Source organism: Tachypleus tridentatus, chromosome 12 (genome assembly GCF_004210375.1).
Source record: "Tachypleus tridentatus isolate NWPU-2018 chromosome 12, ASM421037v1, whole genome shotgun sequence".
NCBI classification, from domain to species: Eukaryota; Metazoa; Arthropoda; class Merostomata; order Xiphosura; family Limulidae; genus Tachypleus; species Tachypleus tridentatus.
In genome coordinates, this window is record NC_134836.1 from 47,236,592 (window position 1) to 47,380,770 (window position 144,179).

The window sequence follows — 144,179 nt, forward strand, 5'->3', positions numbered from 1 at the left end:
TTTAAAGCCGAACATATGATTGTCCACAAATACATAAGATTCAGTCTTCAATATAAATAGGCAGTTTTTTACTAAAATAACATTACAGCATTTAGACATTTGATTGCTTTGCGGAAAACAATTTAGAACTTTGCAAATAACATTGTCCTCCAATGAGGCTGGGGTAAGTTTGTAAATATTCAGGGCTCGACTTTCTGTAGTGGACAGAACGAAGATAGTCTGACGTGTAACATTGCTCTAAGCTGTAAAACAAATTATATGCTAATCTTGTCATTCACTTTAAGATTTAAACTGACGGTAGAGGAAGGAAAACATTATGAAAATGTAAAATACCATGTTCTGTTGAAGTAGTGGAACAAAAACAAATTCATTAATTGGGGGGGGGGGATGAAGTTCTTTCCAATCACCAATAAAGTATTCTAAAATAATTTAGATATTTCACTAAAACACTGTTTTACGTTACATACTGGACCGAGTATTTGATCTTTTATGTAAATTAAGAGAAGATGTGGGTGCAGAAGCCCCTAGTGTCTCGCATCTATATCACCCTTCACTGCCTGCATACACTTGTGGGAAGGTGACTGCTCTCCCAAGTTAAAATAAAGAAATCAACATGAGATAAAATAATAAATAAATAATTTCTATAACTTTATAATCCCACGTTGTAACTTGTCCACTAGGATCATTTTTTAAAAATATGTAAAGTATTTTATTTCATATTTAATGTGTTTTTGTTTATGGGCTACATTTTATGGTTATAATATAACTAATCAAAGGTTGGAATTTACTGTTTTCAACGCAATCTTTTCTCATGATTATGTTTATTTAGTTAACTTCATTTAGATATTAGTTAATTACTTTGTGTGTGTGTTTAGAAAAATCTGTAACACGTATGTAATAATTAATAATAACATTAATTATTTTAACTACTAAACGCGAAGGTTTCTGAATGATTTTTACTGATTTTGAAATAAACAGGAATTTACATTAACTATTTAAACGTATAATATATTTTTGCACACGAAACATGTGAATGCTATGGTTTTTGTTAATATGCCATCCAATATATCTTCCTGTTAGTTTTGACTACTTTTTTAGTAAGTGGCATGAAAGCGAAATGTCATGGGGAAGGGAAATATTACTGAAAGTAAATTAACATATAAATATTCGTAATAAAGAAGTCATTTTGGAAGGTATGAAACCATTTTGAAACTGTGGTCCTTCTTCAAACAGGTTTTTTCTTTGTTTTTCACAGCAATTCTATAAATATTATTTTTAAGCTTGATATTTATAACCACAAGATTGACTAAATACACGTTCATGTGTCCTTATCTATGGTCTATTAGGCTATTGTTTTTTATTCACTTTCTTTGATTTTATAAATTTCAAAATGAACACAAATGTTTTTAATATATCATTGACTTTATTTCTGTGTAACATGAATACAAGTTACCTGATAAGTAACACAAAATGTCTTTTGTATTATAACATGAAATCTATCATTTTAATTTAAGGAGACTCTATTGGTAAGCCTAGAACAAACAGAACATGCAGTGTCATATTTAAAACCTATTTATTTGAATTTACCGTCAGAAGCTAGCGAAACATTAGAAAGTACTGTACATAAAATATGTGACAAAACTCGCGTCAGCTACATGTTCGCTCAGTTTGTTCATTGCTGATTAAAAACCAGAAAATTGGGACAAAAATACATTTTATGTCTATCATTTACCTTCGACGATCACTATCCAAGAAGATTGCCTTTCGATCAAGAACTTGTAAAATAACTTTTTCTCTCTAAACTTGGAAATAATCACATAACAATAAGAGTTTGTGTTCACAAGGAAACTTCCATTAGCTTTCAATCAAAGAAGCCCTGACTGTCACGACATTGCGACATCTTTACTGAGACAGAATAACAAATCACAAAGACTATCTATAATGAAAACAATCTGATCATTAAATCTTCTTATTTTATTTTACTAAACAGGACATAATTTTATGTAAAGTCTCTTATCGTCTCAAAAATCTAACTTAACTATGATCAATGCTAGTTCCTCTTGGTTTCCAAAAAAGCGCTTTCGAGACCAATGTTGCTTTGACAGATATTTCCGATTTATTTTAATACTTTTCACCTTAATTTAAATAGGAAATAAAAACCGTTTCAATTAAGGTGAAAAGTAGGACAAAATTTTGTTCGTAGAAGATATAATAGAGGACTTTCATTTGATTATCTTACTTTCCTGAAGTAATCTTAATTTATCTCAGTTCAAAATATGGTAGATACTTGTAAAACTTAGAATATGTTTTCCTCTAGCAATTGTGTAATAAAAATAGTTGTTGCACGAATATTTTGTTGGACTTTAAAAATGTGGCGCCATTATGATTATTTCTTCTACTTTCGTCTCGCTTTGACATACTTTCGACCTATTCTTGACAACGTTTACAGTTAATATTGAATACAGTAACCGGCTAGCATTGGATGAAACTACAGCATTCATTCTATGGATAAAACAAGTTTTGCTTGTAACCACCCTTTATGTTTTTCAATTTTCATAACATTTCCAGAAACCACGATATTACGTAAACTTGCAATTTTCTTACGGACATCATCATATCTGAATACCACACACTGTTTCAGTTAAAGTGTTGATTTAAAAATCAATTTTACCTCACTACAGTCCCCCAGTAACATAGCGGTAAGTCTTCGGATTTACAACGCCAAACTCAGAGGTTTGATTGCTCTCAATGGATAGATAGACCAATGTGGCTTTGCAATAAGAAACATAAACACACACATCCTCTCTACATTATCGAAATGTAAACTCAGTTTAATGTTTCGAAATATCGGTAATTACTAAAACATTATATTCACAGGATTTAAAATCGCTCACCCTTTCATTTGGATGGTAGTTATAATATATCAATCAATCCCACTGTTTGTTGGTAAAATAATAGCCCAGAGAGTTGTAAATGGGTATTGTCAACTACAATTCTTCCGTTTGGTCCATCACTTCGAAATCAAGGACAACCAGCGCAGAGAACCTTGAAGTAATCTTGCACGAAACTCAAAAGATATAAACCAACCGTCAATCTATCAATTTCAATTTAGGGTCAACCAGCGCAGAAAGCCCTCAAGCAGCTCTGTTCGAAACAGACTAAAGCATGAATATTATTTGAAAAGGAGTCTGGTGTAGCCGAAAGATTTCTTGCTCAGACTATGTATTTAAGTAATTTTTTTTTGGTGGTCCGTTGACGTTTTGTTTTTGAGCACAAAGATTTACAGATCAATGTCTGTGTTTCACTCATCACAAGTAAAAAAACTCGAGGGGAGCACCTGCTGATGCAAGGTAACGCGATCTTCATTTTAGGACTTTGGGTGCGCTATAACAATATTTAGTGAAATCAAATTTTGAAAGTTTTTGTTATTAATTAATTAACTGCAGATATCTCTTATATAACCTTGTGAAGAAGTTTAAAATTAATTAAGCATATAAACAACTTAAAATGAATCACAAATGATTAGGTTTTGTAAAATTTTATGTAGCATTATATACAACGAAACAACTGCAAGTCTTTATTTGATAAAGATGAAATTTTTGAAGAAGTTAACTTTCATTCTCTGTATTATTTTCATCTTTAAGGTGTTATCAATGGTGATAGCATCTAATTTTATACCATACAGCTTCAGCATATACCATTAATTGTAACGCATACTTGTAGGACATAAAGATAATTATAAACGACTTCTTAAAAATTACGTTTTCAGAGAACCTCATTACTGGTTTAAAACATGTGAGATTCTATAATGTGTAAAGTAGTTCAAGTATAAAATCAGCACAACATAATCTTCTCGATCAATGCACTTTGCTCAGAGTAATTGACCATTATGTCCCTTCTACAACATGTATTTCGTACATCTAACTGTTCTTGAACTCGATAAAACCGGATTTAAATACCAATTGAAAGTGTCTGTAGACTAGACCGGATTAAGGCGGGGAGTGGTGGAGCTGCAGTTCTAAGCCTACTGTACTAAAAAAAACCCACAAAAAACAGGAAAGTAAATAATAATTACAAAATATAGCCATTCCTGCACCAACAATAGGTTCAGCTTTTAAAAAAACACGCATGAAAACACGCGCGGCTCTAGTCGGTTAAGATAGCCTAGATTTATTACAAAGGAAACGTTACACAATACGAAGCAATCCTTTAAACATAATATGATAGAGCGACTACATTTTCACGTGACATAAAAATGTCGAAATCTGTCTTGCACAAGATAGTTACGTTACCTCTTTGAACATATGCCTGTGAATGTAGAGGTAAGTTTCCGGGGCTTAGAACATCTCTTTCAGTGCAAAAATCCCACAATATGCAACATAATTTTCATAGTTTATGAAGTGTCTAAAATCTGAGAAAATAACCATTATTAAAGTTTAACAACACTTTGCTGTACAAATTTCAATGCGCCATTTTTCCTTTTGCTCGGAAATGATACAATGAAGTAAAGTAATATGTCCTGATATAGATACTGCAAAACTAGAATCCCCATTTTCTTGGGTGTCAGGAAAATGATTCGCCTTCATCATGCGCTCTTACTTGGATGACCACATTTTTAAATTGACGATTTGGTTTGAATTTCGCGCAAAGCTACACGAGGGCTATCTGCGCTAGCCGTCCCTAATTTAGTAGTGTAAGACTAGAGGGAAGGCAACTACTTGGGCTACTCTTTTACAACGAATAGTGGGATTGACCATCAAATTATTACGCTCCCACGGCTGAAAGGTTTGGTGTGATGGGGATTCGGATCCGCGACCCTCGGATTACGAGTCGAATGCCTGAACTACCTGACCATGCCGGGACTTTTGATTGGAGCGACTAAGGTGGTACTGCTTATTTTCGAAATCAGACGTTAAAAACTTTACATAATTTATTATAGCAACTTTTCATCAAAGCAACGTTTTAGAATATTTTTGAAAAATAAACACTAATACCCTGTATTATCACCTTTAAGGCCTGGCATGGCCAAGCGTGTTAAAGCGTGCGACCTCGTAACCTGAGGGTCGCGGGTTCGTATCCCGGTCACGCCAAACATGTTCGCCCTTTCAGCCGTGGGGAAGTTATAATATGACGGTCAATCCCACTATTCGTTGGTGAAAGAGTAGCCCAAGAGTTGGCGGTGGGTGGTGATGACAAGCTGCCTTTCCTCAAGTCTTACACTGCTAAATTAGGAACGGCTAGCACAGATAGCTCTCGAGTAGCTTTCTGCAAAATTAAAAAAAACAAACAATTATCACTTTATACGTTTGTGAATCTGTTTCCTTTCAAACTCTTCCGAAAACTTTGGAGATAGCAGAACCAACCTTGGCAGGTGGATTTGATGTGATTTAGTGTGGTGTCAATGTGTTTCATATCCTTATTTATTTGGAGTATCTTTGGGACTAAGACATACCCAGAATGTCATTTAGAAATGATGTATTACTTGAATTACTTTTATCGTCAGCATAGCCGTATGTGACACTTTGTGAAATGAAATATACTTATAGTACAACAAATATGGCATTTTATGCAAAATATTTTCATACAAAAATTCATTTCTTAAAATTGTTTATGCACTTGTGTTGATGCGTAATTTGTGTATGATAAATATCCAAATACCCATAAACATAGCCTCAAAATTATCCCTATGCATACATCAATTTGCCTTAACATATAATAATTATGTTACTTCGAAGATTTATCAGTATATAATATCTTAATTCACCAAGCACTGCCCTAAAAAAAATTGAAGAATTTATAGGATAATAAATTGAATTTCAAAACAATTATGTTATGAATACCATGTTTTCAATTTTGACTATCGATCGAAAAAGAGAGTTTCCTCTGAAGCGCTCCTGGATTCATTTTAGATAATTAAATCACAAATATATTATTGTTCTTATAAGCGGTAACCAGATGGATCAGCGTTAAATCTACTGATTTACAACACTAATATTAGGAGTTTGTTTCCCCTCGGTGAACACAGCAAAAAACCTGATGTAGCCTTGCTGTAAGGAAACCACACACTTTTGTATGCGTGCTGAATATCGGCCTTCAAAATAAATTCTGTATTAGCGATTGACTATGATGAAAACTTGAAATTTAATTGTCTAATTTCTCTTTTGTAAAACAATTATCAGTTTAGTTTTCGATAATAACAAAACACAGAACTCGAAATTATTTTCTAAAATATAACATAACTCGTAAATGAATACTGCTTTATTTGATTGAATCGTGTTGATTTTACTAGTGAAAATGATTTATGTGTGTTTGTGTTTTCTTAGAGCAAAGCCCCATCGGGCTGTTTGCTAAACCTACCAAGGGGACTCGAACTCCTGATTTTAGTGTTGTAAATCCGGAGACATACCGCTGTACTAGCGGGGGACAGGAAGTTATTTATATTGTTATATTTCATCTCAGGCTACCTATTTTATGAAGGCATAATATTTTTAATATTCAATTATTTTTTTTTAAATCCTGAGTTAGTAGAAATCAGAGAGATGGAATCTAAGATTGAGTTTGTTTATACCAAAATCGAGATCAATATATCTTTTACGTGACCAACTAACTGTTCTGAATTTAAAACTAGAACGACATTAATAAAAAATGTTATCTTTATTATAAGGTTAGTCCCGTAGTAATGTATTGATTTCGATTTTAATCTTTGGTAGAAAAATAGAAATATATCTGCTTCATCGAGCTACATAATCATTTTGAAATAGGTGTATATCATGAGTGGTTTATTTCATTATCTAGTTGGACATGTGAATCGATGAGAAAATTTTATGAACACTGTTCAATAGTCAAATGTCCATTTTATGACCCATCTTCCTGTCCAAGTGGTGAAGTTATTACATATTGGAGAGGTTGCTGTCAAATCTGTAAGGTATGTTTTAAGTTTTTAGTCAAAATAACATACTTTATATTATATGTATATATATATACAGCTAAATAAAATTAATAAATACATTAAGTATAACACATTAATAATTGTAGTTGTGGAATTAATTAGATTTTACTGGCTTTTCTTAATCACCATCCAGATACACATTGTTACATATTATAATTTATCTCGGTCTAACCACCTATTCATTATGTTACGTATTCCAATTTCAAGTGGCATGAAACTGAGTTAAATTTTATTGTTAATATACCACATAAATAAATGTCAAGATGTTTTAAATTTATGATATTTGCCAACAAGACTGATCAACATATTTTTCTGTCTTAATACTAATGTATCTTAACATATAAAAGTGCGACTTTTATAACGTTATTACAAAAATGAATTATATATAAAAACTTTTATAAACTTATAAACAATATTGAGTCGTCTACCTGATAAGGAACTGAATATTTTACCGACAATGCAAAATGCGCAAATTACGTCTGAGTTGATATAGATACACTTTATATAACGGGAAGCTAGCTAGCTCTTTCCTGATCACACGTGAGTTTTTCACAGCTGAAGTTATACAATGCCTTCGAAGAGTACTAATGTTCGAAGTGAATCCGCTTGAGATAAACGGTATGTAATGTTCGAAACCTATAAAAGTTTCCTAATTAATAAATGTTAATCACAGTTATAGCTTTCGAGGTTTATAGTATACCAGCTGTAGCAAACCAATAATATAAACTGTTTTTTCGCGTTGCGTTGGTTACTTTTATAAGCTGGACAGGAGAGTTTCTCGAAATTACAGCTAAGGAAGCTGTACTGGTAATCCATAGTATTTGCATACACACATAATACATTATTGATTATTACACTCGAGAATCTTCTCCAAATATAGTAAATAGGTTAGAATTTCACAATACTCACTTAAGAGTGTAAGCTATGTCCATTTTTTAAATATATATGTTTAACTGAAATAAATACCGATATCAAAATAAATCTATAATAGTAAAACCGACACAATGGTGTTTGGTCCATGGTCTATCTTCTTTAATATGTTAAGGTCAAATTAAAAGATGCCAACACATCAAATAATTGTGAGTATTTTTGTATTTGTTCGGATATATAATACTTAATAAATAAATTAGTAGGTATTTTTAAGTTAAAAAAGAGTGTTAACCATTATATTATTGTAAATTATATATGCCAAGTTGACCATTTTTATGGTTTGTATGCATAATCGCATTTAGTAGTGCTTAAGGATAATATTATTTTCTGTCTGAATTATTAATTTACTTAATATGCAGGAACTGTCAAATTTACTATCGGATACCACATCAGACAGTAAACGACAATTTTACATTAAAACATAACCAACACTTACTGCGGTAAAAGTGACACGTTTCTAGTACAATTAAATAATAAAATATTCAATTTTAAGAAACAGTCTTTCTAGTCAGTTTTTAAGATTATGCTAATTCTATAGAGAATATTATTTTGGCGACGTGTTTAACATAGTTTAATCTTTTATTACAGGAAGACGACGACAAAAGTTACTGAAGTTTTACGAAGAAAACTAATTGATATTACAGAAGTAGAAAGTTAAATTACCTAAAATCTAAGAGGTTACTTAAAGTAAAATTAAACTTGTTTTTCAATACAATGAGTGGAGTTACTGCGGTAAAAGTGACACGTTTCTAGTACAATTAAATTTTAATTTAAGATGGATTTCGAATCTATTATTAGGAATGTGTTTTTATTTGTTTTAGCACGATGGTAAACACTGAATGATTTTTTTAGTCCACCTGAGAGAATCAATCTTCGGACTATGGTATTCTTAGCGCGTAAACGTTTTCTCACTATCAAAAGTCTAGATGACTACCTCAACTACACTAATTAATTTAATAATGTTCAATTAGATTTATAAGTTGTTCACATTATTGCAGTAAATTATAATGATAACTTTTAGATAACCAGCTAAAGTCGGTTGTAAGTACTTTATCAACAACCCAATATTTTGATGTTTTTAAATGATTTAGTAATTAATTCATACACCAGAATATCGTTAACTTCTTTCACCGTTATAAATAAGCACGTAAAAATACAAATATTATAATATGATTAGAATTTTTTTTTTTTTTAAATATCGTACATTGTATTAATATTTTTATCCAATGGACGTTTCTTTTGGTTTGTTTACAACACTTTAACTGTTCACACATACACTAACACACGCGTTAAAATATATCAGTTTCGGTATAAATACTTTTGAATACCAAATACTATCTTTCTTACCTTGTTTTTCCTCATTAGAATGCATAGACGATGTAAACGACAAAATCAATCAAGGAAGGTTAATTCAATCCAAATAAGTACATAGTGGTTCGTTTACTTAGTTTTGACCAAATTCAAATTCTTGATATCCTGTAGATACATGTTCATCCCTCAAATGCGCATATACGTCAAATACTGTGTCAATAATTCTTGCACTCTCATTTATATATAATGTTCTAAATAAATTTTAAAATAAATATAAGTTATTTAATCTACCTCACATAAAAATAGTTTGTGTTCTTCAAACTGTATATGTAAATAGCGTTTCGACCATTGCTTTGTCTTTCTTATTTCAACTGTGCTCATGAGACGTGGTATTGGGTGAAAGATTTTGTGACTGATATATTACCGCATATTCCTAGTTTGCTTTATACGTGTTTTCGGTCCAGTGTGACCAGGTGGTTTGGGCATTCGACTCATAATCTCAGAGTCGCGGGTTCGAATTCTAGTCACACCCGACATGCTTGATCTTTCAACCGTGGGGTCGTTATAATGGTTTTTTTTAATCCCACTATTCGTTGTTGAGCAGCACAAAAGATGGCGAGAGGTGGTGATGACTAGCTGCTTTTCTTCTAGTTTTACGCTGTTAAATTAGGACGGCTTACGCAGATAGTCCTCCTCTAGCACGAAATAAAAAAAAGCAACAAAAAATAAGAAATTTGTTATTTGTTTTCAGAATTATCTTTCTGTTTTTAAGTTTTGTGTTGTCAAGAGATACCGTGTTCTTATTTATGGTAAAACTTTGTTTATCAGTGTCACTGTCTTTGCTTGATTCAGTCAAGTAATATTCGTACTTATTCCTATGTTTTTTTGTATAACTAATTGACAGCGCAGTTATTAGACTTAATAGTTGATAATCAGTATTCTTGGAAAATGTCATAAGCTAAAGGGAATAACATTAAAATTCTTTGTAAACACAATATATGGATTTCTTATAATTAGCTTTAAGTAATTCTTTTAGAAGATGCCTGTTACAACTTTGTTTTACAGTATTTTTGTTGAATTAGTGTTAGAAATATAATAAGTTACTTAACCAAGTTCAATTTAAGGATAAAAAAGCGTTAGTTGAACAGTGTGGAGAGAGGGTAAAGAGGTTGTCTTATAAAATGTAGTAATTTGCAAACACAAAATACTTGTGATTGGTTCTTAAAATAAATACAATCTCAATCAGCTCCTCCTAAACAAGGAAGTTATTTTTGCCATACAAGACACTTGTTTCATTGATATTGTTATATTAACCACAACATTCTATCTAGCATCATGGTGGACAGACTTTAAAGCAGAACTTATTGTTGGAGACAATGGACCATTGCAAAACATAACTTGGTCATACTTGCATATTATAAAAATGATTATCTATAGCGTATGTGATTAGTGAAATATTGTAGAAACTCATCACTTGTATGCTCTAAGAATTTCCTTTTGTTCTATTCCCGAGTAAGTTGGAAATATTAGTGTTTGCATGTACATTATTTTTACCAACACGATAACAATCGAAAAGATAAACGTGACCTCATTTATCTTAGGACGGCTGATTTGGGTATTAACACTTTTACTAATAATGCAGTGAACAACGTTTCGTAAAAGTGTTAATACTACCCTTACCAGCCGTTCTGAGATATATTTTTACTTCGAGTGGGTTTTTTGTCATCACGAAATGTGATCTCAAATACTATGCTGGAATAAAAGATTGACTGTTATTTATCGTTGCCATGTGCATCCTCACTTTTATCGGGAGATGGAAGTAAAATTACCAGTTCCAGCTATTTATTAATGAAGACATTTTCAGACGTGTCAGAAGACTAAAGTATAGCTTACAGAAAAGGACCTAACAGTTTGTGAGATGAATCATATAAATGATAGATGGCAGCACGGTAAAGGAGTATAGGCAAAATATCGCGTAACTCCAAATATAAGTCAAACTACATGTAGCTAATTGGTGATCCTGTGACAGGTTTCTTTCACAATTTGTTTTCGATATAAAAATCATCTATATGTCATCTGTAACTGTTTGTGGTAAATACAATTTTCTACGGATCTATTTCCTGACAAAGAATGAATTTTCTTCATGTAGCGTAACAGCATATTTACTGTCGTGTTTAAACATTTCAAATTTAATCTGCCAGTCTCTGTTATACATATTCTCTGTATTCTAACCATTCTATCTATAATTTGTGGAAGCCAGTATAACAAACATGCTCTCTTTCCATTCTGAAAATTACTTGCTGTAGTAAAGCACAATATCTTGTTTATTCTATAGCCAGTTTCCAAACTATGTATACACGTTAAAAGAAAAATTAAAGTAGAAAAAAATAAACATTTGATACTGATAAACAATATCAATCAACTTAAGAGACTAAACTTCGTAAACTAGCATAACAATAGGAAAATAAATGAAATATAATAATTTTTTTTAATTTTAGTTTCTATTTTAGTCTGTAGATGATAGCACACTAAAATTTTCTCAGATTATTTATTTTTGTTAAAGAAATAGCTCCATATATTGAGAATAAATTTTATAAATATGTTAAAAGTGTTTATATTTCTCAGAGTTAAGATTGTATTTTTAGCTTCGCTCTTGTCTATCTACGAAAATCGATTATTTGTAAGTCTTGTAAGTTTTAGTCTGTTGAAGTTAATATATATGTAAAAACGGCTCATTTAGGTTGAGAACATTTTTTTTTGACGATGACCGAAGAAGGTCGAAACGTTGTTCACTCCTCTACGTAAAAAACTTTCTCAACCCAAACGAGCCGTTTTTACATATGTATTTCTCTACAAGTGGGTTTTCTCGACATCACTGATTGTTGAAGTTAATGTTTGACGTTTCAAACGAAGAGATCAAAAGCTTGAATGAATGAGGATGAATAATATTTATTTATTTTTGTATAAACTAAGATCTGGATTAAAGCATGTGACACAAAATGGCGTGGTTAGCAGAAATATGCTTTGGTTCCACTGGAGCACTATAAGAGTGATTGTCAAATTTCACTATTCGTTCCCAGGAAAATAGTTAATAATTAACAATGGGTGTCAGTAATAGATGCCGTCCTCCATTCTTAGAGCTCAAAAGCAAAAAAAAAAAAAAAATGTGAAATTGAAAACAAAACCTAATAAAACAACAATAAAACAAAACAAACTCGGTGATGAACCAAAAATAAAAAAGTCCGGGTTTTATCAAGTTAATTAAATGCGTTAAAGTACAACTTTATCTGTATTTTTCCTTTGGATTCCTAAATTAAATTATTAAAGTTATAGCTGTTAATTTCTGTTCATATACACTTCAAGTTTGGTTTAGAGTAATTTATTTTAGCTAGATGTATTTTATCATAAATCTTTTCACACGTCTTATAGAAAAATAGGTGACTACTTGGAGAAAAAAAAAAGTCAAAATGAAAAGTGGTATTATTTGTTATATTATTTAAACTAGGCATGGTGTTCAAAACTTATTACAGGATATTCTATATGATATACGTTATCTGATTTCTCGTGTAGGATTGGGACACTGAGGTTTTAAAACCATCTCAGCCATTGTGAAAGCAGTTGTTAAAGAATGTATAGATAAATAAGTGCTTTAAGACAATATTTCAGTCGATTGAGGCATATTCAAAAAATTCTGCTAATGTTAACTAGATGTACAGCTTCTTTTTATATGATTAATTAACAATTTATTTGAAAACAAAATGTTCCTGAACAAATATAAGTAATAATAACTATTAGTCCAAGTAAATGATGTATATATGATTTTCAAAACATGTTTTAATTTTCTTTTATCGTTTATCACAAAAAGTAATTTTTACTACATCTAAAATAATAAAACTGTTTAACAAATAATACATATATATTACGCATAATAATATGATATATTTTGCAAAATTACGCACTCAGTTTTACAAGATTACTGCATTAGAATTTTGGGTTTTATTCTCAAGTCTAGATAGATCGTACCCCACTAGTACAGCGGTATGTCTCCGGATTTACAACGCTAAAATGAGGGGTTCGATTCCCCTCGGTGGGCTGATTTCAGGAATACGATCTGTGTTGTCTGCATAATATTTTAAGAAAGGTAACCGTAAACTGATATACTAATACTGGTTTCAATACTATAAAGAAAATGTCATCTTCAAAATAGAAATATAAAATTTATACTTTCAGATAAAACTTCGATTTCCTCAAACTTTCATTCGTTATTGCATGTCTTATTAATACAGATTTTGAAAATGTTGTACATGGAAAATAACAGAAAAAGAAAGCCACCAGTTCATGCTAGTAACTATAAAATAATATCTAAAAGAACTTGCCACAACCTTCAAATTTCATCTTATTCACTTTTAAAGAAACAAACAGAGAAATATTTTATGTATTATGGACCTTATTGTTTGATTTAATGCCTTATTTTGATTTGTTATTCAATAAACTGTCACACATACAGTTATTTCGAAATATTAAATGCAAATAGAAATCATATTATGTTTTAGAATATTTTACTTTTTCTGTATTAGACTATTGTGGTAGTAAAATTTTATTAAAAATGTAAATCTAATTCAAAAATTTCCCTTATATTCAGAGATACATTTTAAAAATATTTTTACTAAATTGTTTTAATTAACACGATTACATTTCAATCACCTATACTTTATCGATGAAATCTCATGAAGCTTCTTGATTCAGAAACAAGACAAACAACGTTTTTAAACATCTTAATTGTTGGTTCCCACACACTTTAAGAAATAATAGATTATTTGTGGTACAGGAAAAATCATTGTTATTCCAAAGCTTTTAACGTTTACATGTAAAAACATTCATTTGTGAAAAGACAGTGTTGTACACTTCCCATGATCAATTGATATACGAAACATAAAGACTATACACAGTGTACAAGGTGTAGAAATGTAAATAAACCACACTATCTATTTACAGTTCTTATGACACATCTATAACAAAATGAGCAGCGAAGATTTGTAAAATTAATTGAAATAAGCCACATCATTTGTGGTTTCATGGGCATTTAAATCGAGAAAAGAGTAATAAATGTTGAATATCTTTGATTACTATAATCACTTCAGTGATTTAAGAAATAAAAATTCAGTTTATGATTCAGCTTGATCTCTATACATATTATTTATTTGCACATACATTTCTAAAATATTATTAACTTGAACTAATGAACGAATTCATACTAATAACAAACGCCCAAACAGTGACTAATTGAAACAAACAATTTTCCACTTTTATAGACCCTCAAAATACCAACAAAATACTATGTTGAAAACTATTGTTATGATAACAAAGCTATAAATTACATAATTGGAAATTAAATTTTTATAGCATTAATTGAGATACTGTTTAAGTAGAATATTCATGAATGCTAACTGTCGGTTGTAAAAAGCACCATTGCCACCACAGCCAACAAAACAATATAAGTGTAGAGGAAGATGTTTCAAAAGTCTTCCGTCCTTCGTTTTCAGCTTCAAAGATGCATTTGTTTGTTTGTTTGTTTTAATTTCGCGCAAAGCTACTCGAGGGCTATCTGCACTACCCGTCCTTAATTTAGCAGTGTAAGACTAGAGGAAAGGCAGCTAGTCATCACCACCCTCCGCCAACTCTTGGGCTACTCTTTTATCAACGAATAGTGGGATTGGTCGTCACATTATAACGCCCCCACGACTGAAAGGGCGAGCATGTTTGATGCGACCGGGATTCGAACCCGCAACCCTCAGATTACGAGTCGAACGCCTTAACCCACTGGCCATGCCGGGCATTTGAAGATGGAAGACTTTTGAAAAATTTACCTCTACGATTGTGGTTTGTTATGATCTCAGACGCTCACCGATTCTTCCAGTTTATTGTCATGAATTGTTATAGAATTTGTTTAACGTTGAATATTTGTTATCCATAGCAATTATTTTCAACCGTGTACGAGCACAGAAAATGATTCAGTCAACAATAGATGATTTAAAGTAAATATATACGCATCTAGTTATCTAGATAAATGTTGCATGTTTCTTATATTACTTTCTTTAAAGCAGTAATTTTTATAATAATTCTACACGGCTTGGTGAATATATTATTTCCTAGATTGTATTACTTCTCTCATTAAAATTGTTCGTTTGATAAAAAAGGAAAATCATAACCATACATAGTAGTGGGTTAAATTGATTCCGTGTGATTTAACCTTCCGGTTAGATTAGCGACAAGGAAAGACCTACATCTAGTCTCGTAGTTGTGAGCTGTAACTCAAGTAAATGTCGTATTTTTTTTAATCGATTAATCGGGCAGAGCATAACTCAATGGTTAGTGTTTTGGATAGTTGGTCTGATGTTCTACAGTTCGCACCATGTTACTGCCAAACGGAAAAATGAGGCTTTGCACTTTTGAACTGTGGATGTGTTATAAGAATGACGCTCAGTTTCCAACACTTGCTCTGATAAGTGTACCTGAGTTGAACGTAGATAGTATTCATAAGCTGCCTTTTCTCTGGTCGTTCACCAAAACTGGAGACAACTAACGCAGATAACCCTCTAGTATACTTTTGCGGAAGATTTTATGGACAAACTAGTAAAAACAAACAAACAGATAACAGTAAAAATTCTTATTCTTTATACGATGAAAACAAAAGTATGCTATAATCGTTTCTCAAACTAAGATAAACACTCAGATAGAAATACACAAGAAACAGGATTTTTCAAAACTACAGAATGTACTATCTGACACCCCGCTAGAACAGCAATAAGTCTACCATTTCACAACACTAAAACCAAGTGTTCGATTCCCCTCGGTGTGCTCAACAGATAGTCCGATGTAGCTTTGCTATAAAAAACACACACGTGTACTATCTGTGCTCCGTCCACCGTGAACAATCGAATTTGAAATTTTATCATTTTAAGTTCGTAATTTTATCACGTGCCTACCGGAGAAAAACAAAAGTTATACTTTATCGTCATTTCTCATCATAAGCTCAAAAATATACAGTATTTAGTCTGTTCAACTGCAACTAAATACGAAAATATCTCCCACCCCAGTGATTAATGACAAACAACAACAACGAATATGAAGCAGAGGAACCACAAAAGCCTTAAAATAAACTTAAATAATCAATATGTGATTCGCTTACTATCTATTATCGACGATAAATATAAAAACAAGGAAATATTTCAAATTAAACACGGGTTCAACTTACAGTTGGCCCGGCATGGACAGATGGTTAAAGCTCTCGATTTCTAATCCGAGGGTCGCGGGTTTGAATCCCCCGTCACACCAAACATGCATGCCCTTTCAACCGTGGGAGCGATATAATGTTACGGCCAATCCACTATTCGTTTGTAAAAGAGTAACCCAAGAGTTGGCGGTGGGTGGTGATGACTAGCTGCCTTCTCTCCAGTTTTACACTGCTAAATTAGGAACGGTTAGCGCAGATAGTTCTCGTGTAGCTTTTCGCGAAAATCAAACCAAACCAACTTACAGTTTTTAAATAAATTATTCTTAATATTTCTAAATACCACAAGTATGTTATCAACATAGTTAATTACCTTAATAAAGGGTAACAACGTCTAACTGATTTCAAGAAACTATCGCCTTAATTTATTTATCTTAAAATTTTAAATCTTCCAGAGGAAGTTTATATTCATTTCTGCTGTTCTGTACAAACTATATTAATTGAATACAGTCTTCAAGGAATACGAGTTACATACAGTTTCTTTACTTATTTTGAGAAACACGTAAATGTCAGAGCCCTTTTTTAGGAGTGTAATTTAAAACTTCACATTTATTGCTAATATATGTGCAGTGTATATCATTTTCCCAAAAAAATATTAATTTCCGTAAGTATACTGAATTACTTATGTTCATAAAATAATAACTAAAGCGTTAAATTAAAGTTTACACATGGGGAACGTTACGACTGTCTGAAGCGAAGATGGACAGTGACAAAATAGAAAAATATCATTACTAGTTCCCAAGAGTTAAACGTTAACATAAAGGATAGTAACTGGGAATTATACAGAGATCCATAAAGTAAAGCCCTGCATGGCCAGGTGGTTAAGGCATCCGACTCGTTCTCTGAAGGTCGCAGGTTCGATTCCCCGTCCCACCAGGCATATTCGCCCTTTCAACCGTGGGGGCGTTATAACGGTACGGTCAATCCCACTATTCGTTGGTAAAAGAGTAGCCCAAGTGTTGGCGGTGGATGGCGATGACTAGCTGCCTTCCTTTTAGCAGATATCCCTCGTGTAACTTTATGAGAAATTTAAAAACAAAGAAACAAAACCAAAATACAAAAAAAAAAAATTACACTTTCAGATAAAACTTCGATTTTCTGAAACTCACATTCGTTGTTGGAAACAAAAATTCAAGAAAATTCAAACCAAATAACGAGCTGAATCCTTTAACCTAGAAATACTCTATAATAATTCCTTAATGCGTTTTACAAAAACATTCACCAAGTATTTGTGCCCTTCATTATCTTTGGGGAAAGTGTGTAGACTTAGAACGTTAATAAGGGGGATTTGATACCCGCGAAGGTCACATGGGCATTGATAGCATTGCCCATGATTTCGACTTAACAACAAACAAACAAAAACGAGTATTTGTATATATACAATATCTTATATGAATATTTTGTTATAATATACAACTTAAAAGAAAGATGATATATTCTAAGGTTTGAATTTTGCGCAAAGCTAAACAAGGGTTATCTACGCTAGCCATCCCTAATTTTGCAGTGTAAAACTAGAGGAAAGGCAGCTAGTCATCACCACCTACCGCCAACTCTTGAGCTGCTCTTTTACCAACCAATAGTGGGATTGACCGTAATATTATAATGCCTCCACGGCTGAAAGCGCGAGCATGTTTGGTGCGACGAAGATTCGCATCGGCAAACTTCAGATTACGAGTCGAACGCCTTAACTCACCTGGCCATACCGGGCTCGTAGTGTAAGAATGAAAGATCTTTATTGTCTAAGACAACTGAGAAAAATACTTTTTTACAATTTCCTTGAAACAAAAAATAAGCTTTGTCCAACAGTTGTAAAGAAAAGTAAACGTGAAATACATACGCAAAGGAAACAAATCTGAATAAAACTATTGAAATTACATTTAGAAATATCTTATAATGATTAAAACTCTCACTACAAGTCACAAATATTTGGACACAGAAGTAACTATTATAGAGGAATTTTAAAGTAAACACTAATTGGCAGTGAAGGTAAGAGTTGTTTCGTGGGCTATCATGAGGTGCTAAAGCAGTTAATTAACTACTGTTGTCTGATTACAAGGCCTGGAGGTTAGAATGCTCGACTTGAAATATGAATATCATGGGCTCGAATTCGCGTCACCGAACATGCTCACTCTTACAGTCGTGAGGCATTATGACGTGATGGTCAATCCCAAATAGTAGGCTTAGTGTTAGCGGTAGGTGATGTTGACTTACTGGATCTTTTCTAGTCACTGCTAAATTAGAGACAGGTAGCGCAGATAACCTTTGTGGTGCTTTACTTCAAATGAAACAAAGAAACTAAAACAAAATATAATTATATCAGTTATTTCATGATATATATATATATATACAAGTCTATATGCGTTATTTACGTGTAAATGATATTTTATCAGTCTTGCTGTCTAAAGTAACGATGTGATTTAAACAAACATGATTAAATATCATCTAATCCTAACAGGTATCATTCACAAAAATCAATATTTATTTAATTTCATCAGTCAGTCATACAACAATAATATGTTATATTCACTTTCTCACAAAAACTTTATCCTTAATAATCAAATGTGTTTTTTATTTGGTAGACTAGTTGGAGACACTTATTCAACACGGTCAATCCCCAATTCCTAGGCTACTCTAATCGAATAGTAGAATCAACTGTCATTCATATATGTAATTAATATTACCAATATAGCATATAATATGATCATAGTACTTTAGTGGAATTAGTTTCTATGATTACTTTCTTTGTCATAATAACGTCTCTCACATTTTATTCTCAGAACACTTTCTTCCTTTAGAGGCTTAATCCTGTTTCCTTTCCGGATTTCACAGAAGACTTAATATTGTTTACTACTTCCTGTAATCAGCTCGGTATTGTCTTTTTGTGGAGGGATTATTAAAGTAAGGTTGACGGGAAAAAATTATTATACACACTAAGCATTATGTTGGTGGTTTTATCCTTATTACATTCAACATTGTTATATTATTGTGACCATAGCATACACTTCTTTTTTATTTATTATTAAATTTTGTTTGTACTATGGGATAATTGTTGCCACTAACTTTGTACGTTTTAAGATTCGAAGAATACTTTAAAATATCACAAATGTGATTCTGAGTTATACAGAAGTGGCTTATGACTTTCTTATGGTCAAACAACGTTTGGGAGAAATGAAAAACAAGGTTATTGTTACTTATTTCTATACCGATGGCCAGGCATAGCCAGGTGGTTAAAGCACTCGACTCTTATATGAGAATCGTGAGTTCGAATCCCTGTCACACCAAACATGCTCGCCTCGCCCTTTCAACCGTGGGTGCGTTATAATATGACGGTCAATCGCACTATTCATTGGTAAAAGAGTAGCCCAAGAGTTGGTGGTGGGTGGTGATGACTAGCTGCCTTTCCTCTAGTTTTACACTGCAAAATTAGGGACGGCTAACGCAGATAGTCCTCGTGTAGCTTTGCGCGAAATTTGTTTGTTGTTTTGAATTTCGCGCAATGCTACACCAGGACTATATGCACTAGCCGTCTCTAATTTAGCAGTGTTAGAACAGAGAGAAAGCAGATAGACATCACCACCCACCGCCAACTCTTGGAATACTCTTCAATAATTAATAGTAGGATTGACCTTTACATTATAACACCCATACGACTGATAATATGAGCATGTTTGGTGTGATGAAGAATCAAACCTTCGACCTTCGAATTACTTGTTGAGCACCCTAACCACTTGATCATGCCGGGCATATCTTCGCTAGCTATACCTAATTTAGCTGTGGAAAAATAGAAGGAAACTGGCTAGTCATTACCACCCACAGCTAGCTTTTGGACTGATCTTTTATTTACTAATAATGGGATTGTCCATAACATAATTCAGCCCGGCTCTAAGAAAGAGTGTGTTTGTTGGGATGGGGTCTCGACTCAGCACCCATCATGTTGCGTGTCTAGCGCCCTAATCACCACGCAATGACCAACCTAAGATAAGAATCAGAGTAGGACTTCTTTCTTTAAGAGACAGTAATACCAGTTAATCATTCACATATAAATCAAAGTGTCACACACACAAAGGAAACAACAACTGTAACTCAAAGGGTTAAGCTCGATCACCAAATTATTAATAACTCCTGATTAACTGAACAATTACGCGATCATGAAATGATTAATAACAAAAATATCGACCACCTAGAAGATATTAACATAACATTTGCTTGTTTGAGCGCTGGCCGTTCATCAAGTGGTTAATTACACCAAGATCCATCACCTAGATGTTAACACAGCAACTTGTCTGATTGCTCTAACAATTAATCCCCAAGAAGTTTTCTTAATAAGATAGTCACAGACCTACTTCTTAATATGACCAAACCAGAAGATAAAATCTAACAAAACGTCATTTTATGTATCGAGAAATTTAATTATATTAATACTTTACGTGTATTAAACGTATACAGAGTTGGTGTTTAACTACGGTTTCCAATGCATAAATAAATTACCAATTATAAGTAAGTGAAGATATGTAATTTAAAATGCGACACCAGCGCATTCCTATTGATATTAATATTAGCTTTAAAATACATTTTAAAATAAATAAACACATACTTTTACTGGTTATTGTTTCTTGAAAGATGGATAGTGAGTAACGTTATTATTCTGTTACCTCAAAATATAATTATCCAAAAGGGTTTCGATAACAGGTAATATTATACTTCAATTAAAATACAGCTGAATTTCAGTTATTATAACTTTTAAATATTTATCTGTTTAATAAGTTCAAGCATATAATTTTTGCTTTAGTTTCAGACTATTAGTGGTAAATAAAATATTGGAGTACAACTTCAACGTATTCCAAGTTCAGACAATAATCTAGAAAGAAAACGCCATAATTCATTAGATTAGCCTTTGCGTGTGTAAGGTAATTTTCAAAAAGATGTATGAAGTACTCTAAAGAATTTATCACATGAATTTTGCGAGTTTTGTTTACAAATTATGTTAAGAACTTAGATGTATATTACTACCCATTGTCTTCATGTGAGAAACAATAACTGTTTATGTTCTCATTTTATTTTGCCTAATAGTAAATAACAGCTTTCTTTGTCAGTGTGTCTCGAATGAAATTTGCATTACAGAAACCAAATTTTTATTACTAACAAAAATTCCTGATTTCCTTCAACTTGCGAATTAAATCACATAAAATCTCATTTTACGCTTAAAGCGAAACGTTGGCGGATAATTAATTTATATTTTTGCTCTTAAACTGTAAATGCATATTTTCCAATACTTTACAAATCCTGTTGTCAAGCTCGCGTTGGAACACAATTGTTCATATTTTCGACTGGAGTTTAATCGACAGCTCCATACGCTTCCAGTTAAATATTTCAAATTACCTTACATGGTTCTTTATTGTTTTCAGTTTATGTACCTTATCTTACACAAAACACTAAAATGTGAAAATATATAAGAATGTTGACAGCAAGCCTGAAACAGGCCTACGTAAAAAAACTAAGAATCGTGCGCTTCTACAAGTGCTACAATAATATTTAACATTAAATATATTCTTCATGAGGTATTACTTAATGAGACATTATTATTAAGTTTTTATATTCTTATCACTACATTATTTATTCAGCTCTTTGATTCCTAGTAACTCATTTATAAACCTACGAACTTATAATGCGAGAAATCGAGTTTCGATACCCGTGGTGAGAAAAGTTGAGATATCTTGTGTATGTAGCATTTTATTTAACTACAAAAAAAAAAAAAATTCAGTTCATCCGGATCTTTGACTCTTAAAAGGAAAATTATTTTCAGAATGTACTAGAACATCATATCTAATTATCCCCGTTACAAATCTTATGGCCCGACATGGCCAGGTGAGCTAAGATGTTCGGCTCGTAATCTGAGGTTCGCGAGTTTAAATCGCCGTCGTACCCAACATGTTTATCCTTTCAGTCGTGGGGGCGGTATAACGTGGCTTCAATCCCACTATTCGTTGGTAAAAGAGTAGGTCAAGAGTTGGGGGTGAGTGGTGCTGACAAGCTTCCTTCCTTCTAGTCTTACACTTTTAAATTAGGGACGGCTAGCGCAGATAGCTTTTGTGTAGCTTTGCGCGAAATTCGAAAACAAACAAATAAACAATACAAAAGTTCTAATTTCATGTTTATGTATAAACATCAGTGGGGTAATATAAAAACCCACCATACACTTGATATCCTGCATTTGTTAGAAAAGCATCACTGAATAAATAATATAGTGTTAAATATATAAGCCTAATACTAATATATTTCGATAGAAATATAATTGTAATCATGCTATGCCAGCTTTCAAAAGGCCCTCACATCATAACAATAAATTTTAAAGTTAGAAATAACACAATATTTACATTTGAAAATATTGTTGAAAATTAAATTTTCGCGAGTACTTAACCATAGATTGTACATATATCTCAATCCTTTGGAAATAAGCATACTTTGTTCTGTATTTTAATTTTATTACAAGAATAAATATTAAGTCATAAATTCTAAGCGAAAAACTATCCTTCTAGTTGAACTGTACATGTGTGAAATGTATCTTTTCTTTACTTTTGTGTTAGGGATTTAGATCTTAACGTCGTAGTTGCTGTGTAGTTAGTTAAACTCTAATTAGACTAATGGCTAGTATGTTGTCGTGCTCTTGTTGCGAGACATAATTCCTTTTATCAGCCGGCATACTGGAGAAAAGAAAAAAAATCACAAGAACCTGAAGTTTCCCGGTTTTGTCTCTAAGTATAAATATATAACTGGCACTGAAATATTTATTTTCTGTTAATCTGAGTGTAAGTAAGCGTATTAACTTTTTAAAGAATCTCTAAGTTAAGTAACCCTAATCATCATGTATAAAATTCTTCTTTTTCACGAAATTATATTTGCAATGAGAAGTTTTTACTTTTCAGTCAAATGAAAATACCGCAAGTGAATTAGTAAGCATTTACATATCTTATGTATTTTAACTTGTATTTCAAACATACCAGCATAATGTTTTTATATATATAACACAATCACTTTTACTACCTACACACTCTTATGTCATTAATTTAGAAGATGTTAATCATATAGGCCGTATTCATACGTAATTGTAACGTAATTAGTGTTGTGAAAAGTTTGAAACGCTACAAAATAAAAAAAAATTAGATAAAAGGATAATTTTACTTGCGATAATATTTTATTTTGAGCGTTATTATCTTATACATTATGTTAACTTATAGAATGTTTCTTATACCGGAGGTGAAAATAAAGTCTTCATACTGCTAAGTTACCCAAAATATATAAGTTATTCCTGTTAAAGGAGAAAATACGTTTATTTCGCGTTATTAAAAATAACCTTTGCTGTAGCATTCAAGTAATTATGGAAACATAATAAAAGACACACAAAGTTTTATAATTTAATCATTAAAAATACTAGTAGTTTCACATTCATTAAATTTGTCTAATGTATATAAGATTCTAATATATTTCGGTTGCTCCTAAACCTAAAGTTCTATCACATGGTCAACTCGTGCTAGATTTGTGTTGACATTCATAGTTTAAGAATTAGAATATTATTCATTATAATAGCTCCAGCTGCATTCTTCAAAATTATAAGTAGAATACAACATTCCGACAAATAGCTTCATTATTTGAAATTAATATTTTGATGTTCAACTCGAACTTTTTTTGTATTTATAAGAGTTGATCAACCATAAGCAATATTCTTTAATCTTAAAATAAAGATAAAACAATTCCAGAATGTTACATTTACAATAGAATTTGCAATAAATAACACGTACTCACCAGTAGCACAGCGGTGTGTCTGCGAGTTTATACTGTTAGAATCTGGGTTTCGATACCCGTGGGGTACAAAGCACAGAAAACTGCTTGTGGAGCTTTGTGTTTAATTACAAGCAATTGGTTTTCGTTCGTAGTGTAAAAGCGAATTGGTTTTAACCTAAGAATGCCTTTTATTCTAATCAACATCATGCAGTTTTACAAATTTCTTGTAACTTCCACGATATTTAAGTTTCAATAGACAAATATTCTTTTATAATTTAGTTTATATATAAATGTATGTTTTTCGAAAGTCAAGTTGGCCAGCGAACGTCACATCATTAGTTGATTATTTCTACAACTTATATAAACATTTAGTATACATATCGCACTGTCGTATAAAGCCTTTATATTGTATAAATAACATATATCAGCATAACAGGGCTGGAATCACATGTTTAGTCATTCAATAAACGTTTTTTTATTATTTTTTTGTCCCATTTAGACCTTTCACCAATTCAAAATGGCTGCAACAGTAGTTTCAGTGTGTGATATCATTGGTTGGAATACCCAACTATTTCTACATGATAATAATAAATAAAGCATTATTTTTTCTGGTTGCTATGATGATGCTAAAATGGAAAATGGAAATATAAATGTCCTGTTTTATGTTGTTGCGTTTTTTGTTTATCCAATTGCTTTCTGGTCAGACAATGCCAGAGATAATGTTTAGAAAAGACTATTTAGAGTTTCTAAGCTTTAATATTTCTGGAACATTTGTATTGTAAGTCAAGTAACGACCTTTTTTGGTTATTTAAAGGATTCACAAACACCCGCGTTTCCTGATTTACGTCTTTTAAAGACATCTATACTTTTAGTAACTTGGAATTTTCCAAATTGAATTTTGTTTGTGATAGACAGTTTCTCGAAAGCGGATCGTCATGGTTAGAGGGTTAAGGTACTCGACTCGCAGTATGAGACTCTAGGGTTCGAATCCCCGTCACATCAAATGTGCTTTCCCTATTAGCCGTGGGGGCGTTATAATATAACGGGCAATCCTACTATTCTTTGGTAAAAGAGTACCCCAGTAGTTGGAGGTGGGTAGTAATGATTAACCGCCATCCCTCTAGTCGTACGCTGCTAAATTAGTGATGGCTAGCGCAGATAGCCCTCGTGTAGCTTTGCGCGAAATTCGAAACAAACCAAACAAAATTTTCGAAAGCTTTAGATTTTAAATGGAAATAAAACTTTGGAAAGAGTATGTGAAGTTCTATATTACAAATTTGTTGTTAAAAGTTATATAAGAAAAGGCTTAGGTAATTTAGTCGAAATCTTGTGTATATAAAAGAACATACTATAATAACGTGGTACTAGTCCATATAAATTACTTAGTGCAAAAATTGTATTATTTTTATTATTCTAAAAGAGAATTGAAAAACACAGTATTTATATGTTGTATGATATTAAACCCAAAAAGAAATGTTCTTCAATACGTACAGAAATTTAATTACGTTATTCAAAACATTTTTTTTCAGAGAATTAATTTGAACGTTAACCATCAGTTTCTGCACTAGACAAGTAATTGAAACTAATTAAGTATACTTGTCAAAAGACATTAGTTTTAGATCTATAAAAGTTTCAGCACTACGTCTTTTATTCAGTTTCTTTCGATTCTATTTTGTTTTGAATTTTTGAAAGCGCATAATAGAATTTCAATCACAATGAATCAACCATATCCATTTCTGATGAAACTTACGTTCGACACAGAGTCCATAATACGAGAGAATACAGCAAACAATGTAGTGAAAAGAGCACCATTTATAGAAGTCATTTTTTTCATCAACAACTGGTATACTGTATATATCTGTCTTTAGTTATAAATATGCTGAGAATGTCTGTGATATTCACTACATCTTGAAGGTTATTTGATTTTCCGCTAAGCTTTTATCAAAGACGTTCAACAGAAGAAAGTAGCTTATAACTATGCTGGATTACTTAAGTGTTTAATTTTTCATATTAATCGTAACTGAACCTAATGAAATTTAATCCCTGCGTCAAGTATTTCCATATTTTTAAGTAAATGAACATGGAATCGAACAATTAAAATGTTGTTTATTCGTAATACGAAAAATGTGTATTCAGACATCTAATTATCCTGTATCTATATGTGTGTAAATATACATAATAAATTATTATTACTTAATATAATTACATGCCGGTAACTGGCATTTCATCTCATTATTTTATATATAGTTTTTTGCTTTACACATTTCAATGCGAGAGATTGTTAGGACAATACAGATGAATGGTTGAAAAGTCACACAAGGAAATATTTTAATTCGTAAAGGAAATAATTTTATAAAATTAATTTACGATGGATTTTCTGCTGCTAAATCCTGGTGAATTCTTCACATCAAACGTGTATTAACTCTCATTTTAATATATAAACTGGCAACATGACTTTTTCTAATCCCCGAAGCTAAACATTTACTATGAATAAAATTTGTATATTGTATTTAATTTATATTTGTATATTGTATTTAATTTATATTTATATTTGTATTTACTTTGTATATATTAATATATATGAAAGTAAATAATTAAATTTTAATACGTTCCATACATACAAATTGCAACAGTACTGCATCCAGCATCAGAGCAGAAAATTATATAAATAATAGTTTTAACAACTTACCGCTACGTTTATTAACTGAAGAAATAATGTAAAAACCAAAAAGTTCAAACTTCTTAAAATACTTTATAATAAAGAATATATGAAATTTATGCACATATGAAATTAACATTTATATATATATATATGTGTGTGTGTGTATCAAATAAATGAAAAAAATTAAGCCTAAGTTTTATTCTTGTTAGTTTGTATCTCTATTATATTAATAAATATAATATAATATTATAATAAATGATAAAATTAAGCATAACTAATTTTTATTCTTGTAATTAGTTTGTATCTCTATTATATTAATAAATATAATATAATATTATAATAAATGATAAAATTAAGCATAACTAAGTTTTATTTTTGTAATTAGTTTGTATCTCTATTATATTAATAAATATAATATAATAATATAATAAATGATAAAATTAAGCATAACTAAGTTCTATTTTTGTAATTAGTTTGTATCTCTATTATATTAAATTTCAAATTAAGAGCATCTCATATTTCATATTCTAAAGTTTTACATTCTTACATTTGAATCTCTAAAACTTGTAACTGCAATTTTAAATGGTTTTAACTGTTAGAGAATCACGTGAATAAGTTTACAAAGGAAGAATACGGGTTTGAATCTCCGTCACACCAAACATACTCGCCCTTTCAACCATGGGGGAGTTATAGTGTGAGTTATAGAATACTTCAAGTGGATTTCTCATCATCCCGAATATCTGAAATGTCAGTCAAAATGTAAACATATCACTTAGACAATGATCAAAAGAGAACTAATTTTGGGGAGACTGTAAAAAAAAGCTGGATAGGTACAATGCATATTTCAAACGTCTGAACAGTGATCTATGTAAGGTATTCTTGAAAGATACACAAACCATGAACTGGCTTAAAAGTTATGTTTAATACATTTTTTTTTTATAATTTTGATAGAACTTGATATTAGATTTCGACGTTGAGTAGCTCAGATCTCTATGAAAACTACAAGCTTTCAAAAAGAACCATTTAGTTCAGCCCTCTTCTTCTGTTTGGTTGAGAAATTACTCACAAGTCTGGGGAAAATATGTAGCTTGCACATCATATAAAATGGTATTTAGTTAGTTTAATGGCATGTAGTAGATAGGAGAGGCCATTTTTCTCTTGATGGTTCCACTTCTGATCGAATTTCTTTTTTTGTCATTACTAGAGTTTTGTACGGTTGTCCGATGTTGATCGAACACATCTTGGTAAACGTTTGAGAAATTTATGTTTTATATGCTAATATACACGACACGCCCATGATCATTTTGAAAACCGAGTTCTCTTTATGTGCCACAGAGACGTATTTAAATTGTAAGCTGAATAATGGTGGTTTGCATTAAAATAGATCATCTCACAATAAACAGAAATGTCTTTGTAGACAATAATAGAACGACTTTTTGCCATACACAGTAGCATTTGGTCTAAAACTCAACCTCTGAAATAATTTAACATCATTGGACACGATATAAGATTTTAAATTACGTATCATAATGGAAAAAATACAGTATCTTCGAAACTAAATTATATATAGCAAAACACAGAAATAATGAATAATAATAATAATAAATATTTCAAAGTATTTATTATTGTATCATAAAAAAAAAACTATAAACATAAGTAATGTGATGTGCGGTTATGTACCGATAGCTTCACATAGTTTTCATCTAAAGGGTAATTACTTACATAAGAGATCTTAACCTCAACGTCTTTCCAGGTTGTCATACATTTTTAACAGAACCAAGTTGTCATAGATTTTTAACTATCGTTTCTAACTACTTGTGCATTTTTCATAACTCTTCTTGTAACACCAAATCCCAGATTCGTAATGACGAGGAGGTCGAAACGTTGTTCTTTACTCTATTTTAATTAAAGATTTAATATCCATAACCAGCCGTCTTGAGAATACAGATCCAAGTTTCTTGTTTTCTTATTGGTTCACAATGAGAAATCTCCAATTAATAGACGTACATGTACACAATGACCTCTGACATAAGGATGAAATTATCTTGATTCTACCTTATTTATTTAATCAGTACATATATTTCCACTTTGACAACAGTTTGATTTTACTTCTCGTTTGGTGATCCAGTTGAAATGTTGGATCAAAAGGAAGCGCTTTCATCCATGAATAATTTAACACGCAATTTGTGACTTATTATAACATGTGAAAACAGCGTCAAATCGTCATTTTATAATGAAATAACTAATTTGCATTCTTATGGAGGTTTAAATAATTACTAAAGTAAAGAAAGGTGTGATTTTTTTAAGCTAACAGAAAGTTAGAAAATAGTAATTATTAAAAATCAGAATTAAAAGAAATTACAAAACAGATTGAAAAAGTATATTTAAAATTGACTGAAAAAGAAGAAAACTTAGTTTTTATTTTATTTAACAAGTAAATTGACCTGAAACTAAGAAATTAGGTCAGATTTCTTCAAGATCTGAAATAATTAGTTTTATGCAGAGGTAGTGTTTCTCTGCTCAATCTTTTAAACATTGAAAGACCAATGACTAAGCACGTTGTTGTTGTTTTTTGTATTGTAGTTAAGGTGCTACTAAATGCGTGAAGCATATACTTCATTATTTATCGCGACTTTCAGAACGTGACATACTGAAGGGTGAATGAACTGTGATTTGAAATGTTGTTATATATATAGGCACACATATAATTATTACTGTTCATTTTCAAGATTAATTATATTTCTTCTGAAGAACTTTAAACATTTGGGTATAAAAACTATGATTAGAAACGTTGCCAAGGCTTTAGAATAATAATTCACATTCATAATTCAGCAAATAAAAGAAGTCCTATGGAATTTTACGTTTGATTAAGTTGAATTTCGTGCAAAGCCACACGAGGGCTATCTGCGTGGGAATGTTATGTCAAAGCTTATTTATTATTAAGGTTAACTTGTTTGTTTTCTTTGTTTCTTTTGTTGTTAAACACAAAGCTAGTTAATGAGTTATGTGTGGTTTATCCCCACAGGTATCAAAACTCAATTTCAGCATAATAAGCACTGAGCCACTAGAGGGCTGCTCGTAACGAGTATGCCTGTGTTATAATGATAGGTAAAACCATAACTGACAATTCATTGCAGATACTAGTAGGAAAAAGAAAAAAGCAGTTATTATAAATGTCATCAAACTGATTTTTAAAGATAATACACAGCATCTTTCTCTCAATGTTTTTCTTTTCAAATCAAATAATAATGAGGATCGTGTATTCAACATAATTAATAACCATAACATAATGATGCACAGCTCACCAAATTAATTAAACTACAGACTAAAACTTATTGAGTTTCACAACTGATATCCTTAACACTTATTGAGTTAGTTTCATGTTCATTCAGAATTAAGAATGACTAATTTCCTGTGTGTATTTCATTTAATTTGTTGAATTTTAATAACAAATATATTAGTACAACTGAACCGCTGTGTGAATATGATGAGACCAGTACAGAACTCTACAATAACATATTTTATCAAAAGCCACGCGACTCGTAATCCGAGGGTCGCGGGTTCGAATCCCCGCCACACCAAAGATGGTCGCCCTTTCAACCGTAGGGGCGTTATAATGTGACGGTCAATCTCACTATTTGTTGGTAATAAAGTAGCCTAAAGTTGGCGGTGGGTGGTGATGACTAGCTGTCTTCCTTCTAGTCTTACACTGCTAAATTAGGGACAGATAGTGCAGATAGCCCTGGTGTAGCTTTGAGCGAAATTCAAAAAACAAACAAACAATGAAAAGGTGAAATATTCTAATTCTAAGTACACGGAAAATAAAACCCAATTAAATAATTAGGTGTTTTATAATTAGTAAAAATAAGGTTGCAGATAATGACGCCACATAATCTAGATAAAATCCAAAATGGATGTTTACCAAATAAATAGAATTCAATAAAAAATATCTCTAAACTGTATTTATACAAAAATCCATGACCTATATTTAAAAAAAGAACCTGTTATATCAAGAACAAAACATTTTTTAAAGAATTAATTAAGTATGAACAACTGCTGACGATATTTTTTTGTTATGAATGATATAATGAAAAGGATTCAAAAGACGTTTTGAAAAATTAAAAACTCTGCTAATCTTGGTACTTCTGAACACACATACATTCTAGTTTTAACATAAAATAATTAGTACTCTACAGATTTTGGAAGAAAAAGCAATTTTTATGGAACAATGAATGTGTGTAATTGAATTGAATTTCAGTAAATCTTGCTACAAATATATTATAGAAAGAGTAACCATTTGGAAAGACTGAACGGAAAATTTCTTCAAAAACGATTGATTCCATAATGGCTAAGTTTAAAAATGATGAAATTAATTTCTTAAATAAGACATAACACATCTTGTTTTCGAGATTTTTCTTAAAGCGTTAGAATTAAAACAGTCAGTCACAATCAAGTTCTTAATAGTAAGTTAAAAATTGTTATAATGTGTTGTATCAAAGGTTTGCAATCGGTTTATTATACCATAATTTTTATTACATCATTATTTGGTAGCAAAGTATTATTAGAATTAAACTTAATAAAGTCAAGACAAATCATGCTAACTTCATTCTAACTCGCTGTGTAGTTAAAATTTGTGAAAAAATATTAATTCATGCCTTTTAAAAATTTTAACGCCTTATAAAAAATAAATATTTATTGACCATGCTCAAGACTACGATTATTACATGACTGGTCAGCTGGAGAGTTTAGTGACAATATTATTTGGCTTAACCATAAAAATCTAAACAGAGCTGATTTTTTCAGAAATAGAAAAAAACGTTTACTAACTTTTTATATATTTTATAAAGATGATTATTATTAATTTTCTTTAGGGAATATATTCAGCTTAAACCTTACACTAAATACGTTGTGAAATAACCGCGGGTTTCTATCTGATTATAGTTTTATAATAGGTATGCTAAACTTATTCTTTATTCTGAGCATGTGCATGTTTTCCCCATAAAACGTGGTCAAGAATAACTGTTAAGTTGATCACTTTTTAAAATAACCTTTGTTCTTTTGTTATTCATAAATTTAGATGCATCTTAATACAAAAATCAAATTGGTTATGCTTTTTCTGGCATTATCTGCAGGTTAATGTTTAGATTAAGTTTTTAGAATAAGTCGTCATGTGGTATTCCTAGTCGAAAAATATAAATACTGAGTTTCTTCACACAGAAAGGAAAGAGAGCAAAGCGAAAAGAGGAATTCAAACTCAGCTAAGCCTAGTTAAGGTAAAGGCATGAAATAATCTATTCTATACCTTTATATGCAAAAACGGCTCGTTTGGGCTGAGAAAAGACTTTTACATAGAAGGTCGAAACGTTGTTCGCTCTTCTATGTAAAAGTGTTTTCTCAGCCCAAACGAGCCGTTTTTGCATATAAATTTCTCAACAAGTGGGTTTCTCGTCATCACTGATTATTCTATACCTTGATTGAATCCTTAGCCTGGCGAACTGCCGCTTAGACTGCTTGATTAAAAACTGGTCAATTTGTTTATCATTTTTGTCCTGCCTCTTTATTTCGTTTAGTGTAGTTAGCAAGCGTTTTAGCATTACTTTTAAATTACATATCTGGATCAAATTAATCCTGTATTTTGGACCTATCCGGTGAAGCTGAAACTTATATTCAGTTGAACTAAATATGCATTTATATTATCTGATGATACAGAACATTAGACGCATTTAACACAGGTATATTAATAAATGATAATCCTTTGGCATTAATAGATTTGAAATTGTGATAAACCTTGAGAAGACACTTAATAAAACCCATTTGATCGTATTTAATAATAAAAATAATGTATGATAAATGTATTAGAGAATAGAGGTACCCTTGTTTTAACTAACGATATTGCTGTTAAAACTGTGAATTCTATGAGGCATTAAGGCCCAATATTTAGGCGGATGTTAAAATGACAGGATTCTATATCTTTTCGTAAATAAAGGAAAAATAATTTTTGTTAATAAAGTTATATATGTACAAAACAGTTGCAGTTCTAAATTCATTATTATATTTTCTAATGTTCTGTTTTTAAATAGATCGCAACTCTTGGTTAAGCTTTTCAATTCATGATTTAAAGCATTTACAAGAAATGTAAAATTCTGTAATGAAATTAGTCACAAAAATACCTAATTTTATTCCATCAAAGTATTTACATGAAGAATTTCATCTCTCTCTCGCTTTACTCACAACTAATAACTTAAAATACATGAAGTATTTGAATAACATGTGACGTAGTGACATAGTTAATTGTCATTTATTATTCGGCAGAATGATTGGTCATTTGTCCATATCCTTTTCTTACTTAAACGCGAATTTCAGTTGAGAAAAGATAATATAGAGGCTTTACCTATCAGTTGACTTGCCACACGTCGTCATTAGTTTACTTTGTTTTTCGCGATGACGAGAAAACCATTTGACGTAAAAATGTATTCTCAAGGCGGCTGGTTTGAGTATTAACACTTTAATTACAATAAAATACAGAACAACATTGGTAACCTAAAGATGACCTAAGAAGGTCGAAACGTTGTTCTGTACTTTAGTTTAATTGAAAGGCCATACAAGCCATCTTGAGAATACACTTTTACTTTGTTTTATTTCAATGCAGGTTCACGTCTGATTTCTCTTGATGCATTTACGTTGATGTGAGTTGTATAAATTTGAACTTTAATAAGTATTTATTGCATTCAACGCATATTACTATTCTCAACGATTTCATGTTGTAACACCTAACAGAGGATGTCGTGATCACCCTTGTTCTTGAGAAATAAATAGTACTGCTATTTGTTTCTTTATGTAAGTATATAGAAGTTAGTTCTGTGATGTTATAATTAATTTCCTGTAAAATGGAGTGGCTGTTTGAAGGGAGCCATTGTTATTGAGTATAAGTTTGTTTGTTTATTTTGAATTTCGCGCAAAGCTACTCGAGGGCTATCTGCGCTAACCGTTCCTAATTTAGCAGTGTAAGACCAGAGGGAAGGCAACTAGTCATCATCACCCACCGCCAACTCTTTCACCAACGAATAGTGGGACTGACCATCACATTATAACGCCTCTACGGCTGGGAGGGCGAGTACGTTTGGTGCGACCGGGATTCGAACCCGCGACCCTCGGATTACGAGTCGAACGCTTTGACACGCTTGGCCATGCCGGGCCGCTTGAGTATAAGATACAGTAATATAATGTAAAGAATCCCTGCATCTTGTAAAGTAATAAAATAATAAACTTTGAGTTTATATCCACCAACATAGGTTTTTTTAGTATGCCTACAAAATACTGTGTCATTTTAACCAAACATTGGATTCTTTATTTTTGGACCGGACACTAGGTAATTACTTAACCCTGAGGTGCCTTTTATCAAGTTACTCTATAGAATAAGAAATGTTATAAGATTGTTTTGCAACGTTGTTGAGTTATATGTATCGAATTATTTTGTTTTCTTGTACACTCTAAAAGGAAAAATAAAAATGCGTAAGCACAGTTAAAAAAAAAGATTTTACAATTCAAAATTATCACTTATTATATTATGAAACCACATTTTACGCAAAACAATATAATATGCATAATAGTTCAGAAACACCATGTTCATACACCGACTAACTGGAATATTCAATGTATTCGAAGTTGGAGTACGAGACATATTCCACGTATGTTGCGTAAAATTCAGGAAAACTAATTGTGATGTTTTTCTTAAAAACCGACTAAGCTATTGCGGTGACAACCAAAGGGTTTTTAAAGTATTTTATTGGCAAAATGTTTTGTGAAGCAAACTTACAGTTTCCAGCTCATCAGAAACAGATCGAATTTCAATTATGGACTCCTTTGAAAGCAAAAATAAAATAAAAACATCACTGTTTCAAAAAGATAATAATAAGAGAAAAGAAATGAAAAGTGCAGTTGAATTTGGTCCCCATATTAATACATCGTTGACATCACTTTTACTTTTCCCGCTCTTACTAATCACCATAATGCCCGAAAAAAATGAAACAGTTTCTCATATGGAAATGACATAAATCAACTGCAGAAATGAGAAAAAAAAACTAGTAAGTTATTGGGTAAAATAAGTTTGTTAGACATATATTTTTGAAATTTGGAATCAAAGTAAAAAATAATTGCAAAAAAATGTAACATTTTCTAAATAATAACTTTATTTCAAAGTTTCACCATTGAAGCTTACTCAGGAAATATTTATATTGTTGCACTGGAATCTACTTAGTGGGTCTTTATTTTATTAAATACCACAATACAAATTCTACCACAAAAGACGAAACTATATTCCATAGCTTTTAATTTATCCCAATCAAAGTCAAATTTCGTATAAGGGCCATAATGCTTACTTTATATATATATATATATATGTATGTATGTATTTACAAGAGATTACTGCTTAAATGCAATAACTTGGATTTCACCTGCATGTTTAATATAACACAATAAATACTTAAGTTTGATTGTGAAAAACTTAAGTGCCTTATGTATATCAAAACATTATAGTAAACTTCAAATAAGAACACAGAGAATGCCATAAAATAAAGAAAGAACAACATTTTATTGAAAAAAATGTGTTATTTATAATTCCTTTCATACTGTTTATAAAGTTTCAAAGTGGTAATAAGTATGTAATACTACATCATTTAAATCACACCTCTTCTTAAATACCTGATATTGGTTTCTAGTAAGAAGGTTGTGGAAGAATATTTCAACTGTATTATGAATATTGTATGCAACTGTTGACGTGTTCGTTCTTTGATGCCGAAATCCATCTCGTCAGATTTGTTACAACACACAAAGTTATAGTTGACGTAATATTTAGAATAGTCGTGGATGACAAACTAAATCTCAAGGAATACAATGTCTTAATAAAACACATAATTTGATATAATAAAAGAAATTTAATGTTAAACATCAGGAATGTTTATACTGTTTGAAATACAGAGTGTAATGTGAAATCAAAGCTGAATATCTTCTCTCAAACATTCATGTAACCAGGCCTATTATTTAATTATAAATAGTTTCGTTCTACAAAGGTTAACTATTCTAAATAACGACTTAAACAAATAAAACAAAACAAATTTAACTAAAGCGAACTAAAAATAACCTAATGGCTTGCAGAAGACCCTCATGGAAGATATTCAATATAGTGTAAAAATAACAAAACAACTTCAATAATTTCAAGCTACTTCAAGTTGAAATACAGCATTATTTTTTATGCCTCCGGCTTAACTAACAGTAATAATAATAGACGTTCGTTTGTTTTTTGTTTTTGGGAATTTCGCGCAAAGCTACACGAGAACTATCTGCGCTAGCCGTCCCTAACTTAGCAGTGTAAGACTAGAGGGAAGGCAGTTAGTCATTACCACCCACAGCAGACTCTCAGGCTACTCTTTTACCAACGAATAGTGGGATTGACCGTCACATTATAATGCCCCAACGGCTGAAAGGGAGAACATATTTGGTGCGACAGGGATTCAAACCCGCGACCCTCGGATTACGAGTCGAACGCCTTAATCCACCTAGCCATGCCAGGCCTAATAATTGACGTAAGGACTAATCTTTATTTCACAAGTTTTTCCGATACTCTTGAGATCTACGTTGTATTACGGGCAACATATGTCGTTACGAACGAGGCTACCCAACTGATGTGCATTCTAATAACCATGTCCACTGCTAGTACAGCGGTAAGTCTACGGATTTATAACGCTAAAATCAGGATGTTTGATTCCCTCGATGTGGTTTTGCTGTAAGGTAACACACACACACCAATAACAATAGGATCTGATGTATTTTTTTACGGCATTTATACATATAGTAAATTTGTTACACAGAATTCAGTTCATTATTTTACAAGTTAATTTGATATCTAGCCTACGTATGTGGAGTACCTTTGATAAAAAAAAAAATCTTACTCTAATTTTAATCACTGAACAAAAAGCTATAAAGCGCGTAGATATGGACACACGACTCACTAAGCCCTTCCAGAAATCAATTAAATTACACCATTGTATAGGAAAATGTTCTTTGTTCAAATGCTATATGGTGATTTAGTAGACATCACCAACAGCCGTTACATTCAAGCCCATTGCTATCCATTCCCCAATAACCTTCTATATGTTTCCTTATGTGTTTATGTATGTTTTTCTTATAGCAAAGCCACATCGGGCTATCTGCTGAGCCCACCGAGGGGAATCGAACCCTTGATTTTAGCGTTGTAAATTCGTAGACTTACCGCTGTACTAGCGGGGGGCTATAACCCTCTAACTATTAAATCCAAATATTGGTTTAATTTGTTTTGAATTTCGCGCAAAGCTACATGAGGGCTACTCTTTTCCCAACGAATAGTGGAATTGACTGTAACATTATAACGCCTCCACGGCTGAAAGGGCGAGCATGTTTGGTGGTAGGGGATTCTAACCCGCGACTCTCGGATTACGAGTCGAGTGTCTCAACCACCTGGCCATGCCGAGCCCAATCCAAATAGAGTGGTAGCTTTAATTATTTCTTATGATTGAAAAATAGGATAAAACGTAATATTTACAATCAAGCATATTTTTACAAGGATTGACTTTTTCAAGTTTAAGAAATTATTCTCTCTCAATGATACGTTTCTAGAAGCAAAAATAGGGGAATAAATATTTTACATAATTAGCCTATCAAATATCAGTTTCTTTTTTTTCAAACAACGTTTATTATTTATAAATTATTTTCAGTTTTTTTGTGTATGTTTTTGTATAACAAAACACAGAGAGCAAAAGTTCCTTAGCCTTAAACTCTATATTATAAAATCACCAAACAGCAACTTATTGTTGCTTTTATAGCGTATTCACAACTTCTGGTTGAAGCCCAAACAAAGAAGGATAAAACACGTTGTTATTTGTTTTTTCCTATGAGAACAAAGTTAGTCACTATTTTTTTATGTCATACAGGTGTAGCCATTGTCACTGAGTTTAATTCTGCCAAACTTGGGTCTATCGCGATAAAGTGTTTTTGTGGAAAGGTAAAGAAAGGGCTTCTGGTAGTCGTGGACATTCCTTGTGAAGAAGGAAAACTTGAATACGAAGTTCGTAAACAAGGGTTTGCATAATCTGCATGGAAACGAGGATCTATCTCTCCCATGTGATGTGAAGAATAAGTTAATCCTGCTAGTTGATTAATAAACGTCTGTGTATATCTTCTCGGATAGTCGAAATAATGGATAAAGCCGTTACTCCATTGAGTTTCCTAAAATAAAATAGAAAAACAGGCAGGACATTTTAGGCATATATTACTCCAACATGAGGTTTATAAACATTTTAATATTGCTCAAAGTATATTGTAATGTGCTGTATTCTTTAAATGTTTATATATCTCTGTCTACTGTAAGGACAATTAAATATTTCACACTTAAATAGTACTTCTGAAGTTTTTATTTTTTTAAGATATTTTTAGTTTAAGAAATCTATAAAGTAACAGCTTGCTAATTAAACATCTGCCACAAACCTTCTTTCAAACTTTTCATAAATAAGAAACAAAAATATAGTGGTACCTCGGTTCTCGAACTTAATTCGTTCCAGAAGGCTGTTCGAAAACAGAATCAATTTTTCCCAAAATAAATACTGTAAATTAAATTAATCCGTTACAGACCTCCAAACATTACGCATTATGAAGCATTTTAAGTGAAAATATTGCTTATTTATACCTGTATAATAATACTTACATGCATAATGTAAACCACAAAAACTATAAACACAATAAAAAAACAATAAATGAAAATTTAACTGCACTTTACCTGTGCTGAGGAGAGCTGATAGCGTAAGTGAAAGGTGGTGAGGAACGTGGAGAGTTGGAGAGTTATTATTGTTTGGAAGGGGAGTCACCTTCCATAAAAACGTCAGGTAACTCTCCTTCTGGGGTTCTTTCTCTTTTCAGAATATTTGCACCGCTACAGCCTGCTTGAGACGTACTGAACCTATTTCTCACTAAAAAAACTTGTCTAATGAGGTTTGTTTCTGCCTGGCACCTTCCCCATGTCTCACCACACTATGTATGCCACTTCTGTTCCTAAATTTTTCAAACCACCTTCTACTAGTCTTAAAGGCATCACTTGTATCAGCACTCGTTCCAGGGGTGTTTTTCAGGAGGTAAGCATGCAACTGCTTTGCTATCTCACAAATGATGGTCTCAGAAATGCTGTCACCAGCTAACTGTTTTTCGTTTATCCAAATCAACAACAGTTTTTGTTTCATTTGTTTTTGATCTTTGTTTCGTAAGAACTGTCACTCCTTTTGAAACATCAGTTCATTTGATGACCTCTTTATTTTTCAGTATAATGCGGACTGTAGACTTCACCATACCAAACTGTGTAACAAGGTCAGACACGCAAATACCACTCTCATACTTCGCTATGAGATCTTTTTTTCACCTTTATTGTGGCTCTAACGACTTTTCTTTTTGGTTTGTTGCTTTCATTATCCTTCTTTGACCCCATGGTAGCTTATTTAATCAGAATATTTAGAAAACAACAACAAAAAATACCAAAAGAACAACGCGAACGTACACACAGATTTTAGCGGGTGTGTGGACAGAGCGACAGGTGCGGGTAAAATGTTTTGGGAAAGCTTGGCGTGAGCCGAAAATGGTCAAAGGGTCGTTCGGGAGTTCGGACCACGACAGCTTGGTTCGGGAACCGAGTTTATGTTCGACAACCGAGACATTTTTTTCTTAAACAATATGTTCGAAAACCGAATTGTTCGAGAAGAAAGTCATTCGAGAACCGAGATACCACTGTATTATTAACAGCTGAAAAATAAACTAAGCCTTTGTCAAGAAAATCTTAATGAAATATACTGAGAACTTATATAGTACATGAATAAAAACACATCATGGAATTGACAACACTAAGAATATGACGTGAATTTAAGTGTTTTTTTTGTATTACATATAATTTTTCTTTGAAAATTATAGTTTCATCTAATATTTTATAATTCAGTTGAAGACGTTTCATATTATTTTACCACAGAATTTTTCGTAGCATTTTATCGCTTCTTAAAATGTTTTCAAATTTAAGGACTCATCTCTCTGTTATTGAACTTGGTGTAATAATTAATCTCAGTGTGTGTATGTTTTCTTATAGCAAAGCTACATAGGGCTATCTGTTGAGCCCACCGAGGGGCATCGAACCCGTGATTTTAGCGTTGTAAATCTGGAGACTTACCTCTTTATTAGCGGGAGGCATTAATCTCAGTACCATGACATAACGCACTAGTTACTTAGAATAGTTATTATAGTATCGTATAATTCTCAGGCAATAATTAAACTTTCATTTTCAAAAGTGTAATAATTAATCTTAGTATCATTAAATAATGCACTTGAATTATTTGTTTTAATTACCAAAGCCGAAGGGCAGACTGGTTCAGAGTATTCAGCTGTGAATTTATATAGGTCTTTCACTTCCTGAGAACGGCGGCTTTCGCTTCTGTTATCCCAGCTTGGATCGTTATCACTGGGTGCTGAAGATGTGGTCTGGACTTCAGCTTTAAGATCTGAATCCCTCGCAGATGTGGAATCTGAGTGCTTACCTTTACTTTGAAATTTAAACTTGCTACCTGAACAGAATGAAATAAGTGATAATAGCTGAAACTTATATGAACTCGTTTGCATATAATTTGTTCCCGTGAAATTTAGATTATGTACTTATATATTGTAGTTTAACTACAACAATCAACATAACACGATGTTCCAGATGTAATTTCCCCAACTGCTCTAAACTGATTCATTATAGATCTCAAATCAGAAGCTTGTAGAATACCATTTAAAATTATTTTATGTTCGTTAGGTGTCGCTGCCGATGAGGCCCTTGGCGTAATCCCAAAAGTTCTTACCTGAGCTAAAAATTATTACAGATTAAAAGTGTGTAAAATGCTATTTTATATAAAGAACTATGCATTTAACGAAAGAAAGGTAAACGCCAAATGCAAGCGAAACAATTAATTCAATAGATCTAAATGTAGCTAAAGAAACTGTAGATGTTATTTCTTACTATCATTAACTTGATTATTAATTTAAAATCATAAGTTTGTAAAAATAACATTTTTAGTCTATTGTGTGTTCACTACACATTGCTTTCCAGGAAGACAATGGTTTAATACTATGACACATTATCTGAACTGACAGATAACAGTCCATCCAAAATTCTAATTTATACGAAGTACGAAACACATTGTGCTGTTTAATGCTAAACGCCGAAAGTGACGTTCGCAGTGAAAATGTGAAACATTTCTTTAAACTTTAACAATTTATTTACATCATTTTCAAAGTGCGGTATTTGTATAGGATCAAACAGTTGTCATCAACATGGATGTTTGTCTCTTTATTTCACTATAATAGTGTGACTATAAAAGGACAAACCATCTGCTTCAGGGAGAAAGGTTTCGTTTAGAAATATTTTTAGCGTTACTGACTGGAAATATTAGGAGGAATAAGACGTAATAATTTACTTCACCTTTATATATCAAGATCAATATAAAAATTTCTAAAGTGTAGTATTTATGTATGAGAATATCCATTATAATAGAATAAAGTAACAAAAATCGCGGAAAGTTAAAGCATTTATTTACCGACTTAAACAAATTTTATGATTTTCAATACCACAGCCACTCCCCAAGCGTTACAAAATATGTCTTAAGACTTATTTTTCTAAATATTCCTTTAAATTTTGAAAACGAAAGATTTGTTATTTTGATGTCACACGTTTATGTGATGCAATATAGACGTTTCTTCTGTTTTCGGTCATTAATTATTTCTTTTTGGAAAGACATTCGCCCACCAATCTTACGTGCATAGAAGTATCAGTCTAAGTTCACGCCGTTGTAAAATTTAAGTATTATTGTTGTATTTACATTAATTAATCCAAACTTAGTAAAAACAGAAGGAAATATTCATTGAAATTAATAATTAACGACTAAGTTCTTACGAAACTCAGATTAATATACTGTTAGTATTTCTAACATAACATATGTATATCAAAATAAATATACTAAGGAAATGTAAGTGATTAGATTTTCAGTAATGATTTAGAGCTGTTTGAATATGGCTACAAAAATAAGATGTTTAAATCCACATAATGTCACTTTATTCACAAATAGTCTTACCTTTAGCTCTTATCCGTTTCTTTAGACACACAACGACCACTGCTATGGCTGTTATTACAAAACCTATTCCACCAATCACCCCAAAAACTATGATTACATTCGGAATAGTTTCTATAAAATATCAAGAAAAATTTATATTTAGCAATGTTAAAGATATTACCATTGACCACAGTAGTACATCCAAATGGTTATTTTATATAATATTTATTAAGTACTTTGGGATAAAAATATACATGACAAAAACAATGATATTAAGGAAATCATATAAACAAAACAAAAAGAAAATCACTCCTCTAAAGCCTTTAATACTACACTGTCAATAACTTGACGAAACTTATATTTGTATCTTACATTTAATTATGAAGCGTACGATCACAGGTTTCGAATAGTTACTTATTACATTAGAATCAGTTCAAACAGAAGATATTAGATTAAGTACTTGTATTTGGTGCAGAATTCTTAGACTTATTGCAGATAATAATTTTAAGATGGATTTATGACACGTTTCAGTATTTCTACAATATTTTGTAGCAGCCAAATGCTAAATATTATTGTGCCACACTATTTTCTAGAACATGCATTATTTATTTGCATAAATAAATTTACCTTGTCTTTTCAACTGAATCAACATACTAGCATGTCCATATTCGTTCCACACAGAACAGTTGTAAACACCAAAATCTTTGCTATGAGCTTCATGAATAATCAGGAGAGTTCGTATTCCATTCTGCAAAGGGTGTTCAACTATCTCATAGTCTCGAGAATTGGCTACAACCTGTTAAAACACAATTCAAACTCTGTTCTAAAGTTAGCTATAACACAAAGGTATTTATTACTATGTATCTCTTTACACTCGAGGGCTATCTGCGCTAAACGTTAAATTTAACACTGTAAGACCAGAGGGAAGGCAGCTAGTCATCACCACCCACCGCCAACTCTTGGACTTCTCTTTTACCAACGAATAGTGGGATTGACCGTCACATTATAACGCCCCCATGACTGAAATGGCGAGAATGTTTGGTGCGAAGGGGATTCAAACCCTCGACCCTCAGATTAACATGAAAGTTAAGTCCTCGTATAACATAATATTGATCTTACACAGAATGTAAAACTTATAAAATAAATATTATTTGGACAAAGAACATTTCCGAAATTTGTAGACATACGATACATTCTGCATCTAAACTTTTCAACTAAGCGAAACATTTTCATAAATATCAAATACCTCAGTTAATAGGATTCTATAGTTTATTAGAAAAAAATATTTTTCAAGCAGTAAGATTGACACGTCGTGGAATTGCTATTGTCGTGATTGTGATAAAATTATGAAAATAAGGACAATAACAATCTATATTTTGTTATGAGTTGTCTTGCTATATGTTTTTACAACAAAACGCTAAATTTCATATAAATAAATTATATTAACATTTTCTACCTTTCGAAATGTAACATATATATATATATATGTATGCTAACCCAAAACAACCATAAAAGGAAACTGAGTAGTCTGTCGCATTGCATATTAACTGTGACAAACTAAAAGAAAATGAATGTACTATCTAGATCTGACCGGATTTTTTGGTTAACATTCTCAAATTGGCTTCAGATATCAATATGTCACTTGTGATTGTAAAACACTTCCTTTTGTGTCATGTGATCTCATGAAAACTGATATATTAGTTAGTTTGAAACTAAGAACTCGTATGGGAACTTGGAAGTTCTCAAATACCCTGTCAGCATTTCATGTGTACAAACAAAAGGCTACAAAGAAAGGTAGAAAGCTACATTGTCTATTCGACCAATATCTCCTTTACCTCTTAGAACTGGTTTTAAGCTACGAACGTTTCTATATAATTTTAATGCCTCATATGAATTGAAAGAAAAACAACAACAGTTTCATACCAATCACCATGAGTTATTGAAGCGTATTTTTGTGTATATATATATATGTTTTTACTATTTATATTCGGTACAATTTCTTTAATTGTTGTTTCTAAAATATATATGTAAAAGCGGCTCTTTTGGGTTGAGAAAATTGTTTACGTAGAGAAGCGTAGAAGGTTTCGACCTTCTTCGATCATCGTCAGATTCACAAAGAAAGGATGAGGTAACTGACCAGAAGCTGACCACTTGTTTGAAAGGGGTTGTGTAACTGAGTGTCGGAATGTAGAAGGCGTGCTTAGAAACACTACTACAACAATTTCTTTGAACTCCTCTAACAACAAACAAAATCTGTACTATACAATATGGATCCATATGTACATAATTAATACATATCCTAAGGTATTGTGTGTACTTGCCAAGGATATCGAGATATACCCTTGTCGCTAATGTATTGAGTTGCAATACCTTTAACCGACTTCGGTGAGAATTCATTTCAACGAAAATGTAAAACGGTATGATCCCAGTTACCACAATTTTTGTCATGCGAGTAACCTGTTATGTGATTTACTTTTGTACGATGATGAAAGAAAGTGATGGATATCAGCCAACAGCCTTGTCATAAAACGTTGTGTAGCTAAATACATAAAACGTTGTGTAACATAAACTTCAAGTTGTAATTTGACAACTGATTGTCCTTAGAATAATACACCTTCAACAGAAATCATAGAGCATTTGGTGTGCTGGTACTGGTTTAATAAATCGTGTGAGAGGATGCATTCTAAAACTGGAAAAAGAAAGAATATTGAAGGAATTTAATGAATATATTGAAAGAATTCAATATGGTGGATCAAATGACCCAATATTTTGGTCTAGCTGTTGTACGTTGGATGAAAAACATTACTGTGAAGCTGTCTCGAAGCCATATACGAGATGTCGAGCTATTTTCTTTAATTAGAAGATGAATTCGGAAGCAACATAAATGTACTGAAATTCCTTGTTCAGCAATGGTGAATGTGTACAATGAGCATCTGAAAAGAAATAAAGCCCTTTGATATGCTGGTGGCTCCATACAAGGTAGACCGCGAAAGCAGCAATGTTGCTGTGGTAAATAAGTGGTGGTTATAATTCAAAACGCAAATAACTGAATAAATAAAAAAAGAAAATAAATTACCGCCGACACTTAGTCAGAAACGTAACCGTCCACTGAACCTCATTACATTTATGTCGTCACATCAAGTGTTGAATGAAGAATTCAAGTCTAATGCTCCAAAGAAAAAAGAGAAATCCAAACATTTAAACATTGAATATAAACCCACACGTTTTACCATATTTATCGATTCCCCTTGGTGGGCTTAGCAGATAGCCCGATGTGGCTTTACTATAGGAAAACACAAACGCTCACACCCTTTCTAACCCAAGACATGTCAGAGCTGTGTCAAAGTGAAACACAGAAAAAGCCACTTTCTTCACCACACAAAAATTGTTCCTCCAATTTCATACTTCTTTAGTAAAGTAACAAATCTAAACAGAACGGTATGTAACTTATATTGAAGTTTTCTGTTTAAGCCCACAGATGTCAAGTGGAGTTATACCAGAAATGTTCAAAATATTTATTTTAATAGTGTTATTATTTCGCTACTGTGTCAACCTTATATTCATTAAATTCCTTCAAAAATATTCTTGTAGCAAAAGAAATTCTCTTGATTTAAAGGATTAAAGCAATTTGCAACAATGTTTTTGTTTGCAAAGATTTATTATAATGTGTTTAAGGTAATATTTTTCCTACGTGGTAAAGTTATTCAATAAGCGACACGTATAGTACGCGTACGTTGAAATGCCGTTAGGATATTATATTTCGACAACTTTCAAAGCGTGTTTCTTTTGTTATTATAAAGAGACATCGAGTTATCTGCTGTATCCACTGACGGAAATCTAATATATCTCTTGATTATAGCATTGTAAATCCAAAAGGTCATTGCCGTCCCACTAGAAGACCTTTCAAACACCTCTGGTGGCTCGCTGGTGAGTCTAAGAGCTTGTAGTTACAAGACCCGGCATGGCCAGGTGGGTTAAGGCGTTCTACTCGTAATCCGAGGGTCGTGGGTTCGAATCCTCGTCGCACCAAACATGATCATCCTTTCAGCCGTGGGGAATTATAATGCTACACTCAATCCCACTATTCGTTGGTAAAAGAGTAGCCCAAGAGTTGGCGGTGGGTAGTGATGACTAGCTGCCTTCCCTCTAGTCTTACACTGCTATATTAGGGACGGCTAGCCTACACAGATACCCCTCGTGTAGCTTTGTGCGAAATTAAAAACAAACAAAGAATCAATCATCGAAAAAAAAAACTGAGCAGCTGCTCTTCCTTCACTCCTGCAATTGAGAATAATATAGTACAGCTGAAGTTTGTATTATATTGATAATAATCTCTACAATTATAAAAAATATCATGAACGTCTACAAATTAAGGTCTTTGTAACATAAGGAAACGAAACCAAAATCGTTGATTTTGTGTTCCTTCACCTTGAATAAAAAACTTTATATGTGTGTATATATATATAGAAAGGGATACACTAGATACAAATTTCCACCATAATATGCAAAAACAAACAATTTTATTCAATTGAGGAAAATTGTTATATAGTTTACAGCTCAAATTGTAATTTTGTATTATTCAGATCGTTGGATGTTTAAAAAAATTAAAATCAGTTTCAGATGTGGTTCAATCTATTATTACACACAAACTAGAAACCGCAATTTAATAAGGTGATACAGACGTGATAAACAACTACCAAAAGGTAAAGTTTAATTTTCTGTCTAATAAGTTCGATTTAATTTTGATAATTAACGAACAAAATATGTGAATAGTTAAGTATTATGAATTCTATTTATTCTTCAAAAATTAGTTAAAAAGCAATTATCTAGGTTCCTCATTTCAGACTAAAAATAAAAGATCAAACAATTAAACCGTCTTACATTTATCAAAATATATAAAGTAGAAAAAAATTACTCAGGCTAATCACTGTATTAGGAGCGTCCATTTACTTATTTATAACGTATCGGGTTATTTATCAAATGTTGAGATAATGTTATATGTTGGTTAGTCTGAAATACTATATACACGACGTATTATCTTTTAGAACATCAAAGGACTTCATTGTTAAAACACATCTGTCATGACTTCGTAACTGTGACAATCAGATTGGAAAAAAAAGTCTATCATTTCTCATAAACGGGAAATTACAGTTAAAGAAACTTCTATGTACAAAGTGGCAGGAATCGAATACTTCCAACTGAATTATGAAATAATACACATTACCACATGGTAGTTGAGAACCTGTCTGAAAATTGTAAGCAAAGAGGAAATCACAGCTTAGCGCCACCTGGAGGGAAAGTGTGACGTGGCCTGTATTTTTACAATTACGTAGATAATGTCTTCAGTTGATAATTTTATAAAAGGTTTGGTAATGCGAATGCAACCCAAACATAAGAGAGTCAAAAGTATATATCATTCTGGAAACGAAATAATGAACAATATTACAACTACCTATCAGAAATTAAATACTAGCTCAGAATGTATAATTATCTCACTACTTCAAATTAGTATCATAAGTATCAATTTGTTTCGAGAAATAACTCTCGAAATCTATATTATTCAACACATATTACTTGATATATTTATGCAAAAAAGTTAATTTCTATTTGAAGTAACTACACAGCTTTTCCCGTCAGCACTTTGACGTAGCAACTTCATTAGAACTTATCCAACACTTCACTAAATTCGTGTGTTACGCGAGTACTAATCCAGTATAATAACCAGCCGAGAAGAAAAATAAGCGTCTGAAATAAACTGTCCTTACTTGGAGTTTTTTTGTGCAAAGCTCCAATTATAAACGACCTCTGAAATTCTAACGACAGTCACCCTTGGAGATTTGAAGGGATAACACATGACAACTGCCAGTTATCACGATCAGTTAAACAAGTAAACAATTGATTCATATTTGTCCATGTAATAGAGGTTTCAGCTGGGGTAATTGGTTCATATTTTAGAAATGTGCAACTGGCTTTCTATCGCTGCAGTTTTTGTTGAAGAATAAATTGGAATTTGCAGATTGCAGGCTGTTAATAAAAATATAGCATAGTTTATATTAATCAGGACGATGAATTTTACTTGTTCATTTCATGTCCAGGAGTTTGAGAAAAGTGTTTTCTTTTGTTGTAGAACTTAAAATAATTAAATGTACAAGAAGCAAAAGACCCAAATACTTGCCTGAGAATTTCTTTTCCAAATAACGCGAGATGGTTTTGGCACAGATGTTATCACACACTGAACTTTTATATTCTCTCCTTCCTTCCCAAACTGGGTTTTTGGTGCTGTAACGATAGGTGGTCCTGCCATATAAGAAAGGTATTATATAAATACTTAAAAAAAAACATAACATAAGATTATACATCAAACGAAATTTCGAAATCATAAGGCACTAATGGTCTCTTAAATGGTCTTCACTGTATTCTCCAAATATGTTGCAAAAGTTAAAGTTAATATAGTAATTTTTGCAGGTAAAATAGAGGAACACGAATTAATGTTTCTGTTTCACTTAATCTACTAACCACATATTGGTCCTCGCTAATACAGCGATATGTCTATGGATTTACAACGTTAAAATAAGTGGTTCGATTCCCCTCGGGGGGCTCAGCAGATAGCCCGATGTGGCTTTGTTGTAAGAAAACACACGAATTTCCAGATACTGTTTGTGTAAATGCCTGGTTATGATAATATTATAGGTTCATACTGAAGCTAATGTTTCCAAATTGAATAAACGTTCAGCGATAACTCAACTGTACAGATTTTTGTACTCATAGTAACAAATTAGTAAAATATGTTTTTTAAAGGAAAGTGCGTTTACATTTTATCATCTCTAGGACACGATTCATAGTAATAATTAAATAGGCCTGATTAGTGTAGTAATCGTCCTACATAAAATGAATACATGAAACATTTGGAATATTGATCTATAAAGGCAAAATTATCTCTTTGTATATAAATTTAACCTTGTATTGAGAAAAGCTAGTGCAATAATATAAATATATTTTGAAATATTTAATGTTTCTAGTCTCTGTTAACAATAAACTAATTAAGCGTTATACTTTCTGTATTTCTGAATTATGCTTATTTAGATGAGTTAGTAACATTGTTTAAGGGGAATCAAATAGCCTCGTAGTTACTAATCTATGTAATTTTTATCTTTACATTTAGAGCGGTTGTGAAAGTAAATGTATTATCTGATATAAATTCTAAATACTTAGAGCTCATCTCAATAGTGAACCTGTTCAAATTATTTTAATTATTTATATATTTATGAATTATTAACATGGTAAAACAAAAGTTGTTTTTTTTATATTACCTTACTTTATAAGCGGTTATATTTACTTAAAAGCTTTCTATCCAACTACATCATCAGATAAACTCGTTTGAATAGTTATTAGATTTGGTAGCATCTTAAACTGTGCCTTAATTTCGAAACAATTTATTTCTAAGAAGCTTAAAGCCAATAAAGTGTATTTTATTACAATATATTGTCAGTTCCATTATTCGTTAACAAAAGAGTAGCCGAAGAGTTGAATATTGGTGGTGATGACAAGCTACCTGGTCTAGCATAGTCAGGTGATTAAGGCACTCGACTCGTAATCCGAGGGTCGTGGGTTCGAAGCCCAGTCATACCAAACATGCTCGCCCTTTAATTCGTGGGATCGCTATCATGGGTCGGTCAATCCCACTATTCGTTGGTAAAAGAGTAGCCCAAGAGTTGGCGGTAGGTGGTGATGACTAGCTGCCTTCCCTCTAGCCTTACACTGCTAAATTAGGGACGACTAGCGCAGATAACCCTCGCGTAGGGTGGCGCGAAATTCAAAAACAAACTAGCGACCTTCTCTCTTGCCTTTTGCTACTAAATTAGGGACGGCTAGCGCAGATAACCTTGAACAAAGAGTAGCAGTAACACACAAGATAAAAATTCAGAGTGTTAAAATATATGTTCAATTCGAATACATTTTCAACGTATTTTTAAGTTGCCTTTCTGTGTTCAGTTTCACCACTTCAAGATATTATTTCTTATTTACTGTATTTATGTACCCTCAATCTTCTACATTCTAAGCTATGTAAGCTGGTTTAAAATTTAGTCACCGCTTCCGTTTCGACATTTCTTGTCAGAAGTTGAGTGAGCGAAACCATGTTGAAATGCTGTTTCGAGAAAGAATTACAGACAGCACCAAGATTAAATTTTATTTTAAGATCTCTGAAGTTTATTTTTAATGCTATTACTCTAAATGCTATTTTCTTAGCAGATGTAAATCATTCACGCTAGGCATCACGTAATTTGTGTGTGTGTTTTTCTTTTAGCAAAACCACAAAGGCTATCGGCTCAGCCCACCGAGGGGAATCGAACCCCTGATTTTAGCGTTGTACATCACGTAGTTATAATTTTGTATTCGTTCCAGTGATTACTTCTCATAGATGCTGAGCTTATTACTTATGCACGACCGATTAATTGATTAACTAATTCTAGTAAATAGCACAAAAATAATAAAGAAGAAACTTTCCATTTTAATAATTTTCACAAATTTATTTTATCTTAATATTTCAACCTTTAAAATATTTTCCTCTGAGGCTGACCTTAGTGCTAGCTTTGTCGGCTTCATTATATAACATCTTTTAAGAAAATTACAACGGATCGAGATGGCCCGGATTGGCCAGGTGGTTAAGATGCTCGATTCGTAATCCGAGGGTTGCGGACTGGAATCGCCGTCGCACTAAACATGCTCGCCCTTTCAGCTGTGGGGGCGTAATAATGTGGCGGGCAATCCCACTATTCGTTGGTAAAAGAGTAGCTCAAGAGTTGGCAGTGGGTGGTGGTGACTAGCTGCCTTCCCTCTAGTCTTACACTACTAAATTAGGAAGTGCTAGCGCATATAGTCCTCGAGTAGCTTTGCTAGAAATTCAAACCAAACCAAACTAAATACAACTGAACACAAAATATCTTATTTAACAAAAATCATTCTGGACAGTGTTTTCTTCTGGAGAAAGAAATGGAATTACTCTTTCCAAACAGTTTTCTTTCATATCCAAAATATATAACGAAAATGTTTAACATGCATCTGTAATACCATACAACGTTTCGTTTCTTTTATTAAGCCTGATAAGTTTTTTTCCATATCACAAGACGTTTCGTCTCACTTATTAAGCCCTTGTTGTTTTCTTTAGTGCAAATCTATACAGTGACTTGTATGAGAGCTATCCAACAAGTAGAATCGAACCTCCGATTTTAGCCATTAAGTCGGTTAACTTAGTGCTGACCCATACGGATTTCACAGACATAATACTATAACACTTGAATGGTGGCTTTTACCATGCATTAAAAAATTGTTTTTCTCGAGCTAAATGGTATCATAATCGCTAATGTTATAAAATATGTGTGTTTATGTACATTCCACTTTAAAGGGACAGCAAACAAAGTGTCGTACATACCTTTCAATAACACAGTAACATTTTCAGTTATCTGAGAAAAGCCACTGGCTGTTGCTGTACAGTAGTATTCTCCGGCTGATTTTGTGTTTATACTGGGAATAATTAAAACTTGTCCTAGTCCTAAAATTGCGGAGGAATGTTCAGATGTCCAAGTAATGTTCGGTTTCGGGTTGCTATCGATGTCACAAGACAGTGTCACTCTGTCGCCTATATCTGTTTCGATGTCATCCATCTTTCTGATGATTCTTGGACCATCTAAGCGTTACAATAAAGTCAGTGAATGAGATTAATATTTTATAATTATATTGAAGATAGGTTACGCTGAGACGTTCAAATGTTCGGGTTTATTCATCGTTCGGAAATACGACGGGAGAAATACGTATTATTTAATATTTATTTAACCCACAAAGCTACACGTGAGCTATTTGTGCTAGCTATCTTTAATTTAGCAGTTAAAAACTAGGGAAAAGGCAGCCAACCAACACGACTCACTGCCAAATTTTGGGTTACTCTTCTATCTACGAACGGACAGTGGGATTGACAGACACCCTATAACACCTTTACGGATAAAAGAACGAACTTAATTTTTTTTTAATCAGAAGAATAAACTAGCTTTTTACTTTCACTTTACCCTTGCATTATGTTTAGTAGTTTTTAACAATCCCTTATCAACAAAATCATAAAGTTCGATACGATAAAATTTTCTCAGCATCTCTCTGCCTGCATGCTGTATCCTGAAAATGACAAGCCGAGTTTGAATCTGTGCGATACCAGAAAATATTTCTTGTAGTTTATGCAATGTAGGATATTATAAGAGTGACAGTCATTTCTTTAGCATGGTTAGAAACAACTGCTGACTGGTTTCATTTTCTCTGTTCAATCTTTCAAAATTAAGAACGGGGACAGAAACTTTTTGTAGATTTGCCAAAAATTCGAATACTGAATGCACTGTTATTATTCTTTTTTCAAGTTAACTTATGCGTAGAACAATCTGGAATATTTCCTTGCGAACCAGCTACGGATCAGGCCCGGCGTGGCCAGGTAGTTAAGGCACTTGACTAGATATCTGAAGATCACGCGTTCGAATCACCGTCACACCAAACATGCTCGCTTTTTCAGCAGTGAGGGCGTTATAATATGACGGTCAATTCCACTATTCGTTGGTAAAATAGAAGCCCAAGAATTAGCGGTGGGTGGTGATGACTAATTGCCTTCTCTCTAATTTTACACTGGTAACTTAAGGACGGCTAGCGCATATAGCCCTTGTGTAACTTTGCGCAAAATTCAAACCAAACCAATCAGTCTGAATAACGAATGACACTTGATACAGATGTACCCAGGGCATGCGAGTGATGACAAGCCATTATTGATTTAGATTTCTTGCCGTTACTATAAAGGAAGTTATTAACACTGTTTTGGAGTGGAGAAAAACCACCACCATATATTTTAAGGAATCTGTTTGGTTCTGCTCCGAATAATAGGATTACGATCCTAAAGTTAATTTTGGCTCCTATAGGATGTCACTTTTCTACTTCATGTAATGGATTAGTGTGTATTGACTAAAAATGATGACATCTGATCAAAATAAAAAAGGAATGAATTAAAAATTGTGGTCAGAACTGGTAGCTATACTTATAGTACTGAGAAGAACTTTGCAGTAAATATGAATTCATTAGTTAGCTGGACCACGTATTTTGTATTACCCATCATCACGCCCGAAAGTGAACAGAAAGTACGGTTTGTTTGTTTGTTTTGGAATTTCGCGCAAAGCTACACGAGGGCTATCTGCGCTAGCCGTCCCTAATTTAGCAGTGTAAAACTAGAGGGAAGGCAACTAGTCATGATCACCCACCACCAACTCTTGAGCTACTTTTTACCAACGAATAGTGGGATTGGCCGTCACATTATAATGTGACGGCTGAAAGGGCGAGCACATTTGGTGTGACGGGGATTTGAACCCTCAACCCTCAGATTATGAGTCGAGTACCGTAACCACCTGGCCATGTAGGGCCCAGAAAGTACGACCTGACTAGTTAACGAATGAATTTTTGTTGCAACATTCTTATAAATGTTATAAGTGTAGCTACTTGTTTGGCCGCAAATTCAAATATCATTTCTTCAAGGTGCATATTCAATCCTTTTGGAGAGGGGCACACATTTTTGTCCACCCTTAAGATGTTTCTATTTAATTATTTTTCTTGTAGGAAGTACCGTTATATGAATATGTCATTGTGTTTGAGAAGTATCATGAATATGTGTATTATGAACTTAAGAAAATGTTCTCAGTAGTTAGTTTCAACTTTATTAGGTGGCGTTTAAAATTTGTTATGAAACTAATATCTATTATATATCAATATTTAATTGAAAAAACACTTCTTGATAATACGTGCCAAAAAGGCTGTATTCTAAAATACAAGCAATATGAAATTAAATTAATAAAATTTTTACTTTATTTTACTTATAATGACTTTAAAAAAAAACATTCACTTGAAACCACGTCAACTGACACCAATAAATAAACTTTAAGTAGAAAATATATTGTTTGGAAGTCAAATTTTATGTTCTAAGGGTAATACAACGTAAATATAGTACAATTATCACTGAATAAAATTACATTCGGATGTCTATAGTTCCTTTTGGGTTCAAAATAATTTAAGATAATTTCAAAACTCATGACAAAGTAACACAGTGTACTTACATAAGATATTCAAAGTATGTTTTACTTTTGTAGTTCCCATGACGTTACTCACTTCACAACTGATTATGTCTCCATTGTTGGCCCTTGTTACATGGTTTAGTACAAAAACATAGCTGTGAACATTCAATATTTGCTGGTCATTTCTGAAAGGACAACATAACAATGATATATTCAGATCATATTTAGACTGCACACACATATTCATCTGTTATTTATGGTAATTGATTGATATAAGAGATTCATAAAATAGACAATACAGAAAACGATATTAGTTGTTAAAATCTATATAAGAGTGAATGTCTCTCTTTCTTTGTTGTTATGTTCTTTGACACTACTTTTTTTGCACGGTAACATCTTTAAAGCTACAAACTTTAATCTCCAGGTACATCTGTACATATGTAAGCTACATGAGCTATGTGATCGCGGCCTCAGATTTCGTTTTAAGGCCTCAAATCTGGGTCAGAATGACCAATGTGAAACGTTTTGGCAAACCGGACAATTAGTTGGTCTCAATTTGTAAAGACTGGATTTTTTTATTGGTAATGTGTGATCATTAAGTTTGTTATTTACGTTTCGTCTTTGTGTGAGGACTTTTCTCAATCGTTCTATTCATTATCTATTATGTGTTAAAATGATTTAGGAACTTCGTGTACTCTTCATTTGTGTTCTAGTCCCCCCTCGTTTTCTTCTACACATACACGCCTATCCTTTAACTCCTCTTAATTGAAAAAAGGCTGGTACTTTCTTTCGACCTTGTGCGTACACTTCCTCGACTAAATAGGCTTATTTAAGTCATATATTTTACTTTGCTTACGTGTACTCGCAAGAATCAACTATACGATGACCTTACAGAAACGATCAGCCCCCCGCTAGTACATCGGTATGTTTACGGATTTATAACGCTAAAATCAGGGGTTCGATTCCCTTTGGGGGGCTCAGCGGATAGCTCCATGTGGCTTTGCTATGAGGCAACACACACACAGAAATGATTGATATCACCCTATTTTCACTTATGTTGTGATGCAACGAGAAGAAAGTGAATCATTAAATGGAATTATGATAAAACTCAAAATATACGGCAACTGACACTGATCACACATGTACCCCGCTAGTACAGCATTAGGTCTAGGGATTTATAACGCTAAATAAGGGGTTTGATTCCCCTCGATGGACTTAGTAGATAGCCCGATGTGGCTCTGCTAAATGAAAACACACACCTGACCATACAGCAGAAATAAAAACACCGGAAAGGAGAGGATTTTGTTTTGGATATATGAAATGTCAGACAAAGATCATGCAAGAAGTAGGAGCAATATAACTAATTAATTAAAACAGCTTTGACGTTCTCTTGTGTGCATTGTTATTTTGATTGATTTTACTCAAAATATTTAGTTAGGTAAGGAAATCATTTTAATTTTGTTTTTGAAAGAAACCACTATTAATATAATTGTTTTAATCAAAATAGATTGGGATACTTACAGCTATTTCCATCCGAGCAACGCCTGATACTCTGTTAATATATGATAATGTCAGTAGTACTGAATTAAATGTTTGAATGTACAATTGAGAACATTATATAATGCTCATTTTATGTATAAGCATAAAATAACTGTGCTCAACTATCAGGTACAAAGCCCCCTCATGATTCACATTAATCCCACTTAATTCTATAGCTACTACAAGGGGGGTCCCTACTGACGAAAAAGTCGTTAAAACATCCACATATAGTACCTACGCACGTGTACTAAGTTTAATCCCGCTAGAGCGACAATATGTTATGGACATAGTTTCATAAATGGCACCCTTGATAGGGGTTAGAACTACAAACATAATAGTAGATTTAGACTCCACGACCACGCAAACCTGCTTATAGGCTTTCCCTCTTCTATCGTGCGTAGGTGACTTTCCGGATGCGTTTTAGCTTCTCTTGCTACTTAAATAAATTAGTTTGGAAAAGCTACGCTATATGTAAGTACGACCTCTCCAGGCCATTTCTATTTTTCCTACTAAGGCTGGCCCTACACGTTTCAACCTGAGAATAAAGCTCATAGACGTGCAAATTCACAAACACACAACATTTATTAATTCATAATCCACGTTACTAGCGATTTAGTTTTTACCAATTTAATTTCGATAGCGACACAGTTGTACGACACCTACTAAGTTAAAATTACATAACAACCGTTATATAAACTAAACTATTAAAGATATTAAGCATATTAACTATTCGTGGTATATTTTTATGTTCACTGTAATTTTTCCCTGTTGATCTAATTTTAAAGAAATACTTAGATGTACGCACACGATATATCATACTTTGATTCAATATACATTTGCCCTGCATGATCAGGTGGTTTAAGGCGTTCGATTCGTAATATGAGGGTCGCGCGTTTGCATCCCCGTCACACCAAACGTGCTCGCCCTTTCAGCCGTGGGAGCGTTATAATGTGACGGTCAGTCCCACTATTCGTTGGTAAAAGAGAAGCCTAAAAGTTAGCGGTGGGTAGTGATGACTAGCTGTCTTCCCTCTAGTCTTACACTGCTAAATTAAGGACGACTATCGCAGATAGAATTTGTGTAGCTTTGCGCAAAATTTAAAAACAATATACATTTCATTAGCTCGACTTTCGTTGTACATATTAATAAACGAAACAATTAAATGTTTGATTAGTTAAACGTACTCAGTGGAAAACATTTATTTTACCAATAAAAAATTATTAAGCAAAATCGTGAAGGTATGTTCTATATTTTTTAAGTTTTGTTAATAAATGAAGTTATTGTATCCCATAGTAACAAGAAAATGATATATTTTCTGTGTAACTTCTTTTAAATATTTTTTTAACAACTTACTCCATACTCCATAAATTTATTGAGTCGAAAATAATTTATCTGTTCAGTCTATCTGATGACTAGTTGGTGGTTGAATTAAAATATATTTTACTTTTTGTGGAAGTGAACAAACAAATTGTTTGTTTTCATGTATACGAAATGCACAATCTTGAATTAATTAATTTTACGAATTTTTTACTGATTTTTTGAATAATAATAATAATTTTCGCTTCAAGAGAAATGTATTAATAACTCTACTATTTTAACACTAAGGAATATTAAGATAGGTAGGATTCCAATTGTTTTGTCAATCCCAGGCGAAACATCGGCAAATCTTTGGGTTTGCAATGCTAAAATTAGGGGTTCGATTTCCCTCAGTGGACACGGCGGATAACCGAATATGGCTTTGCTCTAATAGAACGCACACAGTGTTCAAGGTGCGTACATAATTCGGATTTTTGATGAAGAAATAAACATAGAACAACAATAAAAACTATAGAGCGTCGTAAATATTCATCTCACCTGTACCATTTGAAAAAAACCTCCGGTGGATTAGCGTCAACATCGCAAGTAAGTCGCACGTTGTCATTCTCCAAAATTCTGGAATTATGAACCAGGAGATTTAACTTTGGGACATCTGTAAGTAGATGGAAACAAGCGTTTGGTAAGAAACTACAAAATAAGCTTTCGGTGCTGTGCTCACCATGGGTATTGAAACATGAATGCTAGAGTTATTAGCTTTCAAACTTACTGAAAATTCAGATCGAAAATAAAAGTAAAAAGTTATATATATATATATATACATAATATAAATGAAAGTCAAAGGTTGACTTTTATTCTCTGCTGTGCCTGAATACTTGAGAAAAAAAGGTTTTAGGAAATATAAAACTCATTTACCAAAGTATTAAATAAAAGCAATTTCTCGTTCTGGTACAATTGTACAAATTCCTTCATGTTATTTAATAGAGAGAGTTAATTCAGCTCGAAAACCTAAATGTCATTAACGTTTTTGAAAAATTCGGGGATGAAACTTGAAGTTGTATTATATACCCACACACATTTATTTATGTATATAAGAACAGAACGAACTAAACTAAACATGTCTTAGTCAATATATATTCTACTAATTGAGCGAACTTTGTAAGCTGACAAATTATTTTACAATTATTCATCTTTGATCGGTTTTTTCAAGCTAGTGTTTCTGCCGTTCTCGGATATTTAATATAAAGCTAGACAGTTGCGTGAGAACTGTCTTCCCTAATCTGTGGTCTGTTGATTACTACACTCGACTCGCAATCTGAGGTCACGGGATTGTCTCGTCCCTATAGAGAAGTTACAATGTAAGATCACCGGTACCATTCGTTGTTAAAGATTTGGAAGTAGATGACATTATTTAGCTGGTCTAATACTTCCATGTTAGTGACAACTAATGCAAATATTCTTTGAGCAGCTTTGAGCAAAATTCAAAAACAAACAAACGTCTCTAACGTTTTATCTCATAAAGTGAAGGGAAGTTGTTCAATAGTACACAAACACATGGCAAACTCTTGAGGTGTCCTTGTTTTACTGAATAGAGACACTTGATAGACGCTCTTTTAGCGAATCCACGGCTTTTAAGGGAGCGGAATGCATTTTTGTGCAATAGGTCTCTAACCATAATCTAGAATTTATAATCCGGACACGTTTACCTTTAGGCCACGCCTCGCTTCTTTTCGAATTAAAAATACTGCACCATTGTGAAATGATGAGGAGTGACTTTCAAGTAGTAAATTATTTCAGGTTGAGTTCTATTTAACTAGACAAACTACATCTAGTATATATATATATATATATATAGTATAAAATTATTCATTAAACTATTGAAAATAATCTAAAAGTTCTTCTTACATTTCACATCTACAGTAATAGTTACTAGATCAGGTTGTTTAAGCGCCGAATTTTCAGATTTACAAGTAAAATTTTGCAGGTGGCGCTTTCTTTCAGGTACAAATGTCCAGGACAAAATGGCGTTAGCTCTTTTCCCATCTATCATTTCATTGATTTTATATTCCGTTCCAACTTTTACCACGTCTCCTCTTTCATCAATCCAGGCAAGCTATGAGAAGTTATAAGTTATGGCTCGTTAATTACCAGTTAAATGGAGGGAATATCTACAAATCATAATAATACATTAATATTCGACAGCTAAGTTTCTTATAAAGTAATTTTTGAAAGGTGCAATAAAAGAATGTGACATTAAAAGTCACCTATATATCTATTTACACAGGCTTTAACAAGTCCGTAATTACATTCATCATTATTCTTGAGTTAAAATTAACCTATATTTTTATAAACGACTTCCATCAACTATATTATACTTAAATATTAGAGGCTTGTTTGTTTTATATATTCGCGCACACCCATTCAATAACTACCTACATTAGCCACCTCTAATTTTAAGCGATAGGTGAGAGGAAAAGCAGCTAGTCAACAGCGCTGACCGCTAGCTCTTTCATTACTTTAATCTAATAATGACCATTGTGCTTATAATGCACCTAAAGTTCACTAAATGCCAACTCATATTCTAACGAACTAGCAGTAGAGTTACACCCATATCAATACCAAGAAATTGTTTGGAGTTTACTACGAACGCATTTACAATACACATCATGTTGAGTGTACAATGAATGTTTTTAACACACTAAGTCAACCTTTACAAAACAACTTACAAAATAATCTCTACCATAACAAAGCAAATCTCGATTTCTTCATTCTCACTATATATATATATATATATATATGTATATATATATGTTACATATAGGATTGGAAATGACATTAAAACTGTTATCATAGGTGTTGATTTTTATTTTTACTTTAGACAAATTTTTACATCTACGATTATATTTTACAAATTTCATAGTGTTTACGTTACAAAAGTTTCGTTCGATTTCTTTCAAAAAGACATCAAGAAACCAAGACGAGCACTTCTTCAATACATATAGATTTAGTTCAAACCTCATGTGGATTTTAAAATGCAAACATACAAAAAAGTGTATAGAACAGAAGAAGCCAAGTTTTTGTACGATTTTTAGCAATAATAACATCAGAAAATTGTAATATATTGTTATTTTATTGAGGGTTAGTATCACGAAGTTATTGGAACACGATAATTCTAACCTCCGCTGCAGGACGACCTCCATGGGCCTCACACGTCAACTGCACGCTCATGCCTTCATTTGTCTCAAGATAAACTCCTTGCAGTATGATTGGAGGCTCTGGGGGAACTGAAAAACAAAATGACATTTTCAAGGTAATAATGAATTTAGGTAAAGCAGTGTGCTTTGATATATACTTATTATGAGAGAACGTACACTAATCTGCATAACAAATAAGGTGGAGAAAGATAAAATTATATCAGTTTTAACCTATTTTCTTCTTTCGAAAAATCCCTTCATCATGAGAATATACCAGTTTGATGTGATGATTTTGAACGAATAAAATATGTTTTACTATCAGTTAATTTACATTATGTTAAGCGATCCTAATAAAGTAGGAAACGTTAATGTAATATTGAAATATAAACCTATCAATCTACTTAAGAATTACATGGCTAAAATAAATTGTTGAAGGTAACTCATATTTAATTTTGTTCAATTTACATTATAAGTCCATCTAGTTCACATGTTAATACCTAGCTAACGTCCTTCGTTATTCACAGACTAGTAACAGATGAAGATTCTTTTTATCAATAGGTGTTTCTTACTATCGTAATTTTGGACGTTAACGAAACAATTATTCGGTATAAACAGTCCAGGGCTTGAAAGCCAAATTCATTTTACAGCATTTACATTTAAATAAAGTGTCTGTTCAGCATTTAACAATGGGCCAGATTCTCAGAACACTTTAACAAAAGTGCTGATTCTCCTAGAATTAATAGTGTCAGAACAGACTCTCTATCGAAATGCGAATTTAAATTATGTGAGGCATAAACTGAACATTTCGCCACAAGATACCAGCGACTAGCAGCTAAGGCTAATCTTTAAAAGAATGATCATTTCTTAAACATTAGTAAACATTACGGAATACTTTTGTTAGCAAATAAACATCATCTCAAATCACTTCTAATACTCTTTTATTTTGTTGTCGTTGTTCCGTATTTCAATTAACCTCAGTTGCTTGAAATTATAGGCTGATAGTTTTGTGGGTTTTTTTCACGTTTCAATTACTCCTGTAGACCTTACTGTGTAAAATAAACAGTGAATAAAATTAATTGAAAGCAACTGGAAACTCAGTTTATATATTTATTGAAATACTAACATATTATTCAGAGTATTTGACTTTTAATAGTGAAATATAATTTCATATATTTATAATTGAATAATTAATGGTAAGGTAATTAAATATACAGTAACTATATTATTTTTGCATAAACGAGTTATTAAAAGTAAACAACTAAACATCAAAATCCTTCTCATGTTTCAGTCTCTGTGCTAACTGACTATTTAGAGCAGTTTACGAGTACTACCCGTTTTCAAGATTACGAAACCTGTTTTTACAGAATTTGAGGTAAACATGTTTTTAAATATTCTATTAAAATAATTTTACAATGCCGCATTAGTTACCGTAAACAACAAAATCATTCGGAAATGACGTTAATTTTTTTTCATGTCAAAACTTAAAAACCAAACTACAAACTATATTCAATACGAAATCAAAATTCTTAACACACGTACCGAGCACTGTAACTACTGCTGTTGTAGATCGAATTCCATTGATCCCTTCGACAGCTCCGACTTGGCATTGAAATTCAGCGTCGTCGTCTAACTGGGCATTAGTAATTTGTAGAGAGTAATCATCTGTATAGGTAAACGAAAAAAAAACAAACACACGCACAAACTTGTGGTAACAGCACAATAATATCGTTTAAAGTACAAAACAGCTTATTCTTGGAAAAAATCGCAAAAACATAAACATTGTACGATTAAGATACGTTAGTATATGTAAATATTTTCAATTATAGAATGGGCAGTTATAGGATTTAAACAATTATTTTATAACGTTATTTTTAATTCTTTAGAGATGTAATTATTTCGATGTGTTACCATAGCTAATTAAGTGGAAGTGCCAGAAATGTATAACTGAAAGTTATATGAAATCACCACATTTTTATGAAGCACATGGTTGTAATATAGAATGTTCTATAAATACTTGAATAGTAAAATACGGACAATTTGTTATTGTATTAAGCGATATATATATATGTATATCTTCCTTCTGGTACCAGTTTTCGTAAATGCTACGGAATGCTAATTTATAGCTAGATTTAGAGTATGTTTGATTATTTTACTTACCTTCCTCATCGTTTCCTACCATAGTATACCGAGGAAAGCCGATAAGTTCACGATCCGATCCGAGACCGAATCCATCTCTCGTCCATTGGAGCATTCCTATTTTATTGTGAACACGACAAGGAAGAAGAATATCTTCTCCCTGAATGACTATCTTGTCTTTTGGTTCCCGAATAAATGTCTGCTCTATTAAACCTAAAGAACAAAAACCATTTAAGAGTTTAAAGTCACAGCGTATATGTTTTTCTTATAGCAAAGAAACATCGGGCTATCTGCATTGTCCACTGAGGGGAATCGAATTCCTGATTTTAGCGTTGCAAATCCGTAGACTTACCGCTCTCCCAGCGGGGGACTAGCGTCACAGGGTAAACACGTTACATAAAATTATGAAAATAAAATTGATATTGGACAGGGTATTGCGGTAATAATAGTATACTAAATTCTGTCATATCATTTAAAGATGTTTCTGCCATGTATAAAAATTGTCTCCTGTAGAGATATCTATTCCTGTGTTACAGTATAATATATATTGTACTCTCTGAGTGATATATATTGTACTCTCTGAGAGGGATAACAAGCCCTCAAGTTGTTGTACTGAAACCTCGGAATCTACGGGTTGAGGGTTCAAACCATTTCCTCAAACATTCTTGACTTTCTCACCGTGAGAGGAGTTATAATACAATAGTCAATTGCACGTTTTGTTACTAAAAACTAGTCCAAGAGTTAGCAATGGTTGGTGTTGACTAGTTGCCTTCTACTATGTCACTTCAAAATTCCGAGCAACTTTACGCGGTATTAAACAAGCAAATAAACAATACGGTATGGAAATCATTCAATATGTGCCACCAAGAACTTTGGTGACGTATTGTTAATAAATTAATATAAATATGTTGATTTTTCTAAGTTTTGTAATTATATGACATGTGATTTGCTCACGTACTTGATGTATTACATGATCAAGTCGCAAAAACATCGCAGTATAACTATCTCGTCTTATTAGTTTGTCGACTTTCTCTTTAAATACCCACAACACGGTGTAATTTGCAACGATTTATTTGTGGTTTCGCAAGAAATAAAGTGCACGTTCAGTGATGACGAGAAAATCCACTTGTAGAGAAAAATATACATGTATAAACGGCTGGTTTGGGTTGATAATTTTTTTATGTATAGGAGCGAACAACGTTTTGACCTTCTTCAGTCATCGTTAGGTTAACATTCCTACACTCAGCTACACAACTACCTTCAAACATGTGGTCAGCTATCGGTCAGTTACCTTTTTTTTTTCTTTGTGAGCCTGACGATGACCGAAGAAGGTCGAAACGTTGTTCGCTCATATACTAAAACAATTTTATCAACCCGAACCAACCGTTTATACGTAAATAAAGTGCACGTTTCTCACAGTCTATTTATAACAGGGAAATAAACCTTGTAAAAATAAAGCAGTTAAAACAGAAAAATTAACGTTGTTTCAAATAAAAAATATTTTGAAGGAGAAGGAGTATAAGTTATTTTATTTTTAATTTTTATATGTAAACAGCAACAACCAACTGATTTGTTCAAATGAGGTTTAGTTCTATTTAAATACACGCTTTATCGTAACTGATTTTGTATAATTGAATACTTTTAAACTTAAAAATTCTAAAATTAATTTATTTGTTCATACAATGATTTTTGTGTGGTATTGCGTCTCAGGTATTATTTCTATAGTTGACAATTATTTGTAAATAAACTTTTTTTCCATTTTTGCCAGATGATTAAGGCACTCGACTCGTAATCCGATGATCGCGGGTTCGAATCCCTGTGATACCAAACATGCTCGCCTTTTCAGCCGCGAGGGCATTATAATGTGACAGTAAATCCCACTATTCATTGGTTAAAGAGTAACCCAGGAGTTGGCGGTAAGTGGTGATGACTAGCTGCCTTCCCTCTAAATAGTCCTCGTGTAGCTTTTCGCGAAATTCAAAACAAAACCAAACCAAACAATTTTTTTCATTTCATCTTTTTGCTGTTTAAATAGGTTTTCCAGCCTAGCTGTGTTAACTCTCCAATTAACTAATTATTAATTCACAGTTACAGAAGATTATTTTATGAAAAACAATCTTTTTGTATCATATTCAATTGACCACTTTTTGAAGTTTATTTTCTGGTTTGTTCAGAATTTTTGAAAAAAAAATTACTGCTTTAAATATCACAAATTTTGCAGGAGACTAAATTATTTAATTTTTTGGGAAGTTTAACATCAACTGAATGATATTCACAGATCATGCTTTATCTAACTCTTTAGTCACATAAAGCTGTAAATATTAAAATATTGTGGTTAATAGGTTTGCTACGCGTGTATTTTTGTATTTTTAAATACACGGTACTTAATTTCCATAAGTCCTTTTACATTTTCTACTCGATGGGACTGAACGAAAATGAAATCTTCTAGAAACACAAAAGGTCTAATTAATTAATTCTTAAGTTTCTTAGCAACACCTGTGGTTATTAGATTAAACTTTGAAAGCCAGTAACTTGAACTAAAACTAAAAGGGTGAAAGTGTTAAAGAAAACATGAATTAAGATAAACTAAATGTACAGTGTGTGATTTCTAAACATACTGTTATGAACATTTAAAAATACTAACATTTATTGGTTTGTGTAAACCATCCAGACTCAAGACGTAATAAGTTGACAAGCTATCATAAAAAATGAAAAACATTTTAATTATATCAGAGTTTTCAGTGATGTCGAGAAAACCCACTTGAAGAGAAATATATATGCAAAAACGGCTCGTTTGGGTTGAGAAAATATTTTACATAGAAGAGCAAACAACGTTTCGACCTGACGATGACCGAAGAAGGTCGAAACGTTGTTCGCTCTTCTATGTAAAATATTTTCTCAACCCAAGCGAGCCGTTTTTGCATATATATATCAGAGTTTTTAGATAACTGAAGAATTCTATGTCACTTTATATTTAAATATTTCAAATTAGTAGCACATTTAAAGTATAATGTAGTTCGGTTCCACGTTATGATTCACATCTTAACTGTTGCTATTTGTTCATTGTTTTATTGAATTATTTAGATCAAGGCTTGTTTTCCTTATATTCATGTTCATATAAAATGTACCGTTTTACTCATCAACGTTGTACTATATATATATGTAATTATCTAAATGTAGTATTGTGCAAAAGTGTCACGACAGTAAATAATCAATTTTCAGACTACTTTCAAAAAAACAATGGCAGATAAATAACGGGTGAAACATTTATATTTTATAAACTTTCATATTTAAATTATACTTAATAAAGAAGGCCCGGCATAGTCAGGTGGTTAAGGTGCTCTGCACGTAATGTGAGGGTCGCAGATTCGAATTCCCGTTCCACTAAACACTATCGTCGTTTCACATTATAAATGTGACGATCATTCCCGTTATTCATTGTTAAAAAAGCTGACGATGGGTGGTAATGACTTGCTACCTTCACTGCTAAATTAGGGCCGGCTATCGCAGATAACGTCATGTGGCTTTGCGCGAAATTCAAAACAAACAAACAAATCAACTATTTTACAAATATCTTTTTCCGACTCAGCAATACCCCCCAAAACCATCACACTGCCTACCTTATGCTTCAAGGTAAGCAATGAGATAAATATCTTCCACCCTTTGTACAACTTAAATGTTGAACTAAATATTTCAAACTCATCCATGACATCCTTTTACAATCATCAACAGTCCATTATTTATATATTTTAGTAAGTTTTATCTCTTGACAATATTTGGAGATCGAAGTAAAAGTTGTTTTTTTATTTTTCTAACAGCTACACGACCAACTATTCTATTCTCATTAAGTCTTCTTAATACTGTGGATCTGGACACTTTTCTATCATTTGATACGTGGCTGTTCATCTTATGCTTGAGATCAGTGGAAGTGTTCCTTTTGTCATGAAGGCTAAAATACTTAACATCAGTATCACTAAGTTTAGGTGTTCTGACTCTCCGTTTTCTATCTTCAAACTTACCTGTCTCAGTCTCACGATCTAGAATGTACTTGGCAGTGTTTAGGAAAAATTTCAAGTTTGCAGCAATTTGTCGGAAAGTCCAACCAACATGACATAAAGCTCTTATGCGAACGTTCTGTTCTACTAACAATTCTCTACGTTTTTCTGGCTCGTGCCTTGATAATAAAACTTAATATATAGTATTAAACACTGTTTTATTTAGAGTTATTTGTGAAGTTCTCTCACATTGATTCTAGAATACTCTGGAACCCTATGCTAGCTTCTTTCTATATAGTTAAGAAATTACATGCGGTATCGTGACAGTTATTTTATACCATAAATTTGATCAGTATATTCATTCAAGCAGAACCCTTATGACGTACCCTTTGTACAAGTATATGGGAATTCTAAAGAATGATAAGTATTCTCATTCTGACTCATTCAGTTGTCAACAGGGACCGGTGAAGCATTACCATAATGTTAAAATTTACATTATCTAAAGGCGTGGAAGAATTAGCCCATGGAATGAAAAAAAATGACAAAATATGCTATTGTCTTAACACTTTTGCAAAGTGTTGTGTATATATAATATACGGAAGACAACTATTGCAAAACATGAACAAAAAATTAAAAAATATAGTAAACAAAGTGTAAGTATATATATATTCTCTGAGTTTACTTACGTAATTTATTTGTCCAATGTATATCATACACATATTTAATGTGTGTGTAGAACATTAATTAGTAGAGTTAGGATTAGTAAAATTAATGGTCTTATACACATCTTTAGGTTCACTCATAAGGTACTAATCGCAGAAAAATGTGAACTTATTTCTTCAAATCAATACCCAAAATTATGTTCTTTAAATTTGAAAGGTAGCGTTTTTTTTTTATAAAACCTCCAAGGTTAGACATAGTTAGAACACTCAACTCGCAAATTGTTAATCGTGAGGTCGAATGTGCTCGCCCTTTTAGCTGTGAGAGCGCTACAATGTTCCCTGTCAATCACACTATTCATTATCAAAGAGTACCGCAACAGTTGGTGGTGGGTAATTCTGACTGTGTGTTTTCCCTGTAAACTATCGCTTCAAAATTATGGATGAGAAGCGCAGTTTGTCCTTCGAGAGCTTTCAGAGAAATTCAGAAAACGAACAAACAAATATATAACATATTAAGAGCATATTAGGGCTACACGTATAACAATTTACATTACCTATAGGTGTTTTACTGTTCTGAGAAAAAAATGTTATATATCAGATTAAATTTAACTTACATGAGTGAGTGAATGTTTTTCTTATAGCAAAGCCACATCGAGCTATCTACTGAGCCCACCGAAGGGAATCGAATCTCTAATTCTAGCATTATAAATCCGGAGACTTACCACTGTAGTAGCGGGGGGCAACTTACATGAGCATAAAAACAAAATAATCTGAGATTAGAAGAGACAAACCTGTTGGTTATTCTCAAATTTGTAGTATGGGTTCTGTTATTCATGTTATAAAGAAGAATGATTACCAATCTGGGGTAAAAAAAGCAATATTTTTACTGAATACATCATTAAATCAGAACCTTCTGTTCATAAGAACGTAATATAAGGCGTATACTGGTACCAAAGTCGTTTGCCGCCATCAAATTTTGATTCCAGTCCTTACTGTGCTTTAATTAGTTACATTTTTATTTCGTTCGCCTTTTATTTTGTGACAGCATTTTATTAGGCTATTATTAGTATTTTTGAGTACTTATATTAATTACCCTGTTGTGTGGAGATTTCTATTGTGCATCGATTTTTACCCACACTACTTACTTTCAGGATGCAACAAACATTTGGTTTTTGGGGTTTGTTCAAATATCCGTGACACGACGAATATTACGAAATATGAGCCCAAACCAGACAAAAAGGGTATCTTGATACCAACTCTGTAGATCTTGGATGACATTAGTTACATAAATAATGGTATTTTGGAAATTTTGCATCATTCTCTATTATAAAGCTCTAACTTATTGTGTATCAATATACTTCATTACATGCCATAAGTGCTAACGTAAGAGAGTGTAATATTTATATAATTAGTAAGTTTATTCTTTTAGAAGATTTTTGGAAAACAGCGTCACGGTAAACTTTGAGAAGGAAATACGTACGTGTGCAGTTGTATGTAGTAAAATGTTTTAAAACTAAATTGTTTTAAAGTTTCAGTTATAGGTAAGAATTAAAGCATAGCCTAAACTACTTTATTGTGCTTTACATTGAATCGTTTTTATTACTGAAAGTTTCTGAAAATTTAATTTACATAATAAACTGTGAGAGTCATTTTCATATTTTAAGTTATCTAAGATATTTCTTAACTTCAAGCGAAAATAGAAAAGCTTATAATATCTCTCAAGCCTGATAGTTGAAACAGGATATGAATATTTTAATACCATAGAATGATGTATGTTACTTATATATGATACTTGCTTATACATTAAAGGCGTGAATAAGGCAAGCACTTAGCCATCACACAAAATGGTCCTTTATTTTCCCTTGAGACAACTGTTAGTAGCAAAATGGAATCATAAGTGCTGTCGAGCAACATGTTACAGCGCTGTTAATGATATATATATATATATATATATATATATATATCTTATTTGCTACAGTCCTGCTACTGTCAACATAGTGCCTTTCATAGTTTAACAACTCATCAATCATCCATCTGTTCGCATCACTGCTTTCATTCAATATGATTCAACCGCTTACGGTTTACAGCTCGCAGTACTGAAGTTGAAAAGTTGAGCTCGGGGTGGTAGTTTAATAAGATTCAATGGCCATGTGTTGTAATGTACGTTGTCTGTTTGCTTTTTGTCTGTCAACTCTTAAGCCTACTCCATTCATCAAGGTTGCTTAGATGTCCAAAAGTTGTATATAAAATAATAAGAAATTAGAAAAAGTTTTAGACTGTTTTGCTTTCAGATATACAATACTTTGGAGTTAAAAGTAAACAAACAAAATGATCTAGATCAACTTTTGGTTGTTAAACATTATGGATATCTTAATAAATTGTTCATGTTTATCAAATATGATAATATATTTTTATATATCATTATTTAAATATTGAAAACAGGTACAATTGATCAAACTGTTTACAGCGTAATTTTGTCCTAAAATTGCAAGGTGAAAGTTCTATTCATCATGAATGTTTACAGGATTCAACCTAAAAGCAGGGTTACACAAAGACATCTCTGACTGGTTTTTCTTTCCATGGAAATAGTAACAAGTTTTATTGGTTCTTTATTGTTATTTTCATACGTATTTAAGACTTAAAACTGATTCAGTAGATTCACTAATGGCGATTTTAACGTTGAATATACAGTGAGAAATGGTTCCTTCTGATTAATCTCAATAAATCAACGTTTAAGATCAACCTTATTTTATCATTTCATTATGACACTTAGTGGTATCAGTGATTTTCGTGCTTCATAAGTGCTTATGTTGATAAAAGTTCATATTCAGAGATATTATTGGATTTTAATTTATAATGTTAATGTAAACTATAAGTTCTGATCAAAAAATTAATGTATTTTGTCTATAAAGAAAAGAGAAAACTATGGGCAAAATACACAACCAAAATATAATTGTCTTCATTTACAACCATGCCCAGCATGACCACGCAGTTAAGACACTCGACTCGTAATCTCAGGGTCATTGGTTCGATTTGCCGTCACATGAAACATGTTCGTCCTTTTGGCGCTAAGGGCATTAATGTGACGGTCAATCTCACTACTTGTTGGTAAAAGAGTAGCTCAAGAGTTGGCGGTGGGTGGTGATGACTAGCTGCATTCCCTCTCACACTGCTAAATTAAGAACGGCTAGTGCAGATAGCCCTCGTGTAGCTTCGTGCAAAATTAAAAAAAACAAACATTTAAAACCACGTGTCTGTAATCTTACTTTTAATAGCTCTAAAATTTACCTGTTTTAACACGCTTACATAAGTAACTAATAGTAGTTGAAAAGTATGAAATCGACCGTATCATTTAAGATGGCAAAAACTTTTACTAACCAAGAACCTACCTCTTACTTTGCCAGTTGTCTATTTAAGTTACCAATATCGTATAGAGCATTTAACTGGAATGTATTCTACAGAAATGAACACATTATCTTACATTATGGTTAATAACAAAATCTACCGATATAAAATAATTTGTTCAAACAAATTCATTTCGGTACAAGGTGTAAACTGAATAAGATACGTGAATTGTTGGTCTAAAAGAAATCTACAAGGTTAGAATATTTAAGTTACAAATAGCAAGATAGCAAAGAAAAAAACAAATGAATATACTTAATTCGTCAATAATTAATATAGTAAAACATCTCTGAAACGTCCACAGGTGGATGAGCGATGAGAATATGAAGTTACAACGCTACAATCCGGGATTCAATTCCCAGCAGTGGACAGAGCATAGATAGCCCCTTAAGTGGGTGATCGGTAAGACTACGGACTTATTACTATGTAATTCGTCACCCAATTCCTGCGATCACTCACCCGATAGGAATGTAGTAAGTTTTCAGATTTACAATGCTACAATCAGGGGTTCGATTTACCTCCGTAGAAACAGCTGTGTCTTGGGTACAAGAAAACAAACGTGTGAAAAAGGGCACAGATAATCTGTTTTGTAGGTTTGCATTATACACTAGCAGACATTGTGTATGATTACATACTACTTATAAACATCTGGGCTTATGAATCTACCCATTTATTTTATACGATTATAGAAAACAAAAAACAACAAGACATTTCTATTATGAATTATTCTTGATGACGAGAAACTCCTTTGAAACATAATGTATCTCAGAACGGGTATAAAAGTTTTACTAATAAAGCAGAAAACAACGTTTCTACCTTCACAGGTCATCTTTGTTAACCTAAAGATGACCTAAGAATACCCATACCAGCCGTTCTGAGATACATAACATGAATTATGTTTGCCAGACATACTAATAAATTATTACATATCTACATGTCTATTTAAATTGGCTAATTCTAAGCTAAACTAATGTAAAACACTTTTTTTTTTCAAAACTCAGACAAGTTTCTTTACCTTCGCTTCGTTCAACAAGATTAGAAATCAGAAAAATGAAGATATTGACTGGAATGCCCATGGAGAAAGTCATTTTAATGGTTCTCTCCTCGATTAAAGTTTCAGTTGAAAAGTGAATATCAAACCTAAAGAAAAAGAATGAACAGAAATTTTAGTATTCATATAAATTCGCAGGAATAATTTTTTTTATTTTCGTTTACATGTGTGTTAGTAAAGAAATTTCGAAGTAACATAGTGTGACATGTAACACGTGTTGCAACAACTGTTTTATGAAAAAGGATGGAGTATGATCAGTAAGGCTAAGTTAGTTTAGACAGTTTCAATATTACAAAAAAACAACAAAAATGTACATTATTTCGATTTATTATGACCTAACTGTTAGTGCTCATGGACTGTGAATCTAATGGTGTAGGATTCAATACTAGTTGTTGCAAAAAACACGTTTCACGGCAAAATCTGATTATTTAATCAAACTGAGAATTGGTAACGAGTGCTGTTAGCTACCTGACTTCACTTTTGTTTGTCAATTCACATTTAGAACGGTTCTGAGTAGATTATCTCCAGTGTACCTTTTGAAAATATCTGAAACAAAGAATATATGAATCGTACTTGTTAAAACCACGTCGTCGTTACAGAACATGTCGTCATATTTGATCATGCTCTATCTGACAACTGTTCTCCATGATAATAGCACAGATGTGTCGTTCCAATACCAATGTGGTCCGGCATGGCCTAGCGCGTAAGGCGTGTGACTCGTAATCCGAGGGTCGCGGGTTCGCGCCCGCGTCGCGCTAAACATGCTCGCCCTCCTAGCCGTGGGGGTGTATAATGTGACGGTCAATCCCATTATTCGTTGGTAAAAGAGTAGCCCAAGAGTTGGCGGTGGGTGGTGATGACTAGCTGCCTTCCCTCTAGTCTTACACTGCTAAATTAGGGACGGCTAGCACAGATAGCCCTCGAGTAGCTTTATGCGAAATACCCAAACAAACAAACAAAAAAAAACTGTAATTTATTATGAGTGTAAAAACGATTAGTCGAGTCTTATACAGAGAGTGGTGTGGACGGTAAAACTAAGCCTATAACGATTATAAAGATAAATGCTCAGAAAACCAACTTCGTATTACACGTAAACAATATACACTATATATGCCTACCTACAAAGTAAAAATATTAAAAACAAGCAAACAGGAATTGAACTAGTTATTTATAGTCATAAAATTTTATTAATTTTTGTAACGTCAAACTGAAAGACATTAGTGTGTTTTTCGAACTAATTTGTGAAACTAGGACAATGTACCTCATTAATCACGATATAATACGTTTGTCGATGTTGAAGAATAATCTGAAGAGAAATGTATTCCTGGGACATTTACTTTAATTATTTTAGTTTAAACGTTTCTTAGTAAGTAAGATACTTTACGAAATTGAAGCTGTGCTGTGTAGCTACTTAACAGTAAAGCTGAAAACGAGATTTAAAGGAATTTATTGAAATATCCACCATTGTTATTTTTTATTTAGATACTGTGTTATGTTTTCTTATACCAAAGCCACATCAGGCTATCTGCCGATTCCACCGAATACTTAGATACGAGACAGACTTAGTATTGTATGAATAGTGAAAAACCGAAAGCTAGCCAAATATCAGAAACCTAATTTGCCTGAAAAATCTTATAAAAACAGGTTACGTTTTTTGTTTTGTTTTTTTTGTTAATAGAAATATGGGAAAAAGTCTAATTATCCACCCTAACTGCTGATATATGTTATGGGGAGTACTTGTAGGAGGTAAAAGACAAATGCATTTATGGATGACTTAGAAATCCAGGGGAACACGTAAAACATATTCACGCTGTAAGAATAAATATAAATATTCTGCAAATCCTGAAGGATTTTTAGTTTAACTTGTTCTTGTTAATACTAATCATACGTATTTTCTGTACAGGAAAAGTGAGAAACAAAATATTAGAAATGGATATTTTAATGCAAAGTTTGGATTTCGATACATTCCAAGCTTAATTATGTTAGAATATTTGCAGTTTTCAAATAAACGTCAATTTGCAGTAGATGAAATGAGCATTTAACTAAACATAGCTATTAAATTCATGAAACAAATAATGGTTACTAATAATAATGAATAGGTTTGCCGTTTGAGTGAAGAAACAGACAAGAGGGAATCTTCAGTAGCAGTGGCTGTAAATATATCTCCAATCATTTAAGAGATGGAGCTATGAGCTAAACGTTAGCACTTAAGAAAAAACTTAGAACCATCCTATCAGCCACTATTCCGCAGCTAAAAAATAAACAAAAATTACAGTCATATAGGTATCCTAGAACCTTTACAACCATCAACAAATGACTAGGTAATCTCCTACGAAAGGGGGAAAGTTATGATTCGGTGAACGAGCGAAGCAAACAAGTTGCACGTTTGTCACAAAGGAGAGAATATAATTTTATTGATCATTTAACGAAACTACCAAAGGATGAACGTAAAAGAAATGAACTGCTTACTGTTATGTATAAAGTTACCCGAAGAACAAATTGTACAGCACCCATACTACACCATGGAACTTTGAACTATATCGTTATAAAGTTCTCAAACTTTCCGCTTACTCATAAATTTTTGTGTTTTTGTGTTTTTTTCTTATAGCAAAGCCACATCAGGCTATCTGCTGAGCCCACCGAGAGGAATCGACCCCTGATTTTAGCGTTGTAAATCCGAAGACATACCGCTGTACTAGCGGGGGGCCACTCATAAAAATGACAAAAGACATGGAAGAAACAGTAAATTCGAGCAGTTAGGAGCGAGTCATACATGAATAGATAACATAATACAAAAATTAAATATTACGAAAATTTTTTTTTCAGTGATATTTATCAGTGTGTTTTAAATCAATTACATGAGGCCATCTGATGATGAGCTGGAAAGCCAACAAATTGTATTATTTTAAGAAAACCAAAACTTTCCATGTGGTCAAATTATTAGTAGTTTATAAAAGAGGTATCTAGTAAACTTGAAATACAACGGCCAAAAAAAAGTTCATCATCCCCTTGTTTTTAAATTATTATTCAGGGTTCATTGACCATTAGATATTCAACAATTATTTTCTCGCTCAGATTTTACCATCTGATTAGATAAGAGTTTCCGAAGAACTGACGGTAAGAGCTTCAATTATTCTGATACACTCGGTTAGCCTTTTATATAGCTTATGCGAAAATCCTAAAGATATATATCTACATATAAATATGGAAAACAACGATTGAATCATTATGCGTGATCACTGAATATTAATGAAAATACCAGTTTTTCATTACCAGAAATGTCTTTAAGAAAATTTAACATTATAGCCACTTGTGAGTTATAGTTCGTTTATCATGATGAAAGATAGTAAAATGTTTGATTGGTTGTTATATTAAATAACTAAATTATAAGTTTCTGTGTTGCTTTTGACTTTATGTTAATTTATGTTAGAATAGATAAAATTGTTTTGCGTGTTAAAATATATTCAGAATTAGTTAAAATGAACAATATTAATAAAATAACCATTTTTCTCAGTGATCGTGATTACATTAAATCAAGTGTAAGATGATAATTAGTTTAGGAAAATCATATAATCTACAAATAATTATAGCAATGCAGCTTAAAATACACATTAATACTTCATCTACCTACACATATGTAGGCGATGACTGGCATTATTGTACATTATCGTTCTTACTCAAAGTATAATATACATTCTAGTGTAATAGTTATTAGTTTTCGTAACTATATTCATTGTTTTTCAGGAAAACAAACCTGACGATTACATCAGTTACTTCCGTAAACCAAACTGATAAAACGATAATGTGAATACCATTGGGTCTACGTTTAGCAAGAATTTACACGTCATGAATATTTTAACAGTTGACGTCATATTACCAGAGGAATAAATTAGATGATTTGTTATAATTACAGGAGTTATAGTGCTTAGATATCACTGATACTTAAACTCTAACAAGTACAGTTATCGTGGGGTTTTTTTTTCTATATCATGTACATGACAAAAATATAAACAATTTTTTTATAATCCTTCCTTTTCACTAACCAATGTCTTATATTCAAATTACATACTTATGGTAAAAACTACCTGGCATTGGCTGGTGGTTAAGGTACGCAACTCCCAATCTGTGGTTTACAGTTTCTAATCCATCCCGTAAACGAACATGCCTGCACTTTCAGTCGTGTGGTGTTACAATGTTACAATCGATCACACTATATTTGTTGGAAAAGAGTAGTCCAAGATATGGCGCTGGAAGGTATTGAGTGGCTGATTCTCCTTTATTTCATCATTTCAAAATAAGAGACTAATAGTAGAGATAACACTTGTACAGCTATGCGCTAAATTCAACCAACAAATATAGGATAGAGGCTGTTGAGAGCTCATATCCATCATTGTCTTGGTTATTAACTACACGATAACCAAAGTCGAATTTCTAATTAGTTAACACCCTTACGAACTTAGAGAAAGACACAATTCTATGAGCCAACTCCAGGTACGTTGGTAGCTTGTTTGTTTTGAATGTCGCGCAAAGCTACTCGAGGGCTTTCTGCGCTAGCCATTTTTAATTTAGCAGTGTAAGACTAAAGGGAAGACAACTGGTCATCACCACCCACAGCCGACTCTTGGGCTACTCTTTTACTAACAAATAGTGGGAATGACCGTCACTTATAACGCCCCTACAGCTGAACGGGCGATCATGTTTGGTGCGACGGGGATTCGAACCAGCGACCCATGGATTACGAGTCGAACGCCTTAACCACCTGGCTGTGCAGGGCCTACGTTGGTAGCACACCAATCTTTTCTTCGGGTACAACCTGGCTTTAATGTGGATCGCTACAATTATAAATCCAAGTTAAACGTAAATTATAAACAAGTTAGTAATTATGATGTAGTAATGAAAACTTAATTAGAAATAAATGATTAGGCGATCGTAACAATAACAACGAAGTAAATTATAAACTATTTCACAATAAAATATAAGAATGCCTGAAGAAGAAAGACCAACACTCTAACAGTTTCATAATGCTCTAGATTTTACTTATCAATAAAGTATATTTTATTATAATTTACAGCTTTTACAGCAGGTAAGATTAGTTTTCAGAACAGATAAGATGTTCAAATCACTGATACGACCATTCTCAAATAAATTGATAAATAAACTCAATACTAAACTGTCGGACAGATAAGTATTTCAATGTGTGAACTATCCGCTTGAACTACCCGTTAGTCATCCTGGTGAGTTATTATTAAAATTTTGCTACAAGTCTTTTAAAACTTTTATTACTTTACTTTTTGAAAATGGCCATAACGTCAAATAACGCAGAGCCAGGACTAGAAAGACCAACTCCAGGTGACTGACGGTGGTTTTTGAACTTACCTGTTAGTCTTCCTGGTGAGTTATGATAATTACAGTTATGCTACAGAAAGTCCTTTACAACTTGTATTACTGTAGTTTCTCTCTTACCGTTGTAAACTGAATGTAAACATTGGTTTTAATGCTTTTTATTAACTTTGTTTTGTTTTACCTTAATTTTCTTTTATGAATTTTACTAAATTTACTTTAATTTTACCTTTTTACCGGATGTATGGCGCAGATAGCCTAGCTGCTTTGTGCCATAAAACACTAAATCAACCAACCAACCAATTCTTCTAGTCTAATACTACTGAAGTAGGGACGGCTAGCGCAGATAGCTTTGCGCGAAGTTCAAAACAAACCAAACCAAGTATTCTGACACATGAAACCTTTCTTTAAATTGTATCAGACTGTTATTGACACAGCCTAAAGGTTGCATATTAAGTATGCTACTTATGATACAGTTTGTGGTAATTAATAACACTGTTTTACTCTTCTGATGTATTAATTTGTAACTTTAAGTACTTCTGGTGTGTTTATTTACGATACCATGTTGTCTTCATTCATGTACGTCTTAAATCTCAATTATTTGAGGCCTCATCAACGTAGTTAGTTTAATTTTATTACCAATTCTTAATAGTTTGTTAATATATGGCAACATTACCGCAAAATACCGTTTTCTTCGAGTTTCCTCGTTGTTTGTTCTCTTTAATTATTTTTTCTACGCAATGAATATTAAAATCAATTAAATATTCAAACCTACTAACAGTACAAAGTGGAAGGTTTCCAACATTTCTGAGTGAACCAATTGGTGAGGTAAACTTCATTTCTTTAGAATATTCAAGAGCTATGTTCAGATTTTAACCTTGTGATAGAACGTGATAAAGAGGGCGAAAGTTTCCAAGAGAAGTGATATCCAGGTTTCGTTTGGTACTAAGTATTATATTTGTTCATAAAAGTATCAAACTCAAGTAACTTTACACAAAATTCATAAAAACCAGACGAAAAACTGAGACTTATTTCTTATCTTTTTTAATCAGGTTATTTATTTTTACTAACTGTCTATTTGTAGCAGGTAAAATAAATCTTCCATTTTATATCTCAATTAAATTATAACATATTATTTGTTAAGCACATTAATAACTGAATTAGCAACAAGCTAATTTAACTGAACATACTTGTAGTAATAACTTTCGATATCGAACGTATCAGCACTACAAATCCACTTTGACCTTCTTACGAAAACTAAATATAGTTTTTCTTATCTGACATACAAATTTTAACGAATTTACTTTCCGACTATATCCGAAAAAAGAAAAGATAGATAATTGAAAAAAAAAGTATAGAAAAGTAAGGGTAGCTGTGAACATAGAACATATTATATGGTTGAATATGACTAAATGCTTTTGCAAACGTGGTGTTGTGTTACACAACTGTACTTTGAAGAAGTAACAAAGTATTTTGTAAAACACGGAAATATATATATATATATCACAAACATAAAAAAACAGGTTTAACTATTGTGCTATTTTACATACATATGTATATATCACAAACATAAAAAACAGGTTTTACTATTGTGCTATTTTACATACATATGTATATATCACAAACATAAAAAACAGGTTTAACTATCGTGCTATTTTATATACATATGTATATATCACAAACATGAAAAACAGGTTTAACTATCGTGCTATTTTACACACATATGTATATATCACAAACATAAAAAACAGGTTTAACTATTGTGCTATTTTACACACATATGTATATATCACAAACATAAAAAACAGGTTTAACTATCGTGTTATTTTACATACACGTATATATATATATATATCACAAACAAAAAACAAGTTGAACTATCGTGCTATATTACACACACACATATATATATCACAGACATAAAAAACAAAATTAAATGTTGTGCTATTTTACACATATATATAGCACAAACATAAATAACAAGTTCAACTATCGTGCTATTTTACACATATATATATGTATCACAAACAAAAAACAAGTTGAACTATTGTGCTATATTACACACACATATATATATCACAAACATAAAAGAACAAAATTAACCGTCGTGCTATTTTACACATATATATATCACAAACATAAAAAATAAGTTCAACTATCGTGCTATTTTACACATACTGACGTCTGTACAATGTTTATTATTAAGCCCACAACTACACATGGAACTATCTCTATTGTGCCCATCGTGAATATGAAATCCAGATTTTTAGCGTAATGACTCCTCAGACTTTCCTTTAAGCAATCAGTGGCAATACTTTTAAAAGTATCCAGGCTTATATTCTTTACTCGTTTCAGTCGTTGAATATAATTAATTCATATTCAGCCAAACAATATAGTGTCAGAAAATCTCTAACTTAATTCTGATGTTTTGAGACATAAAAATAATATTGAAAAACAAACTAAATGAATGTAATACAGTTTTCACTGTAACAGCTGTTATCACGTCATTTGATAATAATGAAACTAATGTCTCCACCACTGTCTATGTCGTATCCCAGCCAGATTGAATGTTCCTGGTATTTGGCGAAATATCTCTTTGGCATTGGCAGTGTAGTTAACATGTTATTATGTACTATTTATAATTTTCTTTCAGCCAATATTATTAATAAATATTAACATATGTATTTACATTCCCTCTGATTTTAGTTAAAAATTAGACTAGGTAATCGAATGTGTTTTTTCGTTGCTAATTAAAGTGTAATGCAGTAGACTGTTGAATATGAGGTAAGATGATGGTCGGGCCTGTCTAACTTCTCAAGCTTGTAAGCTAAGTAAGCTTCAATGCCTTAGATATGATTAGAGCATGTCTAATCACATTATATTACCATGGTTCATATAGTTTTCTAGACGTAGAGCAGAGGTGGTTCGTCACATGAACAAACATTTTAGAGAAACGCACATTTATCTACATATTTAAGCATATTATGTTACATCCACCTGGCTGTACACATATGTAAATCATGAATCAAACAGTCAATATAAAGTCTAAATAGAATTGTTTGTATCAGAAATCTATTTTGAATACTTTGGTTTTAATATAATATTTTCATTTATTTGTACTTTCATATATATAAAGAGTTATATATACTCCGTGTGATCACAATAACTTCATTAAAATGTGTTATAGATAAATATCAAAAGAGTATATGAGAACAATTATATCTTACCGTATAGTTGAAAAAGAGAAAAACGTGTACATATATAGATATATATTGTAATTAGTTAGATAAAAATTATAAACACCACTACCTAAAAAGTGGAAAAAAATGGTTACCTTAATAAAAATTCATCGAAATAATTCCGAACAGCGGAAATATATTTTTTCCCTTGCTGTCTCTGCTTGTTCTCACTTCTGCTAACAGCTTATAATCTAGAGCTTTTGCTATTACCGAAAATCCATCTCTAGGCACTTTACATAAAAGATCCTTAACGTAGACGTCTCGCATTCCTACACCTCCTATAATAACATCTGGAGACTCCGAGATGTGTTCTGCTGTAGGCTGGAGAGCTGCAGGCACCCCACGTGTTTGTGAGCTTGACGATTTCTGGTGACGACATGTGGTTCCCAGCAGAGAAATCACCTCATACTTTCTTTCACAAACCCCATTTCATCACCAGCTCAACCAGTGATGACAAAAATTAGCAACTGTTGACTTCTGTTAGTTAAAAAAAAAAATCAAAGATTAGCGATAGGTAAAAATAGACAGAAAAGAATCTTAGTATTGAATGAAATGAATTGCACTGTAAACTCTGTATGAATGAGTGCTTCAGTACATGGTTCTGCATCTTGACTAATATGACATCTTCAAGAGGAGAGAGATGCGTCTCTCAGTAAATGACCGGTGTGTGGGCTCGGATAAAGTGGAAGAGTCAACTCTTTGCTAGGGGTGAGATGTTTCAACTTTAAAGCGTTTCACTTGGTAGAGGTGTCTAAATATAGTTTTTTCCTGTGTCTTATAATAGTTTATATGTCTAACATTTATAGATTGAAAAAGTGACAAAAATACCTTTCTATTCTCAATTATTTTTATATCGTATAATTACTATGTGATTTGTTTCAGGGCATGCTTTTTTCTGAATTCGAGATCCAGTTCTAATTAATGATATTTTTTTAATAAACGAAGCTGTGCTTTTGCCATCTTAAATTTTGCAGTTAACTTGATCTAGCATGGAAAGATACGTTAAACATAGATAACTCTTAACCTGATCTAGCATGGAAGGATACATTAAATATGGATACTCTTAACTTGATCGAGCATGGAAGAATATAATAAACATGGATAACCCATTAGAAAATTATTAAAACAAAAAATCACGATCATCTGCACCTGAAGGAACGTGAATTACAATATTTCATGAATTGAATTACAACCTAAAATATTAAGCGTGGCATTTTCAAAATCATTTTTTATTTTTTTATTTTTATTTTAACATTACGATAGACAATAATACATTAAAAACTAAAGTCACACCATTTAACAAATAGTTAACAGGCCTTCAACAGTCAACTACTACACAAACAGCAAGCGCAAACCTGAATTTCTTTTTCTGCTCAAAAGTAATATACTTAATTTTACAGAAGAAAAAAGTAACTTATATGTGGTCACTCAGATTGAAGAAAATACATTTAAGTACAGATAAATACATGCATGTATGTTTGTGTGGAAATACACATTTATATAATTTATAAATTACTTTAAAAGTAAATTCATTCATGAACAATATATGTATACAAATATAAATATCTGAGGGTTTTGGTAACATGCTCAGGCTAGGCATGGCCAGGTGAGTTTAGGCGTTCGACTGGTAATCTGAGGGTCGCGGGTTCGAATCCCCGTCGCACCAAACATGCTCGTCCTTTCAGTCGTGGGAGCGTTATAATGTGACGATCGGTCTCACTATTCGTATGTAAAAGAGTAGCCCAAGAGATGGCGGTGGGTGGTGATGACTAGCTAAATTCTCTTTAGTCTTACACTGCTAAATCAGGGACGGTTAGCGCAGATAGCCCTCGAGTAGCTTTGCAAGAAATTCCAAAAAAAACAAACAACAAACAAACACGCTCAGATATGCTATGTGTTTGTTTTTATATACAAATCTGCACAATAGCTTCGAAAAGTTAGTTTTCGTTTTTTTTTTTCTAGCCGTTAGAAGACTAAATTATAACCCAAATATATTTATCCTACCTAGAAAATAACCTAAAATATAAGAAAATAAAAGGGCATGAAATAAGGCTAAAAAATTGTGTTTGAAACCTATTGAAGGTAATATAATGTTTTAGTGAAAGGAACTAATTTCGCTGTGTGTAGATACGAGTGAAAAACATGAGAAATAGGTATATTAATCATCATTCATGATTTGTGTTTCTCGATATCTCTTATCGGATATAGTAGGTTTGTATACATCAAATTACAAACAATGCCAAAACCGGGAACTTTTCAATATTTATTGAATAATTTACACACATACACATATGGACACTTTATCATGCAGTTAATTTTCATCCATACGTATATTAACATAGGAATATTTAAATATATAATTTGAAAAATGTTGTTTTTTTATTAAGTGTTTTAAAAATATTTGTAAGTACTGTTTCTTTCACTTATAATAGGGCCCGGCATGGCCAGGTGGTTAGGACGCTCGACTTGTATCCTGAGGGTTGCGGGTTCGTATCCACGTAACACCAAACATGCTCGCCCTTTCAACTGTGGGGACATTATTATGACGGTCAATTCCGCTATTCGTTAGTAAAATAGTAGCCCAAGAGTTGGCGGTGGGTGGTGATGACTAGCTGTCTTTCTTCCAGCTTTACACTGCTAAATTAGGGATGGCTAGCGCAGATAGCCTTTGTGTAGCTTTGCGCGAAATTCGTAAACAAACAAACACTTTTGATAAAATGAAACTACTGCTTCTTTCACCTACAATAGAGTGAAAATGCATTGAATATGATGCAAGTTTGCTTTATAGTTTCCAGTATTAAAGGAATACTTATCTATTATTCACTTATTATGCCTTACTTACGAATAAACGTATTATTCTTAAAAGTTTCTAAGCTTAAATCACAAATCAATACTTTATTTTTAGGCCACTTTTACTGGAAAGTAAGCAAGCACCGTTCCTTATGACCGCATGGTACTATGTGTTTAACACTGATAAAAAGAAAGATACAAGCCTGATAACTTAAATAAGATAAATTAATATATAAAAACTACAGAAAGTTTTCAGATTTTTCAAAACATTATTTTATTATTTGTGAATTTAAACGAATATTTCATAGTTTTGAAGATGAATGATTCTGATGATTATTTTTGAACCTTTATTTAGTATTTTGTTTATTCTTGTTGGTTACTTTATGATATAATATATTTGTACAATATATAATGAGTTATACTGTTTTTTGTGTTCTTGTCAAAGAATATTTGTTCTTGAATGAATATTCTTTCGCAAAGCATGCGAATAAAAACTTGGACAAAAAATTATAAAAAATAAATTGAATCTTTTTATATGAAAACGTTTTCTAATTTATTTTCTGCGATTCGTGCAGAGCCGTTAGTCAGACAGTAAAGGCCGGAACGCAGTCTGTACTGTCTGACGTATGGCGTCTGCTCGATATGTCGCACAAAATAAACAAGAAAAAGTTTTTATTTAGGTATTTTATTTATTGTTTATCACCATTTATCAAGGAATATTAGTATCATGTCTTTGTCGTATTTATTTTATTTTAAATTTTAAACACAAAGCAAGTTCTTAGTTCGTGTCATATTCTGTTTTCTATTTTTATTTATTTTATAAATGACCATGTAACGTGTGATAAAGGTGTTTATCAAACAACAACTTGAAGTAAGGAAAAATCACGATCAACTTTTATTCATCATGAATTTATATTTTGAAAACAAGGACAGAACAATATATTTCAAATTCAAATTGTATTACTCAAATATTTTTAATAGCTATCATAGATTTCGGATTATGTATCTGAATCACTAAACAGAAATATTCTTAAATGTCGAAAGTTTTAATTAATTCCACAAAAAAAGGACATTTCACTAAATAGTGTTATTTAACCCTCATAGTACGTTGGAAGCACTCTTATTGCACATACATGTCCAAACTGAGGTTGATTTCGTACTTAACCTTGGATTAGGAATATCAAATAACTTCGATATACAACAGTTTTAAAAGAGAAATATATTCATAATAATATAATATTCTAACATATAAGCTAATTAGTGGATTGACTTAACTGTTTTCTATTTAGGTTCCAGAAATAGATCAAAATACATAAAAAAGTTGCATAGGGTGTATTATAGTTGTGTTTCTCAATTGTGTTAGAATTTTGCTTTAATACTCTCAATTATTGAATTTCCTGTGGAGAACGTAAATAGCAGTAGCTTTTGTTTGTTCATTTATCAAATATAATCTTACGAAAATAAAATTACTTTTAAAAGTACAATATATTATTTATTCCTTTAAGATATATCTTTCATAACGTAACCTTAATCTTTATAGAAATATCTTTTTTGTTCTTACAACAACTTGAAAACTTATTTTGTATGACATAAAAATGTAACATCAGAAACTTATTGTGTATGACATACAAATGTAACATCAGTTTCCAAACTATTTTGGCCCGGCATGGCCAGGTGGTTAAGGCACTCGACTTGTAATCTGAGGGTGGCAGATTTGAATCCCGGTCACACCAAACATACTTGCTATTTTAGCCATAGGGGCGTTATAATGTAACGGTAATTCCCACTATTCGTTGGTAAAAGGGTAGCACAAGAGTTGGCGGTGGGTGGTGATGACTAGCTACCTACCCTCTAGTCTTACATGCCAGATTAGAGATGGCTAATGCAATATAGCGCTCCTGTAGCTTTGCGCAAAATTTAAACCAAACCAAACCACAAAGCTATTTGCTTTGATTACTGAAATATTACTTTCGAATTATAAGTTGCGGCAGCGATTTCATTTTCTATTTACTTTGGTTGGTATTTGTCATACTAACACCATATACTGCTGCATATTATGTGTTCACGACATCAGCAAAAAAAATAACCAACATTTGGCAAAAACTAGTAATAAAATATCACATTCCAGTTGATACCAAATTTATTCAACAACCAGGCACAAAACTAAGGTCTATACTGGGTAAAAACTACACTGACAAACACCAAACCAACATTATTTATAAAATACAATGTGATAACTGCCACAACTTCTATATTGCAGAAACAAGTAGAAAAATGGAAACCAGATTTAAATAACACAAAAAGTCATCTTCACACGTTTTTGAACACTGCAAGTCAAATAAACACAACATAACCATAGAAAACACTCAAATACTAAATAAAGAAACAAACATAAACAAACGCAAAATTAAAGAAGCCTTACTTATACAACAACTTAAACCCAAAATAAACCAATACGAAGGAACACCTTTATACCTATATTAATGAATATAATTAAACATCTAAGCACGCCCTCTACATTCCTACTCTCAATTACACAACCCCCCTCAAACATGTGGTCAGCTATCGGTCAGTTACCTCTTTTTTTCTTTGTGAACCTGACGATGACCGAAGAAGGTCGAAACGTTGTTTGCTCCTCTACATAAAACTTTTCTCAACGCATTGTGTCATATATATTTTTAACACCAAAAGATTTTTGCTTTTGATAAATTAATAAAAAGAACAAGAAAATCGCAGTTTATAATAATCATCTCCTGAACATTTTTTCAGTGACAAAAAAAAACAGAAACTTAGAATGCTTTTGGTAAATTTTAAGCAAAATACATTAATTTATTTTGAATAAAGCCTATTATAAAGCTCTGATTTTAAGCAACACAACGTGACATTAAACTGTTCAAGTATATCATATAAACGGTTTAACTTATTGAGTTGATATGATTTGTTTTTCATTTATAGCAAATCCACTTTAGTTCAGATGGAAGCTAGCCCCAGATTTTACCTTTGTGAGTCCACAGGCATTAATTTGTTAAAAATATTAATAATAACTGTATTATAATAATGTTTACATCAGATCACGATATATTTTTACTTGATGTTAATACATTGTAGTTAATTTTACAATCTGAGTATGACATCCCGAGCCAAGTGCTACCTTTTATACCATTCTTTCCATTTTATATCATGCTTAATCTGATGTTTACAAGCTTTCGAAAGATTGCAAAGCCATTCTTAGTCCATCTTTCTTCATAAAAGTTCTAAAGACCTACCATTTGTAGTAGAGATCTCCATACAACACTATTTCCAAGCATGCCACAAGTACAAAAATAACTTAAAACCGCATTGATGGGCTTGAAAGATATATGATTGAATGGGGTTGCTGTACTACTAATGTATTTTTGGCCATTTTTGTACGAAAGCAGCTGTTGGTTTTTTGTGATGTGTCCCGAATATTTTTTGTTTGTTTGTTTTTGAATTTCTCGCATAGCTACACAAGAGCTATCTGCGCTAGCCGTCTCTAATTAAACAGTGTAAGACTACATGGAAGGCAGCTAGTCATCACCACTCACCGTCAACTCTATGGCTACTCTTTTACCAATGAATAGTGGGATTGACCGCCACATTGTAACGCCCTCATGGCTGAAAGGGTGAGCATGTTTGGTGCGACGGAGATTCGAACCAGCGACCCTCAGATTACGAGTGGAAAGTCCATTAACCACCTGATAAAGATTGTAAGCCTTCATCATCTGTATCTTTAAATCTTTGTATACAATATTATATATGATAATTTGAGTATGTTAGTTTGATTTTAATGAATTTTGAGTTTCTATATTTCCAGGTTCTCTTTCATACCCACAGTAAACACATTATTCGTTCGTATTGGCTTTATATACGAATTTCAGACTATGGTTCTTTCAGTATTTTGCTCCCGTAAAGACTCATTAAAAATGTTTTTAAAAATCATGTTCTTTACGTGTATATTGCTTAACAATCACGTGAAGTGGTTGCAATCCCGAGATTCCAAATGAAAATTGCTCCTCAACTTCCTGGTTTTACAAAATACATTTCCAGAGATTTCGGGATTGTATTGACCCATACTGAACCGCAGACGGAGAAGTTTCAGAGATATTATTTATTTTATTAGCTGCGGCATAGCGGCTAATAAAATGGTTCTGGGTTTGTTGGGTTTTCGTTTATTTTTATTTTTTCAGTACATAAAGAGCTCTATTATCTCTTGACCTATTTGAGATCTAGTTACAGTTTTGGACTCAGAATGTCATACATACCCTTTTGACTGACATATTTAAACACGAAGAAGGTCTTATAGATTTATTTATTTAAATCCTGTTTAAAAAAAAATTGAATTTCAGGATAGGCTTGTAGAGATCCTGACAAGTAGTAAAATCGATTCACATATACGTGCACCCCAAGCTTGTTGGTATTACTGGCGCACAAAATAATAACTAATAAAAAGGAACGAAAATTGTGTGGAACTTCGGATAAACGTAATATGTAATAAATAATTCTGACTTGGAAAAAAATCATAAATTTTATTTCGTTTTTTTGTTATCGCCTGGTAGATCGATAAGACCAAGTAGTGGAAACACTAAGTTCCAAGGTTCGATCCTCTACTTTAGATATATATGTGATTTTGCGCTAAAGCAAACAAACGGCATTTAAGACATATTTAGGTTGTGAGATTTTGGAACACAAAAATTGTGAGACATAGTCCACATTCTGCACCATAGTTTATGTCCCAAGGCCTCGAATATTCCAAAAAGTAATTTACTGTATGTTTTATTTCATGTAAATTGCAAAAAGATCGTTTTCGTTTCCTCTTTTGTTGATCTGTTTATATTCAAGCACGTGTTAAATCAGTGCAGTTTCTTAATTAAACTTTGCTAAAAGCTAATAGAAAGCTACTGGTATCCAAGTTTAATTGCTTCCACTGTGGATACTGAACGACTCTTTTAGCTGCATTATATTGACGCAGTCTGATGTATATGCAAAAAAGATCCAATTTAAACTTTTTAAAGGTAAGATAAGGTTTTAATAACAGGGCTATTTGTGCAAATGCTTGAAGTTTTTCCAGTGTTCTGTATTTACATTACTTTTTAATGACTTAACTTTATATATGTAATGCAGATAGTTTAATTACTTTTAGATAAAACAAAATAAACTGTAAATGAATAAGATATTTAGTATATGGAGAAAATCATAAATTTATAACTTTTCAGACTTACCGCCGAACTGATATGATTTAAGCCTAAAAAGGTTTCGAAAGAATTTTTTCGCATTGTTATTTGTGATTCATCCAGACAATTAAAGATGTACATGAAACTTCAGTGCTTAACAGCTGTTCGAGTCGCAATAAATTTTCCAGTTTCACGTTTACAAGTAACGTGCTCAGAGGTTTATTTGTTAAGTAAAGTTTCTCTGTCTGTAGCAGTAAACCTTTGAATTTCTGTAAACTCTCATGAGAGAATCGTTTATCGAGTTTTAACGAAAATATTTAATTCTTGAAGTCACTGTAATAGAATGCCTTAAGTAGTAGGGTAATTTATAGTCCACACTACGACGATTTTCACGTCACCTTAAGGGGTATACATTGCAGATGGACCAAACATACCACATGGTATAATTAAACATTTTTGTACTCGTTTAAACTAACGTGAAGAAAATTAGAGTTAATTACGATTTATTATAAGGTCTTACAAAAAACAAACTTTTCCTTCGTAGAAAAGCATTTTTAAAACAAATACATTTAAATCGTTCTAAAACAACTAAAAACTGTCTGTAAAATGATAAATTTAATAATTTAATATATCATGTATAAATAATACTATACTTAAAATAATATTTGTTTCACCAGGATAATGTACAAACGTGTTTACTTAGGATTGCTGCAATGTTGTATTATAATATACAAACAAATTTAAAGCCATTACAAAATACGTGAAAGTAGCAAGTAAAATATTTTATTCAATAAACACGTAAATCATAAGAAATTCAGGAAGATGCTGTTAATGTTACAAATTGTGATGTTTTTAGTAAACAATTTATGTGGCCCTGATTTAACTTTATTTGAATTTCACGAACGCAGACGCGCATTTAGATGCATTTATATACACATATTCTACACCTACATTTTTACAATAAGGCTAAACAATGGGCTACATGTGCTATGCCCATCACGACCAATCCAACATAGATTTATAAGCTTAGAAAATTTTCCATGCAGTTTCTATATCTAAACAAAGTACATCATTTCTTAATAAATCCAAAAATACACGAATTTGTTTTCAAAGAACGTCGTCTACGAAGCTTATCTATGACCACAGCCATTAATTTGTTTTAGACTATAATTGACAATATTTAAAACAAATCGCAAATAGCATCATTTACTAAGCTGGAAAAAAACATTTTGTATTTCGCTTGACAAAATAAGACTCAATTCTTCACTTTTTTTTAGAGAAAGATAAAGTAAAATAAAAATATAATGTATTAAAACAGTCATATAACCACTAATTAGTCGCCCCTTCAGCGTCTGCGGAATCACAACGTTAGAAACCGAATTTCAATACCCGTGTTTGGCAGAATACCGATAGCCCATTGTATAACTTTGCGCTTAAATTCAAACAAACTAACTAACCTACTAGCCACATTATACCCTAAGCTTTTCAGCAATAATAGCTGATGAAACCTCCTTTAAAACAACAACATAAAATATATCATGATGTCAGAAATAAAATTCACGCAAAGAACTTAAAAAACAAACGGGTAAGCACTTTTGCTCTTACAATGCTTCCGATAGTTTAATGAGAAACCTTTGTCACATTATTTAATCTCTCTTCGATTAATATATTCTCCCCCCCTAATGAAAATCGGCTGGGCATGGCCAATGGTGATTCGGGCGCTCGACTTGTAACCTGAGGATCGCTGGTTCAGATCTCCGTTACACTAAACATGTTCACTCTTTTAGCCGTGAAGGTGTCATAATGTAAGATCAATCCCGCTATTCGTTGATAAAAGAGCAGCCCAAGATTTGTTGGCTGGTGGGGATGTTTGTTTGTTTTTGGAATTTCGCACAAAGCTACTCGAGGGCTATCTGTGCTAGCCGTCCCTAATTTTGCAGTGTAAGACTAGAGGGAAGGCAGCTAGTCATCACCACCCACCGCCAACTCTTGGGCTACTCTTTTACCAACGAATAGTGGGATTGACCGTCATATTATACGCCCCCACGGCTGGGAGGGCGAGCATGTTTAGCGCGACGCGGGCGCGAACCCGCGACCCTCAAATTACGAGTCGCACGCCTTACGCGCTTGGCCATGCCAGGCCCTAGTGGTGATGACTATATGCTTTCTATTTACCCTTACACTGCTAAATTAGGGACAGTTAGAGCAGATAAACCTGATGTAGCTTTGTGCAAAATTATAAAACAAACAAACACATGAAAAATCATGCGTCATCAGTCTCATACCCCCAAAATTGTTTCTAAATCTTCAAACTCTACTGGATTTCGCCCTGTTAACCTACATAACATCTTAATTCTTGGAAATATTTACTGTATAAGTCTGATTGAATACCTTGATCGTAACATCATTATTTCAAGCAACTAAAAATGGTTTGTAAACACAGTCGAATTGCAGACCGTCTTAATCATATTAGTTGAAATTACTTTTCGTTGTTTCCACTGTAATCAAGTTACTGTTTTCTTAGGTGATAAGAAAGTTTTTAACCTGGTACACTTGGGTACAATTTAATTCAATAACATGTCGCACATCTTCTGAAAGTTTTTAACCTGGTACACTTGGGTACAATTTAATTCAATAACATGTCGCACATCTTCTGAAAGTTTTTAACCTGGTACACTTGGGTACAATTTAATTCAATAACATGTCGCACATCTTCTGAAAGTGTTTAACCTGGTACACTTGGGTACAATTTAATTCAATAACATGTCGCACATCTTCTGAAAGTTTATAACCTGGTACACTTGGGTACAATTTAATTCAATAACATGTCGCACATCTTCTGAAAGTTTTTAACCTGGTACACTTGGGTACAATTTAATTTAATAACATGTCGCACATCTTCTGAAAGTGTTTAACCTGGTACACTTGGGTACAATTTAATTCAATAACATGTCGCACATCTTCTGAAAGTTTTTAACCTGGTACACTTGGGTACAATTTAATTCAATAACATGTCGCACATCTTCAATTTCTATGAAGTGGATTTTCAGTTTTCTCACACATTATACTTTAACTTGCGCATTAATAACATCCTCACACACATCCTTCCGAAAGTCATTAAGGCTTAGTTCTAAGCTCGCGAATATATATTATATACGTTGCTGTTATTCCTTGTTTCCTATAACCCCCAACTTATGCATCACAATATACAGATCTGATATTGTATTGGAGCAATCTCGCAACCCATACTCGCTGCTTATGGTGTCCGGACTTCTCTTAATCAAATTACGATACAATATGTGGTGGACTATTGTGGTTTGTTTACTAGTTTAAGCAATAACGTCTACAGGAATTCTAGTGCGAAATTGCTTAGAGTAAAAAAGTCAGGCTGAAATTATACGAACAATCATCACCTTCACGGACACAATCAATTTCCTCTGCATCAATTTCAAAAACAAGTTCGTTTGGAAACTACACTTTATCAATATACAGTACTGACTAAAATTCACAATAGAATTCACCACTTATGTAAAATAGAAAACCGTGCTTTTACGGATTTTTCGTTACATACTAATAGAATATGAATGTGTGATAACATACAAAATAAAGGATAATACATTACATAAACTGTAACACTGTAATAATGTGCACTACAAATAGTGTTTTATCTTCCAACGCATGGCTAGATGGTTATGCTACTCGACTCGCTATATTAGAGTCATTGGTTCCATTCAACGTTTCACCAAACATGCTCGCCATTTTACCCCCTGAAGGCATTATACTGTTAAGATCTATCCCACTATTCATTGGTAAAAGAGTAGCCCAAAAGTTGTCAGTGGGTGGTGATGACTATGTGTTTTTCCTCTAATCTTACATTGCTAAATTAGGAACGGCTAACGCAGACAGCCCTCGAGTAGCTTTGTGCGAAATTCCAAAAAAACCAAAACCAAATCATACAAATAATCCCAGGACAGAATATCTCCCTTAGAACAAGGCCTGGCATGTTCAGGTGGCTAAGGCACTCGACTCGTAATCCAAAAGTCGCGGGTTCGAATCCCTGTCGTGCAAACATGCTCGTCCTTTCAACCATGGGCACATTATAATGTGACGGTCAATCTCACTATTCGTTGATAAAAAAAGTAGTCCGAGAGTTGTCGGTGGATGGTGATGACCAGCTGCCTTCCATCTAGTCTTATACTGCTAAATTAGGGACGGAGAGTGCAGATAGCTCTCGTGTAACTTTACGTAAAATTCAAAAACAAAGAAACAATACCCTCTCTTAGTACATTTTCCTACAGTAGCATCCATCCTCATGCCGTGGCAAATTTACAAATCTCGTTTAAACATAATGAACAATAATTAACATCTAATGTATTGGTATATTTAAAATTCTAAGATTAAACACAGTTGCACATGAATTTGACTTCTACGTTTCATTATACCTTCACACTAGTTCCCTTTCTAGATTTCAATTATTATTTCAGTTTTTCTTTGGCATTTTAGGTTCCATCCTGGGCACTGAGCGGTAATTTTTTTTCGATGTCCGACCAATAAAAGTTTGTTTCTTTCGAGACAATACCGTTTCTCATCCTCTTCAAATTATTTGCAATCCGATTTATAAATCCTTGCCATGTGTTTGGTTTCGGATTTTTTTTATCAAGAATGACATCTGTGGCATCACACGTCAAGCAGTGATATGTCAAAGCTTAAGGAAGGTGCTATATACAGGTGTGGTCTTAAGTTAAAACTAATTGGTAGCAATAAGCCGTAGTTTGTTCTATGACAGAAAATAGAACGATATCATATTTAGCGTTGAACATCTGCAGTGAAGCATACTGGGTAACCAACCAGTGCAAAAGTGGGCTGCATCTCGGCTAATGGTGCTGAAAATATACACAAAATTGATGGCACCATGATTGCTTACGGCTACAGTAGCATCCTTATCCATCATGCTATTCCCCCAGGAACAACATCTAATAGTAGTAATTCATCTTTCTCCAAGTAAGCCGTCCCAAATATGTATCAAATCTAGTAAAATGATATCTCTAAGGAATCATATTTTTATGAAACATTCTTAACCATGGCTTGAGCGGTACAAAGTTACAGAATGAATGTTGTTAAGTATATATATAGTTATGTGGAAGCAGAAAACGTGAAACCGGAAGTAAACAACTTCAACGAATTGTTGGGAGGAATATGGGATACTTAAAACAATATTTTACGATCATATATTGATAAATTCATCATAACATAAAGCACGATTTATGTTAGAAGCAAATGGCAAAATACTGGTGCATCAAATAAGCATCTTATTTGTTCTTTTTCTTCTGTAATAATTGATTACACTTATAAGAAATTTAGCCTTCTAGTTACAGCTACACATTATTTGGGACCCTTGTTTGTGTATCAATTGTGCTTTTGCATAATTATTTCCAATAATTTCTAAAGTATAAACAATAATATAAAACTTCCTAAGAAAGGCTGAAACGTTAATTATAAACATAAACAAATTTCGTTACATTTCTGTAAGTAATTTTGTTTGTTTATTCTTAAGCACAAAGCTACACAAAGAGATTCATATCTAAACCCTGCGTTTATCAAAACATTATTTAATTACTCTTAGTGTTTATATTTAGTGGGTGTCAAATGTTTATGTTTAGTAGAAGTTAAATGTTTATATTCACTAGGTGTTAAATGTTTATATTTAGTAGGTATTAAATGTTTATGTTTAGTAGAAGTTAAATGTTTATATTCAGTAGGTGTTTAATGTTTATATTTAGTAGGTATTAAATGTTTATGTTTAGTAGGTGTTAAATGTTTATATTTAGTAGGTATTAAATGTTTATGTTTAGTAGAAGTTAAATGTTTATATTCAGTAGGTGTTAAATGTTTATATTTAGTAGGTATTAAATGTTTATGTTTAGTAGGTGTTAAATGTTTATATTTAGTAGGTATTAAATGTTTATGTTTAGTAGGTGTTAAATGTTTATATTCAGTAGGTGTTAAATGTTTATGTTTAGTAGGTATTAAATGTTTATGTTTAGTAGGTGTTAAATGTTTATATTCAGTAGGTGTTAAATGCCATAATATTTGCTTATACTGGATCACCACAAAAGCAAAAAAACTTCAGAAAGCCACATTTACATTTAAAATAAAGGCGTTATTTTAGAACAGGCAAACCAGCACGCTCCGTAATTAAAAAGATAAAAGGAATAAAAACTGCTTTTCTGAGCAACTATATCTTAAATTAGCAATTGCTCATAAGCGTTTGTATCATGGAAGCAACACCAAGAAAGTCATATATATGTAACATATCTTGTGTAAATTAAAGACCTATTGAAATATATCCTGAAAACAAAACATTTCTCAGTAGTACAGAATTAAAGTTGTATTTTCTTCGAGCTAAGATACTACAAAACCTGAAAAAATGACAAATATTTAGCTGAATGTATGTTTTATTTTTGTTTCTAGTTAAGCACAAACCTACACAATGTGTTTGTCGACACCCTGATTTTATTACATTGTAAGTTTTCAAAGTTTCCGTTATGTCATTGATGATATTTCTTGTATAAATTAAAGTCTAGCTACTGTTATTTATAAAACATATGCCAGTTTAGTATTAGTATATTTTATTTTTTAGTTTATAATTGCTCATTCAGCACATTGCAAAACTTTAGCTAGTTAATATGTCTTAATGTCGAATATAGAATAATTATCTTGCTTAATTTTTATGACAAACATAGTTTCATTCTAACAAAAAGTTATAAAAAGAACGATCTTTATTTTCAGATAATAATAAGAAACATATTTTATTTCAACCAACATTTCGCCATTGTGGCTTTAAATAAATAAACACTTTACAGCTTACAGGTAAGAGAAAAAAATAAAGACTTTTGCTCAATTTCCCATGAGGTGTTTAAGAATAACAAGGAAATACTAAATCAAGAGTTACTATTGGCTGTATTTCACTGTTAATCGAAAACAATTTATTTAAACACATGATGCCAAACTTGCCAATTTATCAAAGTTGAGTTTGAGTTTAGTTTTTGGTTTTGTTAAACTCAGAGCTAAATAGCGGGCTTCCTGTACTTCGCCCAGCACGAGCATCAAAACTCTGGTTTCAGTGTTATGGGCCTTCAGACCTAGTGCTACGTTACTGTGTTTGTGGATGAGTGGGTACTTTACTGAAGGTATTTGCCATTTTTGTGAAACTCGAAAAAAAACGCAGTCTGTTTCATTAAAATGTTAATTATATAATTAAATAAACTGCGCATGTTTTGGTCTAGCAGACCTCAGAACTGCCACAGAGAAGCCTTGCAAAAATATTAGGTTTGTCATTAAAACGCATGTACAGAGGTTCACTTTATTAATAATACCCAATTGTCTGTAGTCTGGTTTAAAATGCCTTATATGTGAAAGTTTCTCTAATTATATTATACTTTGAAATGAGTTCTGTCCACTTCACTTAGAGCGCAGGAGTTTAACTAGTTTTTGATGGTTATATTTAAATAAAATCAGATAAGTAATCCAACAAAGACGTAAGAAACCTATCAATTTGAATATAACTCCAGCCCCTATCCATTTCAGTTATTTCAACCAACACCACAGGACTATGGAAAGCCAAAACCGTCACTCCTATCCTTTAATTTGTCAATACTATCCTTCTTGGTTCCTTCGGAGCTGGGAAAAGGAAAAATACTTTTCCATTTTCTTATCTGTAGTTTGTTTTATACTTTCATTTGGTAGGTTTTCTCTTGTTATTTATATTTCATACATATTTCCAAATCCAAATTTGGAAAATTTCCTTACAAATATTTTGCTCAGTTTTATTGCTATTTCGGCACCATTCATGATTTCAAATACAACAAGCCGATAAACAGATTTATCTTTCTGAAAGAGTAAAAGAAATGTAAAATAAAGTGAATTTAGCCAATCTGCATAATAAAATATCCTCAAAGTGGACCTATTTTAGGGTTCCATGATCATATATTTGGGCTCGGCATAGCCAGGTGGAATAAGGCACTCGACTCCCAATTTGAAGGTTGCTGGTTCGAATCTCCGTAACGCCAAACATGTTCGCCCTTTAAACCCTGGGGGCGTTATAATATGACGGTAAATCCCACTAATCGTTGGTAAAAGAGTAGCCGAAGAGTTGGCGGTGGGTGGTGATGACTAGCTGCCTTTTCTCTAGTCGTACACTGCTAAATTAGGGACGGCTAGCACAGATAGCCCTCGTGTAACTTGGCGCGCAATTCAAACCAACCAACCAAACAAACCATATAGTTAACATTGAAATGAAATCATCCACATTCTTTAAGTCTAAGAAAAAGAAAGAAAATTATCATTTTTTTTATAAATTTTTTACCTCTCAAAAAGTAAGTAAGTTAAGTAAGTTTTTATGAAATAATTTTCCTAGTAACTCTCCTTCACTCTCAGTGGTACAGAGTTAAATCCATAGGCTAATAACGTTAAAGAAGCAGATTTCAAAATCCATGATGGGCTCAGCACAGATAGTCCATATTTTATTTTTATCGACGTGTAAATCGTTTGTAAGCACATCATGACATGCCTTTCTTAAGTGACAAAGAATTTTGAAACGAAATGTTAAATAACGAGAACACCCAGTCGTAATTACTCTAAATCTATTTATGTTTAAATTTTTCTTAGGTTATTGTTTTCTAGCTACTGCTATGTTTACCTCAAGCCCACTTAGTGCTTCATTGCAAATGGTCCTTCGCTGGGCCGACCCTTCATGGCCAGGTAGTTAAGGCACTCGACTCGTACTCTGAGGGTCATGGGTTTGAATCTCCGTCACACCGAACATGCTTGACTTTTCAGGAGGTTATAATTATATTATTCGTTGATAAAGAAGCAGCTCAAGAGTTGGTGATGGGTGGTGGATGGTGATGACTAGCTGCCTTCCCTCTAGTTTTACACTGTTAGATTAGGGACGGCTAGCGCAGATAGCCCTCGAGTAGCTTTTTGCGAAATTCAAAACAAAACAAACCAATCTCTCGTTGGGACAGCGATAATTCTACGGATCTACAATGTTAAAATTATGGGTTCGATTTCCCTCTGTGAACATGACAGACAGCCCGATGCGGATTTTCTGTAAGAAAAAACAAACAATTATTGTAAATTGTCTTCTGTGAGAAATCACACCTTAAACAATAGCGTTAAATAATTTTCAATATTCGTTTTCGTTTTTTTAAGTTGAAATTATAATGTCAACATTCGATCTATGATATGACTGGTACGTTTGTAGATGTATAATCTTAGGTAACAAACCAATTTATAGTATTTTTGAGCAATCGCTTAAGACCAAATTGGCTCACAAAAGTTATAGTAATAGTTAAAACTAATATTTAATTAATTTAACAAACCAGTGGGCATAATGTGTATAATCTCGATGTTATATACATTAATTATTAATTAATGTAACAAACCAGTTTGCATGCTGCATATAATGTCGGTATTATATACATTAATTATTAATTAATGTAACAAACCAGTGGGTATTCTGTATGTAATCTCGGTATTATTATTTGTAAGTGATTTCAAAATCTGCAATATTTCTAATTGTAATATTTTGAAAGTTCAATAATATGAAGGAAAAATAAGCGTTTGACATCTCAAGTTTATATCTAATTCACTTATATTTATTAATGTGAAATTATTATAATTTATCATTGGAATGTTTAGCGCGTTCTATCCACTTGTTTAACATCACTTCTCGTAACTGTGAAGCAATTGATTTCTATGTTTTCTGTTGTCATTGCAGTAAATCTATGGACTTATAACGCTAAAATTCTTAGGTTTGATTTCACGCGGTGAATACAGCAAATAACTCAATATAACTTTGCTCCAATCAAACTTTAACTCTATTTTTCATAAAATTATAATTGTATTTTGATATAAATATTGCCGAACTTCTTAGAAAATGTTATTGTGAAGTAATAAATTATTTAATATTTAAGAATCTATTGTAGTGAACATAGGGACGTTTGAAATTATAAGAAAAGTTTAAATAAAGCATTAGATTAATCTACATAAATTTTTATACTAAACACTTTGAGATTATAACCCCTATAGAACTAATTGATTCTTGCCTGTATACTTGACTAATACTGCACACCTAAACAGTATTATACGTTTCAATATTAAGTTTCCATAACGTTTTAAAAATCTAGACTACGCTATGTTATTTTGCAAATTGTATTCACAAATCTCACGCAAACAGATCCTAGTATGCTATATTAGTTTGTAAATACCTTGTATCTATATTATCATAATGATCAAAATAGGCCAATAAGAATATGCAGAGCTCACGCAAGAACAGAAAAGATAAGTTTAATGTTACAAACCTTTAATCTTACTCACGAGTCTCACGAGAGGGCATTTTATGTACGAGTGAAATTAATTTCCTGTCCACGGTCTAAACTTCTAGTATTTTTGTTCATAAGGATATGTTATCAGCCGAATACTGCAATGCTTGCTACATAATTCTCAAAACCCAATTTTTAAGTTTTCCTTTCGTCTAACGCGCTTTTTTTTTCACTGTTCGGCAAAATAAATCATTTTCAGTTGGACAGAAACTTTTGACACAGAACTGAATTTCTGTAATATTCCTCAGCTTATTAGATAGATATTTCTACTAGATATACGTTAATGTAGCTGATTTTTAATTTGATTTATGTCCTTAATTTTATATTATTGTTGTAGTTACTGATAAGGCTTTTGAAAAGTTGAATTCTTACGAGATAATAAAAAGTAGATAATCATTTTTCAGATTTCTGTTGAATATTACTTTATTTACTAGATACTTAAGATTTGATTATTATTAACGATTGATTATTGAAAAAGTTAATGTATTTTCCTTTAGAAATATATCGGTGACTCACCTTAACAATGTTTGGCAAATAATTACTACGAAACTAAACGTACTTTATAATCCTTATGCAAGATCAGAGCTTCGATTCCTTTCGGTGTACACAGCAAATAGCTTGATGTGGCTTTCATATCAAAAACTAACCCCTCCCCCCAATGCATAAACGTATATTCAAGTGAACTGGACAACCGAAAATGTTTTTTTATTATGTGTGTGTGAAATACCCTTTATTAATTCGCAATATTTTAATATAATGGAAGATATTCCTATTTTGGAAAAATAAAAAAAAATAATAATGCTTTCTTTGGTTAACTTCGGTCAAATATAAATTTTCTCAAAAATAAAATTCTAAGCATAGATAGCTTTATTTAGAAAACCCTCACTTTCAGCAACTATAAAAACCTAAGAATAAGTAAAAAGCTGAGTTAAAAACTCAGTTTAATAAACAGGAGTCGAAAACATTACTACTTTATTTTTTGCTAAGGAATAACAAATATATCTTTAATGATAATAGCGTCAATTTTAACAATTTACTTTTGCATAATTTAAATCTTTGTAACTCTGTATAGACAACGAAACATTATTGCAAGATATTGCAAAGTTAACTCAAGTAATATGTAAAGAAGCTTGCTTAATCTAGTTTCAGTTAAGTACAGGTTCATGAAAGAGCTGATCTTTGTTACAGAGCAGACTAATGCACAGGCGCCATCTATACAAATATAATAATACTGTCTGTTGTTTGTCCATGTAAATACTTCGCAAGATGTAGATGGATCTTCACCAAAATTGGTATGGACGCTCATTAGGTCCACGGGGAAATACGCACGTTTTGTGGTTAGTTTGTTTATTTATCACAACTTTGTCCCTATTGACAGATCTTCACAAAATTTGGTATGAAGGTTTGTTGGGTCCATGAGAAGACACATGCATATTTACGATTTTACATGTTGTGTTTTGCTGTTTTATGGGCGTTTTTGGGTATTTTAAGTTATATGTCAGGTCATCCCATTAGTAATGTCCGAAAATTTAATACAGAAAATGCATTATCATTTCTATCTTTGATGACTAAAATATATAGTATGACGTGTATAGAAATGTTCAGACAAATAAAAGAAACTGACCCAACTCCATTTTTTCATATCATTAATCAAATAAACCCTTATGAAGATGGATGTGTCTGAGGAGCATATTAGGCGTGTAATGCTTTATGAGTTTAAAAATGGCAATAGTTCAGCAGAAACTACACGAAACATTCAAGGTGTTTACGGTGTGGAGTCTCTCAGTGAAAGAAAATGTCGAAGGTGGTTTTCAGAAGTTCAGATCAGATGACTACAGTTTAAGTGATGCACCATTTTCAGGTCGTCCTGTTGAGTTTAATGATGACTTGCTGCTGGCTACACTTGATGAAGATTGTTTTGTAACAGTTGAACAACGAGCACAGAAGCTTAATTCAACCATTCAACAGTTCACTATCATTTGAACAGTCATTCCATCATCGTCATTTGTAACAAGTTGAAAAGGTGTTAAAACTTGTAAACAATGATTTGACAGAAGCCAACCTTAAAGCAAGAGTAGAAATTTGCATTTTTCTGCATTCTCATGAACATAACTCATCTTTTATGGACAAGTTAGTGGCTGGAAATGAAAAAATGGGTATTTTATAAAAAATGTTAAGCGCCGCAGATAATAGCTCAGTGCAGGTAAACTGGCTAAAACACAGCCCAGAATTGGTTTCCATCCCAGGAAAGTCTTGTTAAGCGTTTGGTTGGATATTGTTCGTGTGATCCACTTTGAGTTGCTGCCACTCAATGTAACGATTACATCAGGCATCTGTTGTCAACAATTAGAGCATTTGAATGTTGCAATGAAAGAAAAGAGGCCTGTTTTGATCAATTGTAAAGGTGTTGTGTTACACCAGGATAATGCACGGCATCATACAGCAAGGATCTCATCTACAAAGATTGAAGAGCTAGACTGGGAAAATCTTCCACATCCTCCTTATTCTCCAGACCCTGCTCCATCTGATTGTAACCTATTCCGAATTTTGCAGAAATATCTTGATGGAAAAGAACTTGAAACACATGAAGATGTCAAAACTACCCTCTACATTCTTTTCCTCCAAACCCCAAGAATTTTATAGAAGTGACATTCAGAAGCTTATGAATCATTGGCAGGACGTAATTAATAATAATGGAACATACATTATTGATTAAATAACATTAAAGGCGTTTGAAATCCTTTCTCTTTTTCTGAACCTAAAATCGGGCATTACATAAGGGATGACCCGATATAAAAGACAAACAACTTTTAATGTTCTAAGATATCCTTTCATTAATCATGAAGTTACATAACTTCCGTCTAGGTGTACAAAATATTTAAATTATATTTTATCTTATCATCTTTTATTATCTTTATTATAAATGTCATTAGTTAAATGAATTTAATATCTTGAATATATATTTCAAAAGTTGTATTGCCTACTTAAGGATTTTAAAATTATATGTAACTTTTAAAAATAATACTTTTTATTTGTATTTGATAATGGAGCAAACATACTGTGAAACATTGAATGCAATTAAATCGAGAATGAATACACAATTATTTCTAAAAAAGTAGTTTGAAGTAATGTATATGAATATTTTTGTTTCTATCTTTGTTCTAGCTGGCCCGTCATGGCGTTATAATGTGACAGTCAATCCCACTATTCGTTGGTAAAAGAGTAGCCCAAGAGTTGGCAGTGACTGATGACGACTAGCTGCTTTCCCTCTAGTCTTACACTACTAAATTCGGGTCGACTAGCACAGATAGCCCTCGAGTAGCTTTGTGCGAAATTCCAAAACAAACAAACAATTGTTCTAGCTCCTTTCAGTTGCTGAGCTAAGCATATAATTATAAACACCAAATTATTATGATTAAAATTTTGAAAGTTTTATCTTTCTAAAGTATATTTGTAATTATTATAAAAAGTAAAAACAAACAAACAAAATACAACATCGCTGTTGATGATAGTGGTTGTTGTGCCGAAACTAGTCTGTTGTAACTAGTAGTAAAGATGTTTGCTTACCCTTGTGCCAAAAAAGTTGATCTTTGTCTGTTTGTATTTTCTATATTATTTTCAATTTACTACCACAATGTGCGTGAAAAGAAATTATACTTTCTATCAGTTGACAAATTAACCATAATCTTTGCTTATATAATCATATATTTCATTTCTAACTGATTAATTATTTTAGTAAAGTAATAATAGTTAGGGCGATTGTCCCGTGTCCAAATGTTGCCTGTGTTATATAGTTATTACATAATATACACCTGATTATTATGTAGCTGCTTTGTAAGAAATACTTGAAGAAATAATTATTGTATAATATACCAAAAGTTACTATGGTGTAAGCTTGTCAGTGTAATTTATGTGTCAGATGTAACTGAAAAACAGTGTCCAAGTTATAAGATGAACGATACTGATATTTATTCACATGTCTAAATGATCATATTATCAAGAAATTAAACTATGTCTATATATCTGTGTGTGTTATATTTCTACAAGTATATTTATACGATAAATATGTGAGTTCCAGATCAAAAACAGAAGGAAGTAATTTAGAAGTAGAAATACATTTCCTATGTACCGTCAAATATTGAGAATTTCATGGAAGTACATTAAGCTTTATGTATTGTTACGTAAAATGTAGTGACGTGAAAAATTCGTTTCGTCATTGTCCGAGTTAATTTATATTAGACATGCAGTTTGTTTTGGTAGAAAGTGTATTTTCAAATTATATACGATAAATCCGATGTTTCAGCATGTTTGATACTTTATAAGGCTTTAATTACATATACTGAAGATAACACAGCAGCTTCAAGTTGTAGTCGAGTGGTATTTGAAGGTCAAGATCTGATGTTCAACACAACCACAGACAGTCAGTTTATTTAGAGATGTCAAGTGCATGATATGTTATGTATAGTTCGTAAAATAAAGAAACCTTGATTGTATTGGATGATATTCCTTTTGTTTTACTTATGGCGATTTATTCTAAGTGACTAATGACCTGCAGGAACAAGTGTATATCGATGGAATTATTACATTAGGTTGTAAGTTAGCAAGTCACGTTGGAACTGGATTTATAAAATGTAAAATATGTTTATTCTAATGTTATCACAGTTCTTTTATACGTTTTGTTTGTTCTTAGAATCATCAATGGTAGAATACACGGAGATTATATTTCATAATATTTGGATAAAGCCACATTTTTTCATCAGTATTCCAAAAGAAGTCTGATTGAGAGAACCAGTTAAATTTAACTCTGTTACCCTCTGAAGGCTCGGCATGGCCAGGTGGTTAAAGCACTCGATTCGTAATTCGAGGTTTGTGGGCTCGAGTCCCCGTCACAACAAACATTCTCGCCCTTTCAACTGTGGAGGTGTTATAATGTGCGGTCAATTCCACTATTCGTTGATAAAAGAGTAGCTCAACAGATGACAGTAGATGGTGATAACTAACTGCCTTCCTTCTAGTCCAACACTGTTAAATTAGGAACGTAATTGTCTGGAAAATGAAACAGGCAAAAATAGATAATTATTTTGAATATATAGTTTTATTTTAAACTACTGGAGGGCATCACGTCCAGCTTAAATTTTAAAATTTATTAAAATCGAATACATAGAATGCAAATTAATGACGTACTTGATATGACAGTTGACCCCCTACTGGCACAACGGCATGTCTGCAGACTCACACTGCTAAAAACCCGGTTTTGATACTTGTTGTGGGTATAGCACAGCTAGCCCATTTTGCTTAATTCCAAAATGATAGTTGTTTGTTTTTGAATACCTCCAAAGGTGCTCAACGAATAATTAGGCTTGCTATTCCTCATTTTGATAGGTAGAAAGAGGGCAGCTAGTCAAGAGATCTCACTCCACATTCTTGGGGTACTCTTGTTTGATCTAATATTGGCACTTGACTGGCGTCATTATAACGTTCACAATGTATCAAAGTCGAATTGCTATTCTGCTTCTTTTGACCGTTATTGGACAATAACCCTTAGGCCCCGTTCAAACATAATTGCTGTAGCCTATTTTTTTTGTAAATAATCATAATAATAACATCCGGAAGACCAATGTTTACATTAATATACAGATTACTTTATTAGTTAGAGCAAAGTGACTATAACTAAAATATTCCATGTAAAAATTAATAATTGTGACAATTGTTTTGAATTTTGCGCAAAGCTACTCGAGGGCTATCTGCGCTAGCCGTCCCTAGTTTAACAGTGCAAAACTAGAGGAAAGGCAGCTAGTCATCACCACCTACCGCCAACTCTTGGGCTACCCTTTTACCAAGGTGGGTTAAAGCGTGCGACTCGTAATCTGAGGGTAGTGGATTCGCATCCCCGTCGCACCAAACATGCTTGCTCTTTCAGCCGTAGGGTCCTTAAAAATTGACGGTCAATCTCACTATTTATTGGTAAAATATTAACCCAAGAGTTGGCGATGGGTAGTGATGACTAGCTGTCTTCCTTCTAGTCTTACACTGCAAAATTAGGGACAGCTAGCGCAGATAGCCCTCGAGTAGCTTTGCGCGAAATTAAAAATATATATATTAATTTCGGTTTTATTGCTATTAAAAATTTATTTTTTTTTTGTAGAACTAAAGTAAAGCAATTTTTAAAATCATATTTGTCGCCTCCTTAAATTTCACAAATTTTGTGATGTAATAAATTTGTTTGTATGGGACTTTCGGCTTAAATAAACCTATTTATAATTACATATTATAATTTTTTATATTATCACCTACAATTTGAACATTGTTGCTAATTAAACCTACCTTTCTATCAAAGGCTACCAATTCATAGGACAAGTAGAACCTCAATACACTTTCCTTACATACTAACTTATATACATTATAATGTATGTTTTATTAGATGCGAACCCTCGCTGGTAACCATATTTCAGAAAAGCCCATGCGATTGTGCGGCCACTCCTGTATCTATTTATTTAAGATGTGCTTTGATTTATAGTACATTATATGTAACTATTGTTCACAAAACCATGGATATAAAAACATACTTGCAGGCAGTTCAGAATATTAATGATCAAAATGTGACTTCAATTCAGCTATTGCACTTGAAAAACTTTTATTTTTTTCAGGTTCAAAATAGATATTTCTGGAATTTCAATTTTGTAGCTTCAAAGAAACAAAAATTATGGACATTTGATATGCTATAGAAATACGATGCATTTAGAACTAATAGCTGAGTAACATTAATCTAAAATCATCAGTGCATATATTAATAGCTAGATAAATTAAAAGTGATAATTTTGGGGATACTAGAACATTTAATACGTATTTTAAGTTAATGGCATTTAATAATTGTTTAATATGTATTGAAATATAATGTGTAATATTATTGTCAGTAGATGGCGACAGTCACATGTTTACTATCAAACTACGCATTTTTCATGCTATTGTTTGATTTACAGTAATTTCAAAAAATAATTACGCTGTTACGTGCTTATATATAACAAATGTTCCTAAATTCGTATATGCAATGTACTATTTACTAAAAAAGTAAAATATGTATGTACAATTTTTTTTATCCAAACTTCTTTATTTTTGTGAGTTTGATTGTTTGTTTGTTTTGAATTTCGCGCGAAGCTACTCGAGGGCCATCTGCGCTATCCGTCCCTAATTTAGCAGTTAAGAGTACAGGAGAGGCAGCTTGTCATAACCACCCACCGCCAACTCTGGAGCTACTCTTTTACTAACGAATAGTGGGATTGAATGTAATTTTATAACGCCCCCACGGCTGAAAGGGGTGGGCATGTTTGGGGCGAGGCAACATTAAAATATTAATTAAAAATTGAGGCACTTCTTACATATTCTTATAAAAGAACAACACGTTAGCTGATTTTATAAAATATCTCAGATATAAATATGTATGTATTTTCTTCTGTATAGCATAAGACAGCTTATTCGTTCACTTAAGATGGAAAAATAACACCAAACATATTTGATAGCATGACACGTATAACCTTTTAAATTAAATTTCTGAAAACGTTTAAAAAAAGTATAAACTTTTATACTTCGCGTTTCAGACGAAGACAACTGTTAATTAAGCCCAGAGACCTATATTAGTTATCTGTTTTTAGGTGTAAATACTGGTAATCAAGTAGAATGGAAAGCAAATTATCAAGTTCGCTTGACCTTCATTAAGAAGGCTTTTAATCAATAATGAATTCACAATAATTTTGACCTTATTTAATAAAAATAAGTCAATTACCCCATAATCAATGCGACTTTGATTGATTACCCAATTAGTATAGAATATCTACGACTAGTATGTTGGGGTTTTCAATTACATTTTGCACATCGCTCTCTTAAAGAAATGAACACTAAAACTCTGCTTTTGCACAAACATTTTTTTGGCACAGAATGTTTGTTTGTTTTTGTATTTCGCACAAAGCTACTCGATGGCTATCTGTGGTAGCCGTCCCTAATTTAGCAGTGTAAGACCAGAGGGAAGGCAGTTAGTTATCACCACCCACCGCTAACTCTTGGGCTACTCATTTACCAACGAATAGGGTGATTGACCGTCACATTATAACGCCCCCACTGCTGAAAGGGCGGGCATGTGTTGGTGCACCTGGGATTTGAACCGCGATCCTCGGATTACGAGTCAAACGCCTTAATACGCTTGGCCATGCCGGGCCGATACAAATGGAAATAATTTTGTCACTACAGTTCGAAGTAAGCATGACAGGAGAGCAAATGATCACTTCTTTAGAAATGACCATCTATGATCTATCGTTAACTTTGGTATATGCTGAAAAAATAAGAATTGCTTTGTATGGAAAAAAGAATGGAGAGTGAAATTGTAGATTACAATTTGTAAGTGAATTCAATCTTTCACCTATAGTAACAAGAAGTGCTAAAAATATGTCAAAAATTTTGTACTTACGCAGAATTTACGCACTACGACTAGATATAAAAAAAGGAATTGCTATGAACCAACTTATTTTAATAACTGCATTTCGTATACGCTTTGTTTGTGTTTCCACTACGAGCTTCATATGTATACATATATCTGTATGTATGTATCACTGTGAATCATTCTATTTCTAAAATTTCTCTAAGGATTTCGTTAAAAGCTTTCTGTGATATCTGAACATACCAGACACATAAACAAGGTTTAAAATGAATAACTAATGCTTTCAAAAAATCCTGCAAGAGAGAAAATCGACGCTGGGAAAAGATGAATGGTGTGTGTCGTATCGTGTTGTTTTTTTTTACATGTTTGTTTATGTTTGATAGAGTGACGGAATTTCAAACGCTTTCATTTTTAGGACATGTCGTTAACTTACGTATGCAGTGCGTAATCGAGGAAGCGTTTGAAAAGCTTTAACGGAAATCATAGCCTAGTGATGTATTTGGAAAGCTCTAGAGTTAAGAGCTTTTGGAAAAGGAAATGAACAACGTGTGATACCTTGTTGAAGTAGTAGATGAACCGATTCAAGTTTTTTTCTCTCCTGCTGCTCAAAACATTTGTAGTTGTTCATCGTCTCTCTATTGGCATTTATATTTCTCAGAAAAATCGTTAGTAAAGTCGCTGCTTGTAAACAGCTTGTGTCAGTTCCACAGGCCTCCCGCTAGTACAGCGGTATGTCTCCAGATTTACAACGCTAAAATCATGGGGTCGATTCCCCTCGGTGGGCTGAGCAGATAGTCCGATGTGGCTTTGCTATAAGAAAAACACAAACACATAGTTACAGAGAGAAATAAATTTATGATTTTAGCACACTTTAAACATATGTTTTTAAAATTCTAAGCTAATCTGTTTTAATTATTGTAATGAGTTTCGCAGATTATTGTGTGAGCTCAAGCACAAAGCTACGCTATGGTCTATCTGTGCTCACCACGGGTATCAAAACCCGGTTTCTAGCGGTGTGAGTCCGCGGATAAACTGCTGTGCTACTTGGTGGGCTTTGTGATGAGATAGCTAGCACTAAAGTTCCTGACAAAAGTCACATTTATTTCTTGTTCCATTCACTTGATATATTAATTGCCACATAGTTTATGTTTATTGTAAAAGAGTGAGGTAAAACATGTGTAGGCAAACCGCTTTTCACCTTACGAAGCTAAACTGAAATAAAAATAAATTTACATTTAACTTTGAATATTGTCTTACAGGTATGAAAATAATACATAGAATGGGTAAACTTTCTGAAGCATTCTTTAAGTTTTATCAAACAAAGTGAGAACTATTACTATTTTTGCAGTGATTTTGATAGATGTATCTACTTATCTTTGCCAAACGCGCTCATTTTTGGGGAGTTGGAAAGTCTGGGTAAAGGGCTTAACTTGAAACTACCCCACAGATACTTTGTCAGTATAATGTAGATAAGTCTAAAATGAATCTTATTTAGAAAGTTTTATTATGAATAAATGTATATATATATATATAGAGAGAGAGTAATGAATAAATCCTATAATCAGAGTGCTTTCGAAAGGTGGGCCTTACTTCTTCAGAAGCAAACTGAGAATGCAGAAAGTTTCACCTTTAGAAAGCACTCTGGTTATAGGGTTTTATTCATTTCTGTCAAGACTTCCTGAATCTACATGATTTTCTAACGTCATGAATGTATATATCTACATGTATACATTTTTCTCTGTAAACTGTAACGAGATTTGTTTGTTTGTTATCTACTTTGTGTCAGTTTCGGATATCGAAACTGATATTCAGTTATAAGACGCTGGATTTACTGCTGAGCCACAGAGGGCTACGTGGTTGTAATCTTTTGTTACGTTTACGATGATATATAAAGTTTGCCTGTTAGCGATTTTGTTTTAAAGCTCTATACTTTCGAGTAGAAGATTGTAACTGTAGCTAAGATTAGAGATTCTGATTGAAGAAGAAAAACACAGAATAACTATTTGATGGTATAGACGAAGGAGGAAGTATATTTACGACACGAACGTTCTTTATGTAAACACGTCTCATGACACAGTTTAAACTGATGTTTGTATAGTGTTCTATACTGATGTTATTGTCTACATGATCGAAGTATTTATTGTGAAAATGCATTGAAAAATAATCGTTTTGGAAATAGATCAACGATTTGTTTAGACAGAGTCTTTGCACTTGATCTAAAGTTAAGCCTCATCACGTGCCTAAAGTTAAAGTGTTTGACTGTTCTGAAATGGTATGAAGCAAACGAATGCCCCCAGTAGCACACCCTACGTCTGTGAACTTACAATAATAGCAATTGGGTTTCTACACCCGTAGTGGGCATAGCACAGATAGCCCATTGTGTAGCTTTGTGCTCAACTTTAAACAAACAAACATTCAAACAAATGGACATTAACAGATCAATATTACTTAACTTACCCAGGATCCTGAAACGTTATTAGACTACAGAAAATATTGTTCCAGGAATGTACACTGGTGGACGCCGAAAACGTGATTCTCAAGTTGACTCCGCGTTTGTTCAGTTTAAGTAGAAAGAAATATTGCAACACCTTGCAATAGGAATGGTATAAACACTTTCATTCCTGGGTATCCAGAAGGACTGTGGGTAGAAGACTGACTAAACAAGGTTATTAAAGGAAAAATGAGCTATCTGCAAACCGATATAAACAATAACTCACACTGTGTTACATGAGCAAGACAGTATGCCAGCTTACAGTTTGAACACTGACATGTTTTCTTTTCAGATTTACTGTGTTACATGAGCAAGACAGTATGCCAGCTTACAGTTTGAACACTGACATGTTTTCTTTTCAGATTTACTGTGTTACATGAGCAAGACAGTATGCCAGCTTACAGTTTGAACACTGACATGTTTTCTTTTCAGATTTACTGTGTTACATGAGCAAGACAGTATGCCAGCTTACAGTTTGAACACTGACATGTTTTCTTTTCAGATGAGTTCTGTTTCAGGCCTCATAAAGTTGATGGTAGGATTCTTGTTCGTAGTTCGTCTGGAGGACAGATTAGGAAAGACTGTCTTTCCTAACGCGAACACACAGGAGGTGTGCTGTTTATGTGTGGGAAACTATTTATCATATTTCAAATTTCTCATCTTCATATTTTCTAGGGAAACGTCAATGGTGCCTTCTACAGGTACCACATGGAGTCGATATTCCTGCCATATGCTTGGGCCAGGTTTGGTAATAATTTTGTATTCTAAGATGACAGTGACATTACATTATTCACAGTGCGCCTATTGTACATTATTATCTCGACCAGGAAAACATTATGAGACCGATATGGCCGGCAAAGTTCTCAATGGATTTAAAATCTGGAGACTTTAACTATAACTCTCCATATCAAACATTCCGTAGTTGGTTGGCTCTGCTTCTACTGGTGTACTAGCTGTTTTAAGGTTATAGAATTATAGTTAGAGAGTTATAGGGTTACATACACTATATCAGGCCTGGCATGGCCAAGCGTAGTAAGGAGTGCGACTCGTAATCTGAGGGTCGCGGGTTTGCATCCCCGTCGCGCCCAACATGCTCGCCCTTTCAGCCGTGGGGGCGTTATAATGTGACGGTCAATCCCACTATCCGTTGGTAAAAGAGTAGCCCAAGAGTTAGCGATGGGTGGTGATGACTAGCTGCCTTCCCTCTAGTCTTACACTACTAAATTAGGAACGGCTAGCACAGATAGCTTTCGAGTAGCTTTGTGCGAAATTCAAAAACAAACAAACAAACAGACGCTATATATAATACCTTAATATCATATTTTGGCATCCTATATGTTTTTATAATTTTTTGTTGTGATAGATGAAATGTTATATTGTACAACTTTGTACAGGTGTGTGTTAAATTTGTTTGCTCTTCCAAGAAGTTGTCCATGATACCGATATAGCATATCTCATTATACAAACTACACAGTTTAATATAACACGTATTTGACAATACTGAGTGTAATTATGTTCTATCTTGTTAATAATTGTGTTATTTAAGCAGTGTGGATTTGGTAGGTGGTTTGTTCTGATAAAGAGCTCCTAATTGTCTCCACAAATGAACAATGTTTTGGCTTTTGTACTTACGTCTAAAGCCGAAATGTCTTTTAATCTTGAACCAAGATTAAAGATTGAACCAACCAGAAGCAATCAATTAAAAGCAAAACTTGTACCGACTTCTGTACTTACGTCTAAAGCCAAAATTTCCTTTCAATTTTCAATTAACCGTGAGCAATCAGTTAAAGGCAAAACTTATACCGCAAGTAAACTGTGAACAGCGTAGTGTGTGATGTGTAAGTAGGGGATAACACAGGTAAAGAATACGTTATAAATATGAATGGTGTACATAGATATATGTTTGTACCAAAAGTAATGTCCATCAAAAAATTGACATACATGATGTAAAAGCACTTAAATAAAAAGAAATGGGAGAATAAAACTCAATATTAATATAAATGCATAAATGAGAGCATAAATATTGTTTAATAGAAATAATTATAATACAGAGATAAAGAGAATGTCAAGTTGATAACATGAGGTAGACCATTATTAATTCCCGTAACAGATAACATTCGTATAGCAAAAAATCTAAAACAAATTATGTATTCTTCGATAAACAGATTTCTAATATAAATAATGGAAAATGTTAATACGTCATTATGTCAGTGAAACATATTAAAATAAAGTATTTCTAAGGAGAGCACATGTCAAACGTATCCCTTTGAGAATCTTTTTGATTTGTCTCTCAAAGTTGTTTACAAGTGCTTTATCTTAGGGAAATATATTTAATTTGATTTTTCTACTTCAAACATGTTTCATTGTTTTTCAGTTTGTCTTTTGATAACAAAAAGCATTTCTTTGAAAGAAATTGCACATTGGACCAGCAAAAAGTCATGACAAAACTATTCGTTCTGTCAGCGTTGTTCTGGAGTTTTTCTAATGTGTCAACGGAAACTTAATGCTCCACCAAATAATATAATGAAAACCATGTTCCAGTGCAACGGTACGGAAGATTGTGTTCACGCTTAAGAAAAACTTTCAACCATAAAGCGTTGAAAGTGGTATAAAAAATGCAACACTTATATGAGATAGTTGTTTATATAACTTTGAAAAAATTTGAGTAAAGAAATTATAGACGTTTTTTGACATAAGAATATTTATTTTTTAATAGAAATATCGAACTAAACTCATAGGAGGAAAATAGAAACTTCAATGTGAAACGTCATTCTACAAACCTACAGATATAACGGTTGTAACGGTTCCCTAAATATCTATTAGAACCTGATCTGTGGTAAGATAACCCTTAGTATTTTGTATTTTATAAACATGTATATATGTCTTTATGGTCCTAAAATTAGTCAGTCGACATACCTTGGAACAGTACTATAGAAATTTGAATGAAATCGTAAATAAAAATATTGCACAACGTCTGACAGCTGCAATGAATTATTTATATAGAAACAAACATGTCAATTCTTTCAGTTTGAGCTTGGTGATGATCAAAGCAACTATTCTATGAATATCAATGATGTACATAAATATGCATTTTGAAATGCTGACTTGTAAGTTTGTTTTATAATCACAGTGAACTAGAATATTCGGTGGTATTTTGTTCTATTTTCTAATGAAAATACTTTATTAATAAAAAATTTTTCTTACAATATCTTTGATTTTGCGTGAAAGTTAATAATGAAATGACATTTATCTCTATACTTATAACATTCGACGTTAGCATACAGTATCATTTTGTACAGAAATAGATATAATATCTTTGATGTCATTGTAATACGTACTTCAGCTTACAATATCATAAATGTTTGTAAATAAAGAATAAACTTTGGTAACTGACAAAGAAAATGTAAAGTTTAGCAAAACTGGAATAATATATTTAAATTAATTATATTTTAAGTAAAATATTCTTCATTCTCATAATCTTATTTATTATAATATTATGATAATATACTTAAATTAATTACTTTTTAAGTAAAATATTCTTCATTCTCATAATCTTATTTATTTGGAGGGATTTTTTTACATATTGCGTTAGAATTAAATATATTTCCATCTTTTGATTAATAATATATATATATATATATTATAACAATAAATATGCTTTTTTTATCGGTTCTTTTTAAAATCATACCTTCTGACGAGTAATACTTGGAGTCATAAATCTGTGAAAGGAAATAAAAGAATTGTTAAAGTGTTGCTGTTTCAACGTCATAATAATAAGCAGCTGCTGGAGAAGAAATGTAAGTTGTAGTTATATTTGTCTTATATTTGTTACAGTACTTTCTATAAAGAAGAGTTTGGAATTTTATCCTGATATATATAAATTTATATATACATAGAGTGGAAGTAGAAATGGTAGATAGCAAGCAGTTCACTGAGTTGTTTTTCTCATGAGTGCCTTTGTATATTACAGTAGTTAAGTACGTTATTTTACGACGAGAAACCCACTTCGAGACTCATGTAGTTTAGAGACGACTTGAACAGATAATGAATGAAACATTAATACAGATTTAACATAGTTACAAATGTACAACGTTTGGAATTATCACGTTACTGATAAACTCATTCCTGCATTTGTATTAAAACCATTTTTGTTAATTAATGGTTTGAGAACTGATTTATTGTATTTTATATTTCATTGCTAGCCTCATATGTTTCACCATCACTATATATTCATGTTGTTCATGTAGATATGGTTCAAATACTTTAAAATATGTTCTTATATTTCTTTATAATCTTGTATTCAAGCTTTGTAAAATACATTACATATAAGTGTAAGGGAGTTAAATTAAACAAAATAAATCAGTTGCGATGACAAAATAAAAACTTAAATCTGATATAATACTCTGGTGGAAAACTGTTAGGACAAGAGAATATTTTTATATAATTTTTCCATTTTATGGATTAAATTCTCTCATACCATTTTCGAATGTAAATTTCAACACTAGTAAGGCTTCGCTGATCTCTGTTGACAACTGAATTAGCCAGGGTGAAAATACTTATAATTCTTTAAAATTCTCATATACTCGTTTTAAGGGTATGTCATAAGGGTTTTATTTGAATAAACTTATTGATTAAATTTAGGGTCAGAAGTAACGTTTACGGTGCTCCATGCAGTGTCTTAAATATATATGTAGAAAAAAGCGAGTAAGGAGCTAGCATATGGCGTCGGTATATGCAAGGAGAAGTCAGTTTAATAGCACTGCATAAATAAATCATAATAAAATAGTAGTTAACACAACACTATATATGTTAAGTTTTGTTGTTATGCTAAGGCCAGAAACAGTACAAAATTATCAGTAGAGCAGAAAGTTCGCATAAAAATTTTACGTGATGCTTGTTGGAGTCTCCAACAAACTACCGCAGACTAGAAATGTTCCTTAAACACTGCCAAGTACACCATAGATTGTGAGATCGAGATAGGTGAATTTAAAAATAGGAAAGAAAGAGACAAAACACCTAAACTCAATAATATTTATGTTAAGTATCTTCATTTATGCAGCCTTCGTGACACAAGCATCAGATTAACAATCATGTACCAAACGATAGAAAAGCGTTCGTGTCTACAATATCAAGAAGACTTAGGAAGAATGGAATAGTTGGTTGTGTAGCCGATAAAATACATTATTTTGATATCCAACTATTGTCAACAGACTGACATTTGTTGAAAAGTAAAAGACTAGAAAAGGATTTTACGAACAGATGAGACCAAGTTGGAACTATTTGTTCTGGCGGAAGAAAGGTAAAAGATACTTATCTCAATATACCTCAATGCGTAATACCTACCATGAAGCATGGGTGAGGTAGTGTATAGGTTTGAGGATGTTTTCCTACTGAAGCGACAGGATATATTTGTAAAATGTACGGAATAATGAACCACCGTAAGTACCATCAAATACTGATTAGTTATGGTCTTACCAGTGGTTTATAAATTATTGGTAAAGTATTCTATTACCAATAAGATAACAACCCCAAACAACCATCCAACTTATGTAGAAATTAATTAGCTAAGAAAGAGGCTGCTGGAGTCGTTCAAATGATGCAATGGTATCCACAAAGCCTTGATCTCAATCCAACTGAGCAGATCTGGGATCTGAAGGTCGAAACATTGTTCTTTGCTTATCAATAAAAGTGTCAATACCCACACCAGTCGTTCTGAGATACATTTTTATTTCAAGTGGGTTTCTCGTCATCAAGAACATAAAAACTTGAAAATTAAACGTCACATATGAAGGAACTTTATGGGACTGTATTAGAGACATTTGAAGTTAAATCCCAAAAGGCACTTTGATTCATTATATTACAAGAATGGCTGAAAGACTGTCTACAGTTATTAAAGAAAAAGGGGACAGAGAGAATATTAACCTTTTGCCTGAACTCAAACACTTCCACTGAATTTCTATTGTACTAAATATGAAGATTAATAAAATATTGACATTTAACCTGTGATTTATCTCCGTTGTTTTTTAAAGTAGCCTGAAACCTGATTTTTTACTTTGTCTTAAACCTTTTGCACAGTACAGAAAATTCAGAAGAAGAGAAGTTTTCAAGTTTGTAAAACTTATTAAAACGTTTGCTAATTTTATATATCACTCTTTCTTAACGAACAAGAACGCATGTACTAAATGTATTTTATTATTCAGAGTATTATTGTTTAATAATTTGTCATGATATGAAACTGAAGATTAAATAAACAAAAGAGGTAATTTCTGTTTAGCTTCGTGAATTAGTTGTCCAAGATAAAACGTTACATAATTATTTTAATCTTAATAATATTAAAACTTCAATTATAAGCTAATTTCTTATAGATTCGAACTCTTAAAATAAAAACACGTGTATGGATAAGAAGAACACTAAGTTTATACTTACATCAGTATAAAAAGCTAAGTCCCACATTTAATTGAACACTAGTATTTCTATGAACATGGATTGTTTAACTAGTGGCCATGCAATCCTCTTCTTCGTCAAACACGTGATATTCAAGACAAAACTCTTTGACAACTGTTCTTATTAATATCATGTGTGAAGTTGTTGGGACAGACGTTGTTAAAAAACAAATTTGGTAAATTAAATTACATGTTACCTTTAATAAATTTACACATTTTATATCACAGCTGAATTCTACGAAGTAAGAGTATAGAGACTACTTCTTCCGAGAGTGAAAGAGCTATAGATCATTGTCATGAAATTACATTTTGTAGAAGCTTCGGATAATATGTTCTTATAAATATATATAACAAGCACCCAGAAAGAACAACTATCAAAAGTATGCGTTAACAATTTTCACAGCAGTTTAAAAAGAGTAAGATGTTCTTTAGAATACATAACAGTTAAAAACCCTTAAAAGCTGCTAAGTAACAGTATTTTAAAGCCAAGCAACTATAAGTTATGTTCATAAGATAAAATATTTTGTCATTTATTTGTATAATTTTTTACTAGTTTGTTAAACATTGATATGGAAGTAAGTAGGAAAACAAAAAATTATATTTTGAAAACAAGGATTCGTGTGGCTTAACTTTAAAGGAAAATCTTTCATATGAGATTAATTCCGAGGAACGATCAAACGCAACGCAGTGAAAAAGTGGAGTGTAAGAAAGAAATTGATAGGTTACAAACGTAAGGAAAGATGTTTGTATAGGAAATTTAAAAATAATATTATTAGAAACATGAATAAATATTGGCAAGACATTTTCATTAGAATGAAATGGAAAATACATCAGAAAAGAAGTCAAATTAATACATCCTTTCAATGGCTTACTAGTTAGTCTAAATACCATAAATTTGGTTTAAATAGCTGTAGTGAATACAGCGCAAATGGCTCTTTGTGTAACTTGCGCTTAACAATAAACAAATAAAAAAAAACACCCGAAAGTCACAATAATAACAAGAACATAAAATATAGTAAGTAATAAAGTAAGCTTAAAGTAAAATGAACCAGCGTCTCCCTTATGAAAATAAACAAAAGTTAGAAAACAAAAAAACTTAATTTTCAAGTAACGTAGACTTGACCTAAGGCCATTGGTTCAAAATCCAACAGTGAACACTATTCAAAGTAACAAGCATACAGGTTTTTTTATCCCTTTTGATGACGAGAAACCCACTTGAAATAAAAAAATGTGTTTTAGAAGGGCTGGTATGAGTACTAACAGTTTTATTCATAAGTAGAGAATACCCTTCATCTCATTTGCTTCAAAAGCAGCTTTGAAACTTAAAGAGCTATTCCATGAACAGAATGTTGATGACTGCTTAAGCAGGAACGTATTTTTTGGTATTGTGAAATGAGTTTCGTTGTTGATATGACCTCAAATAACAATTGCACGTTTAACATTGTATGAATTAAATTACAGCATGTGAACTGCGAGTAATTTTTTAATAAAGTTCAATTAGTTCTGATTTTATTCATCAGAAAACGTTCATGAACCAGTGCTGATGACAAAGAGCTTTATTACAAGCATAACAACCATAGTGTAGTGGAACGCAATTAACTTTAGGAAGGCGAGGCTATTTTTAACTTTTTTGTTCTTTCTTGTAATCAATTTATATTAATCTCACATATTGTGACTCAGGGGATATGTAATGTGTCTTCAGCCATAAATGTTAAAATTAGTATTATATTATTATTGGTGAGGCTTACTTTTACAAACTTTGAAGTGAAATTGTGGTTTTTATTGAAGACTTACATGGCTGAATCTAGTGAGATGACATATGATGTACAGATTAACGGTTTGAGCATATTAGTCATCAAACATATTTTAAAATAGAGAAGAATAATTATTCTTTCAACCCATTTTTAACTATCTTAATAATACCTTTAAAATATTTCAATTTGATGCGTTTTAACGTAATTTATAAAGAAAAGGGATACATAATTTGTATAGATGTCGCTGTGGCTCTACTTGTACATATGTCCTAATTAAATTATATTTATCAAAAATAAAATGTGTGTTTGTTTTACCCTAACTCCTCCAACCTATTGCGCGAATCTCTAACAAAATGTGTGTGTAAACACTACGAACTATGGGGAATGTCCTAAAAGAGTCACGGGTGAACTTAACCATATTTCTATTTCTTAAAGTCTGTTGGTTAATTACTTCCAGTCTATTACATCAATCTTAAATAGTCTTGGCAGGTTAATACTTTAGATAATGTTGAACATTCTAAAAGGATTCAAGGACAAATTATGAAAGTTGCTGAATTGTGGTCAATGAATTTTAAAGCGTTCAAGGGTGGGGTCATCTCAAATTATTTCTTTGTTAGCAGATGGAAAGCAAATTGCTAATGCTGTTTACGAAGAAACTTGGTTATAATTTTAAAATGTTGAGATGAAGTTTACGTTCAAGTTGTTACTTTCATATATATAATTACTATTAAACGTATATTGTTTTAATTAAGTTTAAATATTCCCGTAATTCGACTGGTATTTCAGCTTGTTCTCTATATGCACGAATGTGTATCCACAAACAGATCTATAATATAGGTTGTAATACATTTATACATAAGACGATCTAACATCCAACTTGTTTAGGAATATACAGTTTGGTAAGCATTAAAAAATGCCAGTACGAGCTGGTTTTCTTAATTAGAATTCTTTAAATTATTTTATAAAAAAGCACTTTAACAATCTTTAAAGAATTTCTTTCGGAAAAGAGATGTGTTAGTTTTCAATAATGATTTATTGATGACCACAAAATACATAGTTAAAACTTACCTCGTGCCTACCACGAGTATCATAACACGAATTTTAGCAGTGTGAGCGTTAAGGATTAATGCAGACCCACATTCATATCGAAAGTGTATGATATATGCATATGCGTGAATATTGGCTAATGTATATGAACTGTTTACTTTTCCTCGTGATGCGAATCGTTTTCACATATGTATTTACTACGAGAACAAGATGGCTTTACGGGTTCCCAATTTGCCCTCGTAATCTATTATGATGGTGCTGTAGTTGTGGCCCGGCATAGCTAGTTGTGTTAAGACGTTCGACTCGTAATCTGAAGGTCGCGGGTTCGAATCGCGGTCACACCAAACATGCTCGTCCTTTCAGCAGTGGGGGTGTTATAATGTAATGGTCAATCCCACTATTCTATTATAAAAAAGTAGCCCAAGAGTAGGCGGTGAGTGGTAATGACTAGTTGCCTTCCCCATAGTCTTACACTGCTAGAATAGAGATGGCTAGCGCAGATAGCTCTCAAGTAGCTTTGCACGAAATTCCAAAAACAAACAAACAAGCTATAGTCGCATTTCTCTTTTCTTTCTTATCCATCAACTTTATTTAGGTTGCACAGATTGCTAGAAGGAACTGTCTCATATCAACTTAAACGTAACCAATTGTTGTTTATTACTGAAATCAAAAACACGTTTTAGGAACATGTTGCTGTTTTCCTTCGCCTCTCTCAGTTTGTTCGCTCTCTCTCTCACATTTTCATATATTTTTCTTCGTCAATTTCTTATCATTTATGCTCCTTTCTCAAACACACACCGACCTGGACCCCTTTTATTTACCGACTTTGAGGCTGTTTTCTTTTTGTATATTGTTTATATCCATTCATAAAAATTAGGAGGTATTGTCTTTTCCATGCTGCCGAACTGAAAAAAGCGACTTCTCACTCCAATAATTTCTAATGATTAAAGTAATGTAATCCTTTTATCTCTCATCTTCAGTCGTTACCTCTAACGTAATTACATTGTATAGTGGTTGCGAGTTCGAAATTTGCTCGTAACCTGTTGTTATATCCTTAAACAAGACGATTTATCCCAATTGTTTCATTCTACCTAGATGGTTGATGGGCATCTGCTGTTAGCAAAGAAATTATTCTTAAAAGAACTGGTATCCATTTCATTGGGAATGTATCACCATTCTCATTGCTTGTTCCAATAAAATAAGAGATCAGAACCGATTTTTAAAGTGCGATACTGACAGAGAAAGGATTTATCTTTTGAGATATCTAATGTGGTGCGTTACAGACAATGATTTTAATTAATCCCTTCCTAAAGAAGTAGAGACAGACTATATCTGGAAACGCAAAAAATGACCACTCTTTTTTAATTATAAGCATCTTCACCAATAAAATGAATAAAGTTTGTTTAGAGTTAAGTACAAAGTTATACAAAGGGCTATCCGTACCCTCACCAGACAAGGTACTAAAACCTGGTTTTTGGCATTGTAACTCTGCAGACATACTGCTATGCTACCGGGGATGGGGTTGCTAAGATTAGAAAGACATCTTTGTAACAAGTTTAAGATATTGGAGAAAAAGCCAAATGAACAAAGTGAAAAGGCAAACTGTAAGAATTGTAATTACTTTGTACTAACATTAATGTTATGGTTTCCAAAACAACATGATACTGACACTAGTTTCAGGAGTTTATTAAAGTTAATCACCAAGTAATCCTGATAATATTTTCAACGATTCTAAATTTTGTTTTAATTATTCATCCACATGATAAATCACTTGTCGGATTACATCGCAGTCTATCACCAGGTACTTCCAAGATTACTTGCAACGATTCTTGTAATTGTTTTGGTTTGTTTTGAATTCCGCACATAGCTACACGAGGACTATCTGCGCTAGCAGTCCCTCATTTAGCAGTGTAAGACTAAAGAGAAGGCAGCTAATCATCACCACCCACCGCCAACTCTTGGGCTACTCTTTTACCAACGAATAGTGGGATTGACCGTCACATTATATCGCCCCCACGGCTGATAGGAGGAGCATGTTTTATATGACGGGAATTCGAACCCGCGACCCTCAGGTTTCGAGTCGAGCGCCCTAACCAGCTGGCTATGCCGGCTGTACTCGTTTTGATCCGTCTATAATATATCAAGGAAGTTCTGGATCAGATAGAAGACTTAACATTATTTGTAAGTTTGTAAAACTTTTGTATATAAATTATTAGTTCAAATAATTATTTGTAATAACCGTTATTATAAATTGTATTATTGTTTGTATATTAAAATTTGTTTGTGGTAAGAATGAAAATTGTGTCTATCAATATTGTTGGCAAATATAATAATTTTGATACATTTCGACATTTATATATATGTAAAAACAGCTGGTATGAGTAGAGAAAACTCTATGTAGAAGAGCAAACAACGTTTCGACCTTCTTCGGTCGTCGTGAGGTTCGCAAAGAAAGAAAGAGGTAACTGACCGATAGCTGACCATATGTTTGAAGGGGGTTGTGTAACTGAGTGTAGGAATGTAGAGGGCGTGCTAAGATTTTTGATTATATTTATTTATATAGGTATAAAGGTGTTCCCCTTTGTATTGGTTTATTTTGGGTTTGAGTTGTCGTATAAGTAAGGTTTTTTGAGAAGAGGGTTTTCCCGTCATCACGGATTTTAACATTTAATTAACTTCTAACTTTAAATTACAATTTAACTCAGTTTCAGGATATTTAAATTATAATAAGTAACATAATAAAATAGAGATAAATTGTACTAAATAATACATAACATACGGCATTTTTAGAATTCTAAGAACTAAACTTTGGATATTTTGCACAACAAATGTTTCATTATTTATCCATATATGATATTAAAAAAAACGCAACTTGTTGTTGCTGTTTTGAATTAAGCATAAAGATACACAATAAGCTATTTGTGTTTTGCCCACCATGGGTATCGAAACTCGGTTTTTAGCGTTGTAAGTCCGCAGACATACCGCTGAGCCACTGGAGGGCAAAACGCAATTTAAACACAACAGAAAGTTGTGTTGGTTTCTAAGTGTGTTTATTAGAAAATAAGTAACACATATAATTATTTGACTGATTATGTCAAATAGTCTCTCGCATCGAATTTATTTTAACAGAATAACTTAATCTTACTCCTTGGATCCAATGTAAAATTAACTGGTAGTGAATATCTAAGTGTTTAATGTTTAGAACAACCTTGGACATAGAAAGGAAGGTGAAATAATACATTCATTTAAATTAGTACACCATCAAAAAGTTTTAGAAACATTTTACAGATATATATATATATATAAAATGCTGTTAATCTACAAAATGTTTCTAATCGATCATACAGCACAGTGAGAGTGTGTTTTTTTACAGAGAAATAAATGGACTGTTTGGTATTTTATACTTAGATCGGAGAAACGATGTATCAGACAAAGATATAACTATGTTCTAAGAAAAGGTAGAGTTGTGCATACAAACAATATAAAGCTAAATTTTCATGAAGATAATTTAAAAAAACTTGATTAGACAAATTTTATTTGAATCGTTTGTATGCACTTAAAACACCATGTCGATCCATGACGTCACAGACGTGTTCAACGAACTATTGAATACTAGCTAGTATAATATTAACGCTTTCTTAGAATTTTATAGTTGGTGAAACACAAAAGCATTTCCTACAGGAATTACTAATTCAATGGGTTTATATGTTGAAATTGGTTCAAAGAGAACACCATTTCGATGTCCAACATGGAGGTACAAATACATGATTTTTAAACGGTTATTGTTTTGAATTAAGCACAAAGTTACACAATGAGCTATCTGTGCTCTGCCCACCACGGGTATCAAAACCCGGTTTTTAGCGTTGTAAGTCCGCAGACATACCGCTGAGCCACTGGGGGACTTTTTAAACGGAATAATGTCACTCATACGTGAAGGCTGTGATTAGAAAACAGAAGCATTAAAGTAAAAAATGTTTTGCAATGAAACTGGATAATTTAATAATATGATAAAAACATGAGGTTACTAAAGGTTCAGAAGCCAAAGTTTCACAAGCTTTCTGCGACATTTCAAAATCAACATCTGTTTTCACGAATACAAAATCCAACAACAGTGAATGGTTTGTGGAAAAAGAAGTCGATAAGTGTGGTCTAGGACTTCCATCATCATTTTCTGTAAAATATTAACTCAATGCAAATTAGAGTGTCCTGTAAATTTAATTAATCAAGAACATAAGTTTGAACACGATGTAAAAAAGTATTTCTAAGAGCAACGCGAAACTATGATATCGCTCTTATAACGCGTGATTAACCTCAGGAGAAATGAATAAATCGAACGAAAAGAGTGTGGGGGATCGTGAAACATGTTTAATAAATGTCTTAGAAGTATACAGTGTTAACAGACTCATTAATATAGACACTAACATATTATATACTAGATAATGAATGTGATATAGTTTGATTTGTTTGTATACGTAAGGAAATATGTAACATATCTCTAAACATAATTTTATTGTTTCATGAATAGAGCTAACTTGTGGAACGTAAACAGTTTCGCTGAGTTCATTGAAATTGTATTTGTTTGTTTTGAATTTTGCGCAATGCTACACAAGGGCGATCTGCTAATTTAGCAGAGTAAGATTAGAAGGAAGATAGCTAGTCATCACCAGTCATCGCCAACTCTTGGGCTAGTCTTTTACAAAAAAAATAGTGGGATTGATTGTAAATTATAACGCTCCTACGGCTGAAAGGGCGAGCATATTTAGTGTGACGGGGATTCGAACCAGCAACCCTCAAATTACAAGTCGAGCTCTCTAACCACCTGGACATACCGGACCTTTAATTGGATATATATAGTAGCTTAACAAATTAATGTTTGACCTTTAGATGATACTTAGAATATAAATAAAAGCCCCCAGTGACCTAGCGGTATGTTAGTTGACTTACAACGCTAAAAACTGAGTTTCTATACCAGTGGTGGACAGAGCACAGATAACCCATTGTGTAGCTTTGTGCTTAATTCAAAAGAACAACAGCATTTGACAAATACACTTAAAATATGTTTCAGATAGATCAATGTGATGCTTTGTCACAATTCTTATTATTTTGCTATTTTAGGACTTTTCATAATACGGTTATTTATTGATTCTGTCTGGTTTTTCAAGAGCATTCTCGCTGAAGAGATTAAGGTTCAGTGAAAAACTACTTAAGCAAGAGCACGGAACAGCTAAACGATAACTCATAATGACGAGAAACCTACTTTAAGTAAAAATGTATTATAAAGACAGCTGGTATTGGTATTAAAATTACTAATTAAAATACCGTTTCGCTCTTCTTAAGTCAACTTCAAGTTAACAAAGACGATTTCAAACTAACAGTTACTAGGCACATGTCTTATGAACGAGATTGTGAACGGGTACGAGATTGTATAGGGCGTTGCACATAGATGTTAGGCTATTAATTAATTAATTTAGGTAGAAAAGTTTTCTTTAATGTTGACTTAGCTGGAGTACCCGTCCTTTAGATGGAAGATGTGTAAACTCATGATTAATGAAAGGTTGTCTTAGGACATAAATTTGCTCCATTATATGTAATTGTAAAAAACAAAACAAACAAAACAGAACAATCGCCCATTAAAACAGCAAAACACACAGAATTTAAAATTTATATGTATCATCCTTTAGATTCAATGAAATCCCTACCAAATATGGTGAAAATCTATTTACAGGGAGGCATTGGTAAGAAAACAAAACACCCTTAAAAAACTGCAAAATGTAAAATGCTAAACTGAGAAATAGTGTTATCTCCACGTTGATCTAATGAACCTCCATACAAGTTTGGGTTTAGTTCCATCTAAATCTTACAAAGTAGTTACGTGGTTATACAATAAACAACACTATTATATATGTATATATATAAGAAAACATTACGTTACATTCTTAGAACTTTGTGTTTTAGGCACAAACATCTTAACAAACCGTAACTCCATCTAGCGAACAATAAATTACAACATTAATAATATTTAAATTGATAAAGATAAATTTCTCCGTAACGGAAAATGGAAGCAAAACCAGAAACTCTTGACTTCTATTGCAAATATACATGAACACAGCATAAAAATTTCGCAAAGTTGGAGGTTTCTTTTCAGTATTATATAAGCAAGAGTTTCACAATAGTATTATTCAATTTTGGGTTAAGTTCTTGCATAAGTAGAGCTTCTCTGATTTTTTCGTTTGTTTGTATTTGTTTCACTACTTAATATGTTGATGTGTTATATATTTATATTGTGTTTATTTAATTCGCAATGTTCAAAAATGTGCGAAGATGTTCTTTTGTGTTGTTTAAATCTTGTTTCCATAATATAGAAGTCGAAGCAGTTGTTACATTGTATTTTATAAATAATGTTCGTGTTATAATTGTCAGTGTAGGTTTTACATAGTATGGATTTTAGTTTTGCACTTGGTTTCTGAATGAATTTAGTGTTTATTGCAATATTGTGTTCTATCGCACGCTTTTTTTTTTCCTGTGTTGGTTATTTTAGTGCTAATATGTTGTATCCAAGTGTGGTGTTCTCTTAGGTGATGAAAATTTAAAAGTTTCAATTTTATTTTATAATTCCACATTTTATCGCACCTCGTTAGAAAGATAACAACAATAATAATAATAATTAAAACTTTATATTTTTATATTCTTTGAGGTAGTTTTACTTTGTATAATCAAAATAAGTCCGAAACTCAAATAAACACAATATTTTGTTTTGCAAAGAGAAGTATTTTCAGTTCAAGTAAAACTTTTACTTTACAAAACAAAATCATTTAAGAAAAATAAGAATCATCAGTCAAGATTTTCATTTGCTTTATCAATTCGGGAAATTTATCTAAAATAATTTGTAAATTTTAAATATACCTGATTATTCCAGAATCTAAATACTAATATTTGCAAATAAAAAGGAATGTAACATTTCAAGGTATCTCAAACGTTGTTCTCTAACTTGTGTGTTAGGTGTTTTTGACTGCTGACTGGGTATATGATTATATCCTATTTTATTTTATTTTAGGGAAAATAAAAACACTGTCAAAGTAAAATTTGTTGCGTTTGATACCAAAATAAATTGTTGTATTTGTTAATTGATGAACTTCCTAAACATTTCAAGTTAAACATGATGCTAGATATTTCGTCAAGTTTAAGACATTAGCACCTTTGTTCAGGCTAATAGGTTTCTGTGAAATTTGTAAAGTGTATTGTTTGATTCATATTCTCATATACTTGGGTTACGAGTGGCTCCGTTTCGAACGGATTGAGTTCTCCAACATAACGGTGCATTGCATAATAGACAAACGTTTGCATAGGACCTAAACAGTTCAACAGAAAAGCTTATTTGGTAATTCTACTGTTATTTAATTTCATCGATTTCTTTATAAACGCTAATAATTATAACCTCGAATTCCATTCATATTAACGAAATAGCGATTTATAAGGAATATATTTAGTATAAAACTATTGAATTCAATCAAAATAGGCCTGGCATGGCCAAGCGCGTAAGGCGTGCGACTCGTAATTCGCGGGTTCGCGCCCGCGTCACGCTAAACATGCTCGCCCTCCCAGCCGTGGGGGCGTATAATGTGACGGTCAATCCCACTTTTCGTTGGTAAAAGAGTTGCCCAAGAGTTGGCGGTGGGTGGTGATGACTAGCTGCCTTCCCTCTAGTCTTACACTGCTAAATTAGGGACGGCTAGCACAGATAGCCCTCGAGTAGCTTTGTGCGAAATTCCAAAAACAAACAAACAATCAATCAAAATAAATTATAATAATGAGATTATTTACATGTAATGTGATAATAAACGTATTGTAATACCATTCAATTGAAATAATATTGCAACCATGTCAATATTCTTCAATATTAATTATTATAAGACATAATAATACTTGATAGGCTTGTTGCAACCAATTATTTTGTATCAAACCGTTGTAAATTTCTAGTTTATTTATTTATTTAGTTCACTTTATTAAATTTGTTTGTTTGTTTTGGAATTTCGCACAAAGCTACTCGAGGGCTATCTGTGCTAGCAGTCCCTAATTTTGTAGTGTAAGACTAGAGGGAAGGCAGCTGGTCATCACCACCCACCGCCAACTCTTGTCTACTCTTTTACCAACGAAAAGTGGGATTGATCGTCACATTATAAAGCCGTGGGGACGGCTGGGAAGGCAAGCATGTTTAGCGCGACGCGGGCGCGAATCCGCGACCCTCGGATTACAAGTCGCGCCTTACGCGCTTGGCCATGCCGGGCCACTTTATTAAATGCTCTGTGTAAGAAATTTATTATTATATATTTATTTTAATATCCATGTTTGTTTCAGTTTAGTATATATTTAGAAATGCGTGTGACACATAGTGTTTCATATATATATATGTTTCGAAATTCCCGTCTATTCTCAACATTGAGTGTGAGAAACAACAATGTACTATGTCTGTAAGTGAAATATTGTTGTCAAATGAAATTTCGAGAACCTCCCTTAAAGTTTATAAGTCGGCGCGCCAAGAGACAATTTCAGTTTGCTACAGTTAGTATAGTATAAACCTCTGAAGCTATAACTGTGTAAACGCTTATTCATCTGAAAACTACAAATATTTGACCATTACAAACCGTTTAAATTCAATAAATTAACTTCGGACGTTAGTATTTCTACGAGGACATTATATTTTATCGTTGGAAAAACTTATGTGTGAAAAAGCCAGCTAGCTTTCCGTCAAATGACGTATACATGTATATCAACATAGAATTAATTCGCTCATCATGAACGGTGGATAAAATCTTCAGTTCCCCACCATATAGAATACTTAGTATTGTTTGTAAAACTTTTGTATATAAATTATTAATTGCAATCACTATTCCTAATAACTGCTATTATAAATTGTATTGTTTTCGTTTGTACAGTCATGTGAAAAATTTAGGACACCCAATGAAAGCCTGTAAATCTTTGTAAAATTCTGGATATATAGATATTTAATCTGAATTTTAACAATACTGAGAGATTATAGGAATATAACTAAACAATTAAAACTGAAGAAACGACATTTCAAGATCTTCTGTAAATGTAATTCTACAAAAATGCATATTCTAACTGAGGAAAACGATAGAATATCCCCACGTTTATTCCCATGTAAAATGGCTCAACTCACACACAGGTGTGTCACCTCAGGTGCACATGATTAGAAGATCGTTACTCAGCATTTTGAATGAGGCTTGTCCTATTTAAACCTCAGACATTGAGTTTGGTGTGCTCCTGACTGTTGAAGTGAGAGTGAGCACCATGGTGAGAGCAAAAGAGCTGCCTGAGACCTTCAGAAAGAAAATTATAACAGCTTATGAGTCTGGTAAAGGATTTAAAAAAACAGCCATTACACTGTTCGGAAAATAGTCAACAAGTGGAGGGCTTTCAAAACAACTGCCAACATGCCTAGGTCTGGTCGTCCAAGCAAGTTCACCCAGAAAGCAGACCGCAAAATGCTAAAAGAGGTCTCCAAACACCCTAACATGTGATCAAGGGACCTACAGCAGGCTCTAACTACTGTTGATGTGAAAGTGCATGCTTCTACAATCAGAAAGAGACTGCACAAGTTTAACTTGCATGGGAAGTGTGCAAGGAGGAAACCTTTGTTCTCTAAGAGAAACATCAAGGCCAGACTGCAGTTTTCCAAAGAGAATGTAGGCAAAGACCAGAACTTCTGTAATAATGTTCTTTGGACAGATGAGTCCAAAATTGAATTATTTGGACACCAGAACAGAGGACATGTTTGGCGTAAACTAAATACAGCATTCCAGGAAAAGAACCTCATACCAACTGTGAAGCATGGAGGTGGAAGTGTCATGGTTTGGGGCTGCTTTACTGCAGCAGGACCTGGACAGCTCACAATCATAGAATCCAAAATGAATTCTACTGTGTATCAGAGGGTGCTTGAGGATCATGTGAGACCATCTGTACGAATATTAAAGCTGAAGCGAAACTGGACCCTGCAACACGACAATGACCCAAAACATACCAGTAAATTCACCAAGGACTGGCTGAAAACTAAGAAATGGAGAGTCCTGGAATGGTCGAGTCAAAGTCAGATACTAATCCCACTGAGATGCTGTGGGGTGAGTTGAAACGGGCTGTACATGCAAGAAAACCCTTAAACATCTCACAGCTGATAGAATTCTGCATTGAGGAGTGGGACAAACATTCTTCAGACCGATGTCAGAGACTGGTAGATGGCTACAAGAAGCGTCTCACTGCAGTTATTTCAGCCAAAGGAGGTAACACTAGCTATTAGGGGTAGGGTGTCCTAACTTTTTCCTCAGTTAAAATATGATTTTTTTTGTAGAATTACATTTACAGAAGATCTTGAAAAGTCGTTTCTTCAGTTTTAATTGTTTAGTTATATTCCTATAATCTCTCAGTATTGTTAAAAATTGAGATTAAATATCTATATATCCAAAAATGTTACAAAATACACAGGCTTTTATAGGGTGTCCTAACTTTTTCACTTGACTGTATATTAAAATATATTTGTGTTGAGAAAGCAAACTGTGTTTATTAGTTTTGTTAGCAGATACAAAAAACTTGATACATCTTTACATTCAGTTAACTTCTTAATTAAAAGTTATTAATTAACTAACTTAATTAAAAGATATTTGAAATCGTAATGTGTTAACATACGCAACATAATAAATCGGAGACTTGTATGAGATAAATTGTAATACGTAACATAATAAACTGGGAGGCTCGTGTTGTTTTGTTTGTTTTGAATTTTATGTAAAGCTACTCGATGGCTATCTGCGCCAGCCGTCCTTAATTTAGCAATGTAAGACGAAAAGGAAGGCAGCTAGCCATCACCATTTGATGTTAGCTCTTGGACTACTCTTTCATCAATGCATAGCAGAATTCACCGTAACATTATAATGCCCCCACGCCTGAAAGAGCAAGCATGTTTGGTGTGACAAAGATTCGAACCTGCGACCTTAAGAATACGAGTCGAGAGCCTTAACCACCTGGTTATGCCGGGTCGGTTCGTCTTCGATAAATCATAATATGTAACATCTATTAGAGGTTATTCTCAAAGTTTCGTAAGTGTACCATTCATATTCATCATTGTGTTTCCAAAAATAAAAATAATTTACTAAAGATGTTTAAACTCATTAGACTTATTATTCTGTGTAACGTTATTGAGTTCAGTTATTTCTTATAAAAACGATTATTTTTACGCAGGAAGGAAGCTTACCTCTGCACGTATATATTTTTGAAATACTGCAAATTCGTAGTCTCTAGTGTGCATTACTGTAATTTTGAAACACAAAAGTGTTTTTAGTATAATTAAGTGATTACATTGTTTTTTATATGGAAGAAAAATAAAATATGTAAGTATTTTTCACTAAAGTTCACAATTATTATTTATATACTAAATTTCATTTAATCTGTAGATTTGATTCTTCATTCTTTAATTAAGAAGTTTATTTTTAAGATGTATTAGCCTTCTAGTAGTTCAACGATAGTTCAAATATAATTTAAAATTTAGTAAGTGAGGGTAATCAATATTACATTATTTATTTTTCTAATAAAAGGTTTAGAATACGTCATACAATGAGAAATACTGACTTTTTTATTTACTGGTGTATTAGTCCCAGATTGAAACACCTGTCAAGATGATAAAAAAACATAAACATTGGAGACTTTTTTTTCTGAGAATGTTATCTTTCATTTCAAAATTACATTTTGAGTCCAAAAAGATCTCAATGAACTCATTAAACTTACAGTTTTGTTTTTGTAACTCAAAATCACATTCCAAAAGCATAGTTTCAATTTTAAGTGAAACAGTTTTACTATAATAATGCCTCTAAATACATCTTCTTACATGATGATGCTACAATATTTTATCTTTTGTTTAATAATGTTTCAGTTGGTATTCTGACTGGATCATTTACTATAATGAAATAGGAACCGTTATCTCGCTATTAGAACAGAAGTGACAGTGACGTATTTCTAAAAAGTGTATTTCACGATGGATTTATCAAGTATAGCGGAAGTTTGAACATTTCGTAATCAAGACGCTACTTTGAAGTAAATGACAAAATACACAAACATAGCATGATAAATAACATTGTAAAAAAGTCCATTATTTATTAGAAATTTCTGTAATCCAGATTAATGACTACTGGTGTCTTCATAGTGTGTTAGACAACTTTAACTAAAATTATATGAAGCGAAAGGATTGGTAAGATTTTTAAATAAATCATCAACACCCACTGACAGGTGGTGAAGAATCCTGATTGATGTTATTGGTAGAAAGGAAGTGAGGGTCTAAAACCAATGTTTGTTCTAAACAAATAAAGCTAATAGCAATTCTGTTTAGTTAATATTAAATTTCCAACACAACATTACTAGCCATCTCGTTTGCTTTACGTCTTAAAACTAGAAGGAAATTTTACATGTTTTTTTAAACTGTTGCACTCTTAACATTGTATTTATAGAAACGAAAACCTGTTTTATTTATGTATATTAATATTTTTTATTACCTAGATAAGAAAAATACTAAATTAATGTATTATGTTTAATTTTATAAATATATATCCTTGACTTCATATTACATGTAAGATGCAAACTAAATTATGTATCTGTTGAATAGGTATAATAATTTAGTTGATTAACTAAAATAAATATATGAATATAAATATTAGAATAATGCAATGCAGTTTTGTAAACTTGAATTATATTATTTCGAGCTGTTTATATTATACCATATTTCTAAAATTAATCTTGTGTTGTTAAGACCTATTTACTATTTGTTTCTCCATTAATATATAATATATATTAACATATACATCTTAAAAGTTTTAAATGTCATGGAAGTATGCTAAAGCTATGTTAGACTTGAAAAGACAAAGGTTTTTATTAGTTTGAATAAAAAGATTTCTAAGTGTTTCATACGAAAGTATATGGAGTAGCAATGAGTACTTTAATTATATGCTAGTTACACTTGGGGCGTTATTCATTGAACTTTAAAATTAAATATAACAATTGAAAAGTTTGTCAAATGTAATGCCAAAAAGAATATTATTCCAAATATCTGACTGCTAATTAAGCAGGGTAACTTAAAGCAAAGGCCAACAAAATTGTTCGTTTATGGATACCTATTTTCTGTGTGTGTTACCTGAAGGAAAATTTAACCAGTGGCTCTAGCAAAACGTTCGTTGTTGTGTTTCTCTTTTCTAATTTTGCACAAAGCTGCACGAGGGCTCTCTGCGCTAGCCGTCCCTAATTTAGTAGTGTAAGACTAGAGGGAAGGCGGCTAGACATCACCACCCACCGTCAACTCTTGGGCTACTCTTTTACCAACGAATAGTGAGATTCACCGTAACATTATAACGCCCCTACGGCTGAAAGGGCGGCATGTGTTGATGCGACGGGGATTCGAACCCGCGAACCTCGGATTACGAGTCGAACGTCTTAACTCACTTAGCGATGCCGTGCTAACGTTGGTTCCTCAGAACAAATAGTTAACCTAGCGATGCCGTGCTAACGTTTGTTTCTCAGAACAAATAGTTAACCTAGCGATGCCGTGCTAACATTGGTTTCTCAGAACAAATAGTTAACCTAGCGATGCCGTGCTAACATTGGTTTCTCAGAACAAATAGTTAACCTATCGATGCCGTGCTAACGTTGGTTTCTCAGAACAAATAGTTAACCTAGCGATGCCGTGCTAACGTTGGTTTCTCAGAACAAATAGTTAACCTAGCGATGCCGTGCTAACATTGGTTTCTCAGAACAAATAGTTAACCTAGCGATGCCGTGCTAACGTTGGTTTCTCAGAACAAATAGTTAACCTAGCGATGCCGTGCTAACATTGGTTTCTCAGAACAAATAGTTAACCTAGCGATGCCGTGCTAACGTTTGTTTCTCAGAACAAATAGTTATATTTTAATGACGTACACAACTTATTTGTTTCATTGTAAAATTACAGCAGTGAAATTTTAACATCAAAATGAAAATCAGAAATTTTCTCTTAGCAGTATTAAAATTGTGATTAATTAAAACTCTGTAATTCATAAACATAAGCTCTAGGAACAAAAACATTGATAAAACGATTCTTTAATACTTTAAGCATTGCTACAATAAGAAAGGATTATATAAAAATCTATGATCTGAATTATTTACAATGATATTTAGTTCATGAATACAGAATAGTGTATTATTAAAATCAGGGGATCGATTCCTCTCAGGGGGGGGGCTCAGCAGATAGCCTCCTGTGGCTTTGCTCTAAGAAAACACACACACACACAGAAGTGGGCAGAGCGTCTATAGCACACTTTATAATTTTATGTTTAGTAATAACTAAACCAACATTGTAGTCACATAATCACATCGAAAAATCGAAACCCGATTTATAATATCGTAAACAAGCAGATTTATCCCTGACTTACTAGAAACCCTGATAACTTGATACGTTTAAACGAATTTTTTTCCGGACTAATAACTTATGTGAATCAGAACTAACTTTCACAGTTATTATTCTCTGTTTGTTTTGGATTTCGCGCAAAGCTACTCAAGGGCTATCTGCGTGAAACTAATTTAGCGTCACTAATTTAGAAGTGTAAGACTAGAGGGAAGGCATCTAGTCATCACCACCCACCGCCAACTCTTGGGCTACTTTTTTACCAACGAATAGTGGGAATGACCGTCACATTATAACGCTTCTACGGCTGAAAGGGCGAGCATGTTTGGTGCGACGGGGATTCAAACTCGCGACCCTCAGATTACGAGTCGAACGCTTTTACACACTTGGCCTAGCGGGCCAAATTGAAGAGAAAAATATAAGATGGACTATTTTATTTTTTTGTTGATATTTTAGGCTATAGTTGCAAGTCAGTTTGTCTTATCAGAAAACTTGATCAATTAAGTAAAAGTAAGACAACAACAAATACGATCAATGTGCTAAAAATGTCATAAATAAGCAATATTATCTGAGTAGAGAATGCTTGTTTCATAGACAGTCATGAGGTAAAAAAACCATAAGTACCGACATCTCAATAGAGGTAAAATTAAATCAGTCTTAAATCATAAGAAATACTTGCTAAAGATAAGTTTCTTTCAAAATGCCATGTGTGTGTGTGTGTATATATATATATATTTGCATAAAGCTGCATTGAAAATGTGTTTTTGATAGGTTTCCAATAGAATTGGAAATTAGAAATTAAAGAAGTAACGGTTTAAACAAATAAATCCCGATATATGTGAAAGCGAAAAATATTGTTCATTTTCTTTCCGGAACTCAAAAACAATATGACTTGAAACTAGAGAAACCATTTGATTTTTTGTGGGGTTTGGCTTATTGAGGGACATACCTGATTTCAATATTCTTTTGAATATAAACAAATAAAATATAAAGTTATCGAAATATAATTTCAGCAAGATCAGAATCAGTTAGAGTTTTGATTTTATCTTGTTTGAATAATTAGAAATTGATTGGAAGACATGGAATGTCTGTCCCCAAAACAATACTTTCGAAGAAATACTGTGTTAAAACTTATAGAAAAGTACTAAACAATATCACAGTGGTTGTATTTAATAAATCATAACCAGGATGAGTGTGATATCGTGTGATTTGTAAAGTTAAATATACAGACTAGAATAACTTTTAAAAACAAAGGCCTAACTTCTAAAAACGAAGAATGTAATTGTGCATCAAATATATATCTATTTATGTGAACACATTTTTTATGAATTAAAATAATTAAAAGGATATATAAGTTATTATTGAACTAAAATTACCAATTTTGAAAACAACAACAATTAGATTGAATGACTTAAAATCACGCAAGAATACTTTTGGTTAATATCTTTACAACATTTAAATGGTTTTGATTAATATCTTTACAACATTTAAATGGTTTTGATTAATATCTTTACAACATTTAAATACTTTTGGTTAATATTTTTACAACATTTAAAAACTTTTGGTTAATATCTTTACAACATTTAAATGGTTTTGGTTAATCTCTTTACAACATTTAAATGGTTTGATTAATCTCTTTACAACATTTAAATGGTTTGGTTTATCTCTTTACAACTTTTAAAATTTCACCTTCACCGATAATTCTTTTTGTATGTTTATTTTATATGTTTTTACTAATTTGTTCAGCTCTTTACGTTTACTTAGACCTCAGTTTTAATTAATTCTAAGTAACGCAGAAAATGAAACTGAACATGTAACTATACTTGAAATAACCAGATACTATAGTTGTATCATAATTTTTTTTCTATTTCTGCTTGTTCATTTTTTTGAAAAATGACAGATTTTGTTTGATCATTAACAGTTTTGACAAACGTATGTGGGAAGCAAAATGTGTAAAAGGTGCCTGCTGCACTTCTTATTTGTGATATGGGTTCAAAATTATTTAAGTAAAATATAGCAAAACTATTTTATTTGGTGAATTTTGTTCTATTTCACGTGTATTCGTTCTGAAAATAATTACGCATTTATCTTCACACTCCTCAGATTTTACCACCTAAAACTGATATGAAAGAATTTTATTATCTCAACATAAATTTTATGGCGGCTATTCAACGTTTTAGTTTTCTTACTGTATAACGATTACACTTCAGTCATGGGCTTGTTTATTATTTTCTCTGAAGTCGTTTTATTTCATGAACATAAGAGTTTAACATAGGCTTTTGCAGAAAATGAAAACTTGCTCTGTTTGTTTGTATTAAGTTCTTATGCCTTAAATTTTGCTCTATCTCACGTATATTCGTTCTGCTAATACTTACGCATTTATCTCCACAATCCTCAGATTTTTCCACCTAAGCTGATGCGAAAAAATTTTATAACCTGAACATAAATTTTAAACTGTCTGCTTTTACTACGTTCTTTTTATATATATGCGTATATTATAAGTTCCTGTTTTTTATCCATCTGTAACTTAAGAAATATTAGAAAATAAGGAGAATACTTTTGTTTAAGATTTAAAATTCACTTATTACTATCTCAGCATAATATTTATATTTCTCATTTTCAATATATTTTTGAAATGCTTTTATTCTATTAATATCATGTTGAAATGATCCGATACAAAAGATTAGCACGATGTTTGTAAATGATATAAATAAATAACTTTTTAATTAATTTTTATATTTCTATGTTTGTAAATAACTATTTTTGTGTAGTTACGAGATGTATATGACTTGACTGAATATATGATGTTCCTCTTTGTTGATTAGTTAAATCTGATATTATAATTTCAAATTTGTAGACATTTTCTTTTAGAGTACATGAGAGAGTAGGTATGCAACATTAAATACGACTATGACATGGTCTGGCATGGCCAAGTGTTTAGGGCACTCGACTGGTAATCTAAGGGTTGTGGGTTCCAATCCCCGTTAGCATAAACATGACTAGAGAGAGAGACCTCATTATTCCAGTCTGCATTTCAAACGTCCTGTAAGTTGCATTTCTTTATTAGGAAAGTCAATAGTGCCATGAACACATTCAGCAGGCCAATAATGTGCGAGGATATTCTTTTACTACATGAGTCTTATTCAACCATCCTGTCAGATCAAGATACTTTAATAATTCTCATGAAATATAAAAACAAAACCAGTCCCATTTCCATAAAACCTAACGCCTGTGGCATTAGTTGAAATAAAATCTTGGAAGAAGGAAGTGTTGGTGGACGTTCATTCTTGGCCTGGCATTGCCAGATGGTTAGGTCGTTGGACTCGTAATCTTAAGGTCGCGGGTTCGAATCCCCATCACACCAAATATGCTCGCCCTTTCAGCCATGGGGGCGTTATAATGTAACGGTCAATCCAGCTATTTGTTGGCAAAATAGTAGCCCAAGAGTTGGCGGTGGATGGTTATGACTAGCTGCCTTCCCTTTATCCTTTCACTGCTAAATTAGGAATGGTTAGCGGAGATAACCCTCTTGTAGCTTTGCGTGATAATTCAAAACAAACAAGCAAGTACGAGATTATTAGTCAGAGAAGTGTATTTACATTAACAAAGTTTTGTTCATAACTACATCGTAGGACTAGATAGAATGAGATTTTATGTGATAAAGTTAGATCTCACAGTTACATTGAAGATGAAAGACACTGGCTCAAGAAATACTACATGTGACATGTTACGTGGTAAGTAACAGTTTTGTACTGTGGTCACAATGTCGTGCTAGCACTTTCAGAAGGTGTGCGATACTTCATTTGGATGTATATCATTTTATATTAAGCTATCGTTTTCTAGCGTGTGATCTAACTAACGATAAGAACAGTCATGAAAAGAACAAACGTTAAGATTAGTCGTAATATTTCACATCGTTTCGTGTGTTTTCATGTAAATTAAATACTTAAATGTTCACGAATGTTACGAAAGATAATACACATTAACATGAATAAATAAATAAGAATTCATTACTTTATTTTATAAAACTGAAAACTAGAAGAGTTAAACCTGAATACGCATGAAAAACATGGGAAACATTTACTTAATTGTGTTGGTATTCACTTTTCATTTTCTTAAGGCGGCTTAGTTACAATATCTCTCTACTAACTAAGCAAATTTCAAAAACTTTGCACACTGTCCATTGTGTAAGGAAAAAACAATACACTCTCACCTCATGCTATGTATTTATAACAAATGTTTTTGTTAAATTTAGAAGAAAAAAAGGTTTATCGTGTAGTTTAGACTTCTGCTTATTGTTAGATGAAATGTTGTCACTGGCTTATGACAATAAAGAACGTAAGGTGTAATACTTGTTGTTCCTTTAGTTAACTGTATGTTTTGTATCTTACTTATTTTATATCGAGGACAATAAATGTTTAAACTGTTTATTAAACTGCCGTGATCTTGTTCGTCAGATCATTGTTTAAATTTTATTGGTTATTGTAGACGGTATACGGCAATACCTTTTGTCTATATTCATGTATTTATATAGCTCAGAAGATGCTTGTTGCTAGTTGGTAGTTGTATACACCAATTTAAAGCTTTTCATCAGAGCAGTCTTTAGGTAATTCAACAATATAAGGCTTTAAAATAAAGCAAGATATGTAATGATATAAAGCATACTGACATCATAGGATTGGTTACTTGAGAGAAGAATAAGTGATGGTCTTATTCAATGAAAAATTGAGCGTCTTAAAATATATCTTTGTAAATAACAATAAAGAACTGAACGGAGAATTGAAATAAACATACGTTTCATGTTGCATATCTAGATTGAAATACGGACTTCTTAGGCATGATGTAGCGTCACCTAATACCCCAATGATTAATTATTTGCTAATATTGCAAGGCAAGCTTCAAAGCAAAATTTGCAGTTATCTTCTGGTGTTAATCAACACATTTTAATTCGCGATAAAACTGCTGTAATTAGATAAACGACTTGGCATAACGTTGCGTTCAGTGTAGTTTTGGAATATTAACACTATGATGTATTAGGGTTACTATTTTCATGCAGAAATGTTACATCAGGTCATTAACACAACTTAAATCTTTATAACATGTCACTTTACTTTCTGGCAAAATATTTTAAGAGAAAATCAACGAACATAATTTATTAAAACCTGGAAATAATTCCAGATGAAACCTATCCTAATTACATACTGATGTTCTTGGAGGTTTGTTTTTAGTAAAGTAGAAAGTTACACTATGAGCTACCCGTGTTCTATCCATCGAATGTACAGAAACCCAATTTTTTAATGTTATAAGTCATCAGGTTTATCTGTATGCCACAGGATAGGTTCATTTTTGGTTTGGTTAGATTATCTAAATATACTTATAATTGATAGCTTCAACCGTTGGTGTTTGGTGAAACTCTGTGATTAAATAATCGAGGAAAAACCAAAGACAACTGTTCGTTTCACAAAAACTTCATTTATCGACAACCATGGTTATATCATTAAAGGCATCATCATGTTATCATGCCTTTACTGGCGAAACGTGGTTGAAATACCGAGACACTTAATTTTTTAACTACAAGGAATTCGATTAGCTGTCTCATACTTAATTTGTCTTTAATACTGTCAAAGATTAATTATATAATATATCAAATTACACAGCTCTTTTTTTATCTAAATCAGAACCAGTCCTATATTAAAATATAAAATAATTAACATTTCCTACATTTACCTTAAAAGATAATTTAACATACTTTGTCGTTTATAACACAGAGAAATGTTATTCTCGTTTTTAAAGGAAAAAAATGAAATGAAAATCCTTTGGAGTCAGTATCTATATATATTTTGAAAAACGGCTCAAAAACAGTGTCTAATTAGAGATGTACCCAAGTAATTGAGAACATACTTTAGATAATTGGCTGAAATACAAAAAAGAAAACAACTTTAAACGAGATGTTTCTCGTATTATATTTACCATTAATGCGCTAGATAAAAGTAATCAAATATAGTCTTTCAGAATACAAAATATATAAATCGTTTCGATTAAATACGCATTTGTTTTCGTCTATTACGGTGTTCATGCGCATTATTATTACTAATAACTTTTAGCGAAAGTTACATTGCACAGAGATCGTAGCATTATGTTATAATTTGCAAACATAATGGATTAAGCAAAACTAATCTTAATTGAAATTACTTTTGTATATCATTCTACTTTAATTACTCCTCTGAGATCATTTCTTGCCAAGTTTCTAAAGCTTTACTTTTCTCTTTATTATTTAGCCTCCAAGCTGAAGAGTCTCTACTGTAGAACATTCAACGATTCCACTTTTATAATTGCAACCTTTACACTAACTCTACGTATAACTATCATTCCTACAGAATATTCATCAGCATTGAAATAAAAGTGTCACATTGAAAAACGAACATATTCACGCAAAAGCGAGCGTGTAGCACAATAATATAGAACAAAGGTCCGTGTGTATTATTAGTTCAGTATGATTCAATTATACTACAGTACTTTCCAGGTACTCGTTAGACACGGTGAAATGATTTGATTTCACTGGAGCTCCATGTATTTGAACGCGACAGAATTACAACTGCACATGTGGATGGCACAACGTCTATTTTCTCGCATGAAAACGATTGCGCTTTATTCTTCGCAAGTTATTTGGAAGAAACAAAAACTACATTTTAAGCCAATAATTCTTCCTAATTGTTTAAACAGAATTATGAAAATTATTATTAAATGAATAAAATAACGATTTACTCAAATGAATTTCAGAAAATGGTCTATTAGTTATGATTGAGATCACATAAATAGGAGCGATATTTTTTAATTTGCTAATAATATTATAGTAAAAAAAGAACAGTAACATTTGCTATGAAATATTTTTCCTGATTTATGATATCAATGTGTTTGCCTCATGGAAACGAAACGAAAGTAGCATGATTCATCACATTAAATATCAAACACAAGAAGCGAAAGTAGCATGATTCATCACATTAAATATCAAACACACGAAGCGAAAGTAGCACAATTCATCACATTAAATATCCAACACACGAAGCGATAGTAGCACGATTCATCACATTAAATATCAAACACACGAAGCGAAAGTAGCACGATTCATCACATTAACTATCAAACACACGAAACGAAAGTAGCATGATTCATCACATTAAATATCAAACACACAAAGCGAAAGTAACATGATTCATTACATTAAATATCAAACACACGAAGCGAAAGTAACATGATTCATCACATTAAATATCAAACACACAAAGCGAAAGTAGCATGATTCATCACATTAACTATCAAACACACGAAACGAAAGTAGCATGATTCATTACATTAAATATCAAACACATGAAGCAAAAGTAGCGTGATTCATCACATTAAATATCAAAAACACGCTGACAACAAAATATATGAGGGATAAATCCTACATAATTTATATAAATTATTTATTTTTTACCAACCCGATCTTTGGTAAAAGATTCTGTAAGCTTGGGTATTTTCACATGTGAAATTAACGAAACAATATGGTCTATAATAGGATATCAAATGTTCAAATATAATTTTGGCGTCCAACTCTATAATGTAGTTGATCAATTTTATTAACAATGTTAAGGTAATCTTGCCGAAAAAAACCCAACAAAAATTACATGACAGACACTCTGTAACTAACAGAAATTGTGAAATTTCACCTTTTGTATAACCGAAAGAGTTAATCAAAACTATCATGTATTTCCTGTTGATGTGTGATACTTTATATACAATATTTTAAGTCAGTACTTTAAGAATTACCAAAGATATGACATCTACAGTTTTAACTGGGTTTCTTCATTTTTAATTTTTCCGCACCGAAAGTATAGAAACTTTATTTGATAGAAAAATAAACTTAGCTTTAATGGATTTTTATCAAATATGGTACACTGATAGACGTTTACGACCTACATTTAGGAATCTCATTTGTTGTAAGTGTAACCTACAGGTTATTTGCTTCATATACAAGTTATTCAATAAAAAATATGCTCACATTTAACGAAAATTGCACACGCAATTTTATAGCTTTACTTAAGAGACAAATTGGATTGTTTTTGTTTTTTGTCATTCGGATTAAAGACGGCTGATTTGGAGCAGCAAAATTATAACACAAAAGGACGCACATATACACAAATTTTGGTTAAGTCAAGCGAACTAGGTTATCATTTTCTAGCTCAAGTTTTCAGAAGAATCATACGAGTGGACGGCTATTATTGATTATTCTCTGTCAACTTTTAAGCATAAATTTACAAACTTTTATGAAATTCTCTTAATTGAAGAGAGTTTAGCCTCACGTGATATTAGCTTATTTAATTAACGTAAATAATGATGCTTGTTGATAACGCTGTGTCGAACGCATGCTAGTGATGATAAGAAATTATTAATCTACATGTAGTTTGGTTTGTGTTGAATTTCGCGCAAAGCTACACGAGGGCGAGCTACGCCAGCTGTCCTTTATTTAGCAGTGTAAGAATAGAGGGAAAGCAGTTAGTCATCACCAACCACTGCCACCTCTTGGAAAACTTTTTTACCAACGAATAGTGAAATTGAACGGAACATTGTAATGCCCCATGGCTGAAAAAGCGAGGATGTTGGTGTAACGGGATTCGAACCCGCGACCCTCGGATTACAATTCAAGCGCCTTAACAACCTGGACGTGCCAGGCCTTAAAGAAAATAAAACATTAAGTTACATATACTATCTTCATTATATTATAAACTTTTCATCATTTGTTATAAAAATATTCGAATAAAAGGAAGCTGTTATTTCTTAGGTAAATGGATATCATTGCTTGAAATAAACAGTTCTCTTTTACAAAATTTTACAATAATGTTAGCAATACTTTCAACAGTAATTGAACTTCGAATATTATGGAAAAAATAATACATCACGCCTTAAAGACTAAGCTGAGAAATAGTTAACCACATTTTTAAAACACGAAGAATCACTTAAATGATAATAAGTTCGGATTTCCTTTCAGGTACTAAAATAGCAAAGAGAAATACGTTCGCTATGCTACTTTTATAGAAGCTTTTTTTGATCGAGCAATTCGGAAGAAAAATGTAGTTGAACAGAAATTTCCACTTACGTTATTTGACAGTTGAAAGAAAACTTTCTTCTTACAGACGTTGTCAGTCGAAAGGATAGTTGTGGGTAAATATTTTTCATTTAATATAATCGTCCATTTTTGGTATAGCATTACATTTGTTGTATGATGTTCTTCTAGGAAATTACCATAACGAACAAATATCTTTTTTTCTTAAATGTATTATGCCACAGGAAGCGAAAAAAATAACGTTCTTGGGATTTACTGTTTTGACAGAGATCCAGATTATTTAACTTTTCTTTCATTTTTTTTATACAATTTAGGAATATACAATTTCTTAGATTTTATTATTGTTTTATTGCATTCGTTTGTGAAGTTTCTCTTGAATTTCGCGCAAAGCTACACGAGGGTTACCTGGGCTAGCCGTCCCTAATTTCGCAGTGTAAGATAAGAGGGAAAACAGTTGGTCATCACCACCCATGCCAAATCTTGGGCTACTTTTTAACCAACTAATGGTGGGATTGACCGTCACGTTATAACGTCCCCCACGGCTGAAAAGAAAAGCATGTTTGGTGTGACGGGGATTCGAACTCGCGAACCTCGGATTATAAGTCGAGTACCTTAACAACCTACCGACGAAGGGCCCATTTGTCTCTTACTCCAGTTGGAACTAGTAAGGATTGTTGTAACGCACAAATAATTTATGAAACATTTGATACGTCTAATTAAATGAATATTTAATTACAATGATGTAAAAAAACAGTACTTTGCTTTGAGGGAAGTAGAAAGTTTTAACAACATCTTTATCATAGTCGCACGTTTATAGCTAGGTTACTTTGAATTAATAATTGCAATTTATGAAAGCAAAATTTTCTCCAAATGGACATTAAAACCTAACAACAAATGTTAACATTGTTTTGAATCAAATAATAGTAACATATCATCATATATATAATATGTGATTATGTAGACAGGCTTTATTTTGAACAGACAACGTCTTCTGTATAAAATACCTTATACAGTTTTACTATAATGACATTCGGAAACATTTCTGTGATAAACTCCTGGATAGTGTCTGCTCATGCGCAAAAAAGAGGTTTTCATATTTATCCAATCACGATGTCTGTCCATTAGTGAAATTTTCATGCTCAACGTAGTAGAACACAAGTATAACATAGTCCTATAGTTGAAATGTGATGGAAATGAGTCAACTTTTAAAATTTTGAGACGACAGTAGATATTGATTCGTTGAAAGGGAAATGGAGTTTTAAAAGAACATTCAAGACAACTAATGTGATGAATAGCATTTACTGACACGAACTTTCCGTATTACAGTTCATTCGTCTTCGGGGTAGTCTACAGAATGAAGACGGGTATAACAATATATATGCCAACTGATACACAGGAATGTCATCGAAAACACATACTCTGCATTAAAACCTTCGCTAACTCAGCCATCCGAAGTCACAAATTTGATACTAATTACCATATCAATTTCAAAGAACTTAAAACAGTAATCTCCGATCATTCAGACCTCTAATTTATCATTAAAGGATGTAGCCTAATCAATAAAACTACTCTGATATTAATATCAATATGAACTTCCTGTAAATAACATTATTTTAACTAGTTTTGATTTTCTATCCTTTAGCTCTTCTCCCCTATCTTTCTATTCTTCACTTTATTAACTGCAAGTACGTTTACTGTTTTTACTTGTGTGGTTGTCAGTACTAGTATAAAAATCTTTATTTAGGAATTTTCCTATCCAGGAATCTTCTACGACATTGGTGTACTAGTTTTTAGCCTAGCGAGCTATTTGCCAATAACTAAATATACTACTTTCGTTATTAAAACGTTATTTGCAATAGTTCAAGATGTCTGACCGTCACGGAGTTTCAGCATTTACAGTACACTGTAAAAGTGTTAGGACAATAAAATATTTTGTTACTCTTTCCATTTTATAGGGATAAGTTTTACATGCCATAACAGAATGTAAATTCCAACACTATGATAATTCTTCATTGATCCCTGTTGACAACTGTATGAGCCAGAGAAGGAATACTTATCATTATTTACGGTTCATACATATTTGTACCACGGG

General features: G+C 32.4%; 1 protein-coding gene and 1 long non-coding RNA gene across 5 annotated transcripts in view; one reads left to right on the top strand and one right to left on the bottom strand.

The window, feature by feature from the left end:
* The window catches only part of LOC143233211 (uncharacterized), a 14,955-nt gene extending 6,361 nt beyond the window's left edge, over positions 1-8,594 (top strand). For all 3 annotated transcript variants that reach the window (XR_013018034.1, XR_013018037.1, XR_013018033.1), the window contains 2 exons: positions 6,796-6,925; positions 8,468-8,594. This is a non-coding gene — a long non-coding RNA (uncharacterized LOC143233211). The remainder of the gene's footprint in view (positions 1-6,795; positions 6,926-8,467) is intronic.
* Positions 8,595-35,493: 26,899 nt separating this feature from the next.
* LOC143233213 (irregular chiasm C-roughest protein-like) lies at positions 35,494-80,697 on the bottom strand. 2 transcript variants are annotated; one of them, XM_076469183.1, is made up of 14 exons: positions 80,122-80,697; positions 71,412-71,536; positions 62,359-62,550; positions 61,741-61,863; positions 60,185-60,291; positions 58,913-59,120; positions 57,548-57,662; positions 54,197-54,339; positions 51,499-51,753; positions 48,244-48,365; positions 42,696-42,864; positions 42,090-42,200; positions 40,330-40,544; positions 35,494-38,181 (listed from the first exon to the last, which is right to left on the bottom strand). In XM_076469183.1, exons 2-14 carry the CDS (start codon positions 71,482-71,484, stop codon positions 37,879-37,881), a joined length of 2,136 nt encoding a protein of 711 aa, XP_076325298.1. In that variant the 5' UTR covers positions 71,485-71,536; positions 80,122-80,697; the 3' UTR covers positions 35,494-37,878. The 2 variants fall into 2 exon arrangements, 1 of the variants encoding a protein (XP_076325298.1); XR_013018039.1 differs by having other exon boundaries at positions 38,048-38,181; positions 40,330-40,540; positions 80,122-80,671.
* Between the last annotated feature and the right edge of the window lie 63,482 nt (positions 80,698-144,179).

Excerpts from the sequence above, each read along its gene's own strand:
- LOC143233213 (XM_076469183.1), bottom strand. The coding sequence starts at position 71,484 with ATGACTTTCTCCATGGGCATTCCAGTCAATATCTTCATTTTTCTGATT. Across the intron at positions 62,551-71,411 it reads TCTTGTTGAACGAAGCGAAG|GTTTAATAGAGCAGACATTT; the intron begins GTAAAGAAACTT and ends TTTGTTCTTTAG. Across the intron at positions 54,340-57,547 it reads GTTTTTTTCAAATGGTACAG|AAATGACCAGCAAATATTGA; the intron begins GTGAGATGAATA and ends TTGTCCTTTCAG.